General features: G+C 35.4%; 9 protein-coding genes, 1 non-coding gene and 1 pseudogene across 11 annotated transcripts; 6 read left to right on the forward strand and 5 right to left on the reverse strand.

Moving 5' to 3' along the window:
* Nucleotides 1-11,608: 11,608 nt before the first annotated feature.
* On the reverse strand, nt 11,609-12,280 carry LOC147555240 (uncharacterized). Its single transcript, XM_086657558.1, has one exon. It carries the CDS (start codon nt 12,278-12,280, stop codon nt 11,609-11,611), a length of 672 nt encoding a protein of 223 aa, XP_086513684.1.
* Nucleotides 12,281-12,699: 419 nt separating this feature from the next.
* On the forward strand, nt 12,700-16,715 carry LOC147555241 (GRF-interacting factor 1-like). Its single transcript, XM_086662278.1, has 4 exons — nt 12,700-13,315; nt 14,895-14,971; nt 15,544-15,628; nt 15,975-16,715. Exons 1-4 carry the CDS (start codon nt 13,223-13,225, stop codon nt 16,425-16,427), a joined length of 708 nt encoding a protein of 235 aa, XP_086518404.1. The 5' UTR covers nt 12,700-13,222; the 3' UTR covers nt 16,428-16,715.
* An 889-nt stretch (nt 16,716-17,604) lies between these two features.
* On the forward strand, nt 17,605-35,836 carry LOC147555242 (myosin-9-like). The gene is made up of 38 exons (XM_086662341.1): nt 17,605-18,468; nt 19,305-19,433; nt 20,179-20,322; nt 20,429-20,574; nt 20,663-20,819; nt 20,941-20,999; nt 21,809-21,968; nt 22,091-22,240; nt 22,383-22,519; nt 22,606-22,752; nt 22,945-23,046; nt 23,151-23,208; nt 23,295-23,396; nt 24,511-24,548; nt 24,717-24,843; nt 24,930-25,100; nt 25,275-25,406; nt 25,495-25,604; nt 25,746-25,806; nt 26,086-26,263; nt 26,399-26,604; nt 26,682-26,801; nt 28,223-28,321; nt 28,948-29,166; nt 29,950-30,089; nt 31,646-31,760; nt 31,841-31,891; nt 31,980-32,231; nt 32,320-32,475; nt 32,578-32,784; nt 32,904-33,047; nt 33,193-33,263; nt 33,354-33,453; nt 33,534-33,590; nt 34,378-34,434; nt 34,760-34,840; nt 34,977-35,059; nt 35,284-35,836. Exons 1-38 carry the CDS (start codon nt 18,466-18,468, stop codon nt 35,405-35,407), a joined length of 4,593 nt encoding a protein of 1,530 aa, XP_086518467.1. The 5' UTR covers nt 17,605-18,465; the 3' UTR covers nt 35,408-35,836.
* A 977-nt stretch (nt 35,837-36,813) lies between these two features.
* On the reverse strand, nt 36,814-47,336 carry LOC147555243 (TNF receptor-associated factor homolog 1a-like). Its single transcript, XM_086662342.1, has 13 exons — nt 46,971-47,336; nt 46,273-46,489; nt 45,353-45,464; nt 44,889-44,977; nt 44,688-44,756; nt 44,479-44,608; nt 43,531-43,689; nt 42,636-42,984; nt 40,838-40,950; nt 40,528-40,672; nt 39,740-40,206; nt 39,469-39,652; nt 36,814-38,490 (listed from the first exon to the last, which is right to left on the reverse strand). Exons 2-13 carry the CDS (start codon nt 46,442-46,444, stop codon nt 37,114-37,116), a joined length of 3,366 nt encoding a protein of 1,121 aa, XP_086518468.1. The 5' UTR covers nt 46,445-46,489; nt 46,971-47,336; the 3' UTR covers nt 36,814-37,113.
* Nucleotides 47,337-57,817: 10,481 nt separating this feature from the next.
* TRNAM-CAU (transfer RNA methionine (anticodon CAU)) lies at nt 57,818-57,889 on the reverse strand. Its single transcript has one exon. It is a non-coding gene; the product is annotated as a tRNA-Met (tRNA).
* Nucleotides 57,890-67,282: 9,393 nt separating this feature from the next.
* On the forward strand, nt 67,283-68,937 carry LOC147555245 (transcriptional regulator SUPERMAN-like). Its single transcript, XM_086663491.1, has 2 exons — nt 67,283-67,499; nt 68,062-68,937. The coding sequence occupies exon 2, from the start codon at nt 68,082-68,084 to the stop codon at nt 68,757-68,759; it is 678 nt and encodes a 225-aa protein (XP_086519617.1). The 5' UTR covers nt 67,283-67,499; nt 68,062-68,081; the 3' UTR covers nt 68,760-68,937.
* A 16,603-nt stretch (nt 68,938-85,540) lies between these two features.
* LOC147555246 (AT-hook motif nuclear-localized protein 20 pseudogene) lies at nt 85,541-87,102 on the reverse strand (annotated as a pseudogene). Its single transcript, XR_015234775.1, has one exon. The product of XR_015234775.1 is annotated as an AT-hook motif nuclear-localized protein 20 pseudogene (transcript).
* Nucleotides 87,103-91,468: 4,366 nt separating this feature from the next.
* Nucleotides 91,469-94,312, forward strand: LOC147555247 (ARM repeat superfamily protein). Its single transcript, XM_086663329.1, has 7 exons — nt 91,469-92,015; nt 92,367-92,500; nt 92,615-92,850; nt 92,937-93,075; nt 93,370-93,496; nt 93,791-93,909; nt 94,022-94,312. Exons 1-7 carry the CDS (start codon nt 91,871-91,873, stop codon nt 94,052-94,054), a joined length of 933 nt encoding a protein of 310 aa, XP_086519455.1. The 5' UTR covers nt 91,469-91,870; the 3' UTR covers nt 94,055-94,312.
* On the reverse strand, nt 94,295-97,786 carry LOC147555248 (uncharacterized). Its single transcript, XM_086663328.1, has one exon. It carries the CDS (start codon nt 96,245-96,247, stop codon nt 94,466-94,468), a length of 1,782 nt encoding a protein of 593 aa, XP_086519454.1. The 5' UTR covers nt 96,248-97,786; the 3' UTR covers nt 94,295-94,465.
* A 1,121-nt stretch (nt 97,787-98,907) lies between these two features.
* On the forward strand, nt 98,908-102,190 carry LOC147555249 (nucleolar/coiled-body phosphoprotein). Its single transcript, XM_086663128.1, has 5 exons — nt 98,908-99,175; nt 100,161-100,456; nt 100,564-100,653; nt 101,332-101,645; nt 101,771-102,190. The coding sequence occupies exons 1-5, from the start codon at nt 99,001-99,003 to the stop codon at nt 102,033-102,035; spliced, it is 1,140 nt and encodes a 379-aa protein (XP_086519254.1). The 5' UTR covers nt 98,908-99,000; the 3' UTR covers nt 102,036-102,190.
* Nucleotides 102,191-105,882: 3,692 nt separating this feature from the next.
* LOC147555250 (LOB domain-containing protein 16-like) lies at nt 105,883-106,976 on the forward strand. The gene is made up of 2 exons (XM_086663214.1): nt 105,883-106,283; nt 106,610-106,976. The coding sequence occupies exons 1-2, from the start codon at nt 105,993-105,995 to the stop codon at nt 106,934-106,936; spliced, it is 618 nt and encodes a 205-aa protein (XP_086519340.1). The 5' UTR covers nt 105,883-105,992; the 3' UTR covers nt 106,937-106,976.
* The last annotated feature ends 10,021 nt before the right edge of the window (nt 106,977-116,997 follow it).

Here is a 116,997-nt window from a genome sequence, read left to right on the forward strand (position 1 = left end):
GACTTGAACCTCTTTGAAGGGATTGTATACCAAATAGCTCTATTTTCACCACCTTGTTTTTCTCATGCAAAATTCTACCAGCAGCCTCACATGAATATAAACAACTACTTAGAAAAATTAAAAGAATAACAAAAGTTGATAGAATTTTGATTTTGATCTTCATCTTTAATTTTGAATCAGAAAAATATTTCGATAACCCTAGTAGTTTGATAGAGAGTTATACATCTGCATATGTATGTATTTATATGCAATTCCGATGTTAGACAAACCATATTTCTTAATTCTATTTCAGCGGGAGTCTTCGATGTTTACTGACTATTATGGTTCAATATATTATTCCTTATTTTCAAGGTTGGATAATTTGAATGGGTCAATGGATGACTTTATTTTTCATTAAGTCTTAAACTTGACCTCCAAGGTGTGCTTAATATAAAAAGGATTTTTGAGTCAACAGTCCAAAATCTGGGGGGTAAACTAAAAAAAAAATCCACTCTTGCCCAAAAATTAGTTGCAGGTCCAAATGTCAGTTTTTTTTTATTCCCCTCTTGCCCTTGGACGGGACATGCTGACGTTTTCCTGGAAAAAAAAATGACTGGTAAATAAAATAATTTTCAGGTACACGAAAAATTCAAAGTTTCAAAATTTTTGAAATTTTGAAACGAAATTCCCGCCCAGCAAACCATCTCTTCCCGGTAAATAAAATAATTTCCCGTACATAAAAAATTCCAATTTTCAATTTTTTTTGAAATTTTCAAAAGAAATTTTTTTTCGAAATTTTGATTGAAAATTTTAAATTCCCGCCCAGCAAAAGTGTCTAGTACAGAAAAAAATTTCCAGTAAATAAAATAATTTTCCGGTCACAAATTTTTTTTTCGATGTTTTGAAATTTTCAAACGAAATTTCAAATTCCCGCCCAAATTTTCAAATTTTTTTACGAAATTTCAAATTCCCGCCCAGCAAAAATGTCTAGTACAGAAAAAAATTTCCAGTAAATAAAAAAATTTCGTTTTCCGAGAATTTTTCGGTGGCTGTTCCGTAATTTTCTGAACAGTACAGATTCTGATGGACGGGTTGTCAGATTATTTTTCAGAAAAAAAATCGTTTCCCGAGAATTTTCGATGGCAATTTTGTAATTTTCGATAGCATGAACGGTAAATACTTTATTTTCTAAGGGCCCTTTACGTAATTTTGACCCCCAAACTGACACATTGGACCTCCCTTTCATTTTTAGGCAACTTTGGGTGGGATTTTCATTTTGGCCCCCTTTTTAGACCAATGGCCCAACCCCTCATATAAAAAATGGCGTCTTCTTCGTGTCAAATATTAACACCCAGAGTAATTTGACTAAAAAAAATGTTCCCCTCTATACCGTCAAATTTCTAACTCCAAGTTCGTATATTTACAAAATTACGGAGCATGTATATAGATAACCACTCGATATAAGTATTAGAAAAGCAAAACACATTGAAACAAAAGAACTGTAATTCTCTAGTCGAGAAGAGATTAGTAATTATCGCTTAATCCCAACTAATCCAATACAAGATCAATCTAATTCAAAGCAGCCTCCCTAACCTTGACTACAAATAATTCGAAAGAAAAATGAGTTCCCCATTGAGACTTACTGATCTGCAAGGAAATTTAGGTTTAGAAAATACTTATTTGGCCAAACATTGACCAAATAAGTTTGTCAACATTGACTTTGACCAAGTTGGTCAACATTGATTTTTGACAAATAAAAATGTTATGTTTTTCCATAGACACCTTACGAGGTAAACTCATTCTCAAATGGAACATTACTTGTTTGTCAAGATTTATAAAGTGGACAGGATTGAATTCAAGTTTTTGTAATTTGGATATATAAGCACTTCATTTAAACATGTCATTAGTAAGTAGTCAACACATTTTGTTCAAATTCAAACATTTGTTTAATATGTGAATTTTTGTAGGCATACATGGCTCAAAAGCCCACTTCGATTGGGCGAAACATGTAAGTTTCCTCTACTTGATAGATTAGGTTTGAATAATACCATTTTCGAAATGAATATTTAGAAATACTGTATCACATACACGACAACTTATAAAAGAATGTATGGCATGAAAATCGGGTACAACTACAGACAAAAAAGCGATGTGGCCAACTAGATTTTCAACCATGTCAAAGAGAAATGATGTTCTTTCATCAAAAAAAAAAAAAAAAAGGAGAAAAGATGTTTGAAAACATTGGGCCCACCACATCAGCCTTTAAGTTATGGTGAAACTAAATTTTTAGGTCGTACCCTCCTGCTGTTTCTTTTTCTTTTTTGTTGAAAGAAAATGCGTTAAATTTTAGAGTCTATTACAATAACCAAATAAGAAAAGAAAAATACAATAAACAAAGTAGAAATACAAAATTACATAACTGAAGAATTGCATAACATAACTGCGATTTGTAGAACATTCTTCACTCTGTAGCTTGTAGGGCTGACATCTCATCGAGAGAATGATATGAAATTTGATCGTGCGAGTCCTTCTGATTGATTGAAAGATGAACCTTGTATCTAACTTCCTGAACATTGAAGATGGATTAGACAGACACCCAAAATTTCCAGAGAAAACGAGGATGTCTGCAAGATGGAACCAAACGAGGATTCCAAGTTATCCCACCAGTATTCTCCATATAAAGAGATCATATCCGCTCGAGTTCTACAAAGTAGAGTCAGGTCAGACACCTGCTAAATGGGATCACCTTCATAGCATGAGTATAAATACCCAGCTAATCCAACAAATGATCGCAAATGAATTACGAAAAGGGGTGGAAATGAAAATGGTAAGGAAATTGGATTAAGAGTTAAATCTATTCGAAAATCAAATACAAAAGTAATTGACAAACATTGAGCTTAGATTTGTTAAACAAAAGGTGGACGACGAAGGTGGGCATAATTATTCAAGCCGCAGTGTCCTCCGGGGTCGAAAGGAAGGTTAATACTAATATTAAAGTTCTTTGAAGACAAATGAAATGGGCTCATGAGCCACAATGTCAATCGACGGTTCCAGCTATCCATAACTAGGCACCAGGCATGAAAATTTTTCTTGATGTAATCACCGAAGTCTGTTGAAGGAGATCTACGGTTCATGTTGTGGTCTGTTAAGATTGAAGAGAAGCTTGAACCTAGAGTTTGTTCATCGGTTGACAGCAGGAGGATGAAAAAAAACTTTCATTTGATGAGCTAGCAGCTCGTCTACAAGAAGATAACAATTTATATACCAAGTATCGGAAACCAACTATGTGTTACCAGTGATAAGATAGACATGCAAAGGGTGGAAGGGGTTTCACCTCTGAGATTGGTTTAAAAACTATGTATGAGTATAGAGAGAAATACTTAGAGATTATAGTAGTAAGTTTATATAATTAGAAAAGAGATAAGGTTTGAGCCTTCCCTGATTCTGATGAAGGGGGTTCCTTTATTGTGATTGAGCTTCACTACTCCGATCCTATGTTGTAAAAGGCGACGCTTAAGCGAGCTTAAGCGCCAAAAGCGCCAGGTTGAGGGAAGGGGCGCTTTAATTTGAGGCGAGAAACCCAGGTTTCCCCTAGTGGCGCCTTCAGCCGCTTAGGCGAGCACCTTTAGGCGCCCCAGGGGAAGCGAGAGGCGGCCCAAGTCGTTAGGGTAGTGCCCTCAGTTTTTTTTTTTTTTTTTAGGGCTTTAGCCCAAATCGACAGCTTCCCCTAATCTGTTTCTCTCTCTAACCCTCACGCCCACCACCATGAACGACTCTTGAAGACGAATCTTCATCTTCTTCTCCTTATTTCATCAATCTTCATCAATATCATCAGGTAAGTCGTTTATTCTAACCTGTTCATCTTCTCCCTCTTCTTGTTTCTATTTCAAGAACTTTTAAAATCTCTTTTTTTGCTGTTTTTTTATAATTTTCAGCAACTAATTTTTTTTTTTACTTACTCTTAATGTTAAGTCTTAACTAATGTTGTTTACTAGTTAGTAGTTACTAACTTACTAATACTATTAACTCTATTTCTTATTACTAACTTGAAAAATAAAATTACTTGTTTACCTAGTTGTTTACAACAATTTTCAGCAATTTTTTTTTGTTTTTTTACTTAAATCTTAACTTGTTTATTTAGTCTTAACTAATTTTACTTACTATTAACTTGAGAAAATAAAATTTAGTTGTTTACTTACTTGTTTACAACAATTTTCAGCAACTCTTTGTCTCTTTCATACTTTTTTTGTTACTTCTTTGTATATTGTGCTAATATTGTGATGTGATTATGTGAAATTGTGAATTATATGGTTTGTGTGAAATTGTGAATTAGATGGTTTATGTGAAATTGTGAATTATATGGTTTGTGTGAATTTGTGAATTATTTTGAATGCTTGGATGTTAAGCTTTATACCTTTAATTTTGACATTTGAGTGTTTATTTTGTTATTTTTATGTTAGGTACTTAGGTATGTATGTATTACTAAATATATATACTATTTGTTTGAGACAAACGCCTCAGCTCGCCTAAGCTCGCTAAGGCGAGGCGATGGGTCTGCCGCCTCGCCTCGCCTCGCGCCAGAAACAACATAGCTCCGATCCAAGAGTTAGAGTCTAGATGTCGAAGATCATTTCAATTTCACTTGATGATCATGTGTGATTTGCGATGAACCCTAATTTTCCGATTCGGCTTCCAAACTGCAAGTGGCTTTGATTATCTTCTAGATTTTATTAGGGTTAATGATGTAGTCGCAGCGGAATTAAAAGAAGAACAATAAAATAAACGAAGAACGGTAAAATAACTGTAAATAAACTTAAACTTTATTAAACTTCAAGGGTTTTTCTCTTCAATGTCTGGATATCAAGACAGACGGGACATCCTTTTATAGGATATTAGACTTTCCTAGATAGACTCAAATTGGACTTTCCTAAATAATAGAAATACTAAAATAATGAAACTTCGTAAACCTAGATTCATTATGAATCCTTCTAAACTAGGATTCTTCCTAAATTTCTAGAATGGCCGACTAGGCCATGGCCTTGTGGGCTTGCGGGTCCGTCCTGGATGCGCCTGCATCAGCTCCCCTTTCCCCAGAAGCTAGGTTCGTCCCGAGCCTCTTGTTCCACATGCCGAAAAGTCGTGAAAGAATGGTCGACAAATCCAGATTGCCCATATAAACTAATACCCTGAGACACAAATCGTTCTTTCTGAAGATGCGAAAGAGATTTTAATTCTTCAAGAAAAGAAGGAATTCCATGAAAAGATTTGTAATTTTTGAGTTTTGACATTGCAGTCGAATAGGTGGTTCTATCGAGGTGACCATTGGGATGGAGAAACGCGGTTCGGCAAATATCGAGATTTTTATTTGGATCATCTTCATCATCGATTAGTGGATCAAAATATTGGCGTTTCTGATTGGTAAGTTCAGTATTCCTAATTGCTCGATTTTTTGTTGACGGTCCGAAGAAAGATGGAGGTGATTGGTCTTTAGTAGGGCTTGAATTAGAACCAATCTCATCTTTGCTTCTGTTATCATCGTCTTTCTCTTCTTCTGCTTCGAAGGAAGATTCATCTTCTTCTTTTGCAACTTCAACGTCTTCGTAATCTTCTTTTTTTTTCTTTTTCCTGATGGAACGATAAAACAGGCGAGGAAGATGGTAGAGGTGGTGAATACGGTGGTGAATAATAAGAGTACGAAGGTGGTGGAAAATTTTTATGATTTGAAACAAGGATGTCTTCTCCCGGAATTGCACATGCATCAAATAATTCGTCCGAACATGGTTTCTTCACATCACGAATAGAAGTTAGGTATGATGAAGAAAATTTACTTCTTTCTTCTTCCTCGGTCATTGAGAAAATTTTGTTCATCTTGTCAAAAATTTCTTCTTCAATGTCATTGATCACAGAGATAAAATCAACTTCGGAGTACTGCCTTCTCGATTCGATCTTTGTTTCTAAATAAGATAAATATTCATCCAAAGGAAGAAAAACATACCTGAAGATAATTTTCAATGTAGTCCAATCATCGATGAATTTTTTCTCTTCGTCAATGAGTCTCCATTGCATTGCATTGAATTGTTCATAAATGTTTTTGGACATATGTTGTTCCACGACAAAAACCTCATCTTCGACATGTATATCTTGATTGATGAACCAATCCTCCATCTGTTGAATCCAAAAATTTATATGATATTGACCGTCGAATAGAGGGATTTTGGAAACTTGATGGATTTTTCTTTCATCTTTTCTATCAATATAAAATTGAGTTGTATCTCTAATGGGATCCCAACATAAACGTGGAAATTTTTCCCAACATTCAAGAGGAGATGTATCCATAGATATATATATATATATATATATATATATTATATATATATATATATATTATATATATATATATATATATTTTATATATATATATATATATGTATATATTTTATTTTTTTAGAGAAAAAAATTTCCAGAATTTTGATGGCTCTGAATACCACTTGATGTAGTCGCAACGGAATTAAAAGAAAAGCAATAAAATAAACGAAGAACGGTAAAACAACTGTAAATAAACATAAGCTTTATTAAACTTCAAGGGTTTTTCTCTTCAATGTCTGAATATCAAGACAGATTGGACATCCTTTTATAGGATATTAGACTTTCCTAGATAGACTCAAATTGGATTTTCCTAAATAATAGAAATACTAAAATAATGAAACTTCCTAAACCTAGATTCATTATGAATCCTTCTAAACTAGGACTCTTCCTAAACTTCTAGAATGGCCGACTAGGCCATGGCCGTGTGGGCTTGCCGGTCCGTCCTGGATGCGTCTGCATCAGTTAAAGATTGGTTGAAGGTGTGGGTGTAAATCAATGTTTCTGCCTGAACAAAAGGAGGTCGATTGGATTCGGATCTGGTATGGGAGTGGTTGTCGAAGGTGAAACACGGGTTACACTCCGTTGTTTATTGGTGAAGAAGTGAGGTGGATTGTCTGCTTAAATCTTTTGATGGGGGTAATTATTCTTTACCCGTGTTGCTGGTTTTTCTCTTTTGGGGAAGGAGACTACTACCAAGGTAGGATCATAGGGTAGATACTGGGGGTGATTGAGGTTAGAGAGGGTGATTGAGGTTTGAGAGGCGTGTTTCAATGGTTGGTTGAAGAAAATTTGTACTAGATCTTCAAGTGAATTAGGGATTTGGGTGAGGGTTACTCGAGAAAGGAGAGAGAAAAAAATCGTCTTGATGACGTAAGCCCAGAAGGCCAGAACCTCTTTCTCCTAAAAAAACCCTCGGTTCTGCATGATAAAGTTTCAACTTCAAAAACTACTGTTGTTTCTTATAAATTTACCTAGTCTTCTTTTGCACTATCTAATTTACTTGAACTTTGTTATTGTCACTAGCGTTTATAATCGACCACGTCAGCCTTTAAGTTATATTGAGACTAAATTTTTAGGTTCGAGAGAATGAGCAGGTTAAAGATGCAAGTTGCTACGTTACTCACAATCGACGATCTAGTACTGTATTACCTACGTGCAACTGTATTACCTACGTGGAAATATTTCAAACATAGGACTAGAATTAGGGCCAAACATTACAGGCTCTGAATCTGTATGTGCACTTACACCTTTCACATGAGGATGGTACATGTAAATACAGACCACTCTTTATTTGCATGAAGGCACAAGGGCCCTCTTCAAATAATGATACTTTTAGATTGGAATATGTTGAGAAAAACCTAGCTAAGGTTCCCAAATGAAAAGAGAGCAGAACTTTTGGCAGAAGTTTTAGACTTTTAGTACAGTTGAAGATGGAGAGAGAGAGAGAGAGAGAGAGAGGGAGATGAGGATAAGACTTAAAGAGGGGGAGGGGAACTGATGAATGAATCTGATTAGACCTTCCCCCAACAACCTGTCATGCTGGAGAAAATGGGAACAATACTTGTTCTTTTTCTCTCTCCTCAGTCTCCATGATTTGATGTGATTGCTCTTTGTACCAACTTTGGATTCCTAAAAGGACAATTCAAACACATTATTAATCAAATAAAAACAGAGAAAAGGCAAAGTATAAGACCCCACCAAAATAATTTTTCCATCTTCTATCATCTCTCAAATAAATCGTTTTCCTCACATGTCACCTAAGCAGGCCCTTTATCATTATGATCTTATTGAAATGCTTCTTTGGTTTTGTTCAAACTCTGATTCTTAAATTAGTGTGACATCTTAGTAACTGCATACTATATATATAAATATATATATACCAGACATGTTGGTGAAAGTATATGTTCAATAGTTTGATTGGTCGTAGTTCAAATAATATACCAGATCTTGGTGAAAATATATATTCAATAGTTGATTAGTCGTAAGTTCAAATAACCAAAATTATTTTCATTGTGAAAGTTTAAAATGTGTTATTTGTATGTTATGGAGTCGCCTTTAAACCTTACCAACGGATTATTCTCTCCTTAATGTATCCTCTTTGGATTATGAAGTATGAGATAATCTCGCTTTATCCAAGAGAATATAGTGGCAGGAGGTTGGCTCCATGGCAAGACTGCAGTCCCCGATATGAGACCTATGAGGTAAACTGCAGCCCTCAATTGGGATTGATAGATGAGTGTGGGTTTTGATGAGTTCAATTTTCTTTTTGTTGTGACTCAAATTTATTTTAAATATGTACAAGAAAACTTGATGAAACTGTATGGAATGTACACCGGTGGATAGTGTTGCTGGCGGTGCAACAATATAGAAGACTCTCAAAAGCTCGGGTTCCTAAAAAGATTCAACATTACATAAAAATGATATAGAAAAAAGTTCAACATACTTTCAAATGTTGTAATATCCAGTTTCAGCCTCACCAAGTTCACCAACTAATAGGTGTTGAACCTTTAACCTTTACTAAGTGTACCAAGTTCTTAACCACTAGGTTGTATCGTATTCTAGTTTTATTATATCTATTATAACTGCACCAACTAATAGAATTTCAAAGAACATGCCCTGAAGAAGGTTGGGCCCAAAGCAGTAGCTTTAGTTACTTTGGGTCTGCGATGCTCTTGTCTAAACTTTTGTGTCTCCAATAAAGATCTCTGAAAAAATTATGTTTAACACACATGTTACTCTATTTTATAACTTCAATGATAATTTCATATATTTGGAATGAGAATTAGGTTCTCATTATAAATTTGAATTCATTTTATGTAGAATAGAAAACGATAAGAAGAATAAGTTATTTTGCAAAAGATGACGATAAAACATAAATGTTGTTACCCATGGGCGGCCCAGGCACAAAGCAACCAAAGCGGTCGCTTTGGACCCCAACGTAGTCAAGGGCCTCATATATCGAATTATGTATGTTATCTTCAGAATCATAATTATTTGTTAAACATATTTATAACATGAATTAAGTTATAGTTTGGTGGTTCAAGAACTTATATCTCGTATAAGAGTCAAGGGATCATATCTACTTCCTAGTACTATTAGAATTTTATTTATATTTTCTAATAAACCCTATATAGGCCCAAAGTTTAGTTCCGCTCTGGGCACCCACATGTTGGGGGAGACCTTGTTTTTTTTTTTTTTTTTTGAACGGGGAGACCTTGTTGTTACCAAACTAATATATGATCTTTGACTTATAAGCAACTGTTTTGCCAAATCAACTTTATGTGATTTTTGACTATTTAAAACAAAAATACTACTACATATAACATATTTTACGGTTTATTGCCAAAACGAAGTAAACATATTTTACGTTTTGTTGCCAAACTACACCTTCAAAAACTCAATAATACACTTTAACTTTAGAGTGCCACCCTAAGATTCTCTATAATAATTCACCCCACATCATCTGAAATGTCTAGTACAGTGTTCCATTTAAGAAGTTGTTTTAATAAAAACTTAAAACATCCTAAGTGTCACTCTGAATCTTAGAATTTGTGTGTCTCACTATAGATGATTTTTTAATAACAACTCTAAGCATCTTAAGTGACGCTATAAATATTAGAGTTTGAGTGTCCCATTAGAAATGATCCAAACTCTAACAAAAAGATCAGTTCGATTTCTAATAGTTTGTAAATTCTCGATCTCACCACTTACGATAAGATGTAAATTATATAATATCCACAAGGTTGAGGTTTTGGGCCATCCAAAATAGTTTACGGAGAACAACGACTTGGCCAATCAAAATTGACTTAGGGGGCATACTAATTTTTTGTACAAAATAAACTTAGATTTAATTTTACCGCTTAATCTTCATCTTCACCTCATCTCCACCACCACAACTTCTGACCACTAACACCACTTATGAACACTGACCACCATCACCATTTTTTCTCTCTCATACATTATCGTTTTTTCTCTCTGTCTCTCTTCTTCTTTTTTTCCCTTATCTTTCTCTATCTACATATTTCTCTTCCTTTGTCTCTCTTTCTTCCTCTAAAAAACCCCCAACAAATCTGAGAGTTGCTAAGGTATTTCTTCTGCAACTCAGTTGAAATCTGAGTTGAAGGAGAGAGCGAAGGGAAAAGGCCCTTCGTCATTGTTGCAGCAGGGAAAGCAAATAAACTTTTGTCTTCTTCAGTTCAATCTTTAACTTACAAAAAAAAGATACCCTAACTGATGTGATATATGTTGAGGTTTTTTGGAGAGGAAAGAAAGAGTCTGGGAGTAAGAGAGAGAGATAACCAGTTATTTGAAGTTGTGGTTGTTATGGCGGGAAATTGTGATGGTGAAAGTGAAGATAAAGATTATTGAGCACAATACAGTGACATTTATTTTTAGATAAAAAATAAAGATGTTTCTCAAATATCTCAAAGTTTTTTTTGAATGTACTGAACTGTCGGGTGCATAATACTCTCACCATATTGTTGTTCCCATAAGTTTTTTTTAATCGAACTGTAAACGCATTATTTACAAATCAAAGGTTTACAATAGCAACAGAAACACAACTACAACATAGGAGTACAACATTTCAACAAAAAAAATATAGGAGTACAACCAGCAGAAATACAACCAGCAGAAATACAACTTTAACAACACACTTGTATAAGTAACCTGCAAGGTTGTATTATGAGTCGCATAGATTTTCTCGGATCCAAAAATTCTTCAGACAGTTTGCCCGCATATCTTCAACAACGAACAAGAACATGACTTTACTATTTCAGAACAGTTGTCTACTATCCGATCCAACAAAAACCACCACATTAAAACCAAAATTAGTTCGAACGTCGTCATTAGTAAAACAAGATAGAAAAATTCAAAATTTTAACAAAGACTTTTTTTTTTTATGAGAGAACATTGCATTAAAACTAACCAGAGTATTACAAATACAAACAGTGAAAGAAAGCCGACACTTACAACAGTACTACAAACACAACTAAAGTAAAGTCGACACAAAGGAAGGTACTGAATTCCATTCTTTCCTTTCTCCATATCTTCTTCCCCATTTCGCAAGCGCATCAGCTGGAGCGTTGCAATCTCTAGGAACATAAGTGAACTTGATTCCTTCAAAATTGTTCATAATGGATTAAATTTGTTGTGTCATCTTTAGAGATTGCCAGTGTAGAGCAATATTATGACCATTGAGGTAATTGATAAGAGCTTGGTTATCGCTTTCTATATGAGCATGAGAAATCTTTAATTGTAAAGCTCATTGCATACTAGTAAGTATAGCTAATCCTTCACATTCTTTCGCATGTTGGCTTCGAACTGAATTTGCTGCTGCTATAATGAAGTTCGACTCTTCGTCTCTGATAATACATCCTATTCCGGCTGGTTCTGTAGCTTTCATAAACGAGGCGTCAACATTCAACTTTAAATATGGTGTCGATGGAGGTCTCCATTTTTGTTCCTTCGTAGATACCCTGCATTTGTTAGTGATAACCCTCTCAATCTTGAGAGGAGTTATAGACACGTTATTAATTTGGTCTATGGTTTGTCGAGGATTCTGTTTGTTCGTGTTAAAACAATTATCACATCTAGCTTTCCAAATGAACCATAGTATTTTGGCATATTGGTTGGTAATATCTTCGTTTAGAGTTTTCCATTGTGTTATCCATTGATTAGTCGAGCTAATCTGTTCTGTTCTCACATCATAGTTGAACCAAATTGCTTTAGCAAACGTGCAGTGCAGCATCACATGGTCTAAAGTTTCGATTTCATCGCAATTAATACAGGAGAATTGATCGCCAATGAATTTGCCAATTTTCGCTTTGACAGGTAGACTATTAGTACAACATTTCCAAAGGAAAATCTTCACCCGTGGTATAGTATTCAAGTTCCAGATAAATCCCCATTCGAGATGGTCCTGCATCACATTCATGTGTTCTGTTCTTAAGTAATAATACATAGATTTTATCGAGAAATTACCTGATTTGGTTAGTGTCCATATCGGTTTATCTTCCTGATTATTCTGGAGGTTTATGCTGAGGATAACACTGCATATATCATTATTAAAACATTGCTGTAACATCTGAAAATTCTAAGTGTTGTTAATAATAAGTTGTGCAACCCATTTTAACAAAGACTTAAAACGGAATCCAAAAGATTTCAAGATTACCCCTCCACTTAAATATCTTGGTTATCTCGTGAGAAGAAGAGAAAAGAGTTGAGTTAAATTTGCCCTATTGTCTATCACACAGATAAAAGGACTAGCCTTGTCTAAAAATTTCCACTTTTGATTTTGAGACATCATGGAAGTGACCATCCAAACAAAACCCACAGACATGTGAAAGATCCCACACCCCACACAAACCAAACCAAACCAAACCTTACCCTACTACTACACCTCTCCTCTCTACTTTTTTATTTTCTCTCTCTCTCCTCACGTGACACTCTATCAAAACAAAGCAAAGCTGGAAGGAATATCTGTATGGAATAGGACAAATCTCGAGATGCGTAATTTGAACCTTTTTTTTGATATTGTCACGGAATCGAGGAAATTTGTATGATGAAAGATTTGATTTGAGGTTTTGGGTATATGTCTACCTTTTCTAGGCTGACACTATGAGACCCTATTATTACTTCACAAACAAACCCAAACCCAAACCCAAACCAAAGCCTTCTTCTCTCTCTAAGACTCTATCTCTGTTTCTTTCTCTCTCTCTACTTGACTACTCTGTTCTCTGTCTTACTGTGTTTGGACTACTTGGTATTGTAAAGAGAGAAAGAAAGGAAAAGCATCTCTCTATCTCTCTGTTATATAAAAACACCCCATTTTTAGTTTTAGAGAGAGAAAGAGAGAGAGAGATAAAAAGGAGAAGAAATGCAGCAACATCTCATGCAGATGCAACAACAACAACAACCCATGATGGCAGGCTATAATCCTAGTAACGTCACTACGGATCACATCCAACAGGTTCCCCTCCTTTCTTCATCATCATCTCTTCTTTCTCTCTTCTCTTTTACTTCTTTACTTTTTTTTTTTTCTCTTCTACCCTTTTCTTTTCATCTTCTTCTTTAGTTTACCTAGTATTTTTAAGCTTCCTAGGTTTATTAAGTACTCATTTTGATGACTCTTCTTTAATGGGTATTTGTGATTTTGGTGTTTCTAAACTTGTAATAACCAAGTGGGTTTTTTTTTTAGTTCTCTGTTTTAGTGACTTTATCATAAAGGTTCTCCTTTTTTGGAAGGTTATGGGGGTTTTACTTCATATGGGTTTTGGGGTTTAGGGTTTTTGTTATGCTGGTTGAAGTTGATGTTTCTTATCACTTACTACTTTTTTGTTCATCTCTTTTTCTTTTTTCATGCTCACTCTTTATGCTAACTTATAAGCTTTGGGTTGTTCTTTGCTTACTTGGTTATAGAGATGCTTCTTTTGTTGTTGTTGTTTGAAGATAAATATGACTTAAAAATAAAGATTGGGTCTTTTGATAGTGTCTCTTTTTGTTCTAGTCTAGTTTGATCATGAATGCTTTTTATTAAGATTATGAATGATTAAGCACCTTTTAGCACATAATCTAGTAAAAAAATGCAAATGTTTGGGTAAAACAGAGAGGTCAGTGTCTATAGTTTAGAAGATAAGGTAAAATGAAAGTGATCGTCCTCATTTCGTATTTGAAAAGGGGAATGTAGATGATAAATTTCTTGTCTTAAGTTAATATGAATTTGTCTTTCTAAACGAAGTCGCATTCGCGTGTTGCCTTCTCATCACGAAACATAGAGACTCTTAGTCCTAATTGGAGACATTCGGACAACAATCCGTCCCTATATGCAAGCTCTATACTCAGTTAATAGCGCATATTTGCATTTTTTTACTATGTCTTTTTAGTCCTAATTGGAGACATGAAGGTATGCCTTTTTCCCTCTTAAATAACTTGACAACGAATGTTTTATGTCGTTTTAGCTATGTCTTGTACGGTCTAGAGTCTCTAAATTGCACAATATGAAAATGAATAGTGTAGCTATATGTCGTTTGAACCATGCCCTTGTGCAGTCTAGAATCTCTATAGTCTATACTGCAAGCTGCACAATATAAAATGGTTTTACACCTTCGAGTAGAGAAAATCGCCATCCTTCATCTCCACAGTCTTATAAACATTCGCTGAGAAGTTACTAAGTTGCACTAGGCCGCCTAAGGGAAGGCAACACAGGAATGATAATTCGTTATTTCTCTTCTTTTCCTCGTGTTTGGTAGTTATCACAGCCCAAAACCCTCTATTTGACCTGTGCCCCCAAATGTTTATGCGCTCTTCTTTATTTCTGAAGCTTTATTCGGATTTCCTTAAAGATCAAGATTGAAGTTGTAAGCTAAATGTCGATTTGCTACTTCATTCTTCCAAAGTGTACTTTACTTTTTTTTTTTTTTTTGATGAAAGTGTACTTTACTTGTGAATGCCCTTTTTATATTATATGTTGCTTCCAGTTAATGTTTCATTCATCCGTGGTGTACTTAATTTTGAATGGCCTGTTTGTTATGGTGGATTCTCATGTGTAGTATTTGGATGAAAACAAGTCCCTGATTCTAAAGATTCTTGAGAACCAGAACTCCGGAAAACTGAGCGAATGTGCAGAGTAAGTTGCTAGTGATCATTATATTCGAAGTTTCCTTTATTTGTCATTCGTCGATTTTGCTATATGACGATCAATGCTATTTATATGCCTAGAGTTGGAACCCCATTTATGAGATTCGTCGAAGAAATAACTTGTGAGATCTAGAATCTCTGTTTTCCAAGTAGGATTGATTCCCTTCTACTCTTCCCTCCTTGAGCGATTTTACCTGTTTTTGGGCAGAAGATTCTATGTCAAAATAGTGATCTGAATCACTGTTCCACATTTTGTATTTCACCTCTAATTTAGGATGTCGTCTACCCATTCATCAACCAAAATTCCATCGAAGTCCATCTTCCTTCCATTTTTTGCAGTGTTCTTTAGTATTATGTACGTATCGTCATTTATTGTAAACTAGTAAAGAGGACAAAAGTGAAATGAGGAGAAACTTGACCAAGCAAGATAACCGGTAAATAGAGAATATGGACACTAAGAGGAGAAACTCACAACTAGCATCCGACCCTAAATATCTTATTTTCATGGTTTAAAGAGTAGAATATCGATATATTTCTGGAGTAATTTTTACACTCTTGCAGGAATCAAGCAAGGCTTCAAAGAAACCTCATGTATTTGGCTGCTATTGCCGACTCTCAACCCCAACAACCTGCCATGCACGCTCAGGTAAATGACCTCTTACGCTCATGTATAGTTTGAATTGTGAATATCCTTGCACCATATTTTCTCGCACCATGATAATTGTATGTCCATGGAAATCTGCCAAAGACCGATAACATGATATACATCTAAGATCGTATGGGTCCTGAAGATGTATACAATGCTTATCTTTCGAAACAATGATATACATCACAAGGCTTTTTCTCCGTCCTTGCTGCATATTGTCCCATCGACAATATCCCAAAATTGATATTACCATTTTGTGTAAAATAATCTCCATCATTCATCAATTATTCCGTCTTCTACTCTTTTAATGAACACCAATCGACTAAAGTTGATTTCTTTTGCTTAGTTTCCTAATGCCGTGGTTCAACCGGGTGCACACTACATGCAACACCAACAAGCTCAATCAATGATGCCCCAATCAATGATGAATACTCGATCCCCAATGTTATATTCTCAGCAGCAATTGTCATCAATCCAACAACAACAACAACAACAACAAGCAATGCATAACCAGCTAGGTATGACCTCTGGAGGTAACAACAACGGACTCCACATGATGCATAACGAAAGTGGAATGGGAGGAGGAAATGGACCAATGGGTGGAAGTGGATTTCCTGATTTCGGCCGAACCAATGCCAATGAAGGTCTTCAGGGAAGTAGCAGAGGAGTAACAATTGCTAGCAAACATGAATCGGGTTCTGCTGGTTCGGGTGATCATGGACGAGGTGGTAATTCTGGAGGACAAGGAGGTGAAAGTGGAGAACAAATGTATTTGAAAAGTGGCGAAGAAGGGAACTAGATTACTACTACTAGTAGGTTAGTTTGATGAAAGTAGTAAGATAATTAGTAGTGTTAACTTTAGAGAGTATTAGGGTTTAGTTCTTTTGAGTAGTAATGAACTTTAGTAGTAGTAGTAGTCTTTGGTGATTATGATGAAATGGTAGGTAGCTAGGAATTAGGATGGGTGTTAACATTGGAAGAAACTTTTCTGGTTCTAGTGTGAGAATTGAGAAATGCATTCTGCAATATTCTGTCTTGTAAATTTCTCACTAGACATCTGAAATGAATGATTATATGCTTTCATCCAGGTTTCACTTCTTCGGCATTGTCGAATTACATAGTGTCATAGTCTTACCAAGTCATAACGTGATCCCATGTCGTACTTACATGAATTACATATTGTCATATTCTTACCTAAACTTTCTCTCTCTAAATTTTGTCTAGCCACGACGAACATGGTATCAATACTTATATACAAATGTTGAACATTTTACTTGAAAAAACATTCCTTAAATCAATGAACCAGGATAGCTAACGTATCGTACAATGACAAAAATTTAGAATAGTTGCGATACTTATAAGTTTATATAAAATTTAGAATAGTTGCGATACTTATAAGTTTATATATAATACTTGTATTTTTACAGTTTCTTGAAGGGTATTTCTCCCCTTTCACATTGCCCTGCATTAGGGCATTTTTTGCCATCACAGTTACATGGTATTAAGAGCCACTTAGTGTTACTCAAATTCTTCTTGTTTTCGGTGTCTCCTTATAATTCCTCGCCTTGTCCTACTTTCTTGTTTCTTCTTCATGGCCGAATCAACCCAACACCCTTCCTCTCTTACTGTGGTTTCTACTCAAAATGTTCCCTCCTCTCTCCCATTTCCCACCCTACCTAACATCTCAAATCTCATCTCTATCGAATTTGATAGAAACAACTATTTGTTGTGGGGCAGTCAGATGCCACCTATCTTGCACAGTCGAGACCGATGATATATGCCCAGACAAGACAGAGAGAAAGCATTTTGCTTTGTCGCTGAATTACGTCTGAGCACATACCCCAACGATATTCATTTATATAACTATATTAGTCTGCCTAATTGTGGATTCAATTATGTGACTACAATTAGCGTGGTCCGCATAGACAAATTGAAGAGAGAAATCTTATGTGACTTGTTGTGATTCCCTGTACAGTGGATCCGAATAATCGAAAGTACGAATGCCGTCGATCTATATAAGATTTCTGTTCAATGTCTGTCTAGTTTTTCTTGTTCGCTAGCATCTTTCGAGTTGCAATTTCGGAGTTCCTCTCTTAAATGGGTTGTTGACACCCTATTGATTTTAGCGGGAAACAAACAACCCAGATAAGAACTTTATACAGGCAGTCCAGCGTATTCTAATTTTAGCGGGAAAATTAAGGGTAAAGTTTACGCCCAAAGTATTTGATATAAATGGTGGCACAAAATTGTAGAGAGAGAAAGAGAAAGAAGCCACTCATCTCCTACAATTTGGGGAAATATATAGACATAGACACGAGAACTCAACTGCGAAAGCACGGGAAAAAAGTAAGCGAATTTCTAGGGTTTTTAGAGAATGTCAAATCCACAAACCAATCGACACGAAGACGAGATCAAGAAGAGAAGAGAAAAAGAAATTTTGAACCAAACTATCAGAAATTTCTGGTCTGTTAACTATCCGTTTTTTTCTTTTGACTCACTCGGATTCATTAGGGTTTCCAAAATCGCGATCAAAATGAGTTTTTCATGATTTTTTTTCTCTTGAATAAAGATTTGATCCATTCATGGAATAATAATAATGATCGTCGTGGAATGATGAGTAGATCAAAATTTAGGTTTTCTGATATAGGAAGGCATTAATGGCTAGATCCCTAAATATCAGTAGGATTCAGCTCAAAGCTATAAAGTAGGTTTCTGAAAGATTGAATCCATCAGTAAGAGGAGAAACGATTTCTGCTCAGATGAAGAATGTTGAGGAATTCAAATGGTTAGATCTTCATAATTAGTTCCAAGTAACGGTGCTTATCTCATAATTTAAGATGGTAAGTGAGCCTAATTCGTAATATGTAGTTTCTTTTTCTTTGGTTAATTTGATATTGGATAGAATTAATGAGATATTTTCCTCCTGTATGGATCACAATATCCTAATCAGAAACAGAAAACCTAAAAGTGATGGCTTTATGTTACCATGTTAATCGCCAACTACATCTAAGATAGCTTCAACTGACAACTGTTGGAATTATGTAGTTCTTCCTCAGTTCCCAAATGATGTATAGTTTCTCTTTGAGCTTTCTTAGCAATTGGTTACAATACAATCCTTTATTGAAAAAAACTACGGTTGGAAAACCAATTGATGCTAATCTCCCAAGAAATAATGTGGTAATCGGTGAACAACATAGTGATTTTTCTCAGTGACGAGATAAGTAGGTTCTCAGCTAGATACTTTTGTGACAGCTGAATACATCTAAAATTAGAAAAAGTTAATTGGTCTAGGAGCCACAAAATCTAAGAAGACGGGTTTGGCAAGAAATAGTTTTTTAGCAGGATTAAATTTTTAGGTTTTATTTTTCAGTTAACTACATCTTAGTGGTGTAAGATATGTGCTACTATCTATTGGGATCCTACTTATGTTTATTGCGAATATGGTGGTGAGAAACATTAAAGAATGTGGATGACGTAACTCTTTTTACGTCAAATAAATAAGTTTGCAACTCCGGTGTCAATTTGCAAGATCTTGTAGCTACTTATGGAGTTGGTCCATTTTATGTCAATAAGCGCTTGGGATTATGTCATACGTACATTAGATAATTATATGGTTATACGAGCTAACAACCAGCTAGTTTTCTTTGACAATCTGCATGAATTCTTAATTGTGCAGGGGACTCGTGTGAACATCATTGTCGGGTCTGATGTATGGATTGAAGACCCGAATTCAGCTTGGATTGATGGAAAAGTTTCAAAAATTAATGGTACACAAGCTGAAATTCAGACAAGCAATGGAAAAACGGTATGTGGACTGTTAATATTATCTGAGTTTGTCTAGATGTTTTTCTTGTTGAAAAAAGACCTTGTTACTAGGTTCAGATCAAAACTCACAGCTACATAACCAGCTCTGTAAATTGCTCTGTAAAGAGCCTTTTCTTTTTGTCATTGCAAAAGATATTGACGATTAGCTCTTTTACTTCTCCACTTCAATGCAAGGTTTAAATGAATGATTAGGTGACAGTTAGACTATTCAGTCTACTTTACCCAAATAGAAACAGTTGCAAACATTGTTTATTGCATCCTTTCACTCTTTCTGTGTTCATTTTTGGTTGTTACTTCAAAACAGTGCTAAATCAACGTACTTTAATTCTTTTTCTCCAAGATTACTTTTAAACTCAACTACTCAAGTTTTCTCCAACATATGCACAAAGAGAGACAAAATATCACACCTCAGCTCAGCCTCTTCCTTCCTACGTATGAATGGAGGCCACCTGCAAAGCTTGCAGTTTGGTCGCATCTTTAGGATGGGGAAAACATCGTTAACCAAAAAGAGAGATAAAAAAGGAGGAAGATAACTTAAAGAAGGGGGAACCTAACAAGTAGCAACAATGGAAACACACCAAAATAACAGTTTCGATTTATCTCCTTAAATGATTTTTGGAGTTCCCGAAATAAACTACCATTTGAATATAGTGCTACATATTAGAACACTGAAATATCATAATTGCGATTACACTATAATAACGGGCCATTTCATTTTCCTTCAGGTTACTGCAAGTTTATCAAATATTTATCCGAAGGATATGGAAGCTCCGGCTGGTGGAGTAGATGACATGACAAAGCTATCTTATTTGCATGAACCTGGAGTTCTGCAGAATTTGTCAGCTAGATATGAACTCAATGAAATTTATGTAAGCTTTCTCTCATGTTTTTATTAATTAAAACTTATTTGAATATCGTTCATGCAGATATAGATTCTTCAATGATAAAAATGTGCTGATGTTTGATAACTGGCAGACATATACAGGAAATATTCTTATTGCCATTAATCCATTCCAAAGATTGCCTCATATTTATGATCTTCACATGATGGAACAATACAAAGGCGCACCATTTGGAGAGTTAAGCCCTCATGTGTTTGCTGTTGCAGATGTTGCCTACAGGTAATCCCAACCTTTATTTACAGATAACTAACTACTTTCATCGTAGGAAGAAAGCTAATAATTTGAAGAAGTGGTATCATTGGAACAGGGCAATGATAAATGAAGGAAAAAGCAACTCCATTCTGGTTAGTGGTGAAAGTGGTGCAGGTAAGACTGAAACCACAAAAATGCTTATGCGTTACCTTGCCTATTTGGGTGGCCGCGTTGCTACTGAAGGACGAACAGTTGAACAGCAAGTTCTTGAAGTAAGATATCTGACTATAATTTAGTTGTAATTAGTATCTATGCAATCTCAATCTCTTGTTAATTGTCTCTTTTAAGTTTCTTATTCATGGCTAACCGAAGTATTTGTATACGATGTTGCAGTCAAATCCAGTTCTTGAAGCATTTGGCAATGCCAAAACAGTCAGGAATAACAATTCCAGGTGAGCTATTGTACCATGAAACCTTATTACAGGGACCCAATTATGTTTTTGGTGTTGATATCATTTTATAATGTAACAGAAAGTGTGTCAAGAAAAGCATGTATTGATCCACAATTTTTAAGGTCAACATGTTTCCCTGTCCTTGTATATTTGTTAAGCTGTTTAGTGAGAGCTACTGTTGTTGATTGTCTTTCACACAAATTATTTATGATTTATTAAGGTCGTAGATAGCTTTGAAAAAACAAAGATTTAATTGGATGTTTATATATACCGTATACATACAAGTACATATTTTCAGTTTTCAGAAAATTATATAGTAGATGTCCAAGATGCTTCTCTCAATTTTTTAAATGGATCTGTTGTTTACCTTCTTTCTTGGTGGTCTCTAACAAACGTGTCCACGTCATTTCACATGTAATATTAATATAGTTCTTGCAGTTCATCTATTAGCTTAGAAGTCGGACACTTCGACTTTCAGATATTCTAGTATTCTGTGCTAGTAAGCTGTGATTGCTGTACAGGTACCACTAGATTCTTCACGTGACTATGATATTCTTGACATGTTATATCTCTACCTGAAGGTTTCTCTATTCTTCTCAATTTACTAACAAGAGTAAAGTACTAGAACATAAACTCAAAGTCTAGTCCTATCATCACTTTAGCGTTCGGATCAATGAGAGCCTAAAAATTTATTCCCACCAACAGTTTTCTTGATTCAACATAGACTTGAATTAGTTTTACTTGTTGCAGTAGTATTTCATGAAGTATCTTGCTGTTTGGACATTAATGTCTCCCTAATTTTGTTCCAGCCGTTTCGGTAAATTTGTTGAAATCCAATTCGATAAACATGGTCGGATATCAGGAGCAGCCATCAGAACTTATCTGCTCGAACGGTCTCGTGTTTGCCAAATTTCTGATCCCGAGCGTAATTACCATTGCTTTTATCTTCTTTGCGCAGCACCACAAGAGGTAAGCATCTTGCTGTTAAGATCATATCTATCTGGAAGTCATTATACTTTCTTAGTAAGAAAATCTTGAATTCTTGACAAATAAACCTCCAGTTACAGTTCATTTTGTACTTTCCATTGTAGGAAATAGAGAAATATAAGTTGGGAAACCCCAAATCCTTTCATTATCTTAATCAATCTAATTGCTATGAACTGGTCGGCATAAGTGATGCCCGTGACTACCTCGCCACTCGAAGAGCTATGGATATTGTCGGGATAAGTGAAAAGGAACAGGTATTTTCTTTTGTTATGGATTTGAGAACACGTCACTCCGTGTCTCTATATGATTTTGAAGCTTGAACTGATTTGTGGCTTGTAAGTTTGTTACTGGTATGAACTACTAATTTCACTCAGTTATCTTTTTCTTCCATCACAGGATGCTATTTTTAGAGTTGTTGCTGCCATTCTTCATCTCGGAAATATTGAGTTTGCTAAGGGGCAGGAAATTGATTCATCTGTTCCAAAAAATGACAATGCCAAGTTTCATCTTAAGATGACTGCCGAGCTTCTCATGTATGACCAAACCCCTGTATTTCATAGTTTGCTTAGTCCCTCATATGCTGACATCTGGTAATTTACTAAGTTTATTTTTATTTCAGGTGTGATGCTGCGGCTCTGGAAGATGCTTTATGTAAACGTGTGATGGTAACCCCTGAAGAAGTGATTAAGAGAAGTCTGGATCCACTTGCTGCGACAGTTAGCAGGGATGGTTTAGCAAAGACAATATATTCACGCTTGTTTGACTGGTATGTGTCTGGCATTGCGGCACGTGTACCCCTTTTAGTGTATTTAACCATTCTTTTGGTCACTATTTCGGAACTGCTTCTGCTTTCAATGTTACCAGAATCACAAGGGTCACAAAATTTATAGGGACTAGCGAGAAATAGTTTGCTTTTGGATTTGTGGTGTCTAGATGTTTTTTACTTTTTTCTATGCAGGTTGGTGAATAAAATTAACTTTTCAATAGGGCAAGATCCTAACTCCAAATCTCTTATTGGCGTCCTTGACATTTATGGGTTCGAAAGCTTTAAGACAAACAGGTATCTTCAATAAATTAATCAGAAAATTTAGAACCTTGAAATTTGTTAGCTACTTCATAATGTCAAAGAAACTTTCTTCGATATTAATGTTTCACATATTGTAGTTTTGAGCAATTCTGTATTAATTTTACAAATGAGAAGCTGCAACAACATTTCAACCAGGTATATATTGGACCCTTTTGTCCAATTCATTTAAAGTTTTACGGATAATGTGTCTTCTAATTTGAGGTGCAAATGATGACTTTCAGCACGTGTTCAAGATGGAGCAGGAAGAGTACACAAAGGAGCAGATCGACTGGAGCTATATAGAGTTTGTTGATAACCAAGATGTGCTGGATCTTATTGAAAAGGTTACCTTCTAGTTCATTTGTCTTGCTTATCCTTTGAAAATTGTGCCCTGTATTTTCTCCTAATCATAACATTTGGTGTTCTGGGAAGTTCAATTCATAAGTAGGTTTCTGTTTAATATTTTAATTGGACTAAAGCTGAAATGGATTAACTGGTGATAATATCTGCCAATAACTTCTATGCTAAGAAGCAGCTTTAGACTCATTTTCTTTTCACGTATAAATACCTCCTTAAGCAAACTGAGTCTGGAACATGATGGCTATACCTAAGTTGATGATCCAATCAACTGCCTGTTGGACATGACAAGCTGCGAATTCAAGTTGGTTTCATGATTCACAAGGCTACGAAACTAATACGGGGGAGCCCAATCCCAATCACCTACCTCATGGTTCCCACCACAAAGAAGAACATATATCATCAACCCTTTATGTTAAACAGGGGTTTCCATACAGAGGCATGCAATGGTGACAAAATATCTCAACGGGATTTACCTTAGTGAAGCAAAGCATGTCGTCCATGAAGAAATCAACTATTGATGTTGGAAAAATCTCCTGCCTACCACCTAAAGTAACACTAGTTTTTTTTTTTGAAAATATAATTAAGAGTAAACTGCTGAGGACCGACTAGTGACTATTTGATAGTCAGCTCACTTCTATGTCATAATAAGGAACTTTTCATCTAGTTATGGTTGAATACTTTGGTTTTCTGGGCAAACTCATAAAAGACAACTATTTGAGTATCTAAGCTGATTAAAAACTTGAAAAAAGTACCACAAATATGATTTTAGTATACGCGAATAAGACTATAACTTTGTTTTCAGATTCTCTTTAATAATAGCTCTAAGAAAAATCAAAAAAGAAAATGGCAGTCAAATCAAGCTTTTAGGAGTGTGTCCTTCATCGATCTGGTGGTAAACTGGGAGGCCTGGATGACGTGAGGAGTCTGTTCCTAACATTGATCCACCTCCCTCTCCCCCTTGTACATTTCCCCTAGTTTTTTCTCATTATATTCATTCAAATTTTCAAAAAAAAAAGGTTACATCAGCGGGTTGTGCAGGCATGCGTAGACAAATGCTGATAACTGCATTCCACGTAATTATGCTACTCTTTTTTGCAGAAACCTGGAGGCGTTATTGCGCTCCTTGACGAGGCTTGGTATGTTTTGCTTCCTTACCCTTGGTCTGAGTTGTTGCACTTCTCGTCTTGGCACTAGTTGACCTTAGCATCTAGCGCAAGAAGGCACAAAAAAGATCAAGTGTCATCAAGATTTTGTGGAAAACAATTATTCTGAAACTTACTTTCTCATGTATGTTGTATTTGCAGTATGTTTCCAAAGTCCACGCATGAAACATTTTGTCAGAAACTCTATCAGACGTTTAAAGTTCACAAACGGTTTATCAAGCCAAAACTATCACGCACCAATTTTACCATTGCCCATTATGCAGGAGAGGTAAACTTGATTCATGTGAATCTACTGCTCTGTAATTCGTATTTTTTTCACATTTAACAGTATTTGGTTTTGATATTGTGTGACAGGTCTTATATCAGGCTGATCAATTTCTGGACAAAAACAAAGATTATGTGGTTCCTGAACATCAAGATTTGTTATGTGCTTCCAGATGTTCGTTTGTAGCAGGCCTATTCCCTCAACTCGCTGAGGAGACAAGCAAATCTTCCAAGTTCTCGTCCATTGGTTCTCGTTTTAAGGTTACCTTGATATGTTCCGTTGTGGTTGATTTTGTAAAAATGAGAGTTAATTAAAGACCAAAAACCCGTATTAAGTGATCCAGTCAAAACCGTTTGTTTTTTTTTTCTTTTCTTTTTGGTATCCAAGTGATAGCTGCTCACCATCTGAATTGTATTTTGTTTGAACTGATGCAGCTACAACTACAACAGTTGATGGAGACTCTAAATTCAACAGAGCCCCACTATATTAGATGCGTAAAGCCAAACAATGTTCTAAAACCTGGCGTTTTTGAGAATGTCAATGTCATGCAACAATTGCGCTGTGGTGTAAGTATAAAATATTACTCCAGCAAATTCATAATAGCAGCTACTGGTTGTGCTTTTACCTCTTATGTTTGCTGGATTGTCCTTGTAGGGTGTTCTGGAAGCAATTAGAATCAGTTGTGCTGGATACCCTACCCGCCGAACGTTCTATGAATTCTTAAACCGCTTTGGTATTTTATCGCCGGATGTTCTTGAAGGAAAGTAAGTACGCTCTTGGCCTCTTTTGGCTTTAAAAGTAAACTTTAGAATTTGTATATGGTATATAAGGAGTTCGTTGGTCTATTTATTTTACTTGCTTAGATGTGGTTGTTTTCTATTCTGAGTTTCTTGTATCATGAGCAGCGTAGATGAAAAGGTTGCATGCAAAAAGATTCTTGAAAAGAAGGGACTTGCTGGGTTTCAGGTAATTAACTGACTGCTTGAGATACGGAAGTTAGAACTTAAGATTGAGGTGTTACTAGCAATCACTAGTTTCCTGTTCACTTACCGTAAGAACTTGTCGTCATGTTTTGCATCTGATAATTTAAATCTTGCATTTTAATTCATTCAAACATTTATCTTTTATTACTAAAGCTTGTGCCAAACCATGGCATGCAAAAGTTTGAGTCCTTTTACTCTTGATCGAAAAAGTTGTGAATGTAAGGTATATTTTGGTATTAAATAAAGTCCAAATCTTTTTCAGATAGGCAAAACTAAGGTATTCCTAAGAGCTGGTCAGATGGCCGAGTTGGATGCTAGGAGAGCTGAGGTACTTAGCAATGCAGCCAAAACTATTCAGGGACAGATACGAACACATATAGCTAGGAAACAATTTCTTGCATTGCGGAAGGCCGCTATCCGTGTACAGTCTTTATGGCGAGGTGAATCCATAGTAACATTTGGAAGGATGCACTTCTTTGTCAATAACTATTTCCATATTCTAAAGAATTTGTTTTGCATTTGTTTCTCTCTTTTGTTAAGAATCTCAAGATAACCTTATTAACTTTAATTCGCAGGAAGACTGGCTTGCAAACTTTATGCACGCATTAGGAGGGAGGCAGCAGCTGTGAAAATCCAGAAAAATTTGCGTGGATGCTTGGCCAGGAAGGCTTACACCCGGCTCCGGCTATCAGTACTAGTCCTGCAGACAGGTTTACGAGCAATGGCTGCTCGTAATGAATTTAGACTTCGGAAACAAACTAAAGCAGCAATAATTATTCAGGTTTACACCTTGACAATACTGGAATATATTTAGAATGTTTCAGTTGGGTATCTTCTCAAAAACACAATTTCTTTCAGGCACATTGGCGTTGTTATAGAGCATCCTCGTACTATAAGAAGCTCAAGAGATCTTCAGTTGTCGCTCAGTGCAGATGGAGGGGAAGGATTGCCAGGAAGGAGCTTAGGAAGCTTAAAATGGTCAGTAAGCTTAGTTGCAATCTTCTGAAGCAAACGGGTATCACATCATTCATATTTTGTATACGGCAAATAGTAGCGCTTCCACACCCTCCAAAATTTCTAAAAATCAAAAGTGGCTTGCCGCAATAACTATTTTTGAAGATCGGTGGAAAGAACACTAAACATTCTAATTAATTAATTTGCTCGTAATAACATGTTTAAATCCTAAAAGAACAGTTGGGCTCGACTGAGCTTGAAGTTTGGAACCTGCTTGATTTATTATTTTTCTGCTTGGGCTGGAAGAGTCTTTTAAGCGTTCTTAGACAACACTTATGGGGGCATCCTAGTGAGGCTAGTCAACCCCCTTCCGAAGTCCTAATATATTGTTTGTTAATCCGCTTATCCAACCCTCCTCCGAAGTCCAGGCACATATATAACAACCCAAATCTAGATATTAAATCTGTTCAATTAAAGCTTTTATTACAAAACGAGTATCATACTATTTTAAGAACTCCACTACTTAAAAGATGTTTGCGTACACACATAGACACACTTGTGTCGACGCAGATAAGATCTCCAACACCATGTTGTAGTATACAGAACATTTAGTTGTTTCTTGATATTAGATACTGGTAGTGGGATTGTTTGTAATGACGGAATGAGAGCATTGATTCATATCTGCACTGCAGCACGTCATCTAACTGGTGATGTCACTAGTTTTCAACTTTCAGTTATGTACCTCTTTTGTTGGCTAGGTTTCCGTTGCTCTGATTTCAATAGTGGGTATCTGTGTGTGTTCTTTTTTGCATTTGATCTCTAGTAGTGGATATGCCGCTCCATAAGACCATTATTATTATCTTGCAAACATAAATGTTTGCACTGCTTTATGTACCAAACACCGTCATTAAGCATATCTTGCCTTCTGATTTTTTTTTCTCTAGATGTAAGTAGTTACATGCTTCGGAATTCCCTAATTATCATTGATATTCACAACTCCATCTATGCTGGAGTTGCACTTTATGTACTCTATTTCTCATCCAACTTATGACTGCCCTTTTTCTGGTCTGTTCTTATCAAACAACACTACAAGTCTAGAACATTATGTACGAAATCATTCTTTCTTCTACAGTGTCAATATCTTTTCAACAAACTATGATTTTAAATACGTTATGTTTTCTTTATAGTAAAGTTTAAAGTCACTATTCTTGTTTCAAGACCACTTTTTCTGGTCCAAAAAGTTTCATCTTCATCCCTTGACAAATTGCTCAAAACCATAAACATGTAAGCAAATACAGGACTTGTAAAATATTAACATTCTCTCTTGCACAATAAATGATTCCAGTTCTCGTTGTTTACCGTATCTTATTACTGGTACAGGTTTGTTTACATCCACTCTCTTGTTGTAACTTTAAATGGTTTATGTGCAATCAAATGTTTTGTAGGCTGCTAGAGAAACAGGTGCACTTAAAGAAGCGAAGGATAAGCTTGAAAAAAATGTGGAGGAGCTCACCTGGCGTTTGCAGTTAGAGAAGCGTTTAAGGGTAATACTGAAAATATAGACAATCATTTCTATGAAAGATTGCTAACGTTTCTGTTCCCATGTCTGCAAGAAATCAGACAAATCCTTGACGTTTCTTAGAATGTCTCGAAAATATGATCTTTTTTTTTTTTTTCACATTATACTGTATACTAATACACATCCAAACTAGATGCTTCGGTTTTTTTTTCTTTTTGTGAAATATTCTACATTTTAAAAAAAAAGACATTTACATTGTGAACTCGAGAACTTGCATGTGTAACTTGATGGCACTTGATTCAAGGATAACAATGATGTTCTGCAAAACATATTCCATTCACAAGAAATATTTTATTCACAAGATGTCCTGCAAAACATATTCCATTCACAAAATGTTCTGTTGTTGATGCTCCGAACTCAAAACACAAATGAAATTCAGAAGCAGGAAATAAAATATTTAGTCGTCTCGGCGTTTCCCAAACTACAGGATGCTGTAAGGTGATAGAAATTTCATGGGTTCTAGGCTACTAAATCCTCTAGTTTCATTATTCTAACCTTTTTGCTGAACTCATTTATGACATTCTTCTGTAGAATCTTGGACTGTATAATCTTGATCTATCCTCTTACCAATATTTTAAACCTAATGTGCAGACAGACCTGGAGGAAGCAAAAGGACAGGAAATAACAAAATTGCAAACCGCTCTACAATCTTTGCAAAACAAACTTGACGAGACAAATGTTTTGCTTGCTAAGGAACGAGAGGTCGCACGGAAGATTGAGGAAGCTCCTCCTGTTATCCAAGAAACCCAAGTTCTTGTCCAAGATACTGAGAAGATTGATGCGCTAACAGAAGAAGTGGAAAATTTGAAGGTATGTTTGTTTAATAGTATTAGTTGTACCTGAAGTTTCTCGTGTTTATCAATACTTCACAAACTGTAAGCCTCCTCTTCACAGATTCTCATGTCTACTGCAATCTCATTTTGCTAAATCTACATAGTTGTGACTCAAATAGTTCCATCACATGTATATTGACAAGGACATTATACGGTAGAGGGTATTGCACGATTAGTTGATTGGAAATTTTAAGGTTTTCTTCTCCAACTGGGACACAAACATAAGATGATGATATGATTTTATAAACCAAAAGGGGAGCATAGCTTCCCAACTTAAGTTATGAAGGCTTTAGTATTAGTATTGTGCACATGTGTCTTCTTTGCCTTACAACTCATCTAACTATATTTTGCCTTCCCTAAGAATTTATCTAAGTTTTTAAGCTTACAACACAATGGAGCAAATGAAATATGTATACACCGTGAGGTCCCTAGTTAAGAATGCTTGGCCAGATTGTTTGGCTACTATTATCCATGGAAATAAGAAAGGGCAAAGGTCAAATGCTTGGTTTCAAAACTTTCATGCTTGTTATCTACTTATGTCTTATTACCTCTGGCGGATGAGGCCATACATACAATTGATATAGTTGGTAGTTAGTAGTATATGATTTGATTCACATGCTTGTGGCAAACTTCCAAATTGAAGTGAAATGTTATCTTGGTAATGCTAGAAAGGTTGGTATATGCTGTAAGAGGGACCTGTTTCTAACATTGGAACTCCTGATCTTCTTCGTTAAATGTTTACCTTAATTGTGGTGTATAGGCCTCACTACAGTCAGAAAAAGATAGGGCCGATGAGTCTGAAAAGAGATATGCAGAAGCACAGGAATCAAATGAAGAGAAAAGCAAAAAGTTAGAAGCAACAGAAGGAAAAGTTCAACAACTTCAGGAATCCATGAGCAGGTATTTTAGCCTTTTAAATATATCCTAGCATTTTCCACGCTAATTGAACTTCATCTTGGATGTGCTAAGTTGTGACTTTGGAATGTTGTGTATTTAACTGTTACTAAACTACGTACGGGTGCTGCTATTCTGTTACGGGTTAGTTACTATGTAAGAGTGACTTGCATATTTTGATGCCTGACAAGATAGAAGTTCACACAGCTCCTTTGAGCAGAAGGATCACGAAGCCCATACAATTGTACCATATAAACATATGTGTAGGATCTAAGCAATAAACAGGACACAGATTATTATGTGAAAGAAAACCATTAGGATTACTTTCTATTTCTTAAAAGTTAAAACATATCTTTGTTGCTGTTAAAAGAATTTTATGAAGTCATAACTTGTTAGTTTGGTTATATTTTATATCTAAGAAAAACCCTAAGGGCATTAGGTATGCAATGTAGCAAGTTTTACTAGTTTAGTATATTATAGTCTTTCTAATGTAGTTATCTATATGAGGACCTCTTAGCATGAATTCTAGGTTAGAGTTCTGAGTTTCTCTTCTTATTGCAGATTGTGTTTTCAAAGTTTATTTTAGGTTTAGGAAAGGTTATTTAAGATGTTTGATTTTTTAAGTTATAGTAGGACTTTTATCATTATTTCAGAGTGTAAACCTTTGTAGTTGCTTTTGCCTATGTGTTTACAACATGTTTGTCTTTTCATTTGTTTCTGGAAGACAACCTTGGAGGTACGAGGATCTCTTGTTCTATTAGTTGAGAGGTCCTCTATAGTCTATATGGTCTTTTTTTCCTTCAGAATAAATTCTTGATTCTTCTACTTGCTGGTTTGCTAACTGTATGTTTCAAGACTAGACGTTTTTGTTCAATAAGGTTAATTTAAACTTGTGCTAATCATGCACTTTTTTATGTTTTATCGTGTACTCTTCCTCCCTGCAATCTCATTCTACTAATTTTCTACTCTACTTATTAAATATTTGTAACATCATTGTATTAGTATATGTGCTCCGGTAGTAAAACACCTTGTAAACTTAGAATTGATCGAGGTAATATTGATGCGACTTGTTCTTTTTGGTACATGCTGTCAGCTGTTTATTGGCATATGAAAATTATCTCTTGGAAGAACTTGGAAAACGAGCTTCTTCTTAGGTTACGTCCATGTACATGCTTTGGTGTGTTCATTTGCTTAAAATCCATTTTGGCATTAGAGACTACCGAACCATAGTCATCTTATAGTATTAGATTGACCTAATTCATGTAGATATGAGTATGTGTAAACTAGTCAACTTTCTTTAAGATGATTATGTGGGGTAGTTGTAGCAAGGTTCTCATAGCATATGTACATCAGTTAAGATTTTTTAGTTTTTTTTATTTGGAAGATATATACAAATCCAGTACAAGTTCTTAAATTTTATATAATTGTTGTCCTCCAAAAAACACATGACATACAAATATATACTACTAAGGCGCCTGTTGTAACACTAGAACAGAAAAATGCAGCCTGCCCCTCTTCATTTTAATTGTGCAATTAATGGACTATTTATGGTTTGTTAATAGGCTTGAGGAGAAGCTTTCCAACTTAGAATCCGAAAACCAAGTTCTCCGTCAGCAAGCTTTGTCCATGGCAGCCAATAACAAGTTCCTCTCAGTACGAACAAAATCAAGCATCCAGGTATGTTACGAATAAAAGCGTTTGAAAAGATTCTTTCTCATATTTACATTTTAGGTGACATTCCTATGCTCTAATGACAGAGGAGTAATGACAGTGGTCACCTTGCTGTTGGTGATACAAAGTCAAGTGTGGTAAGTGGAAGTTACCTCAAATTCACAGGATTATATTGTTTGTGAACTCTTAAAATTCACTCCACTGATCAACGTGAAAATATCTTAGGATCCACACAGCATTTCAACTCCAAGAGAACTTTCTGAAGTTGAAGAGAAGCCACAGAAGTCACTTAACGAGAAACAGCAGGAGAATCAGGACTTGCTCATAAGGTGTATTGCGCAACATCTAGGCTTCACAGGAAGCAGACCAATTGCTGCATGTGTCATATACAAGTGCCTTCTCCAGTGGAGGTCATTTGAAGTTGAGCGAACTAGTGTCTTCGACAGAATCATACAGACAGTTGGCCATGCCATCGAGGTTTGAATTGTTTGACCTTATATGCTCGTGATGTTTTCTCTTAACGAGAGATGCCTTGTTTGAAATGTTTATCACTATATTTATGCAGACTCAGGAGAACAATGATGTCTTAGCCTATTGGTTGTCAAATGCATCAACATTATTGTTACTACTCCAGCGTACATTAAAAGCAAGTGGTGCAGCTGGGATGGCTCCACAGCGCCGTCGTTCATCATCAGCCACACTATTTGGAAGGATGACTCAGGTAGGCAGTATATCTTTTTGAGTTCGAACTTTAGAGCTTTGAAGAACTTTTTTTTTTTTGCTAATGTTACTTATCTATTTTTATTTATAACTTCCCCTCTAGAGTTTCCGGGGCGCTCCCCAAGGGGTTAATCTTTCGTTTGTCAATGGTGGGTTGACTGGTGGAGTTGATACATTACGACAAGTTGAAGCCAAGTACCCTGCTTTACTTTTCAAACAGCAACTTACGGCTTATGTAGAAAAGATATATGGAATGATCCGTGATAATCTGAAGAAAGAGATTTCCCCATTACTTGGTTTATGCATTCAGGTACTTGGGGCTGTATTTATGCTCCTAAGAATGTCGTTTGTGGTTTCGTTGAGTATAATTTCCTGAACTCTTAATCTTACTGTTCATCATGTTGTAAATAAATTTATCAAATTTTGCAGGCACCAAGAACATCCAGAGCAAGCTTAGTCAAGGGATCATCTCGGTCATATGCTAATAATGCAGCACAACAAGCTTTGATTGCACACTGGCAAGGGATAGTAAAGAGCCTAGGGAATTTCTTGAGCACATTGAAAACCAATCATGTTAGTAGAATTTATGCTTTTTTCACCTCCACGGTTTTTCCAGTTTCTTATTTTCCTTAACCATTTGCTCAGTTGTTAGACCTCTAATTTTCTTGTTACCTTTTCGTGCAATTCTTATCTTCCTTTTGCATCCGTTGCAACACAGGTGCCCCCATTTTTAGTTCGTAAGGTGTTCACACAAATATTTTCTTTCATAAACGTGCAATTATTCAACAGGTATGGCATATTATAGATATTCCTCTTGTTTTTATGTTTGTAAGAATCTATGTAAAGTTGATAAAGCTGATCTCTTCTTTCTGGTTCCAGTCTTCTATTAAGGCGAGAATGCTGCTCGTTTAGTAATGGTGAATATGTCAAGGCTGGGTTGGCAGAACTGGAGCATTGGTGCTACAAAGCAACTGATGAGGTAACTTTTGTTTCTGCAATCTTAGTTATCCTTCTTGTTTTCTACTTTTGTTTAGTAAAACACAAGAGTGTTCTGTGCAGTATGCAGGTTCAGCATGGGATGAGCTAAAGCATATCAGACAGGCTATTGGTTTCCTGGTATTTTTTTCCCCTTGCCTTTTCCTGAATTCTTTCCAACTACTGCTTGATTTGAGATTTAGAAAAGAAAAATGAACATATTTAGTAGTTACTATGTTCATATACTTCACGAAAATCATATAGGGGAGTGGGTTCGATGCATTCGATTATTTAAGTGAACTGCCTTCCGAAAATAACATAAACAACTCAAGATCTCTCAAAAGTAATCAAATAGGTTTATCTCAATTCTCTTAGGCCTTAGCCTTAAATAGAGTTGGTTTTCATAAAGCAATTTTCTTGCAAAACTTTCAGTCACATGGAATGAACCCCTCTTGAAGTGATATAAATGCATTGGCTGAGCTCCATTCAGATCACCTTCTTACTGTTTCTGGCATGTCAGTTACTTGGTTAGAGTCCGACCGCTATAATGTGATATTTTGTACTTACACCTTTGTACTTGCACTCAATTTGGGACTTCAATCACCACTCAAGTGATCGGTTAATGTCTTTTGCTTATATAATATTACAATGTTTCATCTAAAATTAGAAGTGAAAGTAAAAAAAAAATGAAGGACCTAATAACTAAGACGACGATATGTGTATATAACAACTTCTTGAGTGTTGCCCACTCTTAACAACTAGCATTGATGAAGCGTCATTTCCGTCTATGTGGTTATATCTTTTTTGGCCTTCTCCACTCACTATGTATCACACCTTGTACCTCTGTCAGATATTGAGACCATCTCCATGTGATATAGAATTATATATTTACTTCATACTCGACTTGATATGGTGTGTTCTGTTTCAGGTTATACATCAAAAGCCAAAGAAAACGCTAGACGAGATAAGTCATGACCTATGCCCGGTTAGTTGCTCTTCATAGAAGTTTCATGAGTTTTTGGGGTACAATCAAGTAAAATAACCCGAAGTCTTGAAATATAAGTTTCTTTAATAAAATAAATAGTATTAAAATATTAACAAAATTATATTAATTATTTACTTGATTAAAGTTCGAAATAGTTTCTCACATATAATACCAACATATTCGCAATATCCAAAAGTCTTCATGTTCATAAAACCCAAATTTTCGGGATCCATGTAACACTTGTATTCGAATCAAGAGTTAAACCTAACTGTTTCTTGCATATCTTCGTTTGACGTCAGCCAATTTTATTTCTCCACCTATACAGGTTCTCAGCATACAGCAGTTGTATCGGATAAGTACAATGTACTGGGATGACAAGTACGGCACTCATAGTGTTTCACCGGATGTAAGTTATTACTGGTACCATTACACAAACAAAACCAGGATCATCGTTATCATTTTAATGCGGGATAATCATCTTTCAAACTCTAGTAACCAATTTGCTAATTTGCTTAACAATTGTATCTGCATTTGTAAACTAGGTTATATCAAACATGAGAGTATTGATGACCGAAGATTCAAACAATGCTGTCAGCAACTCTTTCCTGTTAGATGATGATTCCAGGTAAGACAATAAGACTCATTCTTCTTATTTCCTTCAATTTTTAAGAGTCCGATTATATGCACGATAATGTGTAATGTGAGTGGACAAAACGCACTTCCTATTGAACTCTGCTGAAACAAGTTTAGTTCAGGATATGTGAAGTTTTTGGCCACCTTAAAAGCCGAAAACTAAGGACTCAAATCTAATGCTAGAGCTATATTACTAAAACCGTGTTCCTGATGCAGTATACCGTTTTCGGTTGATGACATCTCGAAGTCCATGGAACAAATAGATATATCAGACATCGAACCACCACCTCTCATTCGTGAGAATGCAGGCTTCATGTTCTTGCTGCCACGTGTTGAATAATGGTCTTCCCCACGCCATGTTCATGAGATATGGTTCGTTTCATTTGTCTCACTTCCTCATCAAGTTACTTCAGATAATCTTGCTGGGTAGTTCAAATTCTAGTATCTCTAGTCACATCAGAGTGCACTTTCATATTGTTGGAAAACTCTATGTTTTTCCGTTCGTGCACCAAATCTGTATTTTTTTCAGTTCGTTCACAATAATTGAGTGTTAAAAAGAATGACAGTGTCCCCAGACAGTAGCTTCCTCCCATATCTGTGTAGTGTCTCTGTGCTCAAGGCTCTCTACCGAGGGGATGGATGATTTTCTTTCAATGTAAATGAATTCTTGGAAGTCTTCGTTTGTAGTCTCATTTTTTTTCCACCTTTAAATTGTGGCCTATTTTTGTCTTATGTAAATTTAATATTTTGAATAGATGGAGTTTATATATGTTAGCTTGCGTTCGTTCTCTTTTCACTTGAACTAGATTTCTCGATGACATTTGGACTGTATTCTCTATTTCCCGACAGACTTGTCAGGACAAACACGGGTTCGTTTGGGGTCCGATCGGGCCAGCCAGTTTTACAAAAACCTAGACCTGTACTTCAAAATTCAATTTTTCTAATTTGCTCAAACAATTACTGTTAGTCATATGAAGGTCTCCCTCCTGAACACATCCAGTAAAACCTTCAACCAGTTCATATTCATCTTTCAAGCTTTTCATTAATGCTTTCACATTTATAACCATATCCTCCACTATTGATTTCAACTTGGAGTTGAAGATAAAGATTAAGTGAACAGGAAGGTGGTGATAGAAAGTGTGTTTATACCAAAAGGAGAAGAACAAATTTTTCAAGTCTTCAAAATTAAGTTGCAGTATAACCTAATTAAGTCAATAAAATCGAAAAAAGGTCTTCTTGAGATGCACCATTTTCTTCTTGCCCCAAAGCAGCTGCTTCTGTAAAAATTAGCCAATCTAGTTTGATCAACTGATTGAATCAGAGAGACACAATCCTAAGCACTTAAAAGAAAATTATATTTGCTTATTAGTCCCTCCTTATTCTCCTTCGTGTTCATTTTTTTCACCGGGGGACCACCGTCAACAGAAACTCTTTAAATCCTTCTCTCTTCTATCACGCCTACGCAACCCGACCGGTTGCATCCCTGTCGCTGACTGGGGTTCATCCCCTCTGCAGAAGAGAACCCCAAGGATGGTGTTCCTGCTGATGCCTCCATCCAGCAAAGGGTTTCTAATTTCCTGCTGAAGCCCTCCATCCCTTCTGCCGAAGAGAACCCTACCTCTTATTATTATGTAGTTCACCGTGTTATCGAACTCATTGACTTATATGTTTGTGCTTTCCGAGCACTCGGTTACTATATTGACCTTTTATTAGTAGAAAACACAGAGTTCGAAGGGTGAAAGAGAATTGAAATAAAATAAGACTGCAACTCTGTTATTGAGATCATCCATAGGAATCCTTACAATTTTAGTTGATGCTGCTCTCTCCCTAGTAGAGCAACAAAACCCCCTCCTGCTCAAAATTCATGCAAAAGAAGGATGGCAAATGTACCGAGAGAGTATCACTGAGGATGGCAAATTATTCTTTACATTGGGTTTTTCTTATAAAAACATCTGCTAACAATATCAAGCCAAAGTTGACAGATTAATCGGTTTTTGCTCTGATGAAATTATTATAAAGGGGTCGAGAATGACAACACTTCCTCTCTCATTCCAAACCATTTGCAGGCTGGAATATGGGATATCCATTAACATCACATGTTAGGTTTGAATACTCAGGCAGCTGACGATAGAGATAGCCATCACCTGGATTGTTGCTAAGATTAAGCAGAGAGAAATCAGAGTTCCTTCTAGGCCATTTGTTCTCAATCATCCCATCAACAATCTGACCATCCGAATAAGGCAGACTAACTGCAGAATAAACTTCCCTATACGGGTCGTAAGAAGATCCGGCACTAGAAGAGCCGTAAACCTGCTGCAGCCTGTCATCAAGGTAGCTGTTTTCCTGGCGATGATGGAACCTGGAAGAGTTAATGGACGCTTCCCCTGACATAGGCATATCACCTGGAAAAGTGAACTGTCTATTCAATGGAGGATGATGATACCCATTGGTCGTACTGAAATTCAGACTTGCATTAGTTGACATTCCACTACTTTGTTCCTCGTCGAGCAAAAAGTTGATTATATCAAGGTGTGGAAACTCATCTTGGACGGCTAATGCACTACTACCAGAAGCACCATAGGAATCACGGTTTTGAGCGTAGTTTGAAAGCGAAAGATTGCGGTCTTGTATAGCTCCTTCCATCCAAAGAGGTTTGTTATGCAGAGTTTCTGGAGTTACTGATCCAAAATTCAAGCCTGGCCTAACCATGGTCTGATCTGTTCTTGCCGAGTTCTGAGGTAAATGCATCTGAATGGAAGCCAATGAAGAAACTGACTGAGAGTTTGTTGGGACTGAACTTACAGCAGACCCAGGAAGACCCGTGAAGGCAGCTGAGGTTGTCGGCATGGTTTCTCCCACGATGGCATTTTTGTATGACTTGGGAGGCGTATAACTCTGGGTTGCTGGTGACGCATCAGTTCCCAATCGTCCAGTTGCACTCAACGAGCGTGCTAATGGGGGTGTTGTTGTCACCACAGGAACGACAGCAGTTGCTGGCCTAGGACCAGGAACCAGAGGAGCACTCAAGGGTCTTGATATAGCAGATACTTGTTGAGGTGTTGGTTTTTCAGGAGGTGTGAATTTGGGCTTCAATGGAGCTGCCCCAGTATAAACCTCCGGTTTAGACAAGGAAGAGATTTGGGTTGATGGTTTTCTCATTGGAATAACTTTCTCTATTTGCTGAGAACTATTTGGAGGTATTACCTTGACAGGAAACGGTTGGCTCTGACTGGTGCTCACTGCCAGAGACTTCGGTTGCACATTATTGTGCAGGTTTGAGAAGATTTTAGTAGGACCATTTGATACTTTATATGTCTTCCTTTGACTAGGTCTATCGACATCAACCAGATTTTTCTTTTGATCAGTAACCATCTCTACATCTTTGACAGTCGGCCTCTTCTGTAGAGTAGAAACTTCTAAGTCCTGAACACAAGTACAAAAAGAGTCCACGTCAGAGAAATGCTTAAGCTAATGGAAGACTAAACAGATACCCGGATAAAAGCATCCGAAGTTTGAAGTTAAGCTAAAACAAGGATCCAAAAGAAATTGTGGAACCAATAAACCTGGGCATTGACCTCTCTAATACATGCATGATAATCTAAAAATGAACTAGACGAGACACATCCTTTAAAGATTTGAGATAACTGAAAAACCTAAGTTATATTATAAGTCCCATTTGAAACACATTCATCCTCGTGACATAATATATTATCTTCCAAAACCAGTACGAGGGTTTTCTATGAGATCCTTTCAGTAGGAATAGCACAGTGACGTGCTCCATATGAATACACGGGTAAAGACAACGGAATCTTTGACCTTTTCATTCTTCTCCCGGTCTTGAAGTGTTTCTGTAATACCATCAGCTACCAAAAACCTCCTAGACAAGACGGAGTAAGTCAACATTACACACGCTTTGTGGACAGGTACATTTAGATGACAAAAATAGGACGAAGGGATGTTCACAGACTAAATGTCAAAAAAAATACTATGTGAATATGCTTCTTTGGAGTCCTCAGCCAAATTTGTTAAAATAATGAATTTCAAATTTCAACCACCAGAAGTCAGTTAAAAGCCTGGCATTCCAAGACCATAAATATTGTTGAAGACTTTCAGCACCTAGCCAAAGGGATAGAGTTTAAGGATGGCTTAATATCCTTGACATCCTACTACTGCACCCAAGCATGTAAATCAGTAAATCTATATGGGAAAAATGCATGGTCAAATTTAACGTTCACATATGCAATACCAGACTCTTGTGATTGAAAATAAAAAATTGAAGTAAATACCGAACTTCCTGTGGTGCCTGAGTATAAAAAAAACATTCTTTTAACAAGAGTAAGAATTTGTGTTAATATGTAAAATGAGCTGTTAGAAACAGCGAAAAGATATTGATTATTTCACCTTCTCAACCAAATGCTGTTCAAGCCAATTGGTGCGGTGCTTCAAGGAGTGAACTGAATCAGGTTCAGCAGCCGTCGAAGTCCCAGCAGGATCATGAAGGCGTGCAGCATCTGGTGATGAATTATCCATGTCATTCCCCCAACCGGACCGGTCAACCATCTCTTTAGCACGTTGGTTCTTTCCCCTAGAAAAACAAAGTAGAGAGCTAGTAAATATCCAACTTTTCCTGCGAACTAGAACAAGAATTAACTTATTACTTCAACTAAATTACCTAGTAGATGATGTTTGCCATGGGTAGTGTGGCACAGAACTCCCTTTGTAGGGAGGTCCATTCATTACCACTGATGGAACTGAATCGGTTGAACATGTTGAAGAGCTATCATCCATTATAGAAGTGCTCTTCTTTTCTAGTTCACTTTGTCTACTCAATCCACTACTATTAGTTCCTGTGGCCGGATGAACTTCTGATGTATCTGTGTCCCAATTCGCAGGACTAGCATCTCTGTTTTCAAAATCAGGTTCAAGTGTTTCAGCAACATCATCTGCTGCATCTGTTACATCTGACACATCTTCCAATATGTCGGGCTTTTCAAGCATATCTAGTGCCTGCTCCATTGTCAAACCCTCCATTTCTCTGTCAATAGAACCCTCATTTTGTGACTTCTCTGACAATGAGACTTCAAGCTTCTCATTCCGCCGTTTGTCTTTACCTTTACGACTGCTCCGTCTTTGTTTACTCTGAAAAAGAAGAAAAAGGAGATAAAGTTTTATTTCTTTTTATGTGTAAATAAAGAATGAAACACTCGGCATCAAAAAATCAAGGATGAACTACGATTGAGCACTTCAACAAAAATAAGATTCATGAGGACTACAAGATCCTAGCTTTAGTTTTAATACAAAAACTTCAAAGTCCTCGTGCATTCGCCAGTATCTCAAATGGTTGTATCCAATAAAACATGTCCATGTGAGGGACACTCGCACAAGAGAAGTGTTAAGAGTATACACTTCCTTAGCAAGGAAATTCAGTAATTGTCAATAGAAATTTCATAAAGCATCAACCTTCTTCTTGTTAGCTTTTTTTTCCTTTTCAGTTGCTCCGCGTTTTGTTCTTTGTTCATTTTCCCATGCTTCCTCTTCCTCGCGGATGAGCTCTTCTTGTCTCTTCAAAGCCACAGCCTCTTGGTACGCTACCTCAATTCTATTACTGCAATATCGAGGTAACAAAGTTACAGTCGAACTACAAAAAGATTACCCCAAACATAATTCAAATTAATTTGGTAATATTGTTTACCACAAATGAAAAATGAATTAACAAGATTCAAAGTGTGATTAATTGTTAGCTTGATAAGATTGATTTAACATCCATTACCTATATATATGAGTTAACACAAAAATTTCGACTGTCCTACGACCCAATTCAGTGAGTCTTCTCTCATCACACTCTATGGAATCTTTATTGACATCCTCTCCCAAGCTTCCATCCTACATATAGAATGTAAAAGTTATATTCTAGAATAAAAGGGAACTGATCAAAACCCTTGAATATTTAAAGTATAAAATTGATTAGAGTCTTTTCATTTAATATATTCATTCTATTGATTAGAGTCTTTTCGTCTAAAATTGCTTAGAAACATAGCATATAAGAAAAAAAGTTCAAAAGTTTAAACCTCTAAACCGTTTACTGCCTATATTGGAGAGAACCGCTGAGAGGTGAAAAAAAAAAACAAGCGAAAGAAAGGAAGCTAATGATTTTTTTTTTTTTGAAAATTGATTGAATTTATAAAGGAAGAAGGAACAAAAGAATGTACATGAGGGGGAGCATAACTAGGACATCTCAAAATATAGTGCTCCCCCAATTAGACACAAAATCCAAATACGAATACATTCTCGCCCATCCTAAGTGTCTACTCCAACCAAATAGCACTCCTAGCACATCCTCCTTTTCCACCATAAAGCTTGCCCTAGAATCTGTAAAGATACCTTCATTTATGGCCTTCCAAATCGACCAACATAAAACCATTGGAACTAAATTCCAAAGCTCTCTCTTAGATTTCTTTATAGGGACTAAACCCCATTGCTCTATGACTTGTGAAATTGAATTCGGGGCACACCAAGAGAGGTTAACCGACCCAGTGAAGAAGCACCAAATCTTCGAAGCTTCCCCACAATGAATGAATAGATGACTGATGGATTCTCCGGCTGAGGAGCACCTGCTACATCTGTTGGGCATTAGCATCCCTCTCCTTTGAAGATTATCAACCGTTGGGAGTTTTCCCAAAGCTGCCGCCCAAACCAAGAAGCTAACTCTAGGAGGGATGATGTTATTCCACAAGGACTTGAACTCGAAAGGGTCCCCAGGTTGAGCATCATGCTTGGACAGCCGGGCGTAGCAATGCTTAACTGAAAGGTCCTCCTCTTCCTTTACAGACCAAACCTTCCTATCTTCTTCACCCGGGTTGGGAGTCCAGCTATCTAATATATTTAAAAGGTTCAAGTAGATCGGGACTTCCCACTCATTTAGGTTCCTCCGAATGCAAAGGAAGCTAATGATTAACAAACAGCTATGTAAATCAGGCTACTTATTCTTATCGAACAATACAAAATAAATTAAGTAAATAAATGACATCAGCTAAAATTTTGGGCGAGTAATGAAGAAAACATGGTTTATATGTCATATCATATAACCTTTTTTTTAGTAGTTTCGTCTTTCATGTTGCTTATGCTAAGTCGGATGTTAATTCAATAAAAGCCAAAATGAAGTAACAAAGTAAAGAAAACGCTAGATTCTCAGAGGACCTTAACCAAGATATTATGCAAGAATAACATCGCCTAAGCAACAAGAGATCTCCCGAGCACAACTTAGAATTTACAACTATCAAGCTTTCAGAAAGCAGCAAATTGTACGTGATTTAATTTTTGTTTAAAAAGTGACACAAAAATTCAATGCAGCAATCCTTCGGAGGCCCAAGTATACGGCAACACAATATGGTCTGCCGATTAAAATTGCTACTAAGAAGTCAGTACTCATTAACATCATAAAACCAACTCAAATCTAAGTAAATGCAATATCCATCACTGACTAAACACTAAAAGTTAGAAAAGTAGCAACATAAATCTAACAAGCGAAAAATCTTCTTAACATTCTCGAAACTACTACAAATGCTTACCTTTGTACGGTTTTGAGGACCCTTTTCATCCTTTGGAGGCAAAGGCTCAAGAGCAGCCCTCTCAAGAAGCGGCAGCACATCATCAACCAGACTAAAGATATCATTCTCCACATTGACAATAGGAGTTGGTGATTCTTCAGTGTCCAGTACATATTCTCTCGCTGTCTTGCTCTTACTCTGGCACTCTAGAGCTTTTAGACCACTGTAGAGAGAATCCATTACCAAAGTAGAGGTGACTTCCTTCTCTACGAAAAACTGCTTGACAACTACCTTTAAAATCACATCTGTTTTCTCTCTGGACATCCTACGCTTTAGGTTTTGCTCAACACCTAACCAGAATGTACAGAAGCTGCAAGCATCCCAAATCAAACTAAGATAAAAATATAATGTATTTGGTAGATACTAACAAATTTCAACATAGGGCTCAAAATTTGGATTTGAGAAATGACATCAGAATCAAGAACACTACTTCTGTCAATTTGATACTATGATATGTCAAGTTGAAACAAAGTAAACATTAAGCCTCTTGAGGAATACTTTTAAATGCAACAAACATTGTTCTGCACAAGTTTTTTCAAGAAAACATTACGATATAATATTGTTAAGTCTGTTATACTGTAATGGGTCTTGTGACAATTAAGAATTTTCGCTGTATATTTTCAATAGATATAACTAATGCAATCCATAGTGCCGGAAAATTGTTACCAATATAAAATTCTTTCAATTGCTCAAAAATATATATAATGTCCAAATCAAATAATATTTGTTTCTTTCTTTCTTCCTTTCTTTCTTTTGGAATTTCAAAAGGGATAATTATTCTTGAGGAAGAAACAGTAATTAAGAGAACAAGAAACTTAACACCAATAATAAATTTGTGAGGATACACATTACATACCTTGACCACCTTGCTTTGTCCAGAATTAATTTCTGAAGTTTGCCTTTTTTATCTTCAATAAAGCGCCGACAAATTTGTTCTACATTTGTTAGGTAAACTCGAACAAGTTCTCTTCTATATTGACAATCAAGGCAACGGAAAGGGCGGTCGGATCTCTCCCTTAATAAAAGACATGAACCAGCTTATTGAGAATCAAGCATCAACGAGAATGAAGAAAAAGAATACCATAGACCCACATAATAGAAGGTACTTTTACAATTAATACACTCTAATTTTCTGAACGGGCGAAAGAACCAAATATTGATAAAAGAGATATACAAGCGAAGACCAAAAACTAAGACTCAAATAGGTTATGCTGAAAATTTGAAAGAAATAAGTCGCACATTTACGACTACAAGTAGGTTATGTAAAATTCCAAACAGCAAGGCGTAAGGACAAACCGAAGAAGCACAGAACATAAAGTCTAAGGTACCTTTTGACTTAAGTTTCTAAAGAACAATCAAGGTTCACAGTTGACAGTTTAAGTTAAAAAAGATCGGCTATGCATGGATATCCAAATATGCATCTAATCATGATAAATCACAATATAGCGTGAAAACATACAGGACATACTGCTGTGGTCAGAAAGAAATATAAACCAGGAATCCAGGAACATGATGGTGCTGATTCACTTTCTTGCTTCCCGAGTGGAAATTTAACACTCAAATGGGAAGCGTTTTGTAGAACACATCAAGATGACGATAGTTGAATTACATGTAATAGTCAAACCATATACGGATAAGAATAACACAAAAGTAATCAATTCCTAAAATATGACAAGGTTTTGGAATGTATAATCAAGATAAAGTGGGGAGGGAGATGGTAGCAAAGAGTATCGAATTCAGTGAAATTAAAAGGTGTTAGAAAAACGAACAGGTAAATATCAGTTAAAAATAGAAGAAGTAATACCTTATAACTTGAACTTGAGCCTTTATCTCGAGAATGTCATCAACAATAAACCCATCTAATACTTTTGATAATTCCATAAACTTTTTCCATCCCCAGTCATGCTCTTTCTTCCAGAACCGGTGTAATGTATCTGTGAAACTTGTGTTGATTGCATTAGTTTACAAATGAAAAGCTCTAATTCAGCAATACGCAGGATGTAATCAACTGACCGGAAAATTTAGTCTTCTTTTGATCTTTATTAATAACAGATATGGTAAACTGTGCGAAATGGCTCCATCCTGACAACATTTGAAAATAAAAAAAAGGAAAAACATTATATTTTCAATTGAAGGACAACATCTTATGAAGAGTTCGCACCGACAATATTGTAAACCCATTTAGTACTTTCATAGTGCAGAAATTGATCAAACCTGGGAGAAGCTTATCATGGTTTGCAACACAAAGAAACAAAGAGACATGGTTGCAGACATCGCATCCTTGAGGGTAGATTAAAATATACCTGAAACCCCATTTCAACAAGATATAATGCCAAAATTCATAAAATTCTTCTTTACATTATTTCTCTACTCTTGATAGTTCTTGGGCCCATTATGCCTGCAATCTTCCTGTTACCAATTTTATCAAAAAACTGTGGGAACTAAGCCTCTTACGCCTTTAAGCGAGGCATAAGCCTCAAATACAAGATGGGCATGCCTGGTGTTCTACCCCAGATGTGTACGCCTGTTTTCTACCTCGGACACATACAGCTTAGCGAATAGCTACTGAGACCTTCAGGCATACACGTCTACCGCGTTTGAAACCATGCTTTATACTATATACAATTTAAAAATGCATGTGCTTAATACTTAACAGATATTATAAAAGGGTTTTGTACCATTTGTAACCACCGACGTCAAAGACATTACTCCGGAGTTCTCTTTTGGTGATCTGTGAAAAGTTTTCAACCTTCCACGTAAACTTTCCATATAGCTCGGAAGGTTTTGGACCTACATAATAGGAACTCAGATAAATGAAAATAGATTCTCCAATTTAATATATCAACAAGACAACAACCACAATGTTAAAATTCTTAATCGGAAGGAAAAATTAAACATCCATTATAACTGTAGTATTTCTAATTGCTTCTATTCTCAGTAATTTTGTTATCCGTGTACCGGGAGCATCACAACGGTACCGTCCATTGAGTGAAAAAAGCAAGTACAGGGATGTATATCTCATCTTAGATATGATGCTGGTTTTCTTACTTTAGATTTATTACTTTGGATTAGCCATTTTTTTTTGCAATATATACAAAAAGACGTTAAACTGGATTAGCCATTTTTTGCAATATATACTAAGGCAGCAAGATTGTGTCAAATCTTAGAATATGCGATACGTGATATGATGTTTATATCTAAATTTACTGTGTCACGATACGCAGCAGAAGATACATTTTCATACTACAAGTAAGAAAGAAGAGATTACCAGAAAAGCCGTGTTGTTCCCTCATTTGATAACCAAAAGTAATCAAAAATTAAGTAAGACTTTTTCTTACTTACTTTGGGATTTTGAAATACAATATTCAGGAAAAAAAAAAAGAGACACCTAAGATAGTTTTAATTACTTCGAAAAAAAATAGCAGATGCTTTCTTCCCCTCCAACAATCAAATTTTTTTTATTCCATTAGCATTAGAACAAAATGCCTAGCTGCAACAGACAAACTCGGTACAAATAATAATTCTCTTCTTTTTTCAGTTGGCTAAGTGAATAGAAAGTACTACAGTTAATCAGAACAAAAAAAGCAAAGCATTATACCAAAATCATCATCATCATTGATGTCCCAATAGGGGGGTGAAGTAGAAGGCGTGCCGTTCTCGACTTGCTCAGAAGACCTCCATTCTGCAATTGCTTCACCAGACTGATAACGTTGCCCACTTCTCTCTGATAACCTTCCAACACTAGAATCTTCACTCAAACTCCCTGACATATCTCTCTCTCTCTCCTCCCACAATTTTATCTCACCACTTCTTCACTGCACACACATAATAAAAATTGCAACTTTTTTCAAACTACCCAAAAGATCAAATTCAAGTTTAACAATCACTAATACTCATTTCCTATACCTTCAACCCTAATCATTAAAGTATCTATCTATCTCCTAACAGATTGAAATGCATGCAGAATTATGTTTGAAACAAACCCTCACTTCAAAGTTCAATCTCTACAAAAAATTCAAAATGAAAACCTAATTTTCCAAGCCCTACATTCAAATGAAAAAATACACCCAAAAATCAAAGCCCATAGCGATTCAGATAACTAATTAGAGAAAACCCAGAATTGTTAAACCCCCAATTAGAGAAAACAACATTGAAAAATCCCTAATTATAAGAGATATAATTAGATATACCCTAATTAACATCGAATCAGAGCTAATAAAAAAAATACAGAGAAATCAAAGAAAGAAGTGGAATCGAAGTGGGGAGGGGGGATTTCGAGTTAGAATTGGTAAATACCAGCAGCAGCAAAGAAGAATCGGGAGCTCGTTTCCTTTGTTAATAATGGCGGAAGGAGGCCGTTTTCATGTGCAAAATAGGTGAAGAAGAAGAAACGGAGAAACGAGGAGGAGGAAGAAGAGAGATAGAAGAAAATAATAATAAGGGGAGAGATTTTGAGTTATTCGGGAGGACAACAAAGGCTAGGCCGTCATGAAATATAAAGAGAACTAGATATCATGGGGGCTAGCTAAAATACATTACTAGCTTTTAAGTTTTAACCCTCTCTCTCTCATTTAAGTACTCTTCTCTCTCTCTCTCTCTCTCTCTAAAAAGGGACCTGTTAAGCTAGCAAAACTACAAGTAGGTATCTCCTAAAAGTACAATAAAATTACAAAAATGATTATCTTGGTAATAGTAAGCTAACGTCTGTCGATTGTCGACCATTCAGTATCCAGTCAAATCAATTAATGACAGTTTAGCTAGATCATCAATCGAAGTTGAAACCGATCAAACCGTCAACTGACTTCATTTGATTCGGTTCGATTTGATTCAACTGATTTCAGTTTTCGACCCGACCGAACTCAATTAACCTAATCAACACGAGAAAGAAATTGAAATCAAGCTAGAAGAATGAAAGTTGAAATTTAAAGTTAGTCTTCAAAATATCATAGATTTGAGTCTTTAAAAATTATTTTTTAAGTTTAAGGTCAAAAAATAAGGGGTCATATATCCATTCCTAAATTAATAAATAATATAAAACCAAAATAAACAGAAAATAGAAAATAAGTCTAAAAATTTACTATTTAGTGGGTCCCATGCATCAAACCATTTATTTCATCTCATTCTTACCCTTTCAATAATATATATTTAACCATTGGTAAACCAAAGGTTTTTAGTGGTTGGGTTAATACATTTATTCTTTACATAAATTTTAAGAGAAATATTTATGGTGGATATTTATTGTCAATATTTATTTTCAAAACTTATATTTGTGTAAAGTAACATACTAAAACAATCGTGATTTACCTGAAACGAATGCCGCTCTCTCTTTGTCTAATTTTATGTTCTTCGAACTTGAAGAAACATATTTTTCCTTGGAAATCATTAAGAAAATTGTATATATGTCGATTAAACTTAGAATCTTGTTAAAAAATTATTTTATTATGACAACAAACTTAAAATGTAACACTTTTTCGTACACAGTGAATTTTGAAATCTCTATCACTACAATTTTGTTCTAAAAAAAAAAATGTAAACTGAATTTGTTTTTGCTACATTTTCAGTATTTTACTAGCATTTTCTTGATTCTATTGGCATCTGTTATGAATATGTTAAAGGTAGGTTAATAATCATTTTCTTATTTCGCTAGCATCTTATTGATTCTAACAACATTTTTATATATAACAGAATTCTCAAATTTTTTCTAATATTTTATTTATTTTAAAAATTCAATAATATACTTACAAAAATAAATTCTTCTGAAATTAGGATCGCATTTCTCTAGCATCTTATTGATTCTAACAACATTCTAAAAAATTTATTTAAGAAGAATGACTTTTTTTTCCTCTAGAATTTCTTTGATTCTCCTGCAATAATTATATTTCTCTAGCATCTTATTGATTCTAACAAAATTTGTCTGAAATTATTATGTTAACCAAGTTTTTAATAGTTCTCTAGCATTTCACTGATTCTCCTACACATGTCTTAAATTATGTTTCTCTAGCATTTCATTAATTTTCCTGCAATACTTATATTTCTCTAGCATCTTATTTATTCTGAGACAATTCTCCTGAAACTATATTATGTTAATCAAATGTGTATAAAAAAGTATAATTAAAAGTTTAGTCATTACGATAAATGGAAAATGAAACTTTTGTTGTGGAAGAAAATATTTTTTTGAGGAAATAATTTAGTGAATCTTTAATTTGAGTTATTTTTTTTAACTTAGGATAGCTTAGGTTGTAATAAAAAATCAAAGGTTAGACATGTAATTTAATCTAAGTGGATTTATTTCTATTTCAAATTATTTTTGGGCTCTAGACCTATTGACCATTCAATTTTGGACTTAAAACCCATCCTCCCTTACAAAAATTATTTCTTAATTTACGATCCTTATTAAGTATTGATTATTAATTTGTAGTATTATATAATGTAATATATAAAATTTATATACATATATAGAAAAATATATACGCATGCTTTGATCGGTTCGACTTGGGCTGTTATCAACAATTCAAACCGAAGCCAAAACAAATCAACAATTGATCGTTTTTCAACTGAACCAAGCCAAACATTGTTCGGTTTGGTTCAACCAAGTTGGTTTAGTCAGTTTGGTTGACCGTTGCCCACCCCTACATATAAATATATATATATATATATATATATATATATATATATATATATATCGCTCGGTTCGGTTAAAGCGGTTTTCGAAAACTCAAGTTGAAGCCAAAACAGACCAAAATCGGTCGATCGCTTTTTCAGCCGAGTGGAGCGGACCGTTGTTCGATTCGACCAAGTTCAGTCTGGTCGAGTTGGGCGACCGACTCGCCTCTAGTGAATTCCAACCAGAATATGTGGACAGATAAAATTTACAGAAAAAATGAGTTCGACAGAGTATCAATGTTGTAAGATGATATATTTTTAAGTACACATATATGATTCGGTGGAGTTCATGTTAAGAAAATGAATTGTGATAGTCGCTCGCGATAGTGTCTGATACCTGGATTATAAATGTACGCTCAAGTTTAGTAAGTGTCGATGTCTTTTGGGTGGAGTCTTAGAGTCATCCTCAGAACAAAATCACGTACCTGTGAGCTTGGACATGGAGTGGGACAAACATGGACAATATCGTTAACTGGTAAGGCTTGGGGAGTTACTAGTGGTATTAGAGTCGATGACGGCCCTTCACTGATGGTTGGGGATTGTGATAACCCCACATTACTTGCGAGAGTGTCAGGAGCCTTGACTATAAGTGTCCATTCAAGCTTAGTAAGTGCATAGGCCTTTTACAGAGGCTCGTGGATAGTGTTGGGAAAACGGTTCGGAAATCTGTTACCCGACCCTAACCGCCTAGATCGAGAAGACCCGATGACCGAAGAAACCCCGCCCGGGCTTACCTGGGCCGGGGTTTCGGGTTAAAGCGGTCGGGACTCGGGTAAGGCCTCCTACCCGAGTCCCGACCCATTATACCCGTCAGTTAACTGAAGGAGTTGAAGGAGATGTCCTTCGACCAAGGTGACAATGCGAATAATTTGTCGGATAGGACAATTGATGTAGAAGATCATCAAGTCCGATTGATTTAGGGATCGTAGAGTTGTAGCTAGAGACCAACTACGATCGTCGAATTACGAAGTAATTCGCGGCTAACTTCGATCGGATCCTACAACGGGTTACACATAAGAGTGACAAATTGATCTAGGATATGACTAGTGGGAGTGAGATATAATCATGGGAGTGTCTCATAAACATATCTCATAGGCCTAAAAAGGAATTAGGCAAAGATAGTACAAAAAGGCCAAAAACAGGGTTTTTGGGCCTAGACCGGTTCGGATACTTCTAGGACTCGGATTGGGCTGAATTTTGGAGGGTTAGTTTCTGATATAATAAACATTATATATGACAATTTTCGTGGTGTTTGGACACCTCCTCCTTAGGTAATTGAGAAAATATCAATAGTTGCTATTTTCGACTATTTCCCTAAATCTTATTCTAAAGGGTGTTTTGGGAAACCTAAAAGGAGGTGGATTCTTATTAGGGTTCTATATAAACACTCTTAGGACAGAGAATAAGGTGTGGAATTTCTCTCTAAGCTTTCTTACTCTACCACATCAAGTAGAGAGGAGAAAGTGAGCTAATTCCCATTACTACCTATCTAGTCAAAGAAGGTGTTCTTCTTTCCAACCACCATTGGTGTGCTAGCTATACAACAAGGTGGAGATCAAGTTGATTGCTCGTGTCCCAAGTAGAGGAGCTACACTTGAAGCTCTTGGTCTTCTTTAATCAATTCAACTAGTTCGAGGGAAAAAGCGATTAAGGTAATCTACTATCTCCATTAGTTTAATTACTAGTTTTGCATGATGATCTTGGGGATACTAGTGTTAGACATTAGATGTCGTTATCCGCTATAAACACTAGTATAAGGGTATAATTCCCTTCATTAACTACCCGCGCTCGTCCGCCGGGCACAAGCCATAAAAGATCTGCCCATCATAAACCCCACCCTCCTATAAATACCCCTGCTTATTGAAGGATATATTGCCTCAGTCAGAAGGAATGGTATCCTTCCGAAGGAATGGTATCCTTCCGAAGGAGTGTCCTTCGACCAAGGTTGCAATGCTACAATTTGACGAATAGGATCTTAATGACCTTACTCGGAAGATCATTACTCCGGTCCAATTAGGGGTCGTAATGCTTAGCTAGAAACCAACTACGATCGTCGGATAACTTCGGTAATCTGCGGCTAACATAGACCGGATCCTACAAGGGTTACACATAAGAGTAATGATTTGAACAGAGAGAATTGACTAGAAGGAGAATGGCAAATAAGTGGATTGAATCCATTATTGGTAAGTCCATATTAGTTCGGAGAAGTCCGAAGAGATACAAACATGTCCGGGCCCGAAAGGGAGGCCCGGAAAGGCTTTAGGTGGGCCGGCCATGTGATGGCCGACCTAGGCAAGGGGCCGGCCATTACATGGCCGGTTAGGCCCTAAGTGGGTCGGCCAAGGAAGCCCATAAAGGGCTATGTTGGCCGGTCACTCAAGGGAACCCTAAAGAGGGTAATTTTGGAAGTTGCCTTATAATTAGGTTTTAGGAATCCTAGTTTGGGTCTAATACCTTTTCTAGGGATTTCTATATATACCTAATTAGACAACCTAAAAAAAAAGAATTCAGGTAAGAATTCTAGAGATTGAATTCTCAAGGATCTGAGTGTTAACTGAAAGAGTTTCAGAATATACATCTCAGAGAGAGAGAGAAAAAAAAGGAATTTTCTCAAGTATCTAGTCAAGAAGAAGGAGTTCTTCATCTCAACCTTCAAGAAGGTCCTAGCTGACTGAAAGGAGGGAGTTCAAGTCATATACTCGGTGTCTCAAGTAGAGGAGCTACACTTGGAGCTCTTATCTTCCGAATACTGGTCGGGATTTAGTTCGTGGGAAAGCGATTAAGAGGTAATCTTCTTTCCATTCTAGTTCATTGATATGTTCATCTATAGATTCTGGAAACTAGTGTTAAACATAGAGATGTTTGAGATTCCGCTAACAACACTAGATAATTAGGTGTATGAGATACCCTATGAGAACCCTTCACTTATTCCATCACCGACTTCATCGCCTCCCCCCTCTCCCTCCTCATCTTTTCTTCTCTACCATTCTTTGAAAACCATAACCCTAAGTCTTATCCTAAACCTTTAACGCCTCCTCCCTCTCTCTCCTCATCTTCTCTTCACTTCATGTTCTACTAGACCATTCTCTGAAACACCATAACCCTAAGATTTAGCCTGAACCTTCTATAGTTCTCTACTTCTCTTTGGCTCTTTGCTATGATTTTTTTTATATTGTTAGAAACATGAGTTGAATGTTTGGCTGATACGTTGATGATCTACGGATCAGATGAAGCGTTTTGAAGCTTTTTGAACTTCATCGTTGATCATTAGTTCTCTGTTTAGTACTTTAGTTCTTTGATGTATTTTTTTAAATGTGAGATGTTAAAACATCTAGTATGTTTGAGAAAAGTTCAATGATATTATCGGGTTGTATTTTTCTTTTAATCTAATCTAATAGAAATCAATTTGTATTTTAGGGTTTGCTTCAGATCTTATGATAATATTTTGCTTTGTTATTCTTCTACATTGTAAAACAGTAAGATCTTATGCTATTAATGTCTAAATTTGTGAATGGGATTTAGGATTTTAAGAAAAAAGTTGTTAGGTTTTTTTGTTCAAATGAAAATTGTGTCGGCTTTAACGTTCCGTTAACTTAACTTGTTCAAATGTTATAAAGGTTTCTTCATCTTGATGTTGTGATTGCATTTTTTTTAACTACTTCTTCCTCCCCGAAATTATTCATATATGAATCTTAAGTTTTAATGTGTTCAAATCTGTTTTGATGTTGTGGTTCCATTTTAGTTATAATGTAAATAGTTATAGTCAACTATGTACTGATATTAATGGATGAATAGCTTATAGATGAATTTCAATACTATCATTGCCAAATTGGTCTGACCCGAAATGCCCGCTTAGGTCCTAACAGACAGAGAAGCTCCGAGTCCGACCGACCGAGTTCGTGAAAGAATTGCCCGAACCCGACCTGGTCATCCCGACTCGTGGAGCCCTCGCCAAGAACAAAACTCCGTACCTATGGGCTCAGACTTGGAGTGGTAAAAACAAGGACAACATCGTTAAGTAATAAGGCTTGTGGCCTCACCATCATCTCTCCTCCATCTCATCTCCTCTCTCTGCCACATCATGGGACACGCCACCTCATCATCTTCTCCGGCGAAGGTCGCCGCGACCTTCAAACATAAAAAAAAAAAAATTGTTTAGTTTCTCTCTCTTCTCTCTCTCTAAAAAAAATTTTTTAAAAAAAAAGAAAAAACCCTCTCTCTAGATCAAACCAATTAAAACCCTAAACTGAAAAAGGAATCCGCATGTCATAGAAGAAAGAAATGAAACAGTCAAGAACAGAAAACAAACCAAATGAATGATGAAGATGAGTGAGAAAGTTTATCAGTGATAACTTGATGAAGGGTTTATGATTATTACTAGCCAACATGAAAGGACCCATATCACCAGCCCTAATAGAATGAGCAATTTCATTTGCTACTACCACACATGAACTAACCCATCCACATAAACCCATCCATACTATTTTTGCTATCAAAATTGTTCTTCCCCAATTCAATATTGGCATTTTATCTTTGTAATCTGAATAATGTCTGTAATTCAATGAATCATCACAACCCTAGAAACACTCTCTGTAGACTCAAATTCTATAAAAGATGAAAGGGGATTCCTGATCGGATTATGGAAGAAATTCTTTTGTAATAGGAAATTGTGAAAAGTTTGGTGTCGGTTCTCAACCAATTTCATTTGGAGCAGGAGGAAGCTTTAGTCAACTGGTGAACTAGATTTGGTTCACCAGATGTAGAGAGAGGTTTTTTTTTTAAAAAAATTAGAGAGAGAGAGAGAGGAGAGAGGAGAGAGAAAATAAAAAAGTTTTTTTTTCAGTGTTTAAAGGTCGCCGGCCGGAAAATTGGTCGGCCGGTGACCTTCGTAGGAGAAGACGATGAGGTGGCGTGCCCTATGATGTGGCAGAGAGAGGAGATGAGATGGAGGAGAGAGAATATGACTAGTTAACGGTAACTGAAAAAAGAGAGCCATATGAGTATTTTAGCTAAAGTAGGGGGCTAGGCAGGAAGCTTGTCACAAAGTTGGGGGGTCATTTGAGAAATAACCCTTAATGAAAAAAAGAATAACTGTGTCCTTTTTAGAAATAAAATAATTAATTTAACAAAAAAGAAACAAAACAAAATAAACAATAAGTAGAACACCAAAAAAATTAGGTTATCCAGAATATAACAATGATAAATATGGAAAGTCGGGTGACATGTTTTGGGAGAGTCCTAGAGCAATACCATGGGGTGCTTATAGAAGTATTGGTTAAAAATTTCGTTACATTTGATTGATACAACTGTTCGTGTCAAGGCACGGGATATACCCTAGTATGATATAAACGTTGTATTATGTAATGGCACTATTTTAACATTATTTTACATTCCGATATATCCATGTCATTTTGATGTAATAAATTTGGGTGTTTGTTGATAAGTGACAAATACTCTGGTGAAGAATGTGAGTTCTCGATTAGATTCTATCAACAAAAAAAGATGAATTAGATTGTTGAGATCATATGAAATTCTCTAAGATCTGAAGTCATGACTTTCATGAATAAAATTATGAAGTTGTGTATCAATTGGTAAAAGCTATTTTATTTGAACTGAAGACGAAACAATTAAAGCTTCAGTTGGTTAAAACCGGTTCAGTGGTTTAGATCGTCCAATTATGTTGATAAAGTTTGGTTTAGTGGTTCAGATCGTCCAATTATGTTGATTGGCCCGTCCAATTCAAATATTAGTTATCTTAGAAGTAATTTTTTTTTCTAAAGATTCCTATTGTGCACATAATAAAAAAAAATTGTTGTTGGAAATGCACAATATTAACTTGGTGATGTGCAAATGTTGTACATTCATAAAAGAATTAAGACATAAGGTAGCTCAATTCGCTATGTTAATTTTCTTTCAACGTCAAAGATTCACTAATTCATTTTCATTTGATGTGGAACCTTCCTAACTTCTATTTTGTTGGTCCAAGCACATGTCGTGAAAGTAAGGAATCTTCTTTGCAATGAAGAAATAAGATATTCTGAAAGCAATTGAATCACCGAAACCTTAGGACATCGGTGCATAATAAAGAAATAGAAAATGAAATAACGTATACGATAGTTCAAAAAACATTACGAAGAATAGATCATATAATTACAAAAAAATATGTTACATACAAGATTTTAGAGATGGAAAGAAGGTTCTAAAAATGAATCAGGTCGTTTTGATCATCAAAAAGATGTAAAATCGATTTGAATCAAAACCAGACTCGTTTTAGATGAAGAAGACAATCATAAACCAAACTCGTTTTAGAAGAAGAACACGATCAAAATAAAATCACTCTTGGATGAAGAGAAAAAAGAAACAGGATTGAATTCCAAAATAGTGATATAATGATCTATACAAGTATTATACTTGTCTACTTGTTTGATGAAGATGATGAGAAGAGCGAATGATCACTTCAGGAACTTTAATGGCAACTACAATTTTTAGAGTGAAGGAGAAAGGGAACGGAAGAGAGAAAATGCATAGTTTTTCCAAATGCACCTTTTTGCTCTCTGTGTGGACAGAACTGTTGCTTATGATGGGCATACAGCGCAATCACTCGGGTAATTGGGTAGAGGAAATTGACTGGTGTTGATACATTTCGCGGTAACTCACTCCTTGGCCAAATGGGAGGACTGGTGTTTACAACATATATTTATAATATATGGAAAGAACGAAACAACAGGGTGTTTAGAGGTGAGAAAAGTCGAAGAGGGAAATCTTAAAGGAAGTGATAAGCGAGGTTAAAATTAAAGTGACATCATGGAAACGGAAAGCAACCCAAACGAGCGAGGCATTACTAATCATGGATCGGTGTAATCTAGCACTCCCACTTACCACGAAAATCGTAACTACGTGTAAATGGAAGGGTCCTCAACTGGGCCAGATTCTTGTAAATACAGATGACGCTTTTGCTTCTTCATATGGAGGATTTGGTGCTACATTGCGAGATAATAATGGAGATACAATTGTCGCAGCTGCATCCATTACAATGAGAGTCGGTATTAACTCATGAAATGCGTGGAGTCCGGTTAGGGATCCATTATTACTGACTCTATCCTCAGAAAATGGAAGGATCCTCAACTGAAATGCATGGAGTCCGGGTCAAGATAGCAACGGATTCTTTGCTTACTGTTTCTATCCTCAGAAACCCAGAGAAACCCCCACCGTGGCAGATCAAGAGATTGGCCAGAGAAATCAAACTATTATGGGAGAAATTCGAGGAGTGTTCTATTATGCATGTGTATAAGGAAATAAACCAGACAACAGATTACCTCTAAATAATTAAGCTCGCGAATGGAATGATCGAGGTGAACCCAGAAGCAATGCCTGAGGAATTAAAGAAGCTAGTTAGAGATGACTAGAGGGGTGTAATTAGAATTAGCCATACTTAATTTGCTGAGTGATATGTTTCTTTATAAGTTTTATGTTTTATTCGTTATTTTTCCGATATTAGATATGTAAAGGGTCGGGTCGGGCCCTTCAACCCGTTCACAATTTCAAATAAAAAAAATGCATATTATTTTCTAATTCATATTAGTAGTTATGAAAGAATAGTATGGAGAATAAAAAAAGATTGGATTTGAATCCTATACATATTAGAAATGAAATTATTTTTCCGGTCCATAATTTTGTGGACCAAAGACCTTAAAAAATATCAGTACGGGCTAATGACTATTAACACATCCAGAATGGAATTTAGAATCATTCTCGCCAAAATTCAACAGAATCTAAAGCTATCATTTGTGGGTCGACTTTATCTCTCTCAGCTTATAGACTTTCTCAATCTAAATCAGAATGGTTGATTTTTTTTAGATTAATTGTTGATTTCCAAATAAATAACTTTGGAAAATAAGAACATTTAGGAATCTATGATTTATTAAACTTGATCCACTACCATTTGGTTTAGTGGATGAACACCCACTCTACATTTTGGAGGTACCAGTTTCGATTCACGTGGAAGTCGAAATTTATGATTTATTGAACTTGGGTAAGTAGATTTAGGAATAAGTGGACTCTGATGCTCCATGAGATGGTCTTAAGGGTTTCTATATGGTCTTTAAGGTCCAAAATGTCTTTGCGATGATAGTTATTGAGTTTATCTAAATTCATGATATATTATGTTCATTATATTCATTCCATGTAATGTTGTAATGACTTTTCACTCCATATCAAAAAATAAATAAATAACTTTGTTTTCTGTTGGGACAGGAGAAAATATTAAATTAGCTTCTTTTTTAAAGCCTTTTTGCTCATTGATATTAGATGTCAAGGGATACTGTGTCTAATGTGGCATAATCGTGTAGGTTAATCACTAGCCAATGTGGTTACTCCTCAGTCCTCACTAGAGAGATTCTAACAGCTAAAGTGGCCCCGATCTTGTATCCGCTGATGGTTGGATCAACAGTCGTTTTAAAAGCCAAAAAAAACATGAAATTTATCAGAGCCAGGTTTCGATCCTGGGACCTGTGGGTTATGGGCCCACCACGCTTCCGCTGCGCCACTCTGATAATTGTAATAATGAATCAAGTTTATAGTCTAAAGTAGATAACATTAATATTTCTTTAGTGGAAGGAGATTGGACTTTGGAAGCGACCTCAGGTCTTACCACCACCATCCTACAACAAGAACCACCTTCACTTTCAGTAGAAATGGCATTCACCTCCACCACCACCAAAAATACCATCATCATTGTTTTCTGTGTTAATGATAACATGCCTTGGAACTTCTCATCATTTGGTCACTGCTAGTTTATCCAAGGGTCCGTGTACGATAAGCACAAAATAAAAAAATATAGTAATGGATTTTGTGACCCAAACTTCTAAAGAAAAATAGGTAATAAGTCCATCTTTGAATTCTTGATTTTTGTTGATGCAAATACAAAAATGCATCACTAGTGTGTTCATTGTTTAGTTCAGTGATTTGAAATCCTTTCCCGCACACTGAGACAAGTGAAGCCTCGTCACGAGCAGGTAGACTAAGTGTGTGCCTTTCTAATACAAATGGCCATAGAAATTTTTTACACACAAATATATACACTCACATCATAGGTATTTCTTGTTCAATATCAAAGGAAATGTTAGTGCATATAACAAAAATGGTGAATGTATTTAATATTTCGGGCCGGTTTGCCCAATTCAGGGAGATGTGTGCATATAATAACGAAAATGGTGTGTACATATAAAGTTACCCAAGGCTGTTTGGTTGGAGGTGGTGTAGTCGGCCCACTAAAGGCTTGCAGGCCCAGTACAGGAAACCATTAAGTACATTTTAATGGTATTCTTTGCAGGGAATGCAGATTCTGTGAGTGACATACCGAACTGGGGAAGACGGCGACAATGAACAACTCCGTGATTACAGAGACGTGGTGGGCTTAGCGGAAGTGTTAACTATCTTGTAAGTGACGAGGAGCTCATTTAATTAGAAAATCACACAGTAGCATCCGTCCGGTATCAAAACATTCCTCAAGTGATGGTGTAATATTTCAAGCATGAATGGATAATTTACTCAGTTCGATTGGTTTATGCATATATATGCTTGTTCTCTCATTTTCCTAACATCCATGTATTGATTTATTTATCTTTGATTTTAGAAGATTGAATTTTTTTTCTTTTGAGTGAAAAGGGTACTATTATTGGAACGGATTACATAATAGTCCAAATAAAAATACGGAAAAGAAAGTAAACCAAATGGACTATTCTGCAATAAGTTAACGGATCGAAAGAGTAGTGCAAGCCAATTTTATCATTATATCATGGACGAAGGACTACAGCGGCCAAGTTATGAGCCTCCTGGTTGCATATACGTGGGCAATATGATAGGGTAACATCAACGGTGACCCAATTCCACCCCTCTAATTTGTAAAATTTCATGTCCTATCTAAGCATTGTGAAGTATCATTTAGTTATCTCACATGAAATATATAGTATATCATAGTTTTCCACACACACACACACACACACATATATATATATAACCAAGCCATGAGATGGAGAAAATATCAAAATTTTAGTGACTAAGTGTACACAAATGGTCAGAAATATATAGGTTGTTGCGAATAGGACGTGGATAAGTTCTTCTCTTTTAAGGAGGCAAAATAGTGTCGTTCATTAAAAAACTCAAAGCAAGGGTGGAAGTCAAGATGGCTAACTAGCCCCTCAAAACAATAATACACAAAAACAAGGATCATTACAAATGGCTTATGGCATCCCAATCTCTAATTAATTGACTAAAAAGAGTGTTTTTAAACCAGTTTTTGACATAAACCCAATAGTAAATGAGACTTTTGACTGAAATAAGGACATTCTCCAACGATTCTTCTTTCTCATAACCTGTCTTCAAAGTTCTGTTATTCCTTTCGAGCCATATCGACCAGATTATGGCAGAGGGGAATACATATATAGATAAATAAAACTTTCGATCTGAAATCTTACGTTGCTTCTGAGAGATTAAAATAATGTTGTTAAGAAGATTTGATTTCAAGTAGACAGCGTCCCGTACCTTAGCAGTGAAGGGGCACTTGAGGAAAAGATGAGTTGAAGTCTCACAATTCATCTTGCAAAGGGAGCATCTGTTGGGGGGGCAGCGAATCCTCTTCTTATTGTTAGAATAATGTATATAATATATAGTTAGGGGTTATTTAGTAATTTACCCTTTAAGGGTCTTTTAGTCTTTTTAGTCTTTTATCTTTGCTATATATATGTTAGCTTGTAAACCTAGTTCAATAATGAGAATCCTTGCCTCCATTGTCCCTCTCTTCTTCTTCTAATATTGTTTTTGGTTTCATTATGGTATTAGAGCAAGGTTCTTCAAGTATTTTTATGGTTTGAGTTGGAAGAGGAGACAAGGTGAAGGTCTGGTGCGGCTACTCCCGTTTGATTTTTTGTTCAGTAGAGAGTACTTCAATTTTTGGTGGTTTTGATTTTGGTGGGACGAATTCTAAAAAAGAAGAAAACCGGTTTTGATTTTGGTTAGTAAGCAGTAGTATTGGTGGGTAGTTTTGATTTTTTGGTGGTCTTGATTTTGGTTAGTAAACAGTAGTATTGGTGGGTAGTTTGACTTTGGTGGTTTTGATTTTGATTACTAAACAATAGTATTGGTGGGTAGTTTGATTTTGGTGGTTTTTGATTTTGGTGGGTAGTTTCCATCCGTGGTTTTGACGAATCTAAAAGAGAAGAAAACAGTAGGGTTTGGACTGTTTGGCTGTGAAGGGTAAAGCTATTTCCTTCAAGAACTGTTTGGCTGTCAGGGTAATTATCTTTTCACACCGTTCTTTGGTATTGTTACTTCACGGTTCTTCTTCTTCGTATTTCCTTATCTAGTCACTTTGGTGTTATTTTTATTGGTTATATCTGTTTTTTTTTTTTCCTTTATATTTGGTATTGAATTGAGCAATATGGAGAGTGGAAAAGATGATTCATTGCAGGCTATTAGTGTAAGATTGAACGGTAAAAACTATTCTTATTGGAGTTTTTTGATGAGAAATTTTTTGAAAGGGAAATATTTGTGGGATTACATTGATGGTACTGTTGTTAAACCAATTGATAGATCGAAAGAAAATTTTGCTGAATTATCTAGGGTTTGGGAAGCAAACAATTCAAAATAATTACTTGGATTAATAACTCAGTAGATAACACTATTGGATATCAGTTGGCGAAATTTCAAACTTGTCGTGAGATGTGGTTTTACTTAGCAGATATGTTCCAACAGTCGAACTTTGCAACACAGTATAAGTTAGAAGCTGATATTAGAAATATGGAACAGAGAGATATGAGTATTCAAGAATTTCATGCTGCAATGACTGATCTTTGGGATCAGTTAGCTCTTACAGAATCCGAAGAATTGCAGGCTTGTCCTCCTTATATTGCTCGTAGGGAGGAAGTTCGTTTGGTTCAGTTTTTGATGGCTTTGCATAGTGATTTTGAATCCATTCGTAGTACAATTTTGCATAGTAAACCACTTCCCTCTACTGCTAAAGTTGTTAATGAGCTTATGGCGGAAGAGACACGTCTCAAGTACCAAGCAAAGAAAGGCATTCTTCAAACACCTACTGAAACAGTGTTAGCTGTTCATTCGAAGCCAAATCAGAATCATCAGAACAAATCTTATACAAAGGTTGCTATGGATGAATGCAGCTTCTATAAGCAAAAGGGTCATTGGAAGGCTCAATGCCCCAAGTTAATGAACAAGTCACAACAGAATCAGAGACCTCAAAAGCCTTTTCAGTATAACACTGCAGCAGTTATACCGCCATCTGGCTCGTCTGTATCTAGTGGTTCATCTTCTTCTGTGCCCAAAACTGATAATGTGGTTGATCAATTTCAAATGTTTCAGAAATTTCTTGCTTTGCAACCACATGCTATGTCCACCTCTGCTTCGCAAGACCCTTTAGCTCCTACGTCTTCTAGTACTACATTAGACTCACTCTCAGATCAGTTTCAGAGATTCTTAGCCATGCAGCCTCATGCCTTGTCCTCTTCTGAAGGTTTGTTTTCTCTTATTTCATCTTCAGGTATGCCTTCTTCAGTTTGGATTTTAGATTCTGGAGCCTCTCGTCATATGTCTCCTGACTTATCATCCTTTGTTTCATTAAAGAATATATCTGATCTTCCAGTCCGGACCGCTGATGGCACACCAATGTCATTAGGTGGTATTGGCTCTGTTGTCACACCTAATTTATTTCTTCAGAATGTTCTTCATGTTCCCAAACTTACTTTAAATCTTGCTTCCATTAGTCAGTTGTGTGATTCTGGATGTTTAGTTTTATTTTCTTCTACTGGTTCTTATGTGCAGGATGTACAATCTCAGAAGCTGATTGGGACAGGCCGTAGGCATGGGGCATTATATTTTGTAGAGGAACTGAAAGTACCTGATCTTGCAGCTTCCACTCTTGACTTGTCATCCTTTCGTTTGAGTTCTTCCTCTTCTAGTTTTTACTTATGGCATTCTCGTCTTGGTCATGTTTCGTCATCTAGGTTGAAATATTTAGTGTCAACTGGTGCATTAGGAAATTTGCAAGTTAACAACATTTCTGATTGTAGTGGTTGCAAACTTGCAAAATTTTCCGCTTTACCTTTTGCTCGGAGTTTGTCTGTTTCAGTGAAACCTTTTGATTTAGTTCATTCTGATGTATGGGGTCCTTCTCCTGTTCCCACAAAAGGAGGTTCTCAATACTATGTTTCCTTTATTGATGATTGCACTCGTTTTTGTTGGGTTTATCTTATGAAACATCGTTCTGACTTTTATGATATTTACCAACAGTTTCGAGCCTTAGTTAAAACACAATATTCTTCTATCATTAAGTGTTTTAGATGTGATTTAGGAGGGGAATATACTTCAAATAGGTTTCGTGAATTGCTTGCTATGGATGGAACTGCACATCAATCTTCGTGTACAGATACTCCTGAGCAAAATGGTGTTGCTGAAAGGAAGCATCGACACATCGTTGAAACTGCTCGTTCTTTGCTATTGTCTGCCTCTGTTCCTAGTGAGTATTGGAGTGAAGCTGTTCTCACTGCATTAAATTTAATTAATAAAATTCCAACTTCCCATTGTTCAGGTTTGTCTCCTTTTCAAGAATTGACAGGGCATGCCCCTGACTACTCATCCTTAAGAGTTTTTGGGTGTACTTGTTTTGTTCTTCGTCCTCGTGTTGAGCGTAGCAAGTTATCTTCTCGTTCTGCCATGTGTGTATTTCTTGGTTATGGTGAAGGTCAGAAGGGTTATCGGTGCTATGATCCAGTTACTCGAAAATTTTATGTCTCACGTCATGTTGTATTTTTAGAGCATATACCTTATTTTTCTATTCCTGCTAATGCTCATGATGTGTCTCCCTCTAACCTAATCCATATTGATCCTTTTTCTGATATTTGTGATACTCCTACTGCTCATGTTGAACCTGTTGCACCTGATGTTGCTGATGCTCCTGTCACTTGTGATGCCCCTCCAATCCCTACGGCTGACCAAGCTCCTAATGAGATTGCACATCCACCTTCTCGTTATCCTCCTCGTCTTCGTAAGTCTACTCAATTACCTGATTTTGTTTATTCTACTTTTTCTCCTTCTTTTACTTCTTTCTTAGCATCTATTCATTGTCACTCTGAGCCTTCTTCCTATAAGGAGGCAGTTGTTGATCCTCTTTGGCAAAAGGCAATGGCTGAAGAACTCTCTGCTTTGCATAAGACGGATACATGGGATTTGGTACCTCTGCCCTCTGGTAAACGTACTATTGGTTCTCGTTGGGTATACAAAATTAAAACAAAGTCTGATGGGTCTATTGAGCGTACAAAGCAAGACTAGTTGCTAAGGGCTTTTCGCAGGAGTATGGGATGGACTATGAGGAAACTTTTGCTCCGGTTGCAAAAATGACTACAGTTCGTATGCTTATTGCAGTTGCCTCGGTTCGTCAATGGCATATCTCTCAAATGGATGTTAAAAATGCTTTCTTAAATGGGGATCTTCAGGAAGAAGTTTATATGACTCCTCCTCCTGGTATTCCACATAAACCTGGAGAAGTTTGTAAACTTAAGAAAGCATTATATGGTCTCAAACAGGCACCACGAGCTTGGTTTGAGAAGTTCTCAACTGTAGTCACATCTCTTGGCTTTGCTTCTAGCAATCATGATTCAGCTCTTTTTGTTAAATGTAGTGTTGCAGGTCGCATTCTTTTGTCGTTGTATGTTGATGACATGATTATTACTGGTGATGATGTTGACGGTATTACATCTTTGAAGTTGCAGTTAGCTAGCCAATTTGAAATGAAGGATTTAGGCACTCTCCGTTACTTTTTGGGGATTGAAGTAGCCTCCACCCCACAAGGTTATCTTCTCTCCCAGTCCAAATACACTGCAGATATTCTTGAGCGTGCTCGTATCAGTGATACTCGGACAGCCGACTCTCCTATTGAGTCTAATGCTCGCTATTCTTCAACAGATGGTACTCCTTTAGCAGATCCTACACTATATCGCACTATTGTTGGCCGCTTGGTGTATCTTACTATTACTCGTCCAGATATCGCATATGCTGTGCATGTTGTTAGCCAATTTGTGGGTTCACCTACTACAGTTCATTGGGCAGCTGTTCTTCGTATTCTAAGATATCTTCGAGGTACTTGCTTTCAAAGCCTCCTTCTTTCATCGACTTCTTCCTTGACTTTGCGAGCATTTTCAGATGCAGACTGGGCGAGCTATCGCACCGATCGTAAGTCTATTACAGGTTATTGTGTATTCTTGGGTGATTCTCTTATTTCTTGGAGGAGCAAGAAACAGACTGTTGTATCTAGATCATCCACTGAAGCCGAGTACCGTGCTATGGCGTCTACGACAGCTGAGATAGTTTGGTTACGTGAGTTACTTGCGGACATGGGTGTTTCCATTTCAGAACCTTCTCCTATGTATTGTGACAATCAAAGTGCTATCCATATTGCTCATAATTCAGTCTTTCACGAACGCACCAAACACATTGAGATTGATTGTCACTTTACTCGACATCATTTCACTCAAGGCACCATCAGTTTGCCATTTGTCTCATCCACTATGCAGATTGCTGACTTGTTCACCAAGTCACACTCAGTTCCACGCTTTCGTTTCTTAGCTAGCAAACTCTCGATGCTTTTCAACACCGCACCGTGAGTTTGAGGGAGGGTGTTAGAATAATGTATATAATATATAGTTAGGGGTTATTTAGTAACTTATCCTTTAAGGGTCTTTTAGTCTTTTTAGTCTTTTATCTTTGCTATATATATGTTAGCTTGTAAACCTAGTTCAATAATGAGAATCCTTGCCTCCATTGTCCCTCTCTTCTTCTTCTAATATTGTTTTTGGTTTCATTACTTATAACCCTATCCATTGTAGGAACAACCTCACGAACGATAGTCCAAAGATAAAACGACAATATCGATTATTTTTCGAGTTCTTGATAGAAAGAACAGTTAGAATTTAAATGGTCAATGTTAGTTCATTTCCCTTGTACAAATAATAAAGAGCCCCATGTATTATTCCACATAGCATAAGCGTTAGAATGTGTGGAGTCGACTGTCGATAAGTCTTGGTCAATCTTTGCCTTGTAAGCTAGTTTTGAAGGAGAGTTAGAGGCAGAGAACTAGCTTCTCAAGGATGGGTCGAGAGTCGGTAAGGCTACATGAAGGGGGATGCATGACTCTCATACCGACCGAGAGTTAGAGTTTGCAAAATGAATTAGCTAGTTTTGAACAATATTTTCCTTGTAATTAAGCTGCTTTTTAAGGAGATCAGTTAGGACTTATTATAACCATCATTATATGATTTGGTTGAGATATTCATGCATGTTGCTACTTTTCATGTTTGAAAACCCAAGAAAGTAAAGATCATCAAATATCAATAGGAGTATTGACTGATGGAACATTTGTTTGGTCTTAGTTAGTCTTGTTCAAATCTCTAATTAAACACATCTCAATAGTAAGACTAGATTGAGATGGTGGGAATATATATATATTGGATAGAGAATAAGTAGTGATAATGAATATATTAAAAGATAAAGTGATTAGATTTAGGTCATTAGGATGGGGGGGATGATGATGAAGTGAAAGTAGAGTAAGTGATAAGGCAAGGTGTTGCTCTGTGGGTAATGCCTGTTATTTTGGATGAAGAAACCTATAAAGACTTGTCCTATTTTTAGCAACACAATTGCTTCATCTAATTGGCCATCAGTCTCTTCCAAATCTCTAACCCAAATCTAAACTAGGTTCACCTCTTGTCTCTTCTGGTTCTTGTCAATCTATCCACTCTTTCTCACTAGATTTCTCTCTGACCCTAAATATTGTTGTTTCTATCCTATTGGATATCAACTTTCTACATCATGTTCTTTATTGATACTCCTTTTCCACTATTATTATTATTATTATTATTATTATTATTATTATTAGTTTAATTTCAGTTTATTTTCCATAGGATTGTGAAATTTAATTTTGCTATGAAGAAACCTATATATAATACAACACACACTGTGTTTGGTCTAAAGCTTCTAAAGCTATTGGTTTGGGCCTCAAATCTTGAGAAGGCACCAATTTGTTTCCTTGTATGTGGTTTGCTCATTGCCTAGAGTCATGTCTTAGTGTTCCTGTGATTGTTTGAAGAAAAAAATGTGACAATAATACAAAAAAAAACATCAATTTAAAGTTTTTGTTGGAGTCAATCGACCTTGAGCGTATATACTGTGTAATTGCCTTATAATATTAGATACATATACCAAAATAGGAGAATATGCCTTGCACATCTGAACGTCGGCCCATAAATGTATGCTACACTATATCAATATGTCCTGACGACCCAATGAACCAATATGAGTAAAAAAAAGTCTTTCGCGTACAACTAAAATATTGTGTCAATGGGCTATCATATCCTAGGATACCTTTAAGAGTCTTTGTATGACTTTTCAGACTCAAAATATCTATGGTAGTTACAAAACTAACCCAATTCATATATTTAATCGTGATGTATCCATGTCAAATAGAATGTAATTAATGAGCCTTGAAATCTATGTCAAAAAATAAAATACTACGTGGCAAACTTACAAGATTTCTTAAGAGAGTTGAGTTGAATGATACCTTTAAACAATATTATTAGTTCGTCGTATGCTAGTTCTTAAGTAACTTAGTTGTAGAATTATTGTTAGATTGTCAAGAAATAACATTTTGAGGCAGGTAGTATAGTATAGGAATGTATATTATATTGCTAAACTAATTGACGAGTTGGTTGTGCAGTTACTCTAAAAACTCGAAGTCATATGAGCGATTCAAGGTAGATGTGGATTTCATCATTTATTGATTTTTGTTAAAATGTATTGTAAAGTAAGATAACAATAGACTTTCATGGCCCTCTGATGACTTTAAAGGTCTTTATAAGGTCTTCAAGACCCAAAATATTTTTGATGATGGTTGTTACTGGGCTCATGATGTAGCTCTATAAGAGAAGAATGATAAGTGGGGTATACCCACATGATATATAACTTTGAGTTCTCTAGAAAGAGGAGAGAGAGTGTGTATTGAATGTTGATGAGGTGAAGAGAGAGAGAGGAAAGGGAATACATCAGGTAGATTTGGCAAAAAGGTATAACCTGGCAATAAAAAGATCAACATTCACCCAAGTAAGATCCAAAAATAGAAATATACATTTTGCAGGTTTAGTACCTCTAATGAGATTTTCACTTCAAGTCTTTAAACATTTTGATGGGTTTTTCATCTACTCTCAATTACTACTCTCTTATCTCCTCTATATTTTGTCATCATTTTTTTTTCTCACAGTACCCACTACCCTTTAGTGACTTACTTCTCTTCTTCATTCTCTTTCTTTCATTTTCATGGTTTTTTGAGATATGGGTCTCCTTCCCTTTCCTTTATATTCCCACCTTCATTCATTTATAGTGGATTTTTGCTAACTACTTTTGATTAATTAGTACTTTCAAAGTAAGGGTAGTTTTCCTTTGATTCTTCTTTTTCTCTTTGTCTTTCTGATTTTGTTAGGGTTTTAGTACTATTAAAACTTGACTTGGAATCATGGGTTTTTTTCTTAATTTCAATTTAGATGATCTAATCTAGGTAGATTTTGTTTGTTCTTTCTTTATTTTTTATTTAAGGGTTTGTACTATCATATTACTCTAGATGATGATTTAAGATTCTAATTACTCATTTTGATCATATGATATGTAGGTGTTGAATCAAAAGCATAAATGGAGAAAACCCTAAGTTTGAACAACAAGAAAGCTAATGGTGGAGAAAACAACTACTCCAACACCAAGATTATCAAAGATCCATTAGATTACAGCAAAAGTTACTATGGTAAAGATTTTAGTAGGTTTTCATGGCCTCCAAGACCTTATACATGTAGTTTTTGTAAAAGGGAATTTAGATCTGCTCAAGCTCTTGGTGGTCACATGAATGTTCATAGGAGAGATAGAGCAAGGTTGAGACAGTCTCCTCCATGGGATATTGATCATCATCAAGCTAATGTTCCTAACTTGAACCAAAACCCTAACCCTAATTTCAACTCATCTTCTACTACTACATCATCAACTAAACAACTTCCACCATTTACTTCCACATTCCCTACACAATCTGTCACTTGTTTAGCTTCATCGCCTTCATATGTAGAGAAGATAAGCCCTCAAGATCATCTCTTTGGTCCTTCGAGTTCCAACGGGCGGGTCGAAAAGTACTTCAAGAAGGCAAATGTGATGAAAACTTTGTTTGAGTTTGGAGAACTAAAGGGTTTTGAAAAAGGAGAAGATGATGATCAGTTTAAGAACTTGAACAAGAGTAGTCATGATCATATTGTTAGACTTGATTTAGAGATTGGTTTGTGTTCAGAAGATGATTTAGATTTGGAGCTTAGACTTGGATACTCTTAGTTAATTACACTCTATTTTAAAGTTTATGTTGATGTAATTTCTAGGGTTTTATGTCTTAATCTATATATTAGGGTTTTGTTACATCAATAGCTTTATGATTAATAGACACTTAGCTAATTAAATAGTTGATTTCAATCATCAAATGTTTAAATTAGTTTGACTTGAACTTATGCATGCATGAAACTGTTAATTATTGTCTCACTAATTACTTAAATTAATAGAATAATAGTTGATTAATCTTGGCCCATGACTTGTGATTTGTTTTTTGTTCTTTGTTAGGTTAACAATAACATAACCACATTAATTAAAAGTTGTTAACACAGTAATTGATTTTGATTTACATAATAAATTTTGGGAAAAAAGGGTTTTCTTCTTGGCTTCTTGTAAATATTTTTTGTTAAAACAATGAGTCAATGACCATCCTTTTCTAATTTATTTGTTTCAATGAGATCAATAAATAAATAAAATTGGGGATTTTATTTCTCTTACCTCCTCACTAAAATGTGGAAAATTGCATATGCCCCTTGAATCATTTCTCTATGCAAGTATTTGCAGTATTCGATCGACCTAAACCCATAATTAGAATCCGACTCTTACTCTTCCAAAACCCAAAGGTCATAAGTGTTTCTGCCGAAAGAAAACATTGACATCTATTAAACAAATATGTTGCTAATGAGGGATACGAGTTAACACACACACACACACACACACAAATATATATATATATAATGAATTTTTTGTATTCAATACTTTAAAGAGACTTATATGAACTAATATGCTTCTTTTAAAAAAATTACAAACTTCTTTGATCTGATTTATGATTGAGATGCCTTTTTAAATTTATAATTAAGGGGATTTTTGTTGTTTTATTTGTTCTTTTGTTTGTGCTGTATCGCGTGACTGTTTCTCCCCCGTTTGTTTCTTTAATTTGTTTCCTTCTTTTTTTTTGTTGAAATCTTTTGTTTCCTTCTTAGAAACTAAAACGAATCTTGCAATTTCTAAAAAAATCAAGATCTAGATATAGGGAATGTTGGAATGTAAGCGATACGAGTCACTAAAGAATTAAATATGGATGACATACTAAACAGTTTTATTAGTATAAAGAGACACTACTACTTTTGTTTTGTAGAACTAAAAAGATAGTTTGAAAGCAATATAATTAATAACAAATTATATACAATAATTAAGAATTACAGATAGATGACATTCTCTTATCAACAATATTAGTTAGCTATATATAATATGACACATGAGATTGAATGATGGGTGCCTATATAACTACAAGATTGCAGCTAGGATCTTATAAGTGTCTTGGACAAAAAGCAAAGTAAGTGTGATTGATATATAGTGGTGGTATCTTGGGAGACAATATACTAATGTTTGCATGCTTTTATTCTTTAGGGTAGCAAGTTTCTCAAATTTGGGACAAATAGTTTATGCACTTTAGAATGTAGTAGAAAGAAAATGACTTTCTTTCTCCTTTTATTATGGTAGGCCCTAAATAATCAATCAAAATAGATAGGTTAAAGTATATTATCCATATAAATGTTATCAAATTCCAAAGGCCACTATTTTGGAGAAACAAAAAAAAATGTTACAAAATTTAAAAATGAAATTGCAGATGTTGTCAAATTTTCTAGAGAACAAATTATTAAAGAGAATAATTTGTTTTGTCAAACGTTCTGGGACAACACAATTTTATACTCCAAATTTTTTTAATTTTCCTTGGACGGAGGCCAATTTCAATGAAGAAAATTTTATATATCTTCATAATCAACCACGTATATTTTGATTCACAACTATAAAAAAATACCAATAATCTAAGATTAATCTGCATGATATCTATATTCTCACTTACTATAATGTTTAAAGTCCTAATCGAAAATTTGCAGTATGGATATTTTCAACTGGTATAGTTAATTATACGATGTGACTTGTTGTTATGTTTTTGTTGAACATTACAAACTTACTATGTAATAATATGATAAGAATGGTAGAGCGGTAGGAAATAACAAAAGGAGATAAGGATTTCATGTACTTCTTAAATGATAACATAGATATATACTTTAGAAGTTATTAATTTAGTATATTCAATTAGTATGTTATTAAAAATTATTTTCTATATTATTTAGGCAATAATAATATTTGATAATAGGTGAGAATTATTATCACTTTTTTGCATGTTCCCGACAATGTATAAGTGTCAGGGTATGATGGGATTTCCTTAAAAAGAAACTGATAATTTGGTCAGTCCAATACCAAAGCAGAATGGATCAATTTGTCTCTGTAATTTTTATGATATTTTCTCCTCCACACACCCACAAAAGAAAACCCTAACTTTTTTTTAAGTTTCATTTAAACCTAAGCTTGCATGAACTTTGAATCTCTCTCTCTCTTCTTTCTCTTTCTACTCTCTAGGGTTTCACACTTTCACTAGTATGAAGTCACTGAAATGTGACTATTGTTGAACATAGAATACATCAATAGAATCATGATGAAGAACAAAAAGTCAGACTGACTTAACTACTTAATAAACGACAATTTTGCCAAAATTTCAAAGAATGTCTTTTTCCTTTGATGGAATCTAATAAATAAAGCATCACAACTGAATGAGATCTTGATGGATCTAGTGGTGGATCTTCTCATCATTTACTTCACTTGATTATGCACAAAAAAAAAATATATAGCATAAATGCTATTTGGTCTCAAAATGGATACCGACCACAACCTAAAATCTGATGTGGTCAATATTCGTTGGTCTGAATGTTTTTCTCTCTACATACTCGATCAATGAGATCCGATCACATCTCAGGCTATGATCTGTTCCCTTTCAAGTAACATTTTTCTGTATACATGACATATGATTCAAATCATCGTCAATTAAATTCACAAGGCAAAAATAAATTATTTTTTTGAGTAGGTTAAATCTTTATATCATAATAAGTAGTTGATAACTAATCCATTATATGATACCATGATTTTAATTACACGTGAAAATAACTAATCAATAGAAAAAAAAAATATATGGGTAGTTAGACGTTCGGGTTTATATACATTTAGGATTGGGCAAGACTTCTCAGATAATCTCTAATAACCATATCCGCCACAACAATATAGTGGAGCTACCCATGCATCATTAGATTTGGACATCCACAAATTTTATCTAACTCGGATAAATGTGTCAAGTTTCGAATTTGAAACTTTTCTCTTACCCCTCCCCATAATATCAAATAACTATTTCTTGTAGAATATAGGCAGACCCATTAACCCGTCTGAATAACATTTTGTGTGTATGACGCGTCTGCGTATTCAGTAATAAGTGAACGAGAGATACAGAGATTAAAATAGTTGACAAGATAAACATAAAGAAAAATGTGAATTCCTAGTGAAAAATATTGAAAAGGATCGGTGACCAAGGTCGTATGTGAACTGAAGGACATAGAAAATTATTCTGGCCAAAGTTTAGGGGGAATTTTGTGAAATACAATTATTAGCATTAATTATGATGTAAGAAATGAAGAAATGTGACGTCATTTAATGCCCCCATTAAAAACGTTGACTGAGTAATGATTGTACACCCACAGAATGACCTAGTAAAAGATAAAGTGGGTGTACAACAGTACTGCATGACTTGTTCTCTATTTCTGCAACCCCAATAGAAATTGTCTGACGCCATCTTAATGGTCGGCGCTCCCTATCACGTCTTCAAGATTTACGTCATTCATAGTTTCCCCCCTTCACTTCAATTTTCTTTATGAGAAGTTTTAAATATTGAAGACAATGTATTTTGCCTTAGAGAATTGATCAAAATAAAAAATTTGGTTATAATTCCCTTAACAAAAAAATAAAAAATTCACTGGTCGGGGGCTCGGGGCTCCCTAAGTCGACCAAGTTTGGTTATAGTGTCCTTAACAAAAAAAAAAAAATTTGGTTATAGTGGATATCGTCTCTTTTCTTTCCAGGCAAAAATTATAGACCAGTGAATTCAAAGGTTGCTGACTGTCCACCTCCGAACGACGACCCAACTTAAAAAAAATAATTAGATACCCAAGTTGTGGATGAAAAAAAATGTTCGGGAGATTTCAGTTTCGAAAACCGGGGACATAAAGAACAAAATACGTGTCATGAAGGAGAAGGTAGTAGTAGTAGTAGTATTAGTTATCGATCGAGAAATTCTATTAATGAGATTAATCTGATCCCAGAAGAAGAGAGAGCATTTTTTTCTTTATTTCAAGTTAGGTCGCATGCTGAAAGTTGTCGGCTAACGACTTGGTGCTGGCAGGTCAAACTCTATTTCAGCATTGCCTCCTAATAACACATTACCTTGAACCAAACTGGAAATTGTCTTTAGCGAGGTTACCTCTAATAATTTTGGACATTGCTCATAAAATCTCCCTTTTTTTATTTTAGCACCATAAGAAAATTCACTTGAGAAATGGTGCAAAAAAAGAAAATTTATCTAGCAATGGTTCTAAATAGATTTGAGAGGAAATTTCAAATCTTTTTTTAATGTTAATTTGACAATTCATTCTGATTTGTGTTCTAAATTGAAAGAAATTTCGGTTGTTAATTTAGAATTCTCTTTGGATTCCCCCGGCTCTATCATCACTTAGAGAGAAAAATGACTAAAACAATAAAAAGATTGACTTGAAAAATTCAATTTATAGTTTGAGATATAATTTTTTTTTAAAATGGGCGTAGCTTTGAGGTAAAAAAATTTTTGGAGCATAAAGAGTTAGTCAACAAACATTGATTAGAGGGTTTATTCTTCTTTTGATTCAAAAATTAACCTGATTAAATATTTTCCCTTAATCTTCATCTTCTCCCCCCCTCCCCCTCTCTTTCTCTCTCTCGCTTTCTTTTACTTACTGTCTCTTTCTCTCTCCCTCCCATTGTCTCACAGTATCTCTCTGTCTCACTACTGTTTCGCTCTCACTAACTATCTCTATGTCGTTCTCACTCATCTCTTTCTCTCTTGTATTGTAGAACACTCTCATCGCTCTCGTTGTAGACATATCTCTATGTAGATTAGTTTCTCTTTCTTTCTCTCGCAGTCTTTCTCTCTTCCCCTCTCCCTCTCTCTCTTGCGGTATGTGTAGATCTCTGTGTGGAGAACACAAAGTTCGTGACCACGAAATCCTCAGAAGATTTCGCCAAAAACCCTCGTTGAGGTTTGGTTCCGGCGAAGGGAACATTTTCCTAGGCGGAATAGTGTCTATGAGGAGATAACGAGAGAGAGAAAAAAAATGAGAGATCGATCAAGAAACAATGAGAGTTTGGGAGAAAAACATGAGAGATCGAGAGGCATAGATAGTGAGAGGAATAGAGAGATAATGAGAGGGAGAGATCGAAAGATAAAGTAACAGTGAGTGGGAGAGGGGAGAGGAGAGAGAAAAGCGTCAATGATAGTCAGATTGGTGGTGGTGGAAAGTTGTGGTGACGAATGTGATAAATGAAATGAAGATTACGGGGCAATGTTTGATCAAGTTAATTTTTAGATCAAAATATCATATGCCGCTGAAAATATACAAAAGAACATGGATTCCCTAGAGAATTTATTCTCGGAGATGATTATTCTTTATCCCTCAAAGCGACGGCCTTTTAAATCTTACAAGAGTTTACTAGTCATTCTATAACGTAAGTTCAATAATATCAATTTTGTATAAATTCTCACTATTTGTAATAATCCAATATTTAACTTACCTATCTAATTTTTAGATATTTCATACGTTAATATGTGCTTTTGGGACATATGATAGAAAAATTATATGTTTAATTATGACAATTATACATAGACTTTTTGTTTTATAGGAAAACTGCTATTTAATTTGATTTTCTTGCGTGAGCATAGCCCGAAGCTCCGAAATATAATGCGGGGTTTGTATGGACGGAGCTAGGATTTTAAATTAGACTGAAGTAGCTTAAAATGACTATCTAGCAACCAAGCATATAATGTATAGGTCTTCTTCACTCATTGTCAATTGGTTTTGAGTTGGATGACCACAAAGTTAACATGGTATCAGACACAGGGTCACACGTGATAGACTTAAAAATCGCACGTGCTCTACGTCACCCAAAAAAATACGTTTTAAGCAAACTACGTCACACGTGAGGGGAGCGTGTGAAAATAGTCCCACATGGGAGAAGAACTATCTAACAACCAATAATATAATGTTTAGGTCATCTCCACTAATTGCCAATTAATTTTGAGTTGGATGACAAAAATTTAACAGTCCACACAAAACTCCGCCCAGCCGGTTTGAGTTTCAAATATGAGCATGTCACGTCTGTTTTCTGGTCTCGCTCAAACAAAAACCTCAACGGCTCTATCAAAATAACACCCTTGGATTTTATAACACATCTCCTTTATGTGTTACCTGGTATCAATATTTTTGAGAAATTCTTGAAGGAAAATCTCGTGAAAAGCCATGAATATGTAAGTACATAATTTAGGTGAGATATGGGACTACAAATTTCTGGTCCCACACGTGTGAGAGGTGAAATTTAGGAGAGAAAATAGTAGAGACAAAGAAGGAAGAAGAGAACCTGCCAATAGGCTTATTTTAGTGAAAGAAATAAGCATGGGATAAAGAAAACCTCAGTAGGCTCACATCACTATCCTCACCCTTCCCTTTCCCACATTCATTTTCACTATTTTAACACTCACTCTTTCTTTAACTTCACCAAACAACTTTCTACATGAAACTCCTACTCTCAACTAGAGAGAGAGAGAGAGAGATGACTTGTTAGTTAGGTTAAAACATTTGAAGTCATAAATGGAAGTATTATAATGTCAATCTGGTTCAACACCACTTTGTCTGAGTCCTTTTATGCCCTCATTCATTCTTTAACTATTTTTGAATTTTTGAATTATTTGTTTGGTCATAGAAATAAGGGCTTGGAGCTCATTTGAATGCACTTCAGTTATACATATTTTCCTCTCATTCGCAGTTTGAATTCGGTAATGTTTGGCTCTCAAAAATATCTTGACGAAGTTTGTGATTCGAATGGTGTGTCAAGTTTCTTTTGAAATTTTGACTAAATCTGGATCGTTCAAAGGGATTTGAATTTCAGACGTTCAATTTTTACAGCTCAGATTCAATCAAAGTTTCCAAAAAAAATTGTCACGTCATTCCAACAAAAATTCGTCAAAATCTTTTGCAGACCTAGCATTTTTGTAAAGAATTCTCAAGCAAGATATGTTTTGTAAAACAAAAAAAAAGTACTAAGATATGTTGGAGTACGAGCAACCACTTATATTATACTGGCGGCATTGCAAATTATGATACAAAACGAACACCAAATTTTAGAAATTTTGTGAAGTGATTTTGAACTTATCGATAAAATTTTTTCAAAGATAAAATACACAATTGAAACGGTGTGAGACACTACGAGCACGTTCATATACAAAGATCGATTTGGAGACCTGCCCATCCTGAATAAGATTAATTGACAATAAAAAGCAATGTTTGAGAATCATAGATATTATATTTTAATTTTTAATTTAAGGAGTGGTTGAAGGGAGGAAAAGGGATTTAGCCTTGTAGAAAAAAGAGTTGATGCTTCTTTAAATAAGCAACCTTCAACCTTGGCCGGTGGGTCTTTTTCCATCCCAATCTCTGTTGCTTAGGTCATGGAAATGACATAAATGTAGATGCCAAAAGTTAATTTGTTAATAATCAGAGTATTCTAGCTAGTTCGCAAAAAGATTTTAGTTTTCGGAACGTTAATGTTCTAAATTTTAATGTCAATGTAGTTTACATCGAAAATTCAATTATATCATGATACAAATTTAAACCCGGACTGTTTCATGTTTGAGTTTTATAACTTCGTAAAGTTGTTGAAAAATGCATAAATAATCGCAACAAAACTCCAACTTCGACAGTGATTTGCATATGTGATTAACAGTGAGAATTTGGGAGGTTGCCTTTTGTCAAAATTTTGGGTGGCGATAATTTTTCCTATTCTTTCGAAAGCTTCTTAGGCAAATGATAAATTTTAAGGCACCACTTACATTACTGATAACTTAGTCAATACCCAAAGAAAAACTCAGGGCAACCCAAGCTTCTCCGATGACGATAAACTTAACGTAGTACTCGAGCTAGACTCAGATTATAATTGGTCATCAAAATGCCAGACGTACACCATATAACAAAACAAAAAAAACATGAACTAGGCTCCAAAATAAAGACAACATTAGGAGCAGTGTGAGCGAGGATGGTCTCACATCCACGAAAGGTACTCCTAAAACCCCACTTATTGCTAATAGGTTATGAGTTTTCTATTTTTCTGAAAGATCCTGGATTTTGTGCTTGGCTGGCCTGAGATCCTTTCGATGACCTACTATTGTGTTGAATATGTCAATATGATAAGATCTGATCGATTATGCAGAGCCCGTGGTAGCAAAGGAACGGGGAAAAAGACAACTTTTTTCAATTCTATTAATATTAGTCAGTGATCCATGCTTGGTGAATTCCTCCTTTTCTTTTTTTCTGTGTATCGAGGAAAAAGAGGGTTCAACGAGAAGAGAATTGTGCGATGAGTTGACCTATTTTAAATATACCACATGGATTCTCCCATACACTTCACATGTTTGAATCCCAACAGACTTAGACAGATTTCACTTGAGGGCCCTACATGCACAAGTCAAAGGCGCTTGTGGTTCCTCTGACCCGTGGTCAAAGGCAATTGTTGTGCCCATAACTGAGGTAGGGTTGCCTATAAATGTTGCTGGGTGGGGTGAGTAGTTGTTATTCTTGTTTGGAGACACTTTTAGAGAAAGTTGTATTTGGGGGTGCTTTAAGAATCTCCCTAGTTTTTTTTTTGATGAAGATGAATCTCCCTAGTTGACTAGTTCAAAATTTCAAATGCTTATCAATTTTGGTTTTGATTCAACAAATTGGTCAATCTTGAACCAAGTAAATCATAGAACTAGTTCTAGTTCTAATCAAATTAGTATTTGGGGTTGATGGATGTAGATATGAAACAAACAATTTGTTCTGGTTCTAATCTGTTACAAATCATAATCAAGTCCCCATTCTAGCTACCTAGTTATTACTTAAAATTAGATAGTAAATTTCAAAAAAAGTTACTTCTACTACTAGTAAATATGGGTGGTCTATATATACATTATACATAAATATATATATATAGAGAGAGAGAGAGGGAGAGAGAGAGAGGTTAGGGCATGAACATGCAATAGCTAATAGGCTTTCATATATAGTAGTAAACTTCAAAACTTTCATACCAAGTCACAAGAACAACACCCATTTCTTATACTCTCTCTCTCTCTCTCTCTCTCTCTCTCTCTCTCTCTCTCTCTCTCTCTCTTTCAAACACACTACTTCACAACCCTTATTCAACATTCACACTTTCTATCACCAAAAATATTCCCTACCCTTTGAATCATTCAACTTCTTATATTACAATACTCTAAACAAAAACCTCAATTCACTTCATCTCTTCTTCTTCTTCTTCATTGAGTTTAACATAACTTCTAGACATGACTTCAACTTATCAAGAAATGAATCAAGAAGATGAAGAAAATGATAATATGGGTATGGGTCGTTCTTATGAATGTGTATTTTGTAAGAGAGGTTTTACTAATGCACAAGCCTTAGGTGGACATATGAATATTCATAGAAGAGATAGAGCTCGAAATAATCGTAGACCGTCTGCTGTTCCTCCAAGTTTGAATCAACCGAAAAACGATTTCTCCATGCAATATGGGTTGCTTCGAGGTAGTTCGAGTCATCTACCGTGTAATTCTCCGGTCATGGAATTGAGTTCTAGCAACAACAACAACAACAACAACAACAACACCAACAACACCAACAAAAATAGGACCAAGTATTTTTCGACTTCCACGTCAAAAAGAAGTACTACTAGGCACCAACAACAACAACAACCGGCATTGAGTTTATTGGATGAAGAAAATCACCCATATACAAATTTAGGGTTAAGCTTAGGTTATGGAGAAGAAAAGAGACAGAATGAAGATCAAGAAGAAAATCATGGACTTGATTTAGAGCTTCGACTTGGTACATGATCGTCCACCTTAATTCAATTTTCATTTTGAATCGGGTAATTAGTTTTCTTGTACATATAGTTTATATTAAGTACTATTTATCAATCTTCTCTGACATTATGATCAAAGGGATGGAAATCAACTACTAACCCTAGTTACATGTTCTTCATTTGAGCTCTAACCTTCTTAAACTAGCTATATTAATCTATATACAATATGTGGACTTTTTTCTCTAATATTTTGATGTTAATGGTTATATGATGTATCACGCTTATGTTACCTTTTGGTTATATTTCTCATTTATATATGACGGTTTTAAGTTTAAATTCATCGTTATTTAGGTAGGTAATAACATATTTTTCGATTTTCACTTTAGAGACGAGGGTTCTTATCTTATCGAATTTGCACTTTTTTTGTGGTACTTTAGATATTGTTTAGGTGGTTCAACAATTCATATATCATTTCACAAATATGATTTCAATGAATTTATGGCAAACTAGGTCATTACTATATGTAAAGGACTTTGAAAAGCATAGTTTGAATTTTGGGATATTAAATGCTGAGGATGCAGCATCAAATCAGTGATGTCTTTGCAGGAGATGTCGAGTTAGCCAGGATTTGCACTTCCAACATGAACTACTTGTGACCACAATAAATTTTGGTGTCCTATTTTTTGGTCATACCCCTCTATTTTCTATTTATTAATGAATGTCTCATTATATACTCTCACAATTGAGAATAGGCCCCTCTTTGTCACCCTTGAACTAATTTATTTTCAATAGTTAATGGTACTCTTTTTTTTTGAACTAATAATTAATGGTACTTGGCCTGAGAAGACAAATTTCTCACATGATGTTAGCATGACGACACCATTGTTCGAGTCATTCGGGCCATTTTTTATCAAGCCAAATAGAATTTTCTATTTCTGAGTCTTTCTTTTTCTATTGATACTAGTGAACTTCTTTTCTCGGTATCATATAATTTCAGACGTTTAGTAGAGATTTTAGCAAGCGACAAACACGAGCAATTGATTGCGTAGTATTGTCATTTGTCAAGATACATATTTATCTTGAGTAGTTTAAAATCATATGCTAAAAAAATGGAGACTGATGACCCAGTAAACATTCTCTACCTCTATTTTTTTTTTCTATTATATTGAAAGTTCGTATTACGATATACGTTACATGACTATTATGATAGTTACAAAGTTTACACCAATATTATTTAGACATGTTTTTTCCCATTTTTGTTCGTTTTTATCAGTTTTAAAGATGATCAAGATCTCTCACAACAAAAATTGAACTCCGCTCTCCTTAATAGAAAACTGACACATAATATCATCCAACCAGCCTTCAACAAAAAAAAACCAACCAATACCAATTGTGTGCCCTTTCATCAAAAAAAAAAAAATACCAATTGTGTGCCAGATTATCTTAGTCACTACTATAAGATGATTTGCTTTAAGAGAGGTTGAAAGTACAAATTGGTCTAGGATCATAACACATAATATCATCCAACCAATATGGATTATCTGCCATATGGTCCCTATAAGGTGGTTGACTTTAAGAACGGTTGAAAGTACAAATTGGTCTAGGGTCATCACTTTTTTTTTTTTTGTTAAGGAACCTAGGGTCATCACTTGGTCCATCAATAACAATTCCTAAAATGATATTCTACCCGACTCTTAAGTTGGAATAATCCAGAATAACGTAGATAGATGGACAAGATTTAGAGATAAGTGAGTTTTAACTCTGTATCGGACTCTCGCCTGTAAACCTAAACAACTAAACGGGTCTGAAATCTACAAGGATTTGGGTGGGGCAGAATATCATCATTGTATTAGTTATTGTGTTCACCAACATCTTTGACCCTTCCTGCACACGTGAGCATTCCCTAATTTAATTGTTACACATTAATTTCTGACTACCTTATGTGTTGGCCCACCATTACACTGGGCCACAACTAAGTGCCCCAAGGCCCAAGTAACCCTCACTTTAGGTCTTTAATATATGGTGTGGTAAATCTCAAGTTGGCAATAACTTCCCTAACTTTTATTTTCTAACCCTTTTACTAACTTGACACCTGGCTGAATGAAAGTACAAAATATTATGGGAAGTGTTGAAGACGTCTCCTTCAAGAGCAACATTCTAGAGGATAAGAAAAGGAGGCGCCTTTAACAAGTAGTTTTCGAACTTCCCAAATATTATTCTCCGGACGATTAATAATATGATATATGTAAATTTCGATAGGGACGTGCTGAGCTCCATTAATGATAAAGCATATTGTGTGGTTCATGCGGAAAGGTGGCGCCTTTAGCAATAAAGAGGGTGCTTAAGAACTTCCCTTTTGTAGGATAGAGGAGATCTACCTAGTATGGGCCGGGCCTAACATGAGGCACTCGAAAAGCAGGCCTTGATCAGCTAAGAAATAGCCTAGTGAGTAGTTTTGTAGTCAAGCCCATGTACAGGCCCGTAAACTTTTTATTAAAGGAAGTCTATGGGCACCACCTTGTAATGCTAAACCTTCTTCACTTGACTTGGTCTATTGGGTTGGACTAAGTTTTGGTTGATTATGGCAACCTCCTATTTCTTCCATTTGATCATTTACATCCACTATTTCAGACTGATGGAGAAGGAAATAAGAGAAGAAGTAGAAACAAACAAATAAATGTGTGGAGAAATAAAATGTACATTAATGAGAGATCGGCTTAGAGAAAAATTTATAAGAATCACAAGACCAATGATGTAGAAAAGCAGCGGAATTAAAAGAGATGAATAATTAAATAAGAACGATGAAAATAAAGATCAAATAACTCTAAATAATAAACTTGATTAAAACTTCAATGGGGTTTTTCTCTCAATCTGAGAATAATAGACAAACTAGACATCCTTTTATAGGATTCTGGACTTTCCTAGATAGACTTGAATTAGACTTCCTAAATAATTAAATACTGCAACTTCCTAAATAACTTGGACTCAAATATGAACCTTTCCAATTATTGGAAATATTAAAATAGCATAATTCCTAAACCTAAATTAATTAATAATCATACTAAAATAAGGACTTCCTAATTCTACTCTCTTTAGCCGGTTGGTCCATGACCGGGTCCGGTCATGGAAATAGTCTCCACGCTGGGTGCCCCTGCATCAGCATCCCCTTCCCTCAAGAGGTTCGTCCCGAACCGTTTGTGAAGAGAATGTAGTTCTTCCGATCCATCTTCAATTGGCAATAACGTCACAATCTTCTTCTTCCACGGAAATTCATAAACATTCAAACGACCACGGTAAGTGGCATCAACATCAGATTGCCAAGGTCGTCCTAATATGATGTGGCATAAATCCATATCGGTGACATCACAATGAACTGTAGACATATAAGAAGAACCAATAGAAAGATTAATAATACACATGTGATCAACCCGTGTAGTAGTTCCGGACTGAATCCAAGCGGTTTTATATGGGTTTGATTTAATCATTGTAGGAATTCCCAAAAATTTGACCAGTTTTGTAGAAATCAAATTCTCTACACAACCATTGTCAATCACAATAGTACAAACTTTATTCAGTACTGTTCCTCTTGTAACGAACAAATTCTTTCGTTGAGATAAATTCCTCTTTAAAGGTGTGAAAAGAACTCGTCGAGTGAGTAACATAACCCGATCACCGTTGTCGGGAATAGTATCAATTCGTTCCAATTGATCATCATCTGTATCCGAATCAGCTTTCTTTTCCACCAAATTAGCTTTACCGCGAGAGGGGCAAACATTAGAATAGTGGCCTGTTTCAAAACAACGATAACACTTAACTGGTGGAGGTTTTTTATAAGGATTTTCTGTTAGTGATTTAGTACCGTCCTCCGCCTGCTTTGATTGATCTAATTCATCTGGTAGAGTTCTGACTGATTGACTTCTCGTACTATGTCCCCGAAAAATGAAACGTGAATCTGATTCAAAAGACCAAGCTACACTAATACATTCAGAAACCGAATTAAAAGCTCTCAAATTAACCAAATCTTTAATATCACTACGAAGTCCGTCCTTGAATTTTTCTACTTTCATTGACTCTGAATCTGGGAGATTAAGTCTTGTTATTAGTCTTTGGAATTCCGAAGCATATTCCTCAACGGAACGTCTTCCTTGGCGGCAACGTAAATAATCAACACATAGTTGGTTCTCATAATCCGGAGGGAGAACCGGGAAAACATCAAAGGTTTCAATTCTAACCATGAAGAAATAGGAGGAAGGTGTAATAAACGACGATTCTCAGATTCCTGTTTCCACCAAGTAAGAGCAGTTTTAGATAAATAACCAGTAACACAACGTACCTGTTCAGGACCTTCCACTTGCATAACATCAAAAAAAATTTCTAAACGGGAGATATAATCCAAAAATTTCTCAATATTTATTGATCCGTCATAAGAAGGAACATCCATTCGTATACGATAAGCGGGACTTGACGTTGAAGAAGAACCCGATTGGTTAAATTCGGTATTTGTCGTTGGAGGTAGTTGTACGGTTGCAATTTGTTGATGTGGGTTAATGGTTAATTGCCGATGGGTCGGGTTGTGGGTAGCTGATCGAGTGAAGGTGTGGTCGGGTTCTCGATAACGCGGGAGAATAGATTGCACGGGTGGATGATAGGAGGGGTTGTTGAGGTCTTCGGTTTCTCGAGTTCGGGTGAATGGGTTGGCTTGGTGACGTGGGTTAGTGGTGTTGTCGGGTTGGAGAGGGATGTTGATGTTTGGTTCGGTTTCATGTGGACGACGGAGTTGTGGAGGTGGTGTAATCGGATCAACAGCCACGGTGGTTGATCGTGTTTCGGTAAGGGGGTTGGGGTGGTTGTGATGTTGTTGGTATATTGGGTGGGATTCGATGTGGTTGGTAGTGAATGAAGGATATCGGGTATACGGGTATGGGAGACGTGGGTCTTGATAGGTTGTGATGGTTCCTAAAGGAGGTTGGCTAGTGGTGGTTCGGTTGTTGGTTTGTTGGTTGGTGAGGAGGTTGTGGTCGGCCGAGGAGTGGCTCTCGGGTGGTGGTCGGTGTTGTGTTGTTGTTGGTTCGGTGAAGGAAAACGATGGTGGGGTTGACGCGTGGGTATAATGGGGGTACGGGGGTGTATGAAAAGGTGTGTTCAGGGAATAGGAGGTGATGAATGGTGGTGTGATAACCGGTGGAGGGTGGCTAATGGTGTGACCAAATAATGGTGTTGTTGGCTCGGGGGGGAAACCGAGAGGAGGAACACGTGTGGTGATGGTGGTACCCGATAGTTGTGTGGGATGTTGATGTGTGATAGTAGTGGGAGATGAAGTTTGGTTTTTACACATACCTTCTAGTTGTTTGGAGATGACGGAGATGGAATCATTGAGTTGATTGAATCTTTGATCGATTTTATCAAATTTTTCTGTTGTTTCTTTCTTGTACTCATTGAACCCTTCTTCCAACTTTTTACCTGCAGATAGCCCTTCTTTAATGTTATCCCATTCAGAGGAGAAAGTTGGTGTTCTCTCCTTAGTTGGTGTAGTTGAGATAGTAGTATTAACCATGATGATAAAAGTGAAGAAGACCGGAAAAAAAAAATTATGGCTCTAGATACCACTTGATGTAGAAACGCAGCGGAATTAAAAGAGATGAATAATTAAATAAGAACGATGAAAATAAAGATCAAATAACTCTAAATAATAAACTTGATTAAAACTTCAATGGGGTTTTTCTCTCAATCTGAGAATAATAGACAAACTAGACATCCTTTTATAGGATTCTGGACTTTCCTAGATAGACTTGAATTAGACTTCCTAAATAATTAAATACTGCAACTTCCTAAATAACTTGGACTCAAATATGAACCTTTCCAATTATTGGAAATATTAAAATAGCATAATTCCTAAACCTAAATTAATTAATAATCATACTAAAATAAGGACTTCCTAATTCTACTCTCTTTAGCCGGTTGGTCCATGACCGGACCCGGTCATGGAAATAGTCTCCACGCCGGGTGCCCCTGCATCAACCAAGAAGCTAAAAAATCCGAGTTTCTTAGTTTTGACGGATTCGTAGGTGCTCCGACTCCTCCAATTTAGTCACAAAAATGGTTTAACTTAAAATGAGTGTAAGTAAAGGGTTCCTATTGACAATGTAAGAAACACCTTCTTTTAATCACTTCTCTATATGAAAATTTGTTAATTAGCCAGTTGTTCTTGAGCATAAAGACAAGCTGGAAACCCTAATTTTCTTTATTTTTTTTCAAGGAAACCCTATAATTTAAATAACTAAAGATCATTACATGAACCCACTTGCACAGTTGCACCTGCCCTAAACAATATTCAACTAAAAACCATCTAATCCATCAATCACAAATAAACCTTGACTTAATAGCCATCATCAATTATTTGAAAAAAAGAATAAGAATAAAAAACCAAAAGAGAATATATATATAATAATTAATACAACAAAATATAAAATAACTCAACCATGATGATTATAATGAAAGTATAATATACATCTCCTAGGGCAAACATATTCATAAACATTAGGTTATTACATAATACTAAATATATAAATATAGTTACTTTGAGAAACACATAAATTAACTACTTAATTTTTGTGGGTTCAATGATTGATTATTCAACATCAATGTAATTTAATTAAAAGAGTTCATAAAAGTAATTATAATTATTATAAATAGAATAATAGATCATATAAAAGAAGAAAAACAAACTTCATTTGAAATAATGCAAAAACAAATAGATAGATGGATTACTACTTAAACTAGTTTTAATAGTGATTTGAAAGAGGGACATAATAGAAAAAAAAAAAAGCAATACTAAAATATACATACATATGATTATCATATAAAACCTCATAATTCATAATTTTTCTCTTCTCCCCATTTCCATCCCACTTTCAATTACAACAACATCTCTAATAATCTATCTAAACAAACCCTAGATGCCTCTCTCTTTCTTTCTCTCTGTTTGTTCCTCTTGGTGTGGAAAGTCAGAAAGGTGGGCGTGTATGACCCCAAGCATAAGCGTCAGGGTTCAGTTGTCCACCATGAGGGATCAGATTTGGAGGCAGATTGTAAACTGGCACTGCTGACAGTTCACCCAGCTGCTGTTGCTGACTTCCACCACCACCACCACCACCACTACTACTCCCAACTCCTGGTGGGGAGTTCCCCATCCCTACTCCACCTCCACCACCACCACCACCACCACCACTTCCTCCTCCATCTTGTTCATCTACTTCCTCCTCCAACGGCAACCTCTCATACGTCGCGTTCCCAAACGTCGCTGCAATAACCATCACCGGACCGGAAGCTACCAACGTCCCAACCACTGTCCCACCCACTACTTGCCCTTGTCCTCCGGCCAAGTAAACCGTTAATCCGGTCGAACCAGGCGGAGCTGGTCCGGGAAGATAAGACCCAGAGAGAGATAGTATCTCGAACCGGCCGGGTAATGACACAACTGCCCCTGGTGAAGCTGGTTGTTTAAGAGTAACATTAGCTACTGCTCCATTTCCACTTAGTACATAAACACCTCTTTGACGTTTCCTAGCAAATTGAGCTACACTTTCAGCTACATCGGCACCACCGGCGATCTCCATAACATGACTACGGAGAGCGTTAGGGCTATCTCGAGTAACAAAGATAGGTGGTTTAGGTTTGTTTTTCGATCCAGGTGGTCTACCTCTTGGCCTTCTTGTTCCTACTTCAACTGCACCTTCTCTTGGTTCATCTTCATTTGATCTATCTTCATCTTCATCAATTCCACCACCACTTTGATCTTGATTCTTCATAACACCAGATGAGGGTTCCATCCCTGCTGGTAACCCTACTTGTCCTGTCCACCATCGGTTCGCCAGTTTTACAGAATCAAAGATCTAAACAGATAGAAATCACAAACTTAAAGTTGTAATTACCTATGAAAGATGTTGCGGAACAAGAAAAACTAGACAGACTCCAAACAGAAATTTTATATGGTTTGTTGTGATTCGTGCTTTCAGTGATTGAGATCCAATTAATTTACAACTACTACCCTTTTTAGTACAACTTCAACAAGGATGAACAAGATGATCAAAACTAGAAAAGAGAAAGAAAACCCATGAATGATCTAATGAAAACAAAAACTCTAGGTTTTGTTTGAGAAGATAAAAAAAACTCTTAACAAGGATGAAATCTTTTTAAGTATTTAACTGATACAACAACAACCCTAGCTAGGTTTTGTTTAGTTGGGTAGTGGGTTGAAGAACTTCCGTTTCATTTTTTTACTTTCTTTCTCTCTCTCTCTCTCTCTCTCTTTGAATTCTATAATTCAAACTCTTTCTTTATCTTGTCTATCAATCCTTTTTAGGGTTCTCGGAAATTAGGGTTTTGTGGGGTCGCGTGCGCATGGGCAAGTGGGGTGCACGTCGTTTTCTCACGTCCCGACACCTCAACAAATGCCGAGAAGAGATTAAAACATTTAATTAGTTAATGGGTAGGTTGTGGGTTTCACAATGACTTTGATTTTGTTTTATTTTAGGGTTTAAAACTGTTTAGGTTTTCTAAACCCTAATTAACCAACACTTAACCAAAAATTTCTCATCAGAGATAAATTAGAGGAAATGTAAAGAGTGAAAAAAAGATCTTGATTTAATTCCTGACATGTTGGGATGCTGAGTTATTATGGTAAAATAACGGTAGTCAAATTTTAACTTTTTATTTTTATTTTTATTAAACATGAATTATCATTTAAGTTAAAATCTTTTGTACAAATAACATTCCACAGAGGAAAATGATCTAGCCACCAAATTCTTAGGTAGAGCTGGGAAGGAATCCTAAATCAAGGGGTGGGATTAATTCTTCAATTTCCTCTTGATTTATGACCTAGAACGCGAGGAAAATCCAAGCGTTGATTTGGTATTCTCTCCCAAATCTACCTAGCAGTTCGATCGTTCTATCACTACTCATCGATAAATTACACATCAGACTTAACAAAAATCAATTGTTTGGATTTAAAGTGAGGAAGTACTTCAAGATAGCAAAAGACCTAAATTTAAAATGAGAAATCTTGATTTGATCTAGACTTTGACATTTTAACATTTTCTAATGTTAGTATTTTAAAACCCAAAAAAGGATTTAATTAGTAGTTAATGTGTAGGTTGTGGGTTTCACAATGATTTTGATCTTGTTTTATTTAGGGTTTGAAATTTTGACTGTTTAGCTATTCTAAACCCTAATTAACCAACAACTTATCTACCATTTTCCCATGCTTATTCGTTTTGCTTGATTCCTTTCTCATCTGCTTTTTACCTAGCTGTAGTCACCTCTTCAACGGCTCCTTATCTAAAAACAATTCATGGCTGTTTTTCTAAATTGTAACGTTCCATTATAGCAGTTTCTTCTTCTCTTTCTTATTATTCAAGTCCGTTATTAATGGAAAAAAAAAAACTCAAAACAGAATTGCCTCCTGTTGACTAGTCTTTTCTCAACTTGGACAATAATGGCTTTAGGACAGTCTGACAATGAGAGAATTAAGGAAAGAAAACTGTTATTCTCCCCATCCCTATGATGATTCCTGCTTTTTACATGGACGGACAGGATTTAGAGGTAAAAACTATATTTATTTCACTCCTTTTATTGTGTGTGCACTTAAATCAGTCGGGATTCTGGCGGTCGAAAATCTAGCATATTATAAAAAAAATTGTCTTTACACCCTCTTTACATAGGAGAGGATTATCTAACGGCTCAATACGAATACGAGAGCATGATGAAATTCCAAATTTATATACGGTGATAGAGTTGATCCACCAACATACAAAGAGGTGGAATGAAACACTAATTAATCAAGTATCTGATAGGGTTTTTGTTGGAATTGGTACCTAGCTCAAAAGCAACTGGACCGGTTTTTCCTTAATTTGAAGTACCTATATTCATCAGAATCTCGAGCAAGACGTCTCGTTGGGTTCGTCTCGTTGAGCTCTTGAATTTAAACCTAAATTTTGTCTGAATCCGATTCCGTATTTATATACAGTGATACAGTTGATCCACCAACATACAAAGAGGTGGAATCAAACACTAATTAATCAAGTATTTGATAGGGTTTTTGTTGGAATTGGTACCTAGCTCAAAAGTAACTGGACCGGTTTTCCTTAATTTTAGGTACTTATATTCATCAGAATCTCGAGCAAGACGTCTCGTTGGATTCGTCTCGTCGAGCTCTTGAATTTAAACCTAAATTTTGTCCAAATCTGATTCCGTATGAATGAGTTATTACCAAATTAGTTTGGTATGGGTACCATTAACTCTAAACCGAGATTTAGAGTTTAGTACCACATTTATGATGTTGGAGAAGTTTTATTTCCTTATATAGACTCTTCCATATATTTATGGTATGTTCTTTGAAATGGAAAGGTGCTTCGCGTGGTTTGCACCACCCAAACCACGCACGCGCGGCGTGGGCGAATGAGCGCTTTAGAGGCGCCCTCATAAATTTGATCTGACGGTCAGGATGTTTGGCGCTCTTAAGATAGATCCGTTGATGATCTAACGGAGGGCGTTCAATGCGCGGGATCTTAATAGAACCGTTAAGATCTGACAGTCAATATGGCACCCGAAAACCAACAGTCAAATATGACTGTTGGGAAACATCCATTCGTCTATAGGCACCCATACGAATACCATGAGAATTCAGCAAAAAAATCATTAATTTTCAGCATTTCTGGGCATTCATTTTCAAGCATCAGAGTTTAAGGATCATTGTTTAGAAGTTCGCATTGCTTACAAAGTTCGTCAGACTATCATAACTAAGAGGTACCATCTTTAACTTGATAGGTAATCCGTTTTTATCCTGGAAGACATACACCATTACTGTTGGTAATAATATACAAGGTGTAAATTGTCTTAAGGACAGGGGTATCCTCGACTCGGATATATATATTACTTTTCATTTTGATAATCACTGTTTTCATCTCCTTTCAATTAGTTTAGAGAAAATAACTCTTTCTTTATCAAAAATAAAAAATAAAAAAACCAAAGTGGTTATACTCTGTTTTGTTTGAACAGAAAGATTAAATTTTTATTATCTTAAAGAGAACCAGAGAAACAACAGTTTTAGCTCGTGAACTTATGAAGATTCTATTAGAAAATTTTCTACAGTGAACACAATCTTATATGGATATTCATTGCGATATCCTTATATAAATCCATGGTGTCACAACAACCTTCAAGTTCGACAAGCATTATCGGTGGACCTTCAGATTTTAAATGTCAAAAACTATGGAAGAATTTCAAGGTCATTCCACAAGTACAAATGTTTATTTGGGGAGTGTTGAACGATGCGATGCCCATTAGACTGAAAGTCATTTGATTCTATAATGTAGAAACAAACTACGTCCGATGTGTGATGACTTCGAGGAAGACATCAACCATCTCTTTAAAAAGTGTCAGTTTGCAAAAGAAAACTGGCTTCAATCTCCTTTAAGCTATTGGTTGAAAAAAAATAACACCATCCAAGAGAAAATAAAGAGAACGGATTGAAAACATAGGAGATGATGAAGGAGTCAAGATGATTGCTTACTTAATTTTGGCAATCTGGAAGGCAAAGAACATAAAAGTTATTTATAATGAAAAATCCAACGTGTTGAAAACCATTAAAGAGGCACTTGTTTATGGTCTATGAAAGTAATGTAAAGGAAAATGAGGACAACGCGCATATAAATATGGAAAATAATTCAAAAAACCAACAAGGGTTGTATGGAAAATTCACATTAACCAACAAGGGTTGTGAATTTGTGATGATGGAAGATGGAGTAAGGATAGATGTGGATGGATCACACAAAATGGAGAGGTAGCACCAACTGTGGTTACACGAAGCTATAAAAACTCATTCAAGGCCGCTACAACTGAGTTCTATATTGGAGGAAATGGTCTTGAGATTGAAGCAAAAACGGTGTTAATGAGACTGAAGTTGGCTAAAAACCATTCACAAAGGCGAGTCATGATAGAAGGAGATTCAAGCTCGATTATACATGCTATTGTCAAATGTAGAATACTAGTATTCTTTGACAAATTCAAAATATAATCAATGATATTCATAATGAATCACACTTATTTGATAAGGTGGAGTTTTATACCATCCCTATAGAGCACAATTAGATTGTTCATTAACTAGCTCAAGAAGCTTTCATGCTTAAACTTTGTACAAGGTGTGAGGAAGTGGATCTCCCACAACGCATTTTCTAAGTGTTTTTTTTTCTTTTTGTTGCAAAGCATTTTGTAAGTGATAGAAATAGAAATAACCTCAATTGTACTAGAAAATTTTAAATGAATAAGCAAGGCTAAAACCTACTTTCAACAAAAAAAAAAAGAAAAGGAAAAATCAAGTATTGGTTGAAGGTCCGAAATATAGACCCTACTAGTACCATAAGTCAACTATAAAACACAAAATAAGCTAAAAGTTCAAAAACAAATTTTGAAATGTACCAAACAAATCATTTTTTTCGTATACTATATTTTGGGATTCACTACAAAAATCATTTTGTATGACATCGTTATCTTATTACATTACACAAAACGTAAATAACCATGTACATTTTACTGTTGAACTTCACGCAACTTGGGTTGTGTTGCGTACAAAACAAACTTATCCCTACACATTCACTAAACCATCAACACATGATATATTTACATATTTGTAAGATGCAAAGTATTCTTTTTTTTTTTTTTTGTTGAAAAGATGCAAAGTGTTCGAAAAGAAAAAAAAGAAAGGAAGAAAAAGAAAGTGAAAAATTAATCTTTAACAAGAAAATAAAGAAGAAAGAAAAAGAAATGGAATCCGAATGAATACGCTGGGTGGCCGGGACCCCTTCTGGAACTAATGACACTTTAGGACCGGGGAAGGATTATAACCAAACACTCCCTCCGAATATATTCGCGCCAAGCTTTACTTCCATCTAAAAAGCTAGGGTTTCTATTGTCCCTGAGCTCCATCCCATCACTGCTCCAAAATCTGAAACTATTGAATTAGGAGAGAGAGAGAGGATTGATCATAAACACAGTTCGAAGGGATTATTAGAATAGTATCTCTTTATAGGGCTGAATTGATGGCTTTCGAGTCTAATCCCGAAACAGAGAAGTTTCTGTGCGAACGGTTACTGGATCAAAATCAGCCAATATCTGAGCGTTTCAGAGCTCTCTTCTCTCTTCGAAACCTTCGTGGGGATGCTCCTCGTGAAGCCCTTGTTCTTGGTAACTTTCTTCTTCTTCATGAATTTCAATTTTCCCCAATTTTCTTTCATCACTTCAATTTTTATTTTGTTTAATTTGATTTTTTTAGTTAGTGCTTTTTAGTTTTTGACCTAAAAAAGAGGTATTTTGATTTGTGTTTCTTGTCAAATTTGTTTAATTAAGAGTCTAATAGACTTGCTCTTATAAAAAAAAATCTGTTTTTTCCCCCTAAAATAATTCATCTAATCAGTATGTGGTATTAATTGAAGATACTTTCCAATAGATTATTGTATTAAGTACATTTTGGAAGCTTTTCGAGACTTCTATTTGGTGGAATTTTTGTTCATGAATACTTCTTTTTTGGGCTTATAGCAACTAGGGATTCTTCCAATTTGCTTGCCCATGAAGCTGCATTTGCATTGGGTCAAATGCAAGATGCTTATGCTGTTCCTGCTTTGAAGGAGGTTCTTGAGGATTTCTCTTTGCATCCTATAGTCCGCCACGAGGTACCTTCTTCCGTTCGAACTTCGTATTTATCGTATAAAAACTTCTAGTTGTTTTACTATCCATGTCTGTCTTTATTCATGATTCTGTTTTGTTTTGTTTTTCTTATATATTAGGCAGCAGAAGCTCTTGGAGCGATCGGTTTAGAGGGTAATATCGCCCTTTTGGAGAAGAGTTTGGTATCAGATCCTGCTCCAGAAGTGCGAGAAACGTGTGAATTGGCTCTTAGTCGTATTGAAGAACAAAAGGGAACTAATCCCAATGACAAGCAATCAATGATGGGATCATCGCCTTTTCTATCAGTTGATCCAGCAGCACCCGCTTCTTTTAGTTCTTCTGTTGATCAACTAAGGTTTACTTAACGAATAACTATATTCTTATTCTTTTATACAATTTATTATGCCTTAGTAGTGAGTGGTTTGAGTTGTTTGATTTAAGGGAAGTCCTTCTCAATGAAGAAAAAAGCATGTACGAGAGGTATGCAGCTCTTTTTGCACTGAGAAACCATGGAGGAGATGCAGCTGTCACTGCTATAATTGATTCTCTGGGTGCAGGAAGTGCTCTCCTTCGTCATGAGGTTGTCCAATATATCTAAATTCTATGTTTATTTTGTTGAATCTGAGGTGCAGTAGTTGCTCGATGTGTTAATTTCTCTTAAAATAGGGTGAATTTTTGCCTGCTTCAATTCTTTTTGGATCTAAGTTTGAAATTATGCATACCGAGAACTTAAACATGCCAAGTGGAAAACTCCCAGAAAAATAATACGTTTTGCTAACTTCCACTTATTGTTATCGTTCACGCGAGTGATTACGTATAAAAACCCTTTTTTGTATGTTTTTGCTAGTTATACTGATACTTATTTACACTACAGGTTGCATATGTATTGGGTCAACTTCAAGATAAAGCTGCTTGTGCTACCTTAGCAAGAATACTTGAGGACGTGAATGAGCACCCAATGGTCAGACACGAAGCTGCTGAAGCGCTTGGTTCAATTGCAGGTATTGTCTTAAAAAAGCTTCTTTTTTCTAGTTCTGTATCCGGCCCATAAAGGAGATATGTAACTAGATTATGAATTATACAATCATATAGAAACTGTTGCAATTGTTTGGTAGGTTTTTCTGTAGTTAGATAACTTCTGTTTCGGTTTATTGTTGCCACCCGATATATTCTTCCTTTTTTTACTCAATTCGACTATTAGATATTTCGTTGATCTTCCCGCCACCATGGAACTTTTGGTCTATTTTTCTGTCTTCAACTTTCTTGTTTATTGTTGGGCTCTCTTTCATTTCTAGATAACCAAAGTGTGGAACTTCTTGAGAAATTCACCAAGGACCCTGAACCTATTGTTTCACAAAGCTGTGAAGTTGCTCTGAGCATGCTGGAGTTTGAAAGATCTGGAAAATCGTTCGAGGTACACTACTTAAACACTGAATCAAAATCTCCATGACAGTCCTTAAACTATGATGTTACATACATATTATTAAAACGAAATAGTATTAATATGTCTTTTTTCTCCAATGCAGTATCTCTTCATGAAGTTTCCTCAAGTCGTGTGATCGAGTTAAAGACATAAAATTTAAGCTTTAATCATTGACTACTATTTCCTGATATGGGCATCCTCGCCTCGATTCTAAATCCATTGGTATGTTATTCTGCACAACGAAGTGAAATCCTTATAACGCGGTATTTAATCCTCGCCTCTGATTATGAACATAATACGGCATGTCTTGATGATAATGAAACTTTACTGTCTTTCTATTTATTGCGCTTATACGGGGATAGTTTGAGATGAAATGAAAGTTCGAATTTTGTTATATTATTGCATCTATTTGTTATATGGAAGTATGGATCATGGGTTTGATAAAATACACGAAATGTTAACTATAGTCTATACGTATTAGTGTATTACACGAAACAACAATAGGAATTTACATACATTAAGAACATAAAGTATGGAAAACATCAACTCAAATATAACTTTCTTGTCCTTTCCAATTCACACAATCATCAAAATCCGAACTACTTTCACAATCTAATAAAGCATTTTCTTGATGCTCGTACCGACATATATAAGTCAATCCAACTAGCAGTTGACAAATACTTGCCTCTGTTTTTTCTCTATCTGCAAAATATAATGTCTGAAGTAGAAGAACATTTGTCCTCGTTACGATTTGTTGCTCCAAATTTCTTTCCGCTTGCCATCTTATCGTATTATGACCTAACGGTGAAAACCATACTAATATCTTATTGAGTTTATCTTTCCAATCATGAGCAAGATGAGCATTGTAAATCGATATACTCTTAATGTAAGACTTCAGACTTGATTTCAGAGATGATCTTAAGCTTGTTGGTAGCATTTGATAAAGATCATCTCTTGTTTCTTCACCGATTAAATGCGGGTATCTAAGCAATTTCTCGATAACGATAATCACATTTGCATAATGTAATGCAAGAGCAGAACCACCCACAGTGAAAGGAGGGGCATTGAGCATTAACCTACTCTTGGAGACAAACTGAGACCTGCTAGCTACCTTAGAGTTAGGTTTTCTCTGTTCTTCACTGGAAGGGATGCCTAATTCTTCGATTTGAGTCGAGCAATCAGGACGATAAGTTTGATCTCTTCTTAACCCATTGGCAGCACTAGAAAAACTCGAAACTTGGGTACTTGGAACTTCATTTTCAGCGTCATTATCTAGTTTTAATGAAGCTGAACAATTCAAACTGAAGCAACGGAGAAAGAGTCTGCTAGGAGTAGACCCACATTGAAACTTCATATACTCTGGATGAAATGAAGTCGGTAAAGATCTATGTGATATTAACCTGGAATTTGTTCCTCTTTTCTCTATTGAAAGTTTCTCGATATGTCCAGGATTATAAGCATCTGTTCGTCTTGGAACGGGTTGTATTGGCATATGAGTATGACAACTTCTGCTCGGAAAAAGCTGCCCGCTCTGATTCTGAATAGGAGGTGAAGAAGTAAATTCAGAGCTTAAAACAGAAGAGAATTCAATCCTTGTACCAGAGTCCCCGAACACGAAACGTATTCTACCATAAATTGTACAGATTGTTCTCGCCAATAATCTGAAAACTTTATCGTAACTTTGATTCCATAGAGAGATTTCCCTAAGATGTCTAACATCCTGCCTTTGCCATATCAATTTCTGTTCGAATAAAGTTTCTTCATGTGGAGTTTGTCGAAACTTCTTCAACGATTGTTCTAATTCATTCAAAACTTGCGTTTCATCATAAAGATTCGACGTTGCATTCACATATCTCTCCATTTTTTGAATTGTATCTTCCATATACTTAACCAAAAACCCTAATTCCTTGACATCTATAACTCCTCTCATTATGTCAGCATAAACATGTTCAAATCCTTGTAATGCTGGTTCAATACATCTCTTTCCCAATCGAGAAACAACGGAAGCGATATGGTTTAAATCATCGAGCTTTTCAACAAGAACGAGCTCGATAAGATAAGATTCATCTGAAGAAACAAGATTTTTTATACTTTCAATTTCAAATACCTCGTTTTTTAACCTTGAAATTTCTTTATCTGTTAACGATTTATGAAGATTAACAGTTTTTGATATGATTGTTGCAACTTCAAATGAAAGAATTCCGATTATTTCTTTATGTTCAGGTTGTTTCTTGTTCTTCTTTTTCTTCGAAGAATCGAAAAGCAGGGCACTTTTGAGATTATTACTTACTTGGTTTCCTATCTTTTGAATCCATGGTTCTGCAACCATCTCTGGGTCTTGATGGAGAAAAAATAGTTTTGAAATCGACTTCACTTATTCAGAACAAATTCGTTTAAGAATTTGATTTGAACCTTGATTTATGAAGCTGATAAGCAGATTGAAACTATTAAAACCTTCTAGTCCAACTCAATTGAACTACTCAAGAACAGAGAATGAATGTTAAGATTTTTTGTAAGAGAAGTGGGAAGAAGAAGAAGAAAAGGATGGTGTTTTTGAGAATGGAGGGAAAATCATTTCAGGTAGAAGCTTTTGTGTTTGTGGATATCTCATTTGTACTGATTTTCTTATTGGAAATTTGGTCAACTAATTCACCTTAATTATTCGAGTTTATTTCGCTATTAATCTCTATTTAAGAGACCAAGGTTAGCGAAGATGGATTGATTGTTTATTCCTTTTTGACTCATCTGAAAGGGTCGATACCGTGATGATTTTGAGTCCATTTGATTCAGACGATTCATACGAGTTAGATCAGAGAGAAAAACTGAAAAACAAACATCACCTTAGATACCCTTTCAAAGTTCAAAATAAGTGAAACTCCTAACTAGATTAGCTAGTGTTGAGATCAAGATCAAGTGCTAAGAGATCAAACAATTATCAATTTTACTTTCTCTGTAGGTCCACTTAGTCAAAAGTTAAAGAAAGCTATCCTAAATAAAGGGTTAAGAGTGAATCATTATTTCTAGCTAGTGTTGAGATCAAGATCCAGTGCAAAGAAATTAATCCATTATTGAAACTTGAAAGTAGTACGTAAATGTCATAACTACCCAAATCAATTTTTTTTTCTCTGGGTATAGTGGACAAAAACTCCTTATAAGACTGGAGCAAACTGGTCATATGCCAAAATTTCAAATCAGAATACACGCATCAATTGGACATCAACCCATATTTGAAGCACTTTCAACATAGTTAATTGGGCTCGGACCAGTTAAGTTTATCTCGAACAAAAAAGAAAAAGCTAAAATGGATTAAAGAGGGATTTTAGGAAAGCTAAAAATCAGTGGAATTTGGTACTTTATATCACTTGAGATAAATTTACTTTTCATACATTCTTTAAGTGATCAAGAAAGACTCAAAGAACTTTCAACAAAAAAAAAAAGAAAGACTCAAGAAGAGAAAGGGATAGCTAGTGGAGATTCTAACTTTAACCTTTGAAGTCAAAGTCAGAAAAGTACCAAGTGGATTAGTTGCTTAATTTTTAATTTGTTGAAAGGTTGAGTTGCTTACTTGCTAATAGATTTGGTAAGTGCTTTACATTTTTATACGACCTCGAAAACTTATGCAATTCTATAAAGTTGTGTTTAAAGGTTTTGTACATGCTAAGGTTAGATGAGACTGTATAAATATGCCAGTCGTTTCAATTGCCCTCAAATTAGGTGTCTAGGGTAGAAAAAGGAAAAATAAATGTGAAAAAAAGTCTGCCAGAAAAGATTGAAGTTAAGTTAGGTCAAGAATTTTAACTATCTCGTTTTTCCCATATTCTTAGATCTCAAGTTTGGTGTCGAACATAAAAGTTTGTTATCTCATATGCTCACTCCATTAATTGAGTTTATTTCTTTGATTTAACCTATTGTTGTTTTCATTTGTCATTTCATGATAGTAGTTTGAGTTTTTCTACCTACTAGCATTTTCTCCTTAACCACAATCACCCAAAAAAACACAAAAAACGTGAACTCTGCCTTGAGCCAACAACCTTTGGTTAGAGAGTAAGAGGTATGGTCTTCCACTTATAGGTCAACAATTCAAAAAAAAAAAAAAACTTAGGGCTTGAAATCTACATAATATCAGGAGGAGAAAGGGTTGAGGATTTAAACAACCACTTATAGGTCAGTCGGTCAGTACTCTCATGAATTATTTAGAAGTTGTAACTTTGATTCACATGCGCGGATAATTTTATTGATCCTCGAGTCCAAGTGTTCATGATCTTTGTAGTATATTGTCATGATGTATCAACGATTCCTTCTAATATTGCTAGAGAAATTCTAGAGGCACCCCCTAAAAGTGTTAAAAGCCCTTCTTTACAACACCAAGTTTTTCTCAAATTTGCGGAGTTGCCTTTAATACTTAGAGCACTCCAATGCAACACTCAATCTTAGAAACTCCGAGTACCACGTATGATTTTTAGAGTTTTTTTCTGCAACCCTCTATTTGGATCTCTAAGATGACGTGTCGAGGGTGAAATAGAGATATCTCATTTCTAGAGTGTCCTCTCGAGATATCTCTAATTGTCCAACTCATCAATATTTGAATTTCAACCAATAGAAATCGAGTCTTCTATATTTTCTAACTAACTATTTATTTCTTTACAAAAATAACTACGACATGTAAGTAAATAAGATAAATTTAGAGTTTACTGTAGACACAAAAGAGTTGAAGATTTCTACTTCCGCCACAAGAGTGAGAATCTCAATAAAAAGTTGACACATAGAACAATTAGAGATCTTTTTGGATTTTGCATCGGAGATGCTACTTGTAGCGTCTTCAAAACTTTCCATAATAGCATAAGACAGAAGTTTTAAGAACATCTTCAAAAGTATTGTTGGCGCTCCTTTTCCTCACAATTTTCTAAAGAAAATTTTGCTTTTCTCCCGTCATAGGAAAACGTTTCCCGTTTTTGTGTGTGTGATATTTTTATTTCACACACATAATTGAGTCGCAGCGTTTTCTGAGTCTTGGCCGAGTTAATACAGTCGGACTCGGGAGGAGCTACAAGAGAAGAAGAAGAGATCGAGCTTCACCGATCAATGATGGCGGAAGACATGTTTTCAGGGTTACCTCCTCCTTCCGCGCCACCACCTACGGCGGAGGAACCTCGTAAAGACAAACACAAGGAGATCCCCCCACTTCCACCTCCAGCTCCAGTTCCCATTCTCAAAAGCGCTCTTAAACGAAGCAAACCTCCCGATTCACACCCAGAAGGTGCGAAAATTCTCTTACATTCTTTCTCTTCGTCTGTGAAAAAACTTAGGGTTTTATAATTTTGTTCATCTTTCATGAATCATGTTGTAATTCAACTCTCCACATCACTTAGCTAGGTTGCTGACTGAAGAACACTTATCTTCTCATATAATTTATTAGTTGACCTAAAATTGAAGTTCTATAAGCATTCTAGTTATTGATTTTGGAAGTTCTCTTGGCAAAAGGTTGGAAATTTCCTACTTTTTGATGTAAAATTCCCATTTCATTTGTTTCTCAATTAGGGTTTTCTTTTTTCAAGTTTGAAATGACTTTTATTTCACGTATTTCAATCACAATCTTAGGGTTTTTAAAGTAAATTATGTTGCTTTCTGCTAGTTTGTTTATCAATCAAATTGTAGTGGAGAAGAATTATGAAATTGATAACTTGTTTATCAGTTAGTAATATAACCTAGTTCTCCTCTTGTTAGCAATCCACTTAAATCGTTACTAGGGAGGGGATTAGGGTTTATGATATCTAATGAACCATATCATTTTACAACATTACTCTAAAAAAATTGAGTGCTTACACATTGAAATTCAGAGCTATTTATCACCACTCTTGCTAAATGTTTTAGAAAACGTTTAAGGCGTAAGAGGCGGTCACCTGGTGCCTCGATATGTACGTATTTGAACTGGACAATAAAACTTATGCATTTGAAGTCACCTGTTATTTTGGAGTTGTTGGACAACGTAAAAAACATTACCGTCTTTTACGCCTTTTACACATCAAACCGTATAACTTGAGGCGCCGGCTCGCCTTCTGAGAAAAAAATCGCCTTGAGGCATAAAAACTTATTTTAAAACATTGGTATTGCTTCTCAGAAATCTGTGTTTTCGGTCTCTTACTGAATTTGATGAATACCCGTGGTCTTTTACTCTATCCCCATTGCTTCGTGATTTATCACTTAGTTATTGAAGTAACCCTTGTGTTGTTATCACTTCTCAGTGGAACCGGCTCCAACCAAGAAAAAGTTGTCCTTCAGAACAACAGTGGATGCCTCTGAAAAACAAGTGATCGAAGCAATGCAAAAGATTAAATCACACATAACAAATCAATCTAAATTTAGTAAGGCATCAAAGCTAGCAGTGCAATTGATTCAAGCTGGCAGTGTTAAGCCAGGAACTAGTGATCACTTCTTTGCCGTACTTGAAGCTGCCATGTCGTCAACCGCAGCTTGTACTGATCCATCACTCAGAGCAGATTATCACGCCTTATTCTCGGCAGCTCAAGATGTCGTTGATGTATGGTTGAACACTTTAACCCGTGTTTCGCATTTCTTTTTGTTAGTTCTACTTTTTTTGATGTTGGTTAAGCAAATACATTTGAATTTACTTTCTTCTTCTTGCAGTGCCTTAGTAAGAATCAGAAAAATCAGTTAACTGCATGGACCACACGGGCTGTGGTGGGAAATGATCTTTACACGGATGATAGCTTTGTGGTACTTAAACTCAGCCTCTTCTTGTTTTGAGCTTCTAAATTGTCATTAACCCATGTATTTGTTATTTGTATGGCAATAGATCAGAATTATTATATGGTGCTCTTATGAGAAATTTGCGTGTTATTATCCTCATATACTTTTATGGAACTCGTATACTAATTGCCTATGAAGATACCCAACAAAATACTGTATGAATGTGGTCGTTAACCCGAAGATTTTAGTAGGAATTCTTAGTTTGATTTTTCTCCTGGAAAATGTTCAGATTATTGTTTTATCCATGTATATGTTTGAATTGTATTTATACTTCTAAATAGACAAATCACTGTCGAATTTTTTTCTGGGCTTTCCTCGCACCTTTTGTAAATGAAGTTGGGTCTTATTTGACATAGATGCGACCTATTCGATTATAATAGACATTATTATAACTGTTAGCTGTTAGCACAGCTTTTAAGTGCTTGAGTTGAGTTTTGATTAACTTGAAGCCTGTTTAGGCTCTATTTGTAGTCTTGTTTCCTAGTACTTCTTTCCAAAATAATGAGCAAGAATGTCATTCTAACTGATTTGAGGTTGATTTCGTAAACTGCTGAATGTGATAGTAATCAACTATCTGCTGATCTTTTAGTGGCTATACCTATATGGCTATTGAGATTGTGGGTTTTAACTAATGTGCATCTCTAGTTTTCAAAAGCAGCGGGACGAATAAAGGAAGCCATATTAAGTCTTCCAGTCGCAACAAAAGATGACGATCTCCACGAAGCTGAAGCCCTGAAAGAAGAACAAGAATTGGCCAATTCAGAAGCTTCCTCTCAATCAGATCAAGTAGTAGAGTTCGATCCATTTGGGTTAGATGCATTACTTTCAGCAAAATCAAGGAAAGATGGGGCAGCTCTAAGCAAGAAATCTGATGAAGAATCGAAAAGGTTCCTCAAGTCACAGAGAGAAGCTCTCGTTCACTGTCTAGAGATCGCTGCACGACGTTACAAACTCCCATGGTAAGAATTTCTCTGTTTTATTTTCCCCCATTTCTCGCCAGTTGCCCATTGAATCTTAGCTTTATATTTCAGACAGTGGCTCATACCTATATATGTGTTTGTGTGTGTGTGTGTTTTAACTGCAGGTGTCAGACTGTGATCGATATTTTGGTGAAACACGCCTTTGATAATATAAATAGGTTCACATCTCAACAAAGGAATGCGATAGAGAAACTTTGGACGTCTATTAGGGAACAACAAACTCGAAGAAAACAAGGGAAATCTGTAAGCGGAAAACTCGACATGAATGCTTTCGAATCTCTTCAGGAGAAATACGCAAATGAGAAGATCAGCATTCGTCGTGCAGTTGGAGGTCAAGGTGATCGAAAAACACAGCAGTGGCTTGGTTAATCTCCTAATCCTCCTATTTGTGCCCTGATAGTAATTGAGACCCGAAAAAGGGTCGAAAATTGTTCTTCTAATCACTCATTTAGTTGTAAATTGCAAACTCTTAAAGCATACACTTTGTTGTCATGGAATCAAAATTGAAGTTGGTTTTTTATTCAGTTTGGTTCTGGTAACTTGGAGACAAGGGATCAGAAGTTTCAAAATCCATTCAAAATCAACTAGTGAAGATTAATATCTTGTTCAAGATTCTAGTGCTTATTTCGGTTCGAATGCACTTTTACTAATAAAAATGATTATAAAAGTAGACCTTACTCCAGACCTACATAAGATAAGAATTAACCATCCATCAAGAACGTCTTGTAGCCTCTTCTTCCATTACTCTTTACTAGTCTTTACTTAACAAGATAAAGCTTCATGTACGACTTCAAAGGACTTCCTGTTACAAATTGGAAGGAAAAAACAAATAGATCAGAAGACGATTAGCTTATAGAGAAATTATTTTTGAAACATCTCTACTTGACCTAAGTTTTTGCATGATTAAGTTCTGAAAGCTGACGCGGTGGTAATATACCCTTGCATTGACTTGAAGAGAACAACATTAAAATGCGAAAAGAAAAAAAGAACTCTTGTTATTTGAGGGTGTGAGAGTAGTTTCTACTCTATTAGAAATACTTGGGATTAAGGTCATAATTTATTTATTTATTTTGAAAGGATTAAGGTCATAATTAGTGAAGAAATATCTAATCTTAGTGTTTAAATAAAGAGTTAATTCCTATTTGGCCCCCTACTTTATGACCAGCTTCCTTTATGGCTCCCTATTTTCTGTAAATTCAAATATGACCCCATTTTTTTGATGTAAATGTCCTAACTGGCCTTCCTTTAAATATTTTTTCAAAATAAAATTAGTTATAATACAAGAAATTCCACTTCACATCTTTCTCTACCTCACATCCTTCTCCATCTCACCTCTCTCTTCAACCCACCCCTCTCTCTCTCTCCAACTCACCTCTCTCTCTCTCTCCAACTCACTTCCTCTTCTCCGGCGAGGTCGCCGGCCAGAAAATTTTCCGGTCGGCGACAAAAAAAAAAAACTCATCTCTTGTATTATATCTGGTCTGTTCTAGGTCTTCTCTTAATTGATGTTTATAACATTCATTACATTCCAAAGTCAGAAAACATACCAATGTTCATCAAAACAAACATATAAAGAGGGAGAAACAACAAACCTTATGACCCTTTGTGTACCAGTCACTGATAAAGATGGCTATATCTCCGTCTGGTAACGAAAATGGAATCGGAATCACGTCTCTGTTGTTTATAATGATTCCTCCATACCCACCCGAAGCTTTTTGAAAATTTAAAGAAGGGAAGTAAGAGAAACTCCCAATTTGATCTTTAACCTAAAATTGATAAGTCCAACTCCAACCAGCCGGAATCGGACAATTTGTCCCCGAAACCCCATCTTGCCAAGAGTTTCTCCTATGTTGAGGTTCATCCCTAAATCAAAATTAGCAGAATTTAGATAGATTTGAACTAGGGTTTGAAACTAATAATGTGAGATAACAAAAACATGGTACATTACCAAGTAAGAAGGAGTGGTTCATCTAAATGATTCTTGACATTAACAACAACATTCCAATTTGTAGTAACATTTGGAGTTGGACCTGGAAATTGCCCATTGATTCCAATCACCTAGAATTAAAACAAAATTCACATTCACATACAAGCAAACATGGTAAAAGAAAATTAAACCCAAAATGATACCAACATTTATAAAATGAAAGAAGAAAACAAGTAAAACCCATGATTACCCATCTCCCATTAACCAATTTAATTTAGAAGAAAAATTAAGCTTCCCCATTAAAGAATATAAGCACTAAATATCATGTCAAAAGGGCAAAATCTGAAACTCAAGTTCATCTTTCATAAACCTTTTGAGGATCCAAGTTTCATAATTCAGAAGCATGTAAATTTGTAGAGAGAGAGAATCTGTTGTTTGATTCCAAGGGGAGTAGCAGTGATATAGGAGACAGTAAAATCATAGTAAGCAAAAGGGTCTCCAGCTAAACCCAAATCACATAAGAAAGAAACCCAAATTACAATGAAGAAGATGAAACTAGAAAAGGGTTTAATTTGATTAATTTGTGAACGCATTGGATCTCACTCTCTATTTTTTTGGTACTAGTATTCTTTCTCTAGAGACTAGAGAGAGAAAGTAGATTGTACCAGATAATATAGAGAGAGAAATAGAAGGTTTGTTTGAATTGAGCTGGAATTTAGAAGTGTGGGTAGAGAGAGAGAGAAGGGAAGAAGAAGAAACCACCACTGACGGGCATGAAATATCAATGTTCATCAAAACAAACAGATAAAGATAAGAGTTTTGTTTCTTTTTTTTTTATGTTTAGGTCGCCGGTCCAAAAAAATTTCGGCCGGCGACCTTGCTGGAGAAGAGGAAGTGAGTTGGAGAGAGAGAGAGGTGAGTTGGAGAGAGAGGTGAGGTAGAGAGAGAGGTGAGGTGGAGAAGGATGTGAGGTGGAGAGACATGTGAGGTGGAATTTTTTGTATTATAACTAATTTAATTTTGAACAAATATATATAGGAAGGGTACTTATGACATTTACACTAAAACAGGAGTTCATATTTGAATTTATGAAAAATAGCGGGCCATAAAGGAAGCTGGTCACAAAGTAGGGGGCCAGATAGGAATTTACTCTTAAATAAATGACAAAATAATTATTAAGAAAAATAAATAAAAATAATACTAATAGTTAGACAGGTGGCAGTGAAAGATTACCGGGTCGTGCCGGTGAAGAAAACAAATAATCAGAAAGCAACAGCAGATAGCGGCGTTCGGCGGTCAAATCACTTTTTAATTCCTTCGCCCCCTTTTTTTTGTCCTTTCAATTAAATACACCCCACGAACCACTTAACCATCTAATACTAATTTAATCTCTATATTCTTTTGTTGCTAATTATATCATCATACTTTGATGTATCACTCCCCTAGTCCCCTGTTTGATGTCCAATGGTGATGGAGCTACTTGAAATTTTGGTGTCGAAGTCAATATCAAGTGGCATTTTTTGTAAGAACATTCTTCATCTACAAACTCAGAAAATTTATAATTTGTTCGTTCGCCTTTAATTGAGACTGAGTTTTTAAAATTTTCACCAAACTTTTTGAGATAGTGGTGGGAAATATACAGTTGTCGTTCTGGATTTCGATCTGATTTCAGACAAAAAGTTTAGTCGCTCCAATATTTTCCTTTGAAATCTATTGTTACAGTTGTAAATTTATGTAAAAGTCAATTGGTTTATATAAACTACTGTAAGAGATGGTTGACCATAAATATTTTGAGTACACTAAAAATGTATTAACTAACTTATTACGTCTTCTAGAGAGGACAAGCTACCGTTGAGCTAGTTTACTCATGGTTGTCTAGTGAGTGACCATTCTAAAAATATGAAAAATACATATAATCGAATAAAATTATCATCATTTATGAGTTGTAAATATTGTACTACAATTTTATACTTAAAACCAGAGTGATTTTCAAATTTTATCCTTATTGGCTCATCAGGAATGAACTCTTGAAGAGTAACAAATCAAACCTTTTGATACCTAAAATTAGATACGATCCAACGATCCACAATCAATCCCTTAGGCTCTAGGTTTGCACATTGGAGTGTTGATGTATCAATATTTCCTATACCAATAATATAACAAATTTCATTACTAATTACATCACTACCTTCTATACTCCAATATTTTGTTCCCTTTGAAAGCTACAAGGAAGCTTTCAATGTTCCCCATTGAACTCTATATATAAAGACTCACTTCTCTCTTCCTCATAATCAAAACCCTTTCTTTCTTTCTTGTCTTCATACTTATTGAGAATCACTACTACTTTATGTGTGTTTCAAGTGTGTGATATTTCATTTGTTTGAATATAATTATAAGAAATGGCTTCAATAACTACTGGTTCTGGTTCTCCATGTGGTGCTTGTAAATTCCTAAGAAGAAAATGTGCTTCCGATTGTATTTTCGCTCCGTATTTTTGTTCCGAACAAGGTCCAGTTCAATTCGCGGCCATTCATAAGGTTTTCGGTGCTAGTAACGTTTCGAAATTATTATCACAACTACCCGTATCGGATCGGTGCGAGGCAGTCGTCACAGTTGCATATGAAGCTCAAGCTAGGGTTAGAGACCCTGTCTATGGGTGTGTTTCACATATTTTTGCCCTCCAACAACAGGTACTGCTCCTCCTACTCCTAACTAGATAGTGTCCTTCAATTTTTAGGATTGCCAATGCTAAATAGGTTCACTTTTGGAACCAAATTTTGAGGTTCTATAGTAATAAATGGGATTGCTAGTTTGAAGACTTTAAAACAATATCCCACATTGACTAGAAGTTAGAAAAAAAGTTAATCATGGTTATTAATAAGTGTGACTAAAAGGCAACCGCGACGGTTTTGGGAAGTACATATCTGTGGTTAAAAAGTTTGATTGAATGCAACAAATTTAGTAAAACTGTGATTAAAAGTGTACTTGTTTTAACAAATTTCTTACTTATTTGCAGGTAGCATATTTGCAAGCTCAATTAATGCAAATGAAAGCTCAAATTTCATACAAGAGTACAGATCATTATTCGCGTTGTTTAGAGGAGAGTTGGACAGGAAGTATGGTGGGAGGATCTCAGAATTTTTCGTATAATCCATCAACATATATGTATTCTAATGTATCCCCACAGAGCTCATTCGATTCGAATAGGAATGAAAATATCGGCATGAACGGCGCAGAAGCTAAGGATGAGTTATTAGCTTATCAAACATGTAACAAGAAGAGAATTTGTCAAAATGAATTGAATGAGCTTCAGGCTGTGGCACTTAGGATGATGAGAAATTAATTTATGATCAATATTTCAATGTTCATCTTTCTTTCTCCCATATGATCTTTATATAATATATATACAAATTGGTAGGGTTTAAAGCATCTCTATCTCTCAAAATCAATACTCAAGTACATGAATGAACTTTCAACAAAAAAAATAAGTACATGAATGAATAATGTCTTCATCCTTTTAACATTATGGGTTAGCAATATGATCCAAGTAAATTATGGTAGTGTTATCGTTGTCAAGTTCAATGAGGTTATTTCTTGATAATGAAGACACACTATTAAGTTTGTGGTCATCCAACTCAAAATTAGATCAATTGACAATGAATGGAAAAGACCTAGACATTACATTCTTGGTTGCTAGATCGTCTTCCCCCATGTTATACTATCTTCACACGCCCCTAACTTGTGGGATTCTTTGAGCCTTACACGTATATTTTTTTTTGGTGACGTAGAGCACGTGCGGTTTATCAGACTATCACGTGTGGGCGTAGCTCTGATATCATATTACGTTTGTGGTCATCCAACCCAAAACTAATTAGTAACGAGTGAAAATGACCTAAACAATATATTATTGGTTGCTAGATCAACCTTCTCTTATGAGACTTTTCGTGCACACACAACTAATAAGGGAAAAATCATAAAAAGTGGTTGAAGAAAACCAAAACACTGAGTCTTGAGTGTGCAATTTTTTAGGTTGTGTTCTTAAAAGGTAGGTTTACCTAACATAAATCATCTTGTCTTCTTATAATTATGTATGCTAATAACAAGGCAAAATGTTTCCTAGATTGAAATCATGTTAACAATTTCAAGGTTAATTTATTTTTGTAAGTATATGTAAAATCAAATTAGCACAAGTTTTGAGGTAAGGAAGAGAGCAGTTAAATATATATATGGTTGTAATAATGATAAGCTAGTGGTATGGCGAGAGACCAGACTTTGAACCAATTCTCTAAGAGATAGAGCTCAAAAAAAGGATGCTACTATATGCAACTTCAGTTTTGCTAAAGACAACTATTAGACAAAAATAACTAAATAAAACTAACAAAAATATTGTCCTAAATTGCTAAACAACACCAACACCAAAAATCAAGTATAACCGAATTTCTCCTCCATTCTATACACAACTCTACAAAAATTATTAAACAAAATAACTAAATAAAATTAATTGAATTTCATCTTAAATTGGTAAACCCAACACTAATGAAAAAAAAAATCAAATGTAATCGAATTTTTTCTCAAAATTCAAATTTCTATTACCATAATTAATTATTCATAAATAAAATATATTCGTACATTAAACTAAGAAGTTAACTAAATATTAACAAATAAAAAAAAAACAAATATATATTTTCAAAAAAAAAATCCAACGGATATTGTTTAACAAAAAAAAAATCCAATGGTTATAATTCAACAAAAAAAATCCCATGGGATATTCATAAAATCATACTACATAAAATCACTATGTATATTTTTAAGCTTAGTTTAAACCTTAATAATGTATATTTCATAAAATCATGCTACATAAAAATAATATATATTTTTTAAAAACCTATAACACTATTTTTTTTAGATAATACTAATACAACCAATTTTATTTTTGTTTAATAATTTAATAAAGGAAAAAATTGTGTCTATTAAATAATTTTGGGAAGTTAACATAGTTGTATTTAGCAATCTAAGATTCAAAAAATTATTTGCTAGATAAAACCAATAAGTCGATCTCTGGTGTTGTTTAGCAATTTAAAAAAAATATGTGGTTGTGTCTAGCAAATAGCTTTATGAAGCAATTATGCAGCTTCATTTAGCATTTGTCCAAAAAAAACCGTGATAATAATTTTGACAAGACATGTAAATTCCTAACAATTTGAAAAGTTTGTCGCTTCTCAACATTTTTCTTGATATATGGTAGCCGTGTTGACGTAGAAGCTCCTAGTTGAGGCCGAGTAGGTAGGTTATCATATAAAAGTATTTGGTAAATTAGGATAGATTAGCTCCAAAAAACACTAGATAAATAGGGTTTAGGAGACAAACAAAAATTAAAAAACATAATCAATAGAAGTCTTGGATTTGAAGATAACATTATTCATTTCATGAGAAATTATAAATCAAACTCTTCTTGGATCTCCAAATATTAGTCAAGAACTATAAACAATGACCCAAACGTGTGATAGTTGATCATAGCAAGCCTAGCTATAACTTGGTCAATAGGTAGGGATCAATATCCCTGTAAACACTAACTAAATCATACAGTTATCTTTAGCTTAACAAAAACTCTAAATCAAGATTAGATAGGTCTAATTAATATTTTATTTCCCTCAAAACAAGAGCTTAATTACTATTATAATTGTTTGATTTTCCCCAGATATTTGGATCATTTGAGTTTAAGGGTCTACCTAATGCATATCCAAATACTTTTACTTAAAATTACGTTTAGTACGATTTTTTTTGTTTCAAAATGTTCACCGATAGACACATTCTAATAAGCATACATAAATTGATAAAGTAGAGAGTAAATATTTGTAGCTACATATGAAACTGAAAGATTTTATATCGTATTTTATCAAATTTTGAAAGGCTAGCTAACAGAATTCATGTCATAGTAGTAAGTCATAAGTTTGCCTTTAGTTAATCCGATCACATAAAAACAAATGGTAAGTGGTGCCATGTTTTGAGAACATATTTGATAGTCCTTTATCGCACGCGAGAGCGTCCGGAATCTAGACTATAAGTGAACACTCAAGCTTAATTAGTGCCGAGGCCTCCGGATGTAGAACGAAACCTTACGCCACAGTTGGTGGTGGCTAAGTGAGGACAAAACCCTACGCAACCGTTGGTGGTGGCTAAGTGGGGTCCACGGTGTCGCGTTGCGTACTCAGATGGGTAGTAGTAGTAGTGAATCGTGTGTCTTCGCATATGTCGAAGCTTTTGGATGGACTCGTGGAGCTTTCGCTAAAGAAAAAGTTCCGAACCTATGACCTAAAGTGTGACTACAAAGGAGACAATATCGATAACTATCAAGACTCGACAGTTATCTAGATGCATGATGTGGCAGTTGATGTGCACCTTTTATCGGAATATTTGTTAATCAATATAAGTCTTTTGACCAGTACCATAAAATATGAAAAAATAAAGCGTATAATAAGAGAAAGAAAAAGACTTAATTCTCTAATAGAATCTTAGATAGAGTTAACTATGGCTCATTTAGGGCTAACAAAAGTGGATTATACACGAACTCCATTAATTAAAGTAGTTTGAATGACTTTCAATTATTCAATTTGGAATCAATTAAGAAGACCTGACATTGAAAAGTGAAGTAAGACCAAAAAAAAGGACTAGAAATAGAAAGTTCACTGCTTTAGCTGTAAGCCAGTAAAATAATATGAAAAGAGATGAGGCTTCAAAATTAGAAAAATTAAATTTCTTTGTGAGTACTTTAGGAGGGTGGGGTATTGGAGGGTAAGCCCTAACTGTAACAAAAAAAAAATGAGTGAAAAACCCAAAAATCTAGACCCTAATAGGAAAAAAATCCACTCAAAAATAATAATGCCAAAAAAACTCATTTTTTGAACATTTTTCAAAATGTTAACAACATATGTAACTATGTTGTACTTTAAAAAAATATGTAATTATGTTAACAAACAACAAATTTTTTTCATAATTCTATTTTTACCCTTATATGTTGACAACATATATCATTGTGTTGTTATAAAATGTTGACAATATCTATAATAATGTCCCGACTTATTATAAAATGTTGGCGTCATATATAATTATGTTCTTAACAACATATATAATGTATTAGTCAAAATATTATTTGTTCGTTAACAGATTTGTTAAATACAAAAGATAATATGCATAACATTTTAATTTTTGTAAAGGACAAATAAAAAAAATGCTTTAGTCTTAATATTTATGTCGAAAGCAAAACAAAAAAAAATGCGGAAACCATTTATTTTTTCACAAGACAAATCGAAAAATGTTGTAGCCAAAATGTTTGTGTCAGTTTGTCTATGTGAAATGCAAAAGAAAAAATGCGAAATATTTTGGCAAAACAATGTCAAAGCAAAAACGAATTTGTTCAGAAATTTACAAATAGTTGAGACAAACTAAGATTTGTTCAGAAATTTACAAAATTGTTGACAGCAAACAAAGAATTGTTCAGAAATGTTCAAAATTGTTTTTGACGTTGATTTGGGCGGGAAATTTCATTTTAGAGGGTAAAATTGTATTTTTACCTACTGGGTTTTGTCCTCATTATTATTTAGTATTGGGCCTGATTCTCTTTAACTTCCCCATTTTGGGCCTTATAATTACCGCCCCTAACTGTAATGTACACTTCTCTGACCATGAGACTCTCTTGCTCCTATTGTTTTAATTGGGGAAAAAAATATACTAATTGATCAATACATACTTTTTATGTAAAAATTGGTGTTTCCGATATTCTTATTCAGCGACATTTTAGTCACTGAGCTAAGTTACTAGAGTAACTAGTTCTGACTTTGATTTTGTTTGCAAATAAATATGAAGACATCTTTGTTCTGAACTAATGGAGAAAACTTAAACAAGACAACATCTCATGACCTTTCGTATTTCTAACTCATATGTACAGATGAGTTGCCTGTTAGTCACATCATTGTAGTCGAAATTCGTCACTAATTTAGATTATAAAGAGGAGATATACTCATTCTCTGTTTTCTGATTTAATACGTCAAAACAACGCGATTCTAATTTGGGAACCAAACACTAAAAACAAAAGTGAACATAAAAAAAATTAGAAGATTGGAAAACTGTTTAAGGAGGCTGGGATTTTATTTCTTTAAGACAATTAGACGGCTTAAATAGTATCATACAATTATAGCGGTTGTCTCCCAATATACACCGTTAGATTAGATTGTACTCTATGATAAAAGAGGCCAAACTTAAATTCATTAACCATTAAGATACTCGGGTTGGTCCGGTCAAAGGTGACCATCGCTCATTTGTGTCCGACTGACTAGCTGACCCAATCGACTATCGAGCGAGTTAGATACTGGTTAGGTCTTGCAAACTAGAAAAGAGTTGCAAAAATTTAACTTTATCAATCGATTCGGGTACTTGCATAGGTGCTTGTAAGTGTGAGAATAGTCTTACAAAGGAGAATGACGATCTAGCAACCAAACATATAATGTCAAAGATTTTGGGTATGCACGATACTTCACAATCCTTGTTAGGATATTGGTTTCCGAGCATTATTTTTCTTAGCGGTAGGGGTTTGGGCGAGGAGGTGGGAATCGTACGACAACATAGAGACTCCGTGCCTGAGAGTACCCAAGAGGCCAAGATGGAATCCCAACTCTGTCAAATTTTACCTTCTTAAGAGTGCTTATTCAGATTTGTGCATGCCTTTGAAGGAGATCCAAGCCCAAAACAAGAGCCCAAGTCCACTTATTACCTTAGATCCTGTTTTTAGTGAGTTTTCTTCCTCCATAAATTTTTTATGGCGGGTTATTTTTTACGACCGCATAACTTAAACCATGAACGAAAGAGGCCTAAAGCCCAACAACAAAGAGGCATAAAGTCCGAGAAATTATTACATTAGTTGTAGCCTAGATTACATGGGATAAATCTTGATGGCAAACTGCTTCCACAGAGACTCGATCTCACGACCTCATAGACTTAAGAGGGGTGTCCAACCACTGCACCAAAGACTGGTGGACAACCACGTATTTTTTTTATTTAAATTCGACTACGAAATACGTTAGTCATTACAAAAGATTGATGCATCATGAAGATGTAATAAGCACGGTAACCCAATAATTGCAATAATTGGGTTACACTAAATTGTTTTCGCCATATGATACTTTTTTTTGTTGTCGTTGAGAATGACATACGATACTTTTCAATCCCAATAATTGCGTCAAGCAAATATTACACTAAATTGAGATATTGAGAGTTATTTAAATAATTCTATTTTAGAAATTGATTACGACCTACGATTGTCATTACAATGACATTGGTACATCAAAGAGGTGTTAACATTATCGACCTCTTGCGCTACCAAATATTAACTATTTAAATACATTTTGAAACTTTATATTCTTAAATTTTGATGTAAATAATGAATGCCTCAACATTTTTGTACAAAAGCTAGCCTTATATGGTAAAATATTATTTATATTTTCGTACTGTTAAGTATTTCAGGAAATTGAGTCTTCGGCCGAATTTTAAGTTAAAGGGAAATGATAGAGTGACTTAGAAATTGGTACTTAGAGGGTGACATATTTCCTCATTTAGAAATAAAAGCGATCCCCACCGTAGTCAAACTTTGAAAAAACCTTGTCTTTTAGTGATTCCACATCAGCTGGGCATTAAAATGCCCAAAAAATTGGGCACTCTAGCATCTCCCTAAGTTAAAATGACTGGTTATATTTTGTTTGGTTAAAAACACAACATTCATATTTTGTTTTGTGAAACCCTTATATTTGTACTTTGTTTGGTTAAAATTGGAGTACTATTTTTTCAACCTTTTTGCAAACAATTCCAATTTTTTTGCAATCAATTGCAAACTAATGCAACCCTTTTATAAGCAATTGTAAACCTCTTGCAATTAGTTGTGAACCTTTTGCAATCAGTGACAAATTACGGAAATACTTAGGGAACTAAAGAATAACAAAAACTCAGTGACATTTTTTTTGGAATAAATAGAATATTTTCATAAATTAAAAAAGTTACAGATGTTAGATGAGAAGACTAACCTTGTGGCTTATGAGTTCATATCGTTTATCATATAAGAGATTTAATATAAGTATCAACTTACCTTTCGATCCTGGACGACACAATATTTCGAACATCAATCTCCACCTTTGCCATGTTGTTTTTGTTTCTTATCTCACTGCTCACTTTTTGATGATTACCTTTGTATCTGGTTATCTACTAGACTTAACTCTTTATCAAAGTTCCGTAACATTTTCCCTTCCACCCCTTGTCGCAATTCATTTGCGATTGCTTGTCGGTTTAGCTGGGTATTTATACTCGGGCTATGTCGGCGATCCCATTTTCCAGGTATCTAACTTGTTTCTACTATGTAGAACTCGAGTGGATATGGTCTCTTTATATGGAGAATACTGGCGGGATAACTCGGAACCATCTAATGGTTCCATCTTGCAGACATCCTCGTTTCTTCTGGAAACTGAGGATGTATGCTTAATCCATCTTCAATGTTACAGGAAGTTAGATAGAAGTTTCATCTATTTACCAACCAGAAGGACTCTTAAGATCAAATTGCATATCATTCCCAAGAGGAGCTGCCAGAATAGCAAGCTACAGAATGAAGAATGCTCGAAAAATCGACGTTATCTTATGAATTTCTTCAGTTCTACTATTTTGTATTTCTACTTTACTTACTGTAATTTTGTGTTTCTACTTTGTTTGTTGTAATAGACTCTTTATCTTAATATATTACTCTTCAACAAAAAAAAAACTTCGAAAAACAAAGCAACAAGGTGATAAGGAAAGACTACAAATGGCTCAAAGCCTAATTAAAGCATCACAATTTGTGATTAGGTTCGAGAAATTCAAGTGTTTTCTCCATGGTTGGTTGTTGTTCCAATAGAAAATGGAGGCTTTTGCTTGGACAATTCTTTCCTTCACTGAAGCTTCTTTGACATACGAATCGTCCATCATTCTCTTGTTTCTTTCAAGCCATATATTCCATATGATTGCAAATGGAATGCATAACCTCAGGAAACTTTTTAAATCTGTTCCTCGTTTTGTTTTCCTGATGGAGACCATCAAGATGGGCCTCACGGCCGAACTAGTTAGAGGGCCTCATGGCCGAGCCCATTAGGGTTAGAGTTTAGGAGTTTCCATGTTTTAGTATTTCCTACTAAGTCTAGGTTTAGAAGTTTCTATGTTTGAGTATCTTTGATATTTAGGAATTCTAATTTGAGTCTATCTAGAAGTTTATAAATTCCTATAAAAGGAAGTCAGGTCGGTCCTTGTTACTCAGATCAGAGAATATTATGAATCAAGTTTATTGTTAATCAAGTTTATCGTTTATTATTAATTAAGTTTATCGTTTTATCGCTTTTATCTTTATTTCATCAGCTTTATTTCATTAGTTTAGTTTAATAACAATGGTGGATTCCATTACTTTTACGCTTCCGCAACAATCTACATCATTTCCATTCTTTGATTAGTTGGATGATATCCAATTGACTTAAAAGATTCCATTCTTGTGGGAGTAATCCTTTCCAAACTTCAGAGGGAAAAGAGCAATGCAAAAGCAAGTGGTTTGATGTTTCTTCATCTCTTTTGCACATAGAACATCTATTGGGATAGAAAGATCCCTGTTTGGTGAGTCTATCATTATTGGGCAGAGATTTGTGCAAGATTGACCAAATGAGGAAGGATACTTTAGATGGTATTGTCTTGTTCCAGAAATATGGCGGGAAGGGTCGCCAATTGCACTTGATTGATCCTCCAAGATTTTGTAAAGAGAATTAACAGATAAACCTTTATTGGAGGGAGACCAATTCCTTGAATCATGAGCCGCTGCAAGATTGCTTGTAGCCATAGTTGTTGCAGTAAGGAACTCTGTTAACTCCTGCATTTTAGAGTTTTTTATGGGTCTAGAAAGATGGACTTTTGACCAAATTTCTAAGAGCTTTTGACCAAATTTTCTAACGCATAATTTTTTATTTCCGGACATTATCAAATGAAGAGATCTAGTTAAACCAGTGACTCCCCAATGTCGAAGTCACACCCTTGCTTAGGGGCTAGTTGTACTGAAATAAAATGATTTTGAATTTTCTCTTACATAAAACCTAAAAACAAAAGAATCTTTTATTTACATAAAACATTAAAAACAAAATCTTTCAATTACACAATGTAAAAAAACATATTATTTTTGCAAACTTCTACAAAAAGTTTGAATTATCATGATAGAGTTATGTGTATTTATTATACAGTATGTAAATTGATTTTATATCTATGGGGATCACCAGTTATTTTGTTGAAATCGAAAATAAAATTTCACACAAAATTTTATTACTATTTCAATTTCTTCACTCTCCCAAATGTACTTGAATTTTAACCCAAACAAGAAAGATACAAAGTTGAAAAATGAAAATGATGCGAAACCCTAGCTACCTTAGTGAAAATCCCAACCAGACGACAACCCCAAGAACATAATTAAATGTACCAAGCCCAATTAGTTCCGAGATATGAATTTGTTTGTAAACGATGAAATGAAAAAAGAATGAAAAGGTTAGGAGAAGTTTAAATAAATTTTTTATATTAAAAGATGCTTGGGTCCATAAAATTATAATAATTAACAATGATTATAATAAGGAACTATGCAATATTTAAGATGATTAAGTTAATTAAATACTTCGTAATCCCACAAAGAAAAAGGGTCAGAAATTGCAGAAGGAGCAGAAATCCCCATATTCTAAGTAAGCGTGCGTGGAAGTTTTAATACATTTCGGCTTCTAATTCAATTTCTAAAACATATTTTTAACATTCGTGTGCACCATAGAGCTAAAATATGTCAGGTTTCCATTATTTCACCTGTCATTTTACTACTATTCTATTTGTGCACAGTGCACGTATCCGATATTTTGCTCTTAATGTCATACAAAAAATAAAGAGAAGCGTGTGCATTATGTATTATTTTTAGAACTAGGAATGGGATGGCAACAATCAACTAAATTCACTAATTTCTTAATTAAGTGTTTAATTACACAATAATTTTGCAAACTCAAACCAGTAAAAGTTTGAATTATCTTGATAACAAGTTCACATGGATATCACAGAAGATGAGAAGAAAATTAATTTTACTTATATGTAGTATTCAAATGAATATTATATCCCTCAATTTTGACAACCCTAACTGTCAAATTTAAGAACAACCCAAATAATGCATATATAATTCAAACTCTTTTTTTTCTAATTAATGTGAGCTAAATATAAATTTTGGTACACACACAATGATTATTATAAATGTTAAGCTAGTGGTCCAACTCAAAGCAAATTGGCGATAGAGAAATCTTAGATATGCGAGACTACTCTCACTACTAAAAAGAGTTT

This window comes from Eschscholzia californica, unplaced genomic scaffold (assembly GCF_041429995.1).
Source record: "Eschscholzia californica isolate CP2 unplaced genomic scaffold, dmEscCali1.0.p SCAF_2, whole genome shotgun sequence".
In the NCBI taxonomy this organism is placed as follows: domain Eukaryota; kingdom Viridiplantae; phylum Streptophyta; class Magnoliopsida; order Ranunculales; family Papaveraceae; genus Eschscholzia; species Eschscholzia californica.

What these genes read in the sequence shown, in the direction of transcription:
- LOC147555240 (XM_086657558.1), bottom strand. Translation starts at nt 12,280, where the DNA reads ATGAATGTGATGCAGGACCATCTCGAATGGGGATTTATCTGGAACTTG.
- LOC147555241 (XM_086662278.1), top strand. Translation starts at nt 13,223, where the DNA reads ATGCAGCAACATCTCATGCAGATGCAACAACAACAACAACCCATGATG. An exon ending in CTACGGATCACATCCAACAG is followed by an intron (nt 13,316 to 14,894) that starts GTTCCCCTCCTT and finishes TCTCATGTGTAG; the next exon opens with TATTTGGATGAAAACAAGTC. An exon ending in AACCTGCCATGCACGCTCAG is followed by an intron (nt 15,629 to 15,974) that starts GTAAATGACCTC and finishes TCTTTTGCTTAG; the next exon opens with TTTCCTAATGCCGTGGTTCA.
- LOC147555242 (XM_086662341.1), top strand. An exon ending in TTTGCGCAGCACCACAAGAG is followed by an intron (nt 21,969 to 22,090) that starts GTAAGCATCTTG and finishes TTTCCATTGTAG; the next exon opens with GAAATAGAGAAATATAAGTT. An exon ending in CCATTGGTTCTCGTTTTAAG is followed by an intron (nt 25,101 to 25,274) that starts GTTACCTTGATA and finishes GAACTGATGCAG; the next exon opens with CTACAACTACAACAGTTGAT.
- LOC147555243 (XM_086662342.1), bottom strand. Translation starts at nt 46,444, where the DNA reads ATGTCAGGGAGTTTGAGTGAAGATTCTAGTGTTGGAAGGTTATCAGAG. An exon ending in GACGTCGGTGGTTACAAATG is followed by an intron (nt 44,978 to 45,352) that starts GTACAAAACCCT and finishes ATGGGGTTTCAG; the next exon opens with GTATATTTTAATCTACCCTC. An exon ending in AAAAAGCTAACAAGAAGAAG is followed by an intron (nt 40,207 to 40,527) that starts GTTGATGCTTTA and finishes CTTCTTTTTCAG; the next exon opens with AGTAAACAAAGACGGAGCAG.
- LOC147555245 (XM_086663491.1), top strand. Translation starts at nt 68,082, where the DNA reads ATGGAGAAAACCCTAAGTTTGAACAACAAGAAAGCTAATGGTGGAGAA.
- LOC147555247 (XM_086663329.1), top strand. Translation starts at nt 91,871, where the DNA reads ATGGCTTTCGAGTCTAATCCCGAAACAGAGAAGTTTCTGTGCGAACGG. An exon ending in TCGTGAAGCCCTTGTTCTTG is followed by an intron (nt 92,016 to 92,366) that starts GTAACTTTCTTC and finishes TTGGGCTTATAG; the next exon opens with CAACTAGGGATTCTTCCAAT. An exon ending in GATCTGGAAAATCGTTCGAG is followed by an intron (nt 93,910 to 94,021) that starts GTACACTACTTA and finishes TCTCCAATGCAG; the next exon opens with TATCTCTTCATGAAGTTTCC.
- LOC147555248 (XM_086663328.1), bottom strand. Translation starts at nt 96,247, where the DNA reads ATGGTTGCAGAACCATGGATTCAAAAGATAGGAAACCAAGTAAGTAAT.
- LOC147555249 (XM_086663128.1), top strand. Translation starts at nt 99,001, where the DNA reads ATGATGGCGGAAGACATGTTTTCAGGGTTACCTCCTCCTTCCGCGCCA. An exon ending in ACACGGATGATAGCTTTGTG is followed by an intron (nt 100,654 to 101,331) that starts GTACTTAAACTC and finishes GTGCATCTCTAG; the next exon opens with TTTTCAAAAGCAGCGGGACG. An exon ending in CGACGTTACAAACTCCCATG is followed by an intron (nt 101,646 to 101,770) that starts GTAAGAATTTCT and finishes TTTTAACTGCAG; the next exon opens with GTGTCAGACTGTGATCGATA.
- LOC147555250 (XM_086663214.1), top strand. Translation starts at nt 105,993, where the DNA reads ATGGCTTCAATAACTACTGGTTCTGGTTCTCCATGTGGTGCTTGTAAA. An exon ending in TTTTTGCCCTCCAACAACAG is followed by an intron (nt 106,284 to 106,609) that starts GTACTGCTCCTC and finishes ACTTATTTGCAG; the next exon opens with GTAGCATATTTGCAAGCTCA.